The sequence below is a fragment of the Tachyglossus aculeatus genome, chromosome 14, assembly GCF_015852505.1.
Source record: "Tachyglossus aculeatus isolate mTacAcu1 chromosome 14, mTacAcu1.pri, whole genome shotgun sequence".
NCBI lineage: Eukaryota > Metazoa > Chordata > Mammalia > Monotremata > Tachyglossidae > Tachyglossus > Tachyglossus aculeatus.
In genome coordinates this window covers 4,661,665-4,805,843 of record NC_052079.1, presented here as the reverse complement: position 1 = coordinate 4,805,843, position 144,179 = coordinate 4,661,665, and the positions used below count along the sequence as shown (strand labels likewise).

The following is a 144,179-nucleotide window of genomic DNA, read 5'->3' as shown; positions in this document are numbered from 1 at the left end:
ATTACTGGCAGCTCATTTGGGCCCTTCTTGTCAATCAATCAATCGTACTTATTGAGCAGTTACTATGCGCAGAGCACTGTACTAAGCGTTTGGGAGAGTGCCACGTAACAATAAAACAGAGTTGGTAGACAGGTTCAGCTCTAGTGGTTTGTTTTTCAGCTGTAGGAATGGTAGCCAAGTGCTTAGTACAGTGTTCTAGTTATCTTCTAGACTGTGAGCCCACTGTTGGGTAGGGACTGTCTCTATATGTTGCCAATTTGTACTTCCCAAGCGCTTAGTACAGTGCTCTGCACATAGTAAGCGCTCAATAAATACGATTGATGATGATGATGATGACTGTCTCTATATGTTGCCAACTTGTACTTCCCAAGCGCTTAGTACAGTGCTCTGCACAGTAAGTGCTCAATAAATACGATTGATGATGATGATGATGATGATGATGTTCTGCACACAGAAAGCACTCAAATACGACTGATTGGCTGAGGGACTCCTGAGAGCACTGCCCTGTACTAAACATTGGGACAGCACAGCAGAAGCCCAACACATGCTCCCTGCTCATCAGAAGCTCACAATCTAATGAGGAAGGTAGACACACAAAATTATTCACAAATCGTGGGAGCAGGAAGAAGAACAAGGATCAGATGGGGGTGGAACAAAAATGCCAGGAAGAAAATGTTATTATAAATAATTGACCAAGCGTTTGTACATATTTATTACTCTATTTATTTTACTTGTACATATCTATTCTATTTTATTTTGTTAGTATGTTTGGTTTTGTTCTCTGTCTTCCCCTTTTAGACTGTGAGCCCACTGTTGGGTAGGGACTGTCTCTATATGTTGCCAATTTGTACTTCCCAAGCGCTTAGTACTGTGCTCTGCACATAGTAAGCGCTCAATAAATACGATTGATGATGATGATGATGATGAATAGACGCATATACATAATCGCTGAGGAAGGGTTTAAATACATGCTGCTGAGGATAAGCTGGTTGAGGGGAAAAGTGCCTTTGGTTTCCTTATCTGTAAAATGGGGATAAAATCCCTCCTCTCCAATCAATCAAGCATACTCTTCCTCCCTGTTAAATTGTGAGCCCCTGAAAGACAGGACTGTGTCCAATATAATAACTTCACATCTACCCCGGAATACAGCTCTATGCTTGGCAGTAGAAAGGGCTTAACAAATACCACTACTTAACCAATACTATTATTATTATCATTATTATTGGGCATCCATGTATAAGCCTGCCCAGTCTCTCACTGTGAGGCACTTCTGCAATCAATTAATGGCATTTACTAAGCACCTGCGTGTAGAGCCCTGTACTAAGCACTAAATTTACAAAACTCAATCCCTTGCCCACAAGGACCTTACAATCTAGGGTGGGGATACAGAACCTGAAACAAAAACCTAGTCATAATAATTACGGTACTCGTTATGTGCTTACTATGAGCCAAGCACTGTTCTAAGCGCTGGGGGAAAATACAGATTAGTCAGGTCGGACACAGTCCCTGTCCCAAACGGGGCTCACAGTCATAATCGCCATTTTACAGATGAGCTAACTGAGGCTCAGAGCAGTTAAATGACTTGCCCAAGGTCACACAGCAGGCAAGTGGCAGAGTCGGGCACAGGGCTGACTGTCCCTGGGGTCTTCTTTAGAGTGAAGACTTCAGATTGTCTCCCCCTTTTAGCCTGTGAGCCCACTGTTGGTTAGAGACTGTCTCTATATGTTGCCAATTTGTACTTCCCAAGCGCTTAGTACAGTGCTCTGCACATAGTAAGCGCTCAATAAATACGATTGATGATGATGAGACAGATCTAGGCTGCTCCTCCCCACGTGGTCTGTCCATGGTTTCATCATCATCATCAATCGTATTTATTGAGCGCTTACTGTGTGCAGAGCGCTGTACTAAGCGCTTGGGAAGTACAAGTTGGCAACATTCAGGCAGGCTCAGTTCCCTTCAGCTTTCCATCTTCCGGGAGGAAGGACAGGGCCTGGTTTTTCTGTGTTCTCCCGATGAATAAGGCCTATTATGCTCCACTTACCCTCCTCAGTTGCCTATCAGTTGCTCATGTCCTTGCTCAACCCCACTTAGAGAACAATGGGTTGAAAGATTTTGTAAGCCTGAGACCACACTTAAGGGGGGGGGGGGAAAAACCCAAAGTAAAATTTGCTGATGTTTGAAAAAACAAAAAATAAAAAATAAAAAAACAAACCACACATCCAGAATGTCCCTCAAACCAGGCTTTTTCAGGGAGTTTTCAGGAAAGCACTCGGAGCGTTTATTCTCCACATTTACTAATAGCTTGTCTGAAGCGAAAACTTGCAGGAAAAACATGTGAAATGAACATAGAGCCAGTCAGATTATTTTGTACTCCCCTGCCCTGGGCTGAGTGACACAGATTAAATTTAATCAAAACAGTTTGTGCACAATGTGGGAACCAGTTTATCAATCAATCGTATTTATTGAGTGCTTACTGTGTGCAGAGCACTGCACTAAGCGCTTGGGAAGTACAAGTTGGCAACATATAGAGACAGTCCCTACCCAACAGTGGGCTCACAGTCTAAAAGCAGTTTAAATTGCTTATAGTAAATAATATTTTTGCATTAGGAAATATCTCTCCTGCAAACAATGGTAATTTCTCTAGTAGATCATTCACTTTTGTTTGCCATGACCCAAACTGAAAACAACTGAATGATTAAATAATTTTCCCTAAAATCACGCTCAGTTTGGACTGAGGCAACTCTTGAATGACGAGTTTCTCACACGTAATACTTCTTTTCATTTCTCATCCTAGTCTAATGTAACCTCAGATTCACAATCGGAGCAGAATACTAATATAAAGCATTTCATTTCCAAGAATAGCTTCGACTTACAGTTATATTTGGGTTGAAGGAGAGGCAGGTTTACCTGACAGACAAGGAACTTGGATCAAGGTTTACAGTTTTTTGTTTCTTTAATTCCAACCGACCTCAAAACTCGTAAAGTAAAAACTAAAAAAAAAAGCAGACAAATAAGCTTGAATCTGCTATTTTTTCTCCCTGAATTGCAGCTCTGTGGCCAAATTCATATGGGATGGATATATACAGGAAGCCGTAACTGGCCAATAAGATACTCAGGGCTTCAGAAGATTTCAGAGAAGGCTTGTTTCAACCACTAACTTCACAGAATTGGTAGGGGCAGGGGATGTGTCTGCTAATTTTGTTGTACTGTACTCTCCCAAGCGCTTAGTACACGCTCTGCACACATTTACTGAGTGCTTACTATGATTGATTGATTAATAGAGAGTTGAAAGGGATCTCCAGAAACCATCTAATCCCAGACCTCTACCTCCAGGGCCTGTATTTTTAAATGTAGGCCTCAAAGTGCAAAACAGGAAACTCTCAAAAGCCCTCCTGCAAAACTGGGCGAAAAAAGGTACTCCTTCTAGCCTTAGCTAGAAGGACAGTCTTTTAGACTGTGAGCCCACTGTTGGGTAGGGACTGTCTCTATATGTTGCCAATTTGTACTTCCCAAGCGCTTAGTACAGTGCTCTGCACATAGTAAGCGCTCAATAAATACGATTGATTGATTGATTGATTAGCTCATTTTGGGCGGGGAATGTGTCTACCAACTCCCAAGTGCTTAGTGCATTGCTCTGCACACAGTAAGCACTCAATAAATATCACTGATTGATTATAAGAACAGAGAATAGATACTTGGCCTTCTCGCTTCCCTCTCCAAATGCACTTGTCTAGTCTGTAAACTCCTTGAGGGCAGGGATCGTCTACACCAGCTCTCTTATACTGTACTCTCCCAATTGCTTAGTTTAGTGTGCGGCACACAGTAAATGCTCAATAAATACAACGGGTTGATTATATGTATGATTAATTAAACATCCAATTATTCACTCATTCAATTGTATTTATTATCATCATCATCAATCGCATTTATTGAGCGCTTACTGTGTGCAGAGCACTGGACTAAGCGCTTGGGAAGTACAAGTTGGCAACATATAGAGACAGTCCCTACCCAACAGTGGGCTCACAGTCTAAAAGGGGGAGACAGAGAACAAAACCAAACATACTAACAAAATAAAATAAATAGAATAGATATGTACAAGTAAAATAAATAGAGTAACAAATATGTACAAACATATATACATATATACAGGTGCTGTGGGGAAGGGAAGGAGGTAAGATGGGGGGATGGAGAGGGGCACGAGGGGGAGAGCACTTACTGTGTGCAGAGCACTGTACTAAGGGCTCATGTTTTTATAAAAATATTTTCTGTGTTTCCTTTGATAGAATGTAAGTTCCTTATGGACAGAGCTCGAGTGTCTGTTGTAGTTTCCCAAGTACTAAATACAGGGCATTCTATGCACCCAATGGATGCCCCATAAATACCACTAATAATACAAATAAATCCTGTAACTTCAAACCCCCAAATAAAACATGGCTCTTTCCCTGAAGCCCTACGGAAAGATTATCTATTGCAATCTCTGCTTATCATTTCTCTCCTATCGTTTACCAGTATGGTTTCCAATCATGATTGTCCAGAATAACTTTCTGATGTCAACTGTGCCCAAGATGCCTCCACTTGTAATGTCAAAACTAAATCAAGCAACACCAAATGGCAGAATGCAGCCACTGAGATTTATGACAATCTCCGGTTCCCTGAAAAGTGTAATAATTGTGGAATTTCTCAAGTGCTTATTACGTGCCAGGCACTGTACTAAGTGCTGGGGTGGGTACAAGTAAATTGGATTGGACACAGTCCCTGTCCCATATGGGACTCACGGTTTTAACCCCCATTTTCCAGGTGAGGTAACCGAGGCACGGAGAAGCGAAGTCACTTGCCCAAGATCACAAGGCAGACAAGGTGACGGAGCGGGGATTAGAACCCAGGTCCTTCTGACTCCTAGGGCCGTGCTTTATATACTAGGTCACGCTGCTTCTCGATGAAAGCACCATTTTGCCTGCAACCATTATTTTGGTGTTTGGTTTTGTTCTCTGTCTCCCCCTTTGAGACTGTGAGCCCACTGTTGGGTAGGGACTGTCTCTATATGTTGCCAACTTGTAATAATAATAATAATAATAATAATGGCATTTATTAAGCGCTTACTATGTGCAAAGCACTGTTCTAAGCGCTGGGGAGGTTACAAGGTGATCAGGTTGTCCCACGGGGGGCTCACAGTCTTAATCCCCATTTTAGAGATGAGGTAACTGAGGCCCAGAGAAGTGAAGTGACTTGCCCAAAGTCACACAGCTGACAATTGGCGGAGCAGGGATTTGAACCTCTGACCTCTGACTCCAAAGCCCAAACTCTTTCCGCTGAGCCACGCTGCTTCCCCGAAGCAAGCACGCTGCTTGTACTTCCCAAGCGCTTAGTACAGTGCTCTGCACACAGTAAGTGCTCAATAAATACGATTGATTGATTGGGCTTGGTGCTTCCAGCTGGTTACTGGGGAACTCGATGTGTTTCCCTTAACTGCATCAGAGGCCAACAATTTCTAATCTCTTTGCAATGGGTTGCAGGGAAAGACAGACAACACTCTGGCTCCTCCAGGCTGCGAACTGCACATGGAGGCATCTGCTGGCACTACTTTCTCCTTGGCTTTTAGTTGCAGACATGAAGTAAATCCACAGAGAGGAATGTAAAAAGAAAGTGATGCAGCTGTATTTTTTAAGCCATGGTGGTGGAGAAATCCGGGTCCGAGATGCATAATTCTGTTGCACTGTACTCTTCCCAGCACTTAGTATGGTGCTCTGCACATAATAAGCACTCAATAAATACCACTGATTGATTGGCATCAACCTATCTCAATTTTTTATTATCAATAAATCAGTGGTATTTATGGAGCACTCACTAGGCAGAGAACATTGTACTAAGCGCTTGGGAGGATACAAACAAGAGTTGGCAGACACTTTCCCTGCTCACAAGGAGCTTACAGTCTAGAGGGGGAGACGGGTATTAATATAAATAAATTATGGGTACATACATAAATTCTGTTGGACTGTGGGTGGGGTGAATATCAAATGCTTAATGGGTCCAGAACCAAGAGCAGAGGTGATTCAGGAGGGAGAGGGTGTCGGGGGAAAGAGGGCTTAACAGGGGAAGATCACTTGAAGGAAATGTGATTTTAATAATGCTTTGCAGATGGGAAGAGTGGTGGTCTGTTGTTCACGAAGGGGGAGGGAGTTTCAGGCCGTGGGAGGATGTGGGCAGGGTGTCGGTGGTGAGATAGATGAGATCGATGTACAGTGAGTAAATTGGCGACAGAGGAACAAAGTGGGTGGACTGGATTGAAGTAGCTTTGGAATGGCCAGAAGTCAATATAGGAGAACAATTAGCAACTAATCAGACATTGACCATCGACCTTCAGAGCCACACTAAAGCGTTTTCCTTACCTCAGGACATCGCCGACGGTAACTTCCGGTATGAACCTTTGAAGTTGCTTCAGCTGTGCACTAAGGAAACATGCTTTGTACAATTCGCTCATCCCATAAGAAAAATTTCTGAACACCAGCTTGAGCAAGCCACTGAAAGCAAACAAAATAAAATGCTCGTGAAAGCCAATACGCATATCGAAAAGGTAATCCCTTCACTGGTTTCCTGATATAACTCCATGCAGAAAATAAAATGCTCGTGAAAGTCAATACGTACACCGAAAAGGTAATGAATTCACCAGTTTCATGATATAATTCCATGCAGGAGAGGGAAAGGCTGTTAACCCAAGAGTAAATAAATTATTTTGACAATTGGGTAAATTCTCCATTTCGCCCCCACCAAAAAAGTGACGCAGGAAACGAGATGGTGGCAGAGAATTAACAGTCTGGAAAAAAAACTATAGCATCCGAAAATAGAATTTGGACCTACACCCGGAGGATGATGTATGTGCCTGGAGGCTCGTAAGCCAACGATGTAATTTTATAAATAGCAAATGATGCAAGGCCAAGGTGTGGACCGGCCTGTAGGCCCTCGGAGGCTCTCAGGGTCTCTCATGCTACCATCTAGCCACAAAAACCAATCCCAAATGTTACCTCCCTCTCATCACCTTGTAACCTCCCCAGCGCTTAGAACAGTGCGTTGCACATAGTAAGCGCTTAATAAATGCCATCATCATTATCATCATCATCACCGCTCATAGACCGTGGAGGCTAAAAGCAAGGATCCAATCAATTAATCAGTGGCATTTACTGAGAGCTTACTATGTGCAGAGTACTCCACATATTGCTTGGGAGAGTCCAACGGAATTAATAGACATGAATCCTGCCCACAATGTGCTTACTTCCAGTGTAAAGGGGGAGACAAATAATTTAACATACGATTTAAAGATATCATCATCATCATCATCATCAGTCGTATTTATTGAGCGCTTACTGTGTGCAGAGCACTGTACTAAGCGCTTGGGAAGTACAAATTGGCAACATATAGAGACAGTCCCTGCCCAACAGTGGGGTCACAGTCTAAAAGGGGGAGACAGAGAACAAAACCAAACATACTAACAAAATAAAAAGAATAGATATGTACAAGCAAAATAAATAGAGTAATAAATATGTACAAACATATATACATATTTGTACCTAAGTGTTGTGGGGTTAGGGGTGGGACACATATCAAGGTCACAGATCCAAGTGCATAGATGACGTAGAGGGGAGAGCGAGCGGGGGAAAGAGAGGGCTTCATTGGGGAGGGCCTCTTGGAGGAGATGTGACCTTGAAGGTGGAGAGTGGTGGTCTGGCCTAAATGGAGGGGGAAGGAGTTAGTTCCAGGAAGCATTCTCACAGATCTCAATCCACCTCTGTATTGACCATGGAGTCTCCTTTCCAGGAGGACGACAAGCCTCCTCCCTGAGACGTCAGGACAGGGAACCTGCCCCACAGCATCGATTCCAGTGCCGGGAGCTTGCGCAGTGCCAATCGCGCTCTCTCATCCCCGCCAGCTGCGTTCCCCGCCCAAGGATGCGGCATGTCATAACGGGCCCCTGAAATTTTTTACAGACCATACCCATCTACAGCCAGGGTGACCGGAGCGGGGTGCCGAGGCTGGGCCGTTAACGCCGTGACCGGGACAGGTAGTTTCTCTGGTAACTGTAGGGGGTCTTCACTGTCCACACTAGCCGGCTATTTTTCCGGATTCGTGCTGGGCCGTCTAATCTAATCTAATCTAATAATGGCATTTATTAAGCGCTTACTATGTGCAAAGCACTGTTCTAAGCCCTGGGGAGGTTACCAGGTGATCAGGTTGTCCCACTGGGGGCTCACAGTCTTAATCCCCATTTTACAGATGAGGTAACTGAAGCACAGAGAAGTTAAGTGACTTGCCCAAAGTCACACAGCTGACAATTGGTGGAGCCGGGATTTGAACCCATGACCTCTGACTCCAAAGCCCATGCTCTTTCCACTAACAACCCAAGTGGGTCTTTGGTCACCGCTGATGGAACAGCTCCTACTTGAAGGGCCAGCACTAGAACCCAGGTTTCCTGATTCCCAGTTGCGCCCTTTCCACCGGATCAAAATTGGACGACAGGAATCGGAAAACCTGGGTTCAAATCCTGGCTCCGCCCGGGCACTAGATCTCCGATCTCGTAATACCCCTGACACGCCCCAGTGGGCAACGAAAGAAGAAACAAACGTCCCCCTCCCGTCCCCATTAAAATGCACCCACTCAACAACGGTATCGAGTGATTAAAACACAGACGTTACCTATTAATAACCGCATCCACCACGTCTCTGGAGCTGAAGTCACAGGCTCTGTAACCTTCTCGTTTGAAGGCGAGAACCGCGTTAGGGCCGAGCCAGATACTCCCATCCATCCTTGGGGTGAAATGGACTCCCAGGAAGGGAAACCGAGGATCTGGGACCTACAAGGTTAAACTGAGCCCTCAGCTTAAGAAAAACCATAATTATTATTATAATATTAATGGTAATCCAATGCTGCAGTCAGGTCAGTACTAGAGAAAACATCCGTTCGACAACCTAACGCTCCTTTTGACAGTGGATACCACAGTGACTTTCCACACATTTAAATTTCTTTGCATTCTCAGTTTATTAATCCACATCTACCGGGAAGTTGACTGTGAGACCTATGTTGGGCTGTTGCATCCGATTTTCTTGTAACCACTCCAGTGCTTAGCACATCATCAATCGTATTTATTGAGCACTTACTGTGTGCAGAGCACTGTACTAAGTGCTTGATAATAATAATGATAATAATAATAATATTTGTCAAGGGCTGTTCAAAGCCCAAAGGGGGAGATACAAGCTAACTGGGCTGGACAAAGCCCCTGTTCCACATGGGGCTCACAGAGTTAGTCGCCATTTGACAGATGAGGTAACTGAGGCACAGAGAAGTTAAGTGACTTGCCCACGGTCACACAGCAGACTAGTGGCGGAGTCGGGATCAGAACCCAGGTCCTTTTCACTCCCAGGCCCTTGCTCTATCCACTAGATCACACTGCTTTCCCAAGAAGCAGAGAAGCATTGATAAATTTATCAAACACACTAAAGTGTTTGATAAATACCACCGTTATAAATGAGTCTCCAAAACCCTGGAGACTGCAAGTTCCTCCTGAGCAGGGCTCGTGTCTACCAACCCTAGTAAGCACTTAGTACAGTGATCTGCACCCAGTAACCGCTCAATAAATACCACTGATTGATGACAGAGTGACTGAGTGGAAATTGAGAAAGAGCCACAATGGTTCCACTGAAGTCTATTCTCTTTTCATGTGGAACAGCCCTACAAATGTGGCCTCCTAACTGTGGGAAGAGATAGATGAGAAGCAGCATGGCATAGTGGATAGAGAACAAGCCTGGGAATCAGGTCAGGCGCTCTAATCCGAGCTCTGCCCCTTGCCTGCTGTGTGAACTTGGGCAAGTCACTTCACTTCTCTGGACCTCAGTTACCTCTTCTGTAAAGTGGGGATTGAGAGTGTGAGCTCCACGTGGGACAGGGACTGTGTCCAACCTGATTTGCCTGTATCCACCCCAGTGCTCAGTACAGTGCTTGGCACATAGTTAAGTGCTTAACAAATACCGTTATTAATTAATTACAGCTGGGTAGACGCGGCCTCGGCCCCAGTTAAGCTCTGGTCAAACCTCCTCTGGGCACTGGGCCAATAAGGGGAGCTGATAGGGGATTCTCATCCCTCCCTCAAAGCTGTCTGAAGGCACCTCATGAACCCCCAAGACTGCGTGCTCCTCCTCTAGACTGTAAGCTCATTGTGGGCAGGGAATGGGTCTGTTTATTGTAACACTGTACTTTCCCCAAGTGCTTAATACAGTGCTTTGTACACAGTAAGCACTCAATAAATACGACTGAATTGAACGAATGAATTCCGACTCTATTATGTCGGTCTCTCCCAAGTGCTTACCACACTGCTCAGCAAGAAGGAGCAAGGCCCTGCTGAGAGCTCACCTCCTCCAGGAGGCCTTCCCAGACTGAGTCCCTTCCTTCCTCTCCCCCTCGTCTCCCTCTCCATCCCCCCCATCTTACCTCCTTCCCTTCCCCACAGCACCTGTATAGACGTATATATGTTTGTACATATTTTTTTTCACTCTATTTATTTATTTTATTTGTACATATCTATTCTATTTATTTTATTTTGTTAGTATGTTTGGTTTTGTTCTCTGTCTCCACCTTTTAGCCTGTGAGCCCACTGTTGGGTAGGGACTGTCTCTATATGTTGCCAATTTGTACTTCCCAAGCGCTTAGTACAGTGCTCTGCACATAGTCAAGCGCTCAATAAATACGATTGGTGATGATGATGAAGAAGCAGGCACTCAAATATCCCGGACTGCTCGCCCGATGCGACTAGAACACTGTGATTTCATACCGGATAAATGTTTCCCTTAACGAGGTAGCATTTTTCTGGCTTGAGAAGTAGGTAGTCTCCCCGGAAAGGCACGATGCGGGGTTCGGGACTGCAGCCGCTGAGCTCGGAAAGGCGGTCCGAGTGAAGTCCGGCACACGTCAAAACGTACCGGCAACGAACTTCCTCTCCCTGCCCCAAAACAAAAGGGAAAGAAGAAGCAGAGAAGCAGCGTGGCTCAGTGGAAAGAGCCCGGGCTTTGGAGTAAGAGGTCATGGGTTCAAATCCCGACTCCACCACATGTCTGCTGTGTGATCTTGGGCAAGTCACTTAACTTCTCTGGGCCTCAGTGACCTCATCTGTAAAATGGGGACTAAGACTGGGAGCCCCACGTGGGACAACCTGATCACCCTGTATCCTCCCCAGCGCTTAGAACAGTGCTTTGCACGTAGTAAGTGCTTAACAAATGCCAATCATTATTCTTTTAGACTGTGAGCCCACTGTTGGGTAGGGACTGTCTCTATGTGTTGCCAATTTGTACTTCCCAAGCGCTTAGTACAGTGCTCTGCACATAGTAAGCGCTCAATAAATACGATTGTTGATTGATTGGAAATGGGAAGGAGATAGGGGGTTAGAGCACGAGAGAAATCGCCACAAAAAGAACAGAACTGGAGATGGAAGAAAGTGCCAACAGAAATCAGAACAAGGAATTTTAGCCTCCTGGTTTTGCTAAGAGGGCAGTGTGCATACTCATAGGTTTACTGGAAAATCATTTTAGTGGTAGTGCACTGCACTAGGCAGTTGAGAAATCCAGGATTACAAAGCGACATGTTCCCCGCCCACAAGCAGCTTACACTCATTTATGTCTGGATCTTTACTATCAGCACCAAAAATGACTACGAATTTAGATCCGCACGGGCCTTATCAGTCACTTCAGTGGATCGCTAAAGACACCAAAGTGCACACCCACTGAGCCCGAGCATTTCTTGTAAGACTGCAATCGTATTTACTGAGCGCTTACCATGTGCGGAGCACTGTACTAAGCGCTTGGGAGAGTATAATGGAGATCTGGAAGTGAGAAGACAGCACTGCCACAGTGAGCCTCCGGGTAACTAATTAATAATGCAAATGTTAAGCATTTACTTCGAATCTTTCAACCGACAATGAGATTTGGATTCCTTTATTCCATCACTAAAATTTGTAAACTTCTATTTTCAGAGTCATCTGAATTTGGGTTCGTTTCATTTTACGGAGGACGAATTTCCTCTCAGTTCATTACTATTTACGGACCCTAAATCATCTACCCCAGATGAAAAGGCAGAGGAGAAATAAGGTGGCAGGGAGGGGGAAACTTTAGAAAATGAAATGGTCAGCTTAAAATCCTTACCTTTGAATTCCTAATAACAACTGGATATTTCATTCCTGCAACAAAATCAGATAGAGAAAACTTGGGAAGAATGAGACACAAGCGTTTCCAGCAAACGGAGGTCTAAGACATTTGCTGTTGCTGCTCTAAGTATGGATGGGTTGGGCACCGGGCTGGAGTCAGACTGCATCATATGGATCAATCAATCAATCAATCAGTCGTATTTATTGAGCGCTTACTATGTGCAGAGCACTGTACTAAGCGCTTGGGAAGTACAAATTGGCAACACATAGAGACAGTCCCTACCCAACAGTGGGCTCACAGTCTAAAAGGGGGAGACAGAGAACAAAACCAAACATACCAACAAAATAAAATAAATAGGATAGAAATGTACAAGTAAAATAAATAAATAAATAGAGTAATAAATATGTGCAACCATATATACATATATATAGGTGCTGTGGGGAAGGGAAGGAGGTAAGATGGGGGGATGGAGAGGGGGACGAGGGGGAGAGGGAGGAAGGGGCTCAGTCTGGGAAGGCCTCCTGGAGGAGGAGGGGGTGGGGGGGTGCTATGGATGGGGGTGGGGGGTACTATGTTGGACTGGCGGAATTGATAGGATGCCCAGACAACACTGTAGAGCAACCAAAGGCCTCTTAAGCAAATCACACCACCGCTGCGGACTTTTCTCAGTACAATGAATCAATCATATTTTTTAAGCGCTTATTCTGTGCAGGGCTCTGTACTAAGCACTTGGGAGGGCACAACACAACAAAATAACAGATACATTCCCTGCCAACAATGAGGTTACTGTCTAGAAGGCAGTTTCTGTCCAGTCAGCTTCTTGCTGCTTGGGGAAGGGGCAGCAGAGCGAACCTTCCTACCTTTCCTCTGGCTCTCCTAAGCCAGTTTTGTGGCCAGCCTCCATGGCTCACCCTCACCTGTTGCCTCTCCCACTGGGATGGATTCCTGTCACCGCTGCCCCCTTATCTGGTCACCCCAATAATAGTAACTACGGCATTTGTTAAGCGCTTACAACGTGCCAGGCACTATTCTAAGTCACCTCTCGTGCTCCATCCCCTCAACCTCATCATCACCGGATGGGTCCCTGTAGTGATATTTACCAGCATCAATTTTACTGCGAAGGCAAGAACCGCTAACATCCACGGGTCCCAAGGTGGCCGTCCCCAAATTGTCCCCCTACCCCCACTGGAAATACTCAGGGGGAGAGGGCTGATGCTTACCTTCTATACTGCCCATGGGGCTTTCGTTGACCACTTCAATGTGCTTCACTTCAAAATCAGTCACAACATTCCCGCCTGCATCCTGAAAGTCTTCGGCATAAGACAGAGACACCTGCGTATAGTTCACGATGCCAGTGTAGGGGGAATCGATGGCCAGCAGACCCTGGATGAGGATTTTGGAAAACGGCAGAGGAACGAAGAGTGAACGAACTCTGGTTACAGCGGGCTTGGACAGTTGATGCTCAGCTGGAGATATAAGCCCATCTTCCCCACTCTCCGCCTTTTTTATGGTATTTGAAAAGCACGACTATGTGCCAGGTGGAATAGATACAAACTAATCAAGTTGGATACAGTCCCTGCCCCACATAGGGCTCAGAGTCTTAATCCCCATTTTACAGATGAGATGGCTGAGGCCCAGAGAAGTGAAGTGATTTGCCCAAGGTCACAGAGTCGACAAGAGGCAGAGCCGGGATTAGAATCATTCATTCATTCATTTGTTCAATTGTACTGAACCTAGGTCTTTTTAACTACAAGGCCATGTTCTATCCACTAGGCCACAAAATTTTCCCTCCCACCTAATGTAATTCAGCTAAAGACAGAGTCAATCAAATTTACTGAGCGCTTACTATGTGCAAAGCACTGCACCAAGCACTTGGGAGAGTACAACAACAGACACATTCCCTGCCCACAGCGAGCTCACAGTCTAGAGGGAGAGACAGGCATTAATATAATTAAATTACAGATATAGACATATGTGCTTGCTCCATTGGCTCCATCATTTTGATCCCAAATTGCCACCAAGAACAACTACACACATTGCCCTAGAGCCAAGACAAAGTCTATTGTTTGAATGAGAAGGCAATCAGTTCCTTAGCCTAGAAACCTATAATTTATAATATATGCCCTCTTCACAACCCTACACAGCGTGACTTCCAGGGTGGAGAATCACACAACAGTACCACTTTTGATTCCTGCAGACAGCTATTATAAGAGGCTGCAGAGCTGGGGTGGGAATTCAATTTATTAAACTCCTCTGCTAGAATGTGAGCGTTGGGGACTTAGTGAAGAGCTCTTCATAACCAACTAATCAGTGGCATTTATTTTTACGATTACTACTACTACTACTACTACTACTAATGCTATTTGTTGAGTGCTTACTATATGTCAAGCACTGTTCTAAGCATTGGGGTAGGTAGGTATAAGTTTATCGGCTTGGATGGAGTCCCTGTCCCATATCGGGCTCTCACTCCTATCCCCATTTAACAGATGAGTTAACTGAGGCACAAAGAATCAATCAAAGTTAAGTGACTTGCCCAAGGTCACACAGCAGGGATTAGAACTTAGGTCCTCTTGATGAACGCTTACTGTGTACAGAGCACTGTACCAAGCAATTGGGAAAGCACAGTACCCACAATGAGCTCACAGACTAGAGGGGGAGTTGGACATTAAAATACATTACAAATGGGATAAATGCTGTGGGACTGGGAAAGGAGTGGATATCCAAGACCCCTAGACTGTAAGATCATTGTGGGCAGGGAATCGGTCTGTTTATTGTTGTATTGTACTCTCCCAAGTGCTTAGTACAGTGCTCTGCACATGGTAAGTGCTCAATAAATATAACAATGAATGAATCATCATCATCATCAATCGTATTTATTGAGCGCTTACTGTGTGCACAGCACTTTACTAAGCGCTTGGGAAGTACAAGTTGGTAACATATAGAGACAGTCCCTACCCAGCAGTGGGCTCACAGTCTAAAAGGGGGAGACAGAAAACAAAACCAAACATACTAACAAAATAAAATAAATAGAATATATTTTGAATGAATGAATTTTGAATGAATCCAAGTACTTAAGGGGGAAACAATAGGTGCTTACTGAATACTGTTGATTTGATTGACTTACTAGACCCTGAGCTAGCTACAAATGTTCTCCGCACAGAAGATGGATTTATCTACGAGAGGAAAAAACAGAGCGTCCGCTCTGTGCTGCTTACGAGAGAGAATAAACCGAACTCCCCTTTAAGGGTGAATCTCAGATGCTTCTGAAACCCAATTTACGCAAGGCGTATTAAGGCTAGCGCTGGCGCTTTGGACTGACCTATTCATCACTTTGCTAAGATTCTGATTGAATTCTAACGCCGAAGAGGAAGAAAAGGTCCCTAAGACTGGCACTGATGTCCATCCACAATCAGATTTACAGTCCTCTACGTTGAAAAATCAGTTTTCTGTTTCCTCAAAAACAGCCACCACTCTAGCTAGAAATGTCACCTCGTCACATGGCTTTCTGCATAGGATTCTGGCATGCCTGAGTCCAAAGAATAACGTCCCAAAGATGGTTATTGTCCTAAGACCGTCCACCAGACACCCCCCCGTCCACTCCAGCCTGATACCCAGAGGAACAGTAGCGTTCTTATTCTGATTTTGGCTCAAACTTTTCCTCTGACTCAAGATTTCTGGGGTGCAGATGAAGAACGTTTTTGTTCTTTGTCATTTGAACAAGAGAAAGTGTGAGCGAAAGAGAGTAGGTCCTCCTGTTTAAACTGGAGCAAGATCTGTGAGAAGCAGCGTGATCTAATGGATCAAGCCTGGGAGTCAGAAGGACCTAAATTCCGATCCTGGCTCCTCCACTTTTCTGCTGTGTGACCTTCAGCAAGTCACTCCAATTCTCTGGGCTTTATCTGTAAAATGGGGATTAATGCTGTGAGCCTCATGTGGGACAGGGACATTGTTCCCAGCACTGGAGCAGATACAAGGTAATTAGTTTGGATACAGTCCTTGCCCCACATGGGGCTCACAGTATTAATCTCCTTTTGCAGATGAGGTAACTGAGGCCCAGAGAAGTCAAGTGGCTTGCCCAAGGTCACACAGCAGACATGTGGCAGAGCTGGGATTAGAACCCATGTGACCTCCATCTCCCAGGTCTATGCTGCTTCTCAGGTTACTCGAATACAGCGCCCTGAAAAATCATGGTGAATGGAAGGGGCCCATGTCTTGGATAAGTGAGCAAATCAGCAGCCCCAGAAGAGAGGGCTTGTCCGCGGGATCACTGTACTGGTGATATATGTTGCAAACTTGTACTTCCCAAGCGCTTAGTACAGTGCTCTGCACACAGTAAGCGCTCAATAAATACGATTGATTGACTGGTGATACAGTCCATCCATCAGTGCTATTTTTTGAGCGTTTACTGTGTGCAGAGCACTGTCCTATGTGCTTGGAAAAAGCATAATGGCTTAGTGGAAAGATCATGGGCCTGCGAGTCGGAAGGACCTGGGTTCTAATCCCAGCCTGACCACAAGTCTGCTGTGTGACCTTAGGCAAGTCACTTCACTTCCCTGGGCCTCAGTTACCTTTTGTAAAATGGGGATAAGTGTGTGAGCTCCACGTGGGACAGGGACTGTGTCCAACCTGATTGATTTGAGTCTACCCCAGCACTTTGAACAGTGCCTGGCACAAAGTAACTTCCTCCTTCTCCTCCAGTGCTTGGCGCATAGTAAGCGCTTAACAGGTACCATAATTATTATTATTACAATGTAACAGACAAATTTCCTGCCCACGAGCATAAAGTCTCCAGTTACCATACACTAGAAGCTGGAATAAAAAAGCCCTTTATTATAATAATAATAATAATGACGGCATTTGTTAAGCGGGCCTCTGAGGGGGTAAGTGGGGCTGCGTGACGAGGGGTTGGGGCGGGTCCTGTTCCTTGCTGCTTCACGGCCCGGGAACCCAGTAATAATAATAATAATAATAAAGCCCACCTCCTCCAGGAGGCCTTCCCAGACTGAGCCCCTTCCTTCCTCTCCCCGCTCCATCCCCTCATCTTACCTCCTTCCCTTCCCCACAGCACCTGTATATATGTTTGTACATATTTATTGCTCTATTTATCTTGTACCTATCTATTCTATCTATTTTATTTTGTTAGTGTGTTTGGTTTTGTTCTCTGTCTCCCCCTTCTAGACTGTGAGCCCACTGTTGGGTAGGGACTGTCTCTATGTGTTGTCAACTTGTACTTCCCAAGCGCTTAGTACAGTGCTCTGCACACAGTAAGCGCTCAATAAATATGATTGATTGATCTTACCTCCTTCCCTTCCCCACAGCACCTGTATATATGTTTGTACATATTTATTAATCTTGTACATATCTATTCTATTGACTTTATTTTGTTAATATGTTTGGTTTTGTTCTCTGTCTCCCCCTTCTAGACTGTGAGCCCACTGTTGGGTAGGGACTGTCTCTATATGTTGCCAACTTGTACTTCCCAAGCGCTTAGTACAGTGCTCTGCACACAGTAAGCGCTCAATAAATACGACTGATTGATTGATTGATTAAGCGCTGTTCTAAGCACTGGGGTAGATACAAGGTAATCAGGTTGTCCCACGTGGGGCTCACGGTCTCAATCCCTATTTTCCAGATGAGGGAACTGAGGCACAGAGAAGTCAAGTGACTTGCCCGAAGTCACACAGCTGGTAAGTGGCAGAGCCAGGATTAGAACCCACGGCCTTTGGCTCCCAAGCCTGACCCTTTCCACCTTTCAGCATCCGCCTGACCAAGGCCTTCCCTAAACCTCCCCTTCGTGCTCTGGGCAAGGGGGTAGCAGGGGGCTGGGGAGGGGGCTCGGCGACAACAAGCAGGCCGAAGCCTCACCAAGGACCCCGGCCACCTCGGGTGGCCTGGGCGAAGGTCACTCACCCTGCAGTAAGGCTCCTTCCTCTGAATCTCCTTAGAGTCGATCAGCCTCAGCCCCGGGACGCCGTTCTGCAGGCCTCGCTCGTACAGGGCCTTGAGCCGAGGAAGCTCCTCTTGTTCGGCCGCCACGATCAGCTGCGGGAAACCACAGCGAACCCCTGAGCGAACCGAGGTCACCACTCGAGCCACTGAGAGGCCAACAGGGGTGCAACCCTGAGCTCGAAACCGGGGGACACGAAACGGCTCCCACCCAAGACTAGCCTCAAAGGCCGGTGGACTAAAAAAAAACCAAAACCCATCGTCCGCACAGGTCTGGTTTCTAATCCCACTCCCTTAATTCCTTTCCCTCAGAGAGTCGACGTGCTTCATCTCCATCCCCACCCTCCACTGAGTTAGATCCAATGGAAGAATATTAATCCAGGAGGGAAATACTTATAACCATCCTTGTAATAATAAAAATGTGAGCTCTATCATCATCAATCGTATTTATTGAGCGCTTACTATATGCAGAGCACTGTACTAAGCGCTTGGGAAGTACAAATTGGCAACATAAGAAATCAAGTGAACTCCAAGAAAAAAGACGGTCTTTAACCCCAAATGAGAGAACATCAGGTGGATTGTGGCTAAGCAAGGCTACGTACAGGTTTTCTGCAGGGGGTGGCTGTTTTTTTTAATACTTCACACCGATGGCTGCCAAAGCCATGTAGCAACACCCTAAAAGTTGCTTTACCGCAAGAAAAGAAACAATCAGTGCTAGTGCTTAATATGCCACTTTGTATTTCCACAGGGCCTTGGGAACTAATGTAATGGCTGAAGGAGGAACTAAAGGCAATAGGGTTCTTTATGATTCTACGTACTATCCTTCAATAATTCCGGCCCATACAAAGTGGAGGCTTCCACTTCAAGCTATCTCATCCCTCTCTCTGGACCATATATATGTATATATGTTTGTACATATTTATTACTCTATTTATTTTATTTGTACATATCTATTCTGTTTATTTTATTTTGTTAGTATGTTTGGTTTTGTTCTCTGTCTCCCCCTTTTAGGCTGTGAGCCCACTGTTGGGTAGGGACTGTCTCTATATGTTGCCAATTTGTACTTCCCAAGCGCTTAGTACATTGCTCTGCACATAGTAAGCGCTCAATAAATACGATTGATGACGATGATGATGATGATGACCATAAGCTCCTTGTGGGCAGGGAACTCTATTGTATTGTACTCTCCCAAGTGTTTGATACAATGCTCTGCACACAGTAAGCATTCAATAAATATCACTCATTGTTTGATAATCTATCATTGGCAGAGACCAAGTCTTCTAACTCTACAGTATTCTTTCAAGAGTTTAGTGTGATGCTGTGCACACAGCAGGTGTCTGCCAGTCGTACTTACTGAGCACTTGCTGTGTGCACAGCATTGTACTAAGTGCTTGGAAGAGTACAATGTGGCAATAAAAAGACGCATTCCCTGCCCACGACAAACTTATTGATCGATTCACTCATTACGATCTATACCTTGCCGCACTGCTTGTATGGAATTCCCTTTCGGTCACAGTACTCATAGCAGAGCGCAGCACCCTGGACACACAGTTTGGCTTTCAGAGTTCCGGGTTTGTAATAAATTCCACTGTGGATGACACCACTGTTGTGTCCTGTCTGGTGACTAGCTGCAGAACAAGAGAAATGGTGTTAGAGAGAGTGGGAGTCTCACCAAGATCTCTTATATTAATTTATAGATTGTCCGTTTCCCCCCAGGCTATAAGCACGTTATGGGCAGGGGACATGTCCACTAATTTGGCTGTATTGTACTCTTCCAAGCACTTAGTACAGTGCTCTACACATAGTAAGGGCTCAAGAAATACCATTGATCATCATCAATCGTATTTATTGAGCGCTTACTGTGTGCAGAGCACTGTACTAAGCGCTTGGGAAGTACAAATTGGCAACATATAGAGACAGTCCCTACCCAACAGCGGGCTCACAGTCTAAAAGGGGGAGACAGAGAACAAAACCAAACATACTAACAAAATAAAATAAATAGAATAGATATGTACAAGTAAAATAAATAGAGTAATAAATATGTACAAACATATACACATATATACAGGTGCTGTGGGGAAGGGAAGGAGGTAAGATGGGGGGGGATGGAGAGGGGGACGAGGGGGAGAGGAAGGAAGGGGCTCAGTCTGGGAAGGCCTCCTGGAGGAGGTGAGCTCTCCGTAGGGCCTTGAAGGGAGGAAGAGAGCTAGCTTGGGGGGTGGGCAGAGGGATTGGGGGCATTCCAGGCCCGAAGGAGGACGTGGGCCGGGGGTCGATGGTGGGACAGGCGAGAACGAGGTACGGTGAGGAGATTAGTGGCGGAGGAGCGGAGGGTGCGGGCTGGGCTGGAGAAGGACAGAAGGGAGGTGAGGGAGGAGGGGGCGAGGGGATGGACAGCCTTGAAGCCCAGGGTGAGGAGTTTCTGCCTGATGCGCAGATTGGTTGGTAGCCACTGGAGATTATTGAGGAGGGGAGTAATACGCCCCGAGTGTTTCTGGACAAATGTAATCCGGGCAGCAGCATGAAGTATGGATTGAAGTGGAGAGGGACACGAGGATGGGAGATCAGAGAGAAGGCTGATGCAGTAACCATTGATTGGTTGATTGGGGGGTGGGAGGGAAGCCTAGAATTCCCAGCTGTGACTTCTCTAGGTAATACAATAGGTTCCAGAAACATGACCCAAGTGAGGTAACCCCCATTCCATTATCCACCTGGAGACCAACTGGAGAAAATGGTACGGCAAGGAGGCCCCGCTTTGGGGCTCGGGTCATGATCCCCATACCGTACTTACCTAGTTCCTTTTCCTTTTCCAGGATTCCAAATGAAAGCTCCGGATGTCGCAAAGCGAGGACTCGGGCGGAAGCGAGTCCCACAATCCCACCTCCAACAATGACCACATCATATGAGCTTCAGAGAGAAATTCAGGTTGTAAATTGGCCAACTCAAATACCGCATTTTTAATGGTGGATACTCTAGCTGCTGCAACCTGGGATAGCACTACGGTAGACTACGGTATTTGGCCTTGTGACCTTGCACAAGCCAAAATGACACAACTAAATGTGTGGTCCAGTGGACAGTGTGTGGGCTTGGGAGGCAGAAGGACCTGGGTTCTAATCCTGGTTCCACCACTTTGTCTACTGGGTGACCTTGGACAAATCACTTCACTTCTCTGTGCCTCGGTTACCTCATCTGTAAAATGGGGAATCAGACTCCGAGCCCCAAGTGGGCCAGGGACTGTGTCTACCTTCATCATCATCGTCAATCGTATTTATTGAGCGATTACTGTGTGCAGAGCACTGTTCTAAGCGCTTGGGAAGTACAAGTTGGCAACATATAGAGACAGTCTCTACCCAACAGTGGGCTCACAGTCTAAAAGGGGGAGACAGAGAGCAAAACCAAACATACCAAGAAAATAAAATAGAATAGATATGTACAGTAAAATAAATAAATAAATAGAGAAATAAATATGTACAAACATATATACATAAATACAGGTGCTGAGGGGAAGGGAAGGAGGTAAGATGGGGGGGATGGAGAGGGGGAACCTTGATTAGTTTGTATCTACTCCAGTGCCCAGCACATAGTAAGCCCTTAATCATCATCATCATCATCAATCGTATTTATTGAGCGCTTACTATGTGCAGAGCACTGTACTAAGCGCTTGGGAAGTACAAATTGGCAACATATAGAGACAGTCCCTACCCAACAGTGGGCTCACAGTCTAAAAGGGGGAGACAGAGAACAAAATCAAACATACTAACAAAATAAAATAAATAATGACTACCGTTAAAAAAAATCCCCTAGCCTATGAAAGCTTTGTGGGCAGGAAATGTGTCAACCAACTTTGTTGTATTGTACTCTCCCAAATACTTAAGTACAGGGCTCTGTACACAGTAAGTACTCAATAAATACACCTGATTAATCCCCAAGCACTTAGATCTCTGCTCTGCACCCAGTAGGTGCTCAATAAATACCACTCATTATTAAATACTACTTACTAAAGTAGTGGCAGAGCTGGAATTAGAACCCAGGTCCTCCCGACACCCAGGCCTGGGCTCTTTCCACTAGGCCAAGGGAACGGAGATTCCCTGACAGGGGAGTTCAAAGGGAAGGTTTCACAGACACCTCTGGCACCCTGCGGCTCCATTGGGTGAAGGAGAAGCAGCATGGCCTAGTGGCTAATGCCAGGGCCCTGAGGGTCGTGGGTTCTAATCCTGACTCTGCCACTTGTTTGTTTAGAACAGTACTTTGCACATAGTAAGCGCTTAACAAATGTCATAATTATTATTTGTATAATAATACATAATGGCAGGAATCAGAAGGTCATGGGTGGCTCAATGGAAAGAGCACCAGGTTGTGGAGTCGGAGGTCATGGGTTCAAATCCTTGCTCTGCCAATTGTCAGCTGTGTGGCTTTGGGCAAGTCACTTAACTTCTCTGTGCCTCAGTTACCTCATCTGTAAAATGGGGGTGAAGACTGTGAGCCCCCTGGGGGGGGCAACCTGATCACCTTGTAACCTCCCCGGAGCTTAGAACAGTGTTTTGCACATGCCATTACTATTATTATTATTATCTCTGGGCCTCTGCAAAATGGAGACCTTGAGCCCCAGGTGGGACAAGAACTGTGTCCAACCCGATTTGCTTGTATCTGCCCCAGTGCTTTGGACAGTGCTTGGCATTCATTCATTCATTCGTATTTATTGAGCGCTTACTGTGTGCAGAGCACTGTACTAAGTGCTTGGGAAGTACAAGTTGGCAACATATAGAGACGGTCCCTACCCAACAGTGGGCTCACAGTCTAGAAGGGGGAGACAGAGAACAAAACATATTAATAAAATAAATGGAATAAATATGTACAAATAAAATAGAGTAATAAATACATACAAACGTATATACAGGTGCTGTGGGGAGGGGAAGGAGGTAAGGCGGGGGGGGGTGGAGAAGGATAGAGGAAGGAGGGGCCTCAGTCTGGGAAGGCCTCCTGGAGGAGGTGAGCTCTCAGTAGGGCCTTGAAGGGATAGTAAGTGGCACATAGCAGGTGCTTAATTAATTAATCAATCGTATTTATTGAGCGCTTACTGTGTGCAGAGCACTGTACGAAGCGCTTGGGAAGTACAAGTCGGCAACACATAGAGACAGTCCCTACCCAACACTGGGCTCGCAGTCTAGAAGGCGGGCTCGCAATGATTACGTGGCTCAGTGGAAAGAGCCCGGGCTTTGGAGTCAGAGGTCGTGGGTTCGAATCCCGCCTCCGCCACATGTCTCTAGTGTGACCTTGGACAAGTCGCAACTTCTCTGAGCCTCAGTTCCCTCATCTGCAAAATGGGGATTAAGGCTGTGAGCCCCACGTGGGACAACCTGATCACCTTGTGTCCCCCCCAGCGCTTAGGGCAGTGCTTTGCGCATAGTAAGCGCTTAACAAATGCCATCATTATTATTATTAATGAGAAGCATCATCAATCGTATTTATTGAGCGCTTACTAGGTGCAGAGCACTGGACTAAGCGCTTGGGAAGTCCAAATTGGCAACATGTAGAGACAGTCCCTACCCAACAGTGGGTTCACAGCTGAGGGGGAGCAGGCCACTCACCTACTGCGGCTGCGCAGGGCCCCGCTGACCCCGCTGACCCCTGGGGTCACGCGCCCCCGCGCGCCGGCCGAGGCCCGACTGAGCAGCGCCCCGAGCGCCATCGCGCGTGCTCCTTGAGCTCCCAGGGCGAAAGGGAGGCGAAGCCCCGCCCCCTTCCCGGCCGGGACCAATCAGCGCGCGCTCCAGCCCCGCGCGTGCCAGCCCCGCGCGCCCCGCAGCCAATGAGCGGGCGAGCGGGGCGCAGGCGCGCTGCGCTGGAGCGCGGCGGCCCTCTGAGGGGGTAAGCGGGGCTGCGTGAGGAGGGGCTGGGGCGGGTCCTGCTCCCCGCTGCTTCACGGCCCGGGAACCCAGTAATAATAGTAATAATAATAATTATAATAATAAAGCTCACCTCCTCCAGGAGGCCTTCCCAGACTGAGCCCCTTCCTTCCTCTCCCCCTCTCCATCCCCCCATCTTACCTCCTTCCCTTCCCCACAGCACCTGTATAATAATAATAATAATGTTGGCATTTGTTAAGCGCTTACTATGCGCAAAGCACTGTTCTAAGCGCTGGGGGGGGGGTTACGAAGTGATCAGGTTGTCCCATGTGGGGTTCACAGTCTTAATCCCCATTTTACAGGTGAGGTAACTGAGGCTCAGAGAAGTGAAGTGACTTGCCCAAGGTCACACAGCAGACATGTGGTGGAGTCGGGATTCGAACCCATGACCTCTGACTCCAAAGCCCGTGCTCTTTCCACTGAGCCACGCTGCTTCTCTATGTATGTTTGTACATATTTGTTACTCTATTTATCTTGTACATATCTATTCTATTGACTTTATTTTGTTAGTGTGTTTGGTTTTGTTCCCTGTCTCCCCCTCTTAGACTGTGAGCCCGCTGTTGGGTAGGGACTGTCTCTATGTGTTGCCGACTTGTACTTCCCAAGCGCTTAGTACAGTGCTCTGCACACAGTAAGCACTCAATAAATACAGTTGATTGATTGATTGATCTTACCTCCTTCCCCACAGCACCTGCATATATGTATATATGTTTGTGCATATTTATTACTCTATTTATCTTGTAGCTATCTATTCTATTTATTTTATTTTGTTAGTATGTTTGGTTTTGTTCTCTGTCTCCCCCTTCTCGACTGTGAACCCGCTGTTGGGTAGGGACTGTCTCTATGTGTTGCCGACTTGTACTTCCCAAGCGCTTAGTACAGTGCTCTGCACACAGTAAGTGCTCAATAAATACGATTGATTGATTGATTGATATGTACAAGTAAAATAAATAAATAAATAGAGTACTAAGCACTTGGGAAAGTACGATATAACGATAAACATACATTCCCTGCCCACAGTGAGCTTACAGTCTAGAGTTGGGGAAACAGACATCAATACAAATAAATAAATTACACATAAGTAAATAAAAGGTGCTGAGAGGGCCTGTTGCTAGGGAAGAAGGAATCTGGGGGAGAGGTCCTTCTACTGCTGAGCAGGTGCTAGCTCCGGTTTCCATGTCATCCCAAGAGCCCACCTAGAATTTCCCAGGGGTTGTAACTTCTCAAGTGAGTAACGCCCGTTCAGACCGGAACACTGTAATCAACTGGAATTGGGCTGGTGGTAATGAACTTCGCCTGGAAATGAGAACCTAACCTAATAATAAGAATAATTTGTGGTACATATTTGTACATATTTATTACTCTATTTATATTTTACTTGTACCTATCTATTCCATTTATTTTATTTTGTTTGTATGTTTGGTTTTGTTCTCTGTCTCCCCCTTCTAGACTGTGAGCCCCCTGTTGGGTAGGGACTGTCTCTATATGTTGCCAGCTTGTACTTCCCAAGCGCTTAGTACAGTGCTCTGCACACAGTAAGCGCTCAATAAATACGATTGATTGATTGATTGGTATCTGTTAAGCGCTTATTATGTGCCAAGCAGAGCACCAAGTGCTGGGGATAGATACAAGATAATCAGGTCAGACACAGGCCCTGACCCACATGGGGCTCAGAGTCTAAGCAGGAGGAAGGACAGACATTGAGTCCTGCTGTTGGAGTGTGGTGCCCCAGTGCCCTGTTCCTAATTAATTATATTTATTGAGCACTGTACCAAGCGCTTGAATCAGCTTTCTGCCTCTCAATTGTATTCTGACTTAATGGGTGATGAAAAGTCCATTTACTTTTAAATTTACCAACACCAATTTTTCACATTCAGAAAGAGCTAGAGTGTAGAATGTGTCCTGGGTTTTAAACGGGTCTTTCTGCCCTAAGCTCAACTTTATTTTGGCACATAGTAAGCGCCTAACAAATGATGATGATGATGCCAACATTATCATTATTATTATGTGTTCGCTCAGCACTAGGGGTCCCCCTTTATCCCATGAAAGAGCAGGCAGGCCAAAAACTGCAACTATGCTACGATTTAAATAAAATGAATCCTGTTTCATAAGCCACATCATTTCCGCATAAGTGAGTTTAATTTTAACCACTGAAAAGCCGGGAAGTTGCCTTCTCATTTTCTACTCCTAAATACTAACCTGGTCATGCACATTCATAATTTTCATCAAAATCTTGACTCAACTGAGCATTTTGAAAATGAAGACACAACTGATCTGAGCGGCCCCCCCTCAGTCCCTGACCTGCTGCACTCTTACTACATTGTAAGGCTCTTCAGCAAAAACGGAATAAAAATGAAGTCCAGCAAAGGAAGTTTGGTTGAATAAATGCATTTCCATCTTTGTTCTCGCTAGAGTGAGAGCTCCTTGAGGTCAGGAATCATGTCTAGTAACTCAGTTGAACTTTCCCAAGCACTTAGTACAGGACTTTGGGCAGTAAGCACAGTAAGCAGTAAATACTTTTGATTTATTGATTGAAGGAAAAAGTGAATAGTCATGCCTAAAAGGCAAAAGTTATCACGGTTAGTTATTGTAGCTGCTCACTATGCCACTTTGCCTTCATTTGCTTTTTAGCCAGGCCTACTTTCTTCCCTTCTCCATTGCTCCCAGTCTCTAGACAGTAAGCTCGTTATGGGTAGGGAACATGTCAGCTAATTTTGTTGTACTGCACTCTCCCGAGTGTTGAGTCCAGTGCTCTGCACATAGTAAGTTCTCTAAATACCATTAATAGATATATTGCTCCTCAACTGCTAAAGTTCATGGGTCCATTGCAGTCCCTTGGTCAGAGGGCTGTTTGCCTCCATCTCTGGCAGAGAGTCACATCCCTGGTCTCTTAATAGTTACTGTAATACTGAATTCCCCTTAGGATTGACTCTCAATGTTACTTATGTAAGTCTGTAAACAACTCTTGTAAATGGGGAGTAAGGTAAACAACTCTTGTACATAGCCGTCTGGTTACCAGCTAATGATCTAGTAAAGTGGTCTTTTACATTGCCAGGTCTGATGATGCTGTTCGGAAGGTTCGCACACCAGTTGCACAACTTTAAGAAACCCCCAAGATCATGTGACTGCAGACAGTTCTGGGGATGGTTGAATGCCGTGTTCAACAAGTAAGTGCTCTGAATCAAGAAGCCCTGGGGACTGTAAGCTCATCCTCTGTGAACCTCTTTTAGACTGTGAGCCCACTGTTGGGTAGGGACTGTCTCTATATGTTGCCAACTTGTAATTCCCAAGTGCTTAGTACAGTGCTCTGCACACAGTAAGCGCTCAATAAATACGATCGATTGATTGATCCTCTAAGCTGGAAGCTCACTGTGGGCAGGGAACATGTTTGCCGACTCTGCTATATCGTACTCTCCTCTCCCAAGTGTGTAGCCCGGTGCTCTGCGCACAGTAAGTGCTCACTAAATGTTGATCGATTTAACTTCTCTCTCTGCCTCAGTTTCCCTCATCTGAAATGGGGTAAGGATGCCTGCTTTCCTTCCATTTGTCATTAATTGCTTATTTTATTTCTTTTGTTTTTAATATTTGCATCTTTGCTCAGATTATTTTACCCTTTTAGACTGTCTCCCCCTTTTAGACTGTATCTCCCCCTTTTAGACTGTGTCTCCCCCTTTTAGACTGTGTCTCCCCTTTTTAGACTGTGAGCCCACTGTTGGGTAGGGACTGTCTCTATATGTTGCCAATTTGTACTTCCCAAGCGCTTAGTACAGTGCTCTGCACATAGTAAGTGCTCAGTAAATACGATTGATGATGATGATGTGTGTATTTGGCAACTTGTGTCCCCTTGTCTCCCACATTAGATTGTAAGCTCCTCGAGGGCCGGCCCAGGTCTTCTACTTATATGGAATATTCCCCGGCACCAAGTCCAGTGCTCTGAGCATAGCACTCAGTAAATATTGGTGATGATTAGGGATTAATTCTCCATGATATAAAATGTATTTCTCTTTTAGTGCTATATTTTTTTTACCAAAAACAAAACATTTTAAAAAATAGCAGATAATGCACATTTTTCATAAAATTTCCCAGCGTATATCAGTCAGTCAATCGTATGTGTTGAACACTTACTGTGTGCAGAGCACTATACTAAGTGCTTGGGAGAGAGCAGTATAACACTATAACAGACACATTCCCTGCCCACAACGCACTTACAGTCTAGAGGGGATATAGAGGGTATATCCATGTATGTACCTTTCCGTGTGACCTGCTATGTGATGTCTTGCTGGGAAATGAAATGAAAAAGGATGATTCCCAAGAGCCTTTTCTCGGTTAACAGGGTAGATCACGAGCGCATAAAGGCCGTCGGCCCGGACCGGGCAGCTTCGGAGTGGCTGCTGCGATGTGGAGCCTTGGTGCGGTATCATGGCCAGGAAAGATGGCAGCAGGACTACAACACCCTCCCGACTGGACCTCTAAACAAATATAAGATCCAAGCAATTGATGCCACCGAGTCCTGCATCATGCACATAGGATTCGACTACATGGGTAAAGGATGGCATAGTTTTGCTCTCAGATACTCTAGCAGTTGGGCACCTTTCCGTTTTCCAATCAGTTGATTCCCTCGCCCACTCAGGAATGGAACAAGTTGGTGGGGGGTCCCAGTGCCGGGGTGTGGAGCCGGCTCTCTCGCTGCCTCCGTGGCCTCTACTTCTCTAGATGCACCAAGGCGACTCCTTATCCCCCAGCAACCCTAGATTTCTTTCAGTTAAAGGGAGGACCCGAGCTCTGAGGAGAAAGGGCCAGGCCAGGGCCGGTCTCTGAAAAGAAAGGAGGCCAGGCCAAGGCCAGCCTCTGAGGAGAAAGGGGGTCAGGCCAGGACCCAGACTCTGAGGAGAAAGAGGGCCAGGCCAGAGCCAAACCTCTGAGGAGAAAGGGGGTCAGGGCCGGGGCGCAAATTCTGAAGAGAAAAGAAGCCAGGGCAGGGCCAAACCCCTGAAGAGAAAAGGGGTCAAGCCAGGGCTCAGCTTCTTAGGAGAAAGGGGGTCAGCCCAAGGCCCAGTCTCTAAGGAGAAAGAGGGTCAGCCTTTGAGGGGAAAGAGGGCCAGGCCAGGACCTAGTCTGGGCTTTTATCCTCTGGGCCACCTGGGTTCCACCGCTTCAATGCTCTTTAGATAAATCAGAGAAGTGGTAGCTTTCTTCCCTTCCAACTCCCGCCAACCTTTTCCTCATGGCTCCTTTTGGCTACCCTCAGGTCACTGTAGCATCAACGCTGCAGGCATATCTCCCTCTCTCCTGGGCCTGCTAAAGGCTCTGGGGCAGCCAAACAGCCTGAATTCCTTCCCTGCTCACGTCAGCAATGAAGAAGGCATGGAAAAAAAACAAAACCTCATTACTGTGGCTTACTCACCAACTCACTTGTGCAATTTTTTCCATATTTAATCAAAAGCTCAGTATGCAATTGCAACATATAATTGCACATACCAGTTCCAGCTCCACTGATCTTGGGGTATATGTTATCTCGTTCTTTACCTTCTTACATAAATGCCAAGGTAACCTGGCCCAAATTCAGCTATTGAAAAGCTCACAATTGGTTCATAGGGGGCTAATAACCTGATAGATCTGTGTGCTCTGCATACAGTAAGCGCTCAATAAATATGATTGATTGATTGATATATCACAACTCCAGCCTGTTCAGCCATCTCTTTCCACATGTTCATTGAAGCTGGGCAGGAGAGTGGGTCTTGAACACCTGGCCAAGACCCTGCTGCCCACGGGCAATGTCTTAAAACGTTGACATGGGCAGTGGGGAGCAGGTACCAAATTATTGCACCATCTCTTTTCCAGAGGGCCTAGTACATGTTGAACAAATAAAGCTGTGCAAGTGTCATTACATTGAGGACGAGTGTTTGAAGCGGCTCAGTGAGTTTGAGAACTTACAGAAAAGCTTGCTGCGGCTGGAAGTCGTGTCCTGTGGGAATGTCACAGATAAAGGCGTCATGGCCTTGCACCACTTGAGGTAGGTGAGCAGACTGGACCGGAAGAGGTGACGTGCCAAGGCGACTGAGGCCCTTTGGGGAGGAAGTGGAGAAAAAAGCAGAGTTTACCATCTGAGAATCAGCTGGGCTTCAACGAATGGTTGAGAAAGTGATAGCCAGATCCTCCACTTGCCGTATGGAGGCACATTTCTCAGCTCCACAGGGTTCTGCCCAGCCTCAGTAGAACTGGAGTGCCTTCCATGTGCAGAGCACTGTACTAAGCATGTGGGAGAGCAAAACAAAATTATTAGACATTGCCCTCTGGACCGTAAGCTCCTTTGAGGCAGGGAGCTTATCCACCAGTTCTGTTGTATTGTACTCTCCCAAGTACTCCATCCATAAATACCAGTGAACAAAATCATTAGACATTGCCCTCTGGACCGTAAGCTCTTTTGGGGCAGGCATCTCATCCACCAGTGTTGTACTTTCCCAAGTACTGTGTACTCTGTACACAGTAAGCGCTCAATAAATACGATTGATTGATTGATTACTCCATCCATAAATACCAGTGGTTGATTAGCCCTGCCCTCCAGGAGATTGAATCTAGCCAGGAAGAACAGTAGGCCCTTTTGAAGTCAATGACAAAACAAAATTAATTTTTGTTAGAGTGTGTTTCAAGGTGTTTTTTTCCCCCCTTTTTTGCAGAAACCTTGAGTACTTATTGTTACGTGATCTTCCTGGAGTAAAAGAGAAAGAGAGTATTATTCATTCCTTTCAGAAAGCGATGCCTTCCCTGGAACTCAAATTGGACTTAAAATAAATTAAACGCCAATAAGAGCCTTATTCCAGTATCCTCGTGTAATCTGATCCGAGGGAACACTGAGAGCACCGCTAAAGAGCAAAGTATGATTTAAGCTTCTGCATTTGCAGTCAGTGTTCTGTGTTGATGTTTGCGGGGGGGTCCACGTTTTGCCACCTTAGCATGGTTAGTGGAAAGAGCAGGAGCCTGGGAGTTAGGAGACTGGGGTTCTAAATCCCCACTGTGCCACTTGCTTGCTGTGTGACCTTGAACAAGTCACTTAACTTTACTGTGCCTGTTTGTCGTCTGTCAAACGTGTTCTCCCTCCTACTTAGACTGAGTCCCTTGTGGATCAAGGACTATACCCCACCTGGTTATCTAGAATCTACCTTAGCTCTTAGTACAGCGCTTGGCACGTAGTAGGTACGTAACAAATTCCACTGTTATTATTAATAATATTAATAACCACCCAACTACAAGGTCTAGCACAGGCTGCCCCCATCTCCCCATTTTAGACTGTGAGCCCACTGTTGGGTAGGGACTGTCTCTATACATTGCCAATTTGTACTTCCCAAGTGCTTAGTACAGTGCTGTGCACATAGTAAGCGCTCAATAAATACGATTGATGATGATGATGATCTCCCACCACTGATTCCCGGGCCACAGCTAAAGACCCCACCTGCCTCCATCATGGGAGACCCGGGAGGGAACCACCAGGAAACAGACTCAGTTGGAAAATGAAGCTACCCGTCTACCCCTGAAGTCAAGATAGATTCTTCCTCTCGTGGTAAGTCTGGGACATAGTAGGCTTAAAAAGTGTGAACCGAGACATCAGCACAGTGACTCGCCTGAACGAACCGGAGAAGTTCCAAACCATTGAGACTTTGAAGGGTAATCCATCGTCTCCCAAGAAAGAGGCAACTCTGCAGATCCAGACTGGCTTAGGACATACTTAGAAGCCTCTTGAGGGGCTGCACGGAGCAGCATGGCTCTCCCTGGCATCCAAACCATATCTGCTTCTCTGCTGGGGAAATTTATCATGCTGTGGCAGGGCCCAAAAAAAGGCACCCAGCTTTGCTCTTCTTCCTGCCCTTTACCTTTTTGAGAGATCACTGAGTGGGTGCAAAAGTGAATGATGACTCAGAGCCCCGGGTGCATCTAGTATATGTCAGCTGGGCATGTGACTTAATACTGCCAAGTTTCAATGGCTCTGCTGGAGGCTTACAGAACTAAAGGAAAATCACTTGTCATGGAAATAAGATTCGCAGGGGCAACTTTTGAGCAAATGTTTTCAGCTCTTAGAACAGTGCTTTGCACATAGTAAGCGCTTAATAAATGCCATTTAAAAAAAGGCATATAAATTAAAACTGGAAATAGATTTCTTCTAACAGTCCTCTGTTTGCGACATATCTGCTCCTCCTTAGCAAGGAGGTGTCTCAGAAAGGAAATCTGACCCAAACAGTTTAATACTACTTCAAGAAAGGAATAAAGAATGAGCCCTTTACCGTAAACAAATGAGAATAACTAAGCCATTTATTTGGCCCATTTGCTAAGTCTCAGTGGGTATGGTGTAACCTTTTGTTAGCTCATGTGGGATATCTAGTTTTGCCTGGAGGGTATGTTTGCTTGTAGGATATATTTGGAAATGTTGAATATCAAATTTTTTAGCTTGAAATATTATAAAGCAAACATTTACATAGTGAAACATTCACAGCCGGAAGATGGGAAATTATAGGAAACTAAACTACATCTCCCAGCAATGTTGAAAATTAATTTTGTTTGGAGAGCACGCGAGAGCCTCACTATTCACCAACCAAAATGGCAGGGGCCTCTCACCTAAATTGGAGAGCATTAAATACACTAACAGTGATGGGGAAGAGGGGACACAGCTCCTGTCCCCACAAACTTTATCCTGTGGGCGAGTCCATGATAAAGAAAAGCCTTAGCCAGCTGGAAAATTCAACATAACCATTCTATTGGAGAGTGTTTTCTAGACAAGAGTGACCAAAGTCTTGTGTTTTTCCCAGTTCCCCTGTGGCTGCTAAACAATTAGTTTTTACCCTGAATGAAAAAATTATTGGAGAAGTTAGCTAATTTGAGCCCAGCTTCAGATAAATGGTATTATTCTTAGTAAGGAAGAACAGTGAGTCTGAAGACTAGACAGAAAAGACAAATGTGATTTTGCTACAAAGTCTATTCCTAAAAGACAGAAACCAGACTTCAAGAAGACATGCTTTATTGCATGTATGTCAGTGGATAGGCACGTACATGATAAGATCTGTAGCATTTCTTTTGTAGCACATCAGGAAATGTCTTGGATTTATTTTCAACTCCTTTTCCATTTATAGTGCCAGCCTGTTTCTTTTTATTGGTTGTTTTGCTCGTTTAAGAAATACCGGTGTCTTGGGTTCATAAGTTCTAGCATTGCAGACAACAGCTAATATAAGTAAAGAAAAACCAACCATTGACTTCTCTGGAAAATGCCTTATTCCCTAGCCCCAATACCAAGTTATAATATACTTGACAGATATTTGTCTGTGTTAAGCCAATATGCACTTTCAGTAAATCTTCATCAGTAGTATTTTTTGAGCACTTATTGTGGACAGAGCACTGTGCTAAGCACTTGGGGGGGTACAATACAGAGTTGGTAGACACGTCTCCTGCCCACAATAAGCTTACGGTCTGATGTACTGTAAATTAGTAAATAAGCGTATTGATCCTGTCAGACACTTGTGTTTCACTTGATCTACTTACTTCCTTGTCTGTTCTGTGATAGCTCAATCTAGGAGAGGTTTGTCATTTCTAGGAACCCACAACTTTGCTCTCGGGAACCCACAACTTTGCTGCAAAAGAGTTGGGGCTCCACGTTTCCATTTTGAGTAGATTTCCACTGACCACAGCTTTTACTTTCTTTGGGGCTCTCAGGTGCTAACACTAACTATTACCTCCTTTTCAAGACTCTAGAGAGACAGTATACATAAGAAAGACCACTGCTAAAACAGATATCCTGAATTATTGTTTCCTTTTGCTACTCAGCAGGTTGATACTGCCTTTACATTCACTACCCGATAATTTCCTTGCAGATGTTACCAACTAAGTGCATTGTATTTATTGATCCTGTGGAAGAGAAATATTTTCTAAATAGATTAAAGTAAGCATTTTTATTTCTGCAAAAAAAAAGAGGACAAACTAAGTGTGAATAACATAGCTGAGCCCATTTCCTTTTAGGAAACAGTGTCAAAGATAGCAAATCATCTGCTAGATTAATTAGATTATCTGGATTATCTGAGCTATTAACTTTTATTTTTTAATTTGCATTTTGTCAATAGAAATGAAAATTCATTTCATGAGGTAATACGGTCTATTCGCTTAACCTCTTTGTGCCCCAGTTCCCTCATCTGTAAAATGGGGATATGAAAGTGAACCCCATCTGACCCAAGGACTGTAGCCAGCATGGAAAATGTCTACCAACTGCCATACTGCACTCTCCCAAGCATTTAGTTGAGTGCTTTGCACACAGTTCGGACTTTATAAATATGGCTGACCTCATAGCGTTTATTTACCCAATATTTGGCATACAGTAAATGCTTAAAAAAATACCATAATTATTACAGTAACCCATCCTTGCATGCTCATACAGAAGGGATGATGCAAAAACAGTGCCTCGTATTGAATATCATTCAGATGAAAAGCTTACGGAATATACACACATTCATGGAAAATGGGAAGCTATTTTTCTGCTCCCTTTTTATCAACTCCAGTGAAGTAGGTATTGTACACTGCTATAAAACTGTCAACTTGATAGACAATCAAAGCCTTCTTGTTCACAGAATGATGACCCTCCAAATATTGCCTGTTTGAGCCACCATTTAGCAAGTCAAAGCGATGTTAATCCAAAAGTGCAGAAGCTGAGTGATAAGCGATGGTTTGAGAGAGGGGTTATAATGCAGGAGGCACCTCATTCAAGCTTTGGTCAGGATGAGCTCTTTAGGTGCAGCTTCTCAGTTCCTTAATCTTGATGTCTCCCTCCACATTAATAATAGCACCCCTTGTCAAAAAATCCCTGACCAACTCTCCCCCGCCCCGCCAGAGAGCTGCCATCACTTTATCTGTAGAAGACTGCAGTTATTTGCTTGTGCCCTTCAACGCTGCCATGCCACTATCATTTCATTTAGGGATCAAAATGGTGAACCCATGTCTTAATGCCTGCGATATCGTACAATGGGATTCCTCATATTTGGTTCAGTATCCCACCCAAGTGAATTTTTGCTGTCTTTAAGCTCAGTCATCACCATTCTTGGGACCCACTGCACGTAAGTCTTGGAGTGTCCAAGTTCCTGAATTATGTCTCTGACCCCTGGTTTTCCAGAACCCACTGCATCGCCTGACTCCTAGCATGCAATGTGGAGAACCGGTTTTTACACATCAATCTCATTCTTGTTTCCTGATATCAATCCTGTTGCAGACCCTCAACTTTGAGGCTCATTGTCCGATATCAGCTTCCCCACTGTTCAAAGAATTTAGTCTAATGATGATCACATCAGTGTAGAATTGCCATTCATATTCTTTAAATACCCATGAATATCCCTCTGGAAGAATCTCCTCTGCAGTAAGGAATTCTGTAATTGTTTTGTTTTGAACAGAATCTTGTAAGACTGATCATGAATTGTGCTGAGCTCCCCTGACCTTTCATCATCATCATCATCAATCGTATTTATTGAGCGCTTACTGTGTGCAGAGCACTGTACTAACCTTTCACAGTGCTACTTATTGTAGAGGGGAAATACCTTTTGAATGTGAACTCAAGGATCTTTCCCCTGAAGCTTTGATTATAAGGTTATGTCAATCGATCGTATTTACTGAGTGCTTACTGTGTGCAAAGCACTGTCCTAAGCGCTTGGGAGGGTATAACAGACACATTCCCTGCCCACAGAGCCATGAAGCATTACTTTGTATTGACCCTGATTGATATAACAGACTACTGTAGTGTCCCATTTCAATGCTAAGTCAGCACCTTAGAGAGAAAGAAGAAACAAGATCAGGACAAAACACTGTAATGGAGAAGGGCAAGACGTCCTCTTCCTCCTCCTCCTCCTCTACCCATCCTCTCCACGAGTTCTGAAGCAAATTTGAGAATATTCTGTACAGCACTTAAAGCAAAAGTGAGCTGTCTTTAGCCCTGCCAAGACGGCAAAGTGAAAGAAAAGCTTAAATTCCCAGAAGACCAGGGTAAAGGGCAGAACCACAGCAACAGGAAAGAGATTTTAAAAGACACTGAAAAGTGATGAGAAACCTTCCACTGTGACAATGAAATATACAGTATGGGAAGAGAGGGGAGTCGGGGCATCAGAGCCAAGCACATCCACTTGGAAACAGACTTTGGAACTGGCTGAACATCTGATGTGTACCAGATCTTGCCGCCAAGACCAAAGAGCAGAAATCATTGTATTTCCTGCCTAAGCAGTGTTGCTTAGAAACTCTTCAGATTTCTACAGTCAGAGCAAATCATAACGAAACCCCCAAACATTAGACTTCCCTTTGTGCTTAGAACGCAGGCTTCTCTGGACCTGGCATTTCTTGCCAACTGACTTCATGTTCCCAGCTTGCTACGTATCTTCCACTTGGCAGGATGTAGAAGTCAATAGTTTATAGTTACGTCCCTCTTTAACCGGAGATCCACCAGCTTCTTAAATGTTGGGAAAGTGATAGTTAAGCTTCCTTGTGTTGCAGTAGTATTTCTTGTTCTCCGGTGTGGGCAAGACACTACTACTGGTCAGCTGAGGCAGGTACTGTAACTGAGAAAACAATGGAATTAGACTTGTGTTCCCAAAGACGTTTATTGTCAATACGCACTGAATACTTTGATGAGGGTTCCTGTCTTTAGAGAAGCTAACGTGTTAGAACTGAAGGAGTTGAGGATCTTTACATAGCAAGGTAGCTGTTTTTTGTGTTTTATGGGAAACAAGGCATGAACCCTGGAACATCATGACAATGCCATTAAACCGAGTTATGGAGCAGACCTTCTAAGAGTATAAGCTCCTTGTGGGCAGGGAACGTATTTTGTATTTCTGTTTTACTTTCCCAGGTGCATTACCCCCAGTAGGCGCTCAAATACCATTCCTGGAAATTATTTTGGGTGATAACGCTGTTTCAGCTCTAAGTTCTCTCTGTATTTCTAGGGTGCAAAGCAAAGTCAGTGAAAACAGCAGAGGAAAGAAAAGCTACCGACTGAGTTTGGGGGAAAGGATGAAAGGACATTCCACTCAACCTTGCAATATACTGGTTTAAGCCTGGTTTTTCTTTGAAAACCAAACCACCGTCATGATGATGGTATTTGTTAAGCGCTCACTGTGTGTCATGCACTGTTCTAAGTGCTGGGGTAGATACAAGATAATCAGGTTGGACACGGTCCCTGTCCCACATGGAGCTCACGGTCTTCACCCCTATTTTACAGATGAGGTAACTGAGGCCCAGAGAAGTGCAGTGACTTCCCCAAGGTCATACAGCAGATAAGTGGCGGGGCCGGGATTAGTACCCAGGTCCTTCTGACTCCCAGGCCCCAAGAAACGGAAAGCCATCGGCAGTCTCACCGCCGGAAGGTGCTTCCGACTCGGCCTCGGGGGTCTCCGGGAGGGTCTCTCCTGGTCCCTGGCCAGGTCTTCCGGGTCCCGGAGGCTGTTGAAGTACGGGAGCTGCAGCAGCTGCTCACACGTCAGTCGCGCGGCAGGGTCCATGTGGAGGCAGCCCTACGGGCAGAGAATCACCCTGTCACGCCGTCTCCTTCACTTATTGCTCCGAGTGACCCTCGCCCTCGGCCCCTGTACACCCTAGGACCCGATGCTTCCGGGATAAAGAGCGGTAGATCTCCCGCACTCCCACCCCTGCTGCCTCTTCCGCAGTCTGCCGCCTCCACCTCTCCCACGCTGCTGCAGTGCAGCCCTTACCTTCATCAGCCCCAGGGCAGGAGATGAAATGTTTGGGAATTTCGATTCCAGGGGCTCCTGGCCACGACAAAGAGAAAAATGAGTGTTTATTCCCAGTTCCTACTGTGCCTCAAGGACCACCTGATCTGGTCTGTTTGGAATAGTCAGACTGGAGCCCTGGACTATTCAGGGCTAGTCCAGACTAGTCAGACTGGAGACTGAGCCCTTTCCTTCCTCTCCCCCTCTTCCCCCTCTCCATCCCCCCCATCCTACTTCCTTCCCTTCCCCACAGCACCTGTATATATGTATATATGGTTGTACATATTTATTACTCTATTTTACTTGTACATATCTATCCTATTTATTTTATTTTGTTGGTATGTTTGGTTTTGTTCTCTGTCTCCCCCTTTTAGACTGAGCCCACTGTTGGGTAGGGACTGTCTCTATGTGTTGCCAATTTGTACTTCCCAAGCGCTTAGTACAGTGCTCTGCACATACTAAGCGCTCAATAAATACGATTGATGATGATGATGATGGAGGCTGCTGCTCAGTACCTCTCCGCTTTGGCACCCTAGGCTTAAGGTGAAGTCTGCCCCTCACCTTCCCACAGGTGTGTCCCAGCTCACCCCATCCCTGCCAGGGTCTGGCCCAGTCCCCCACCCTCTGTTCACAGCCTCAGGGTTGATCCTCAAACCCCATCCATACCACCCAATGGCCAGGGATTCGGGTCAAATGCCACATCTGCACAAACTCTGGGACAGCATGAAAAGAAAACACCTTCTTGCTTCCCTTCTCTGCCTCCTTCCGTGCCCCACAATCCGAGAGCTTGAAAGGACCACTAACTGTCCCTTCCACGTGTCCCTTCTTCTTGGATGCAACCCTCCTCTCCAAACTCACCCTAAGGGAGCACTCTCGCCAATAAAACTAATAATAATTGTATTTTTTAAGCGTGTAATATGTGCCAGGCACTGTACTAAGTGGTGCAGTGGATACAAGAAAATCGAGTTGGATAAAGTCTCTATCCCCATCTTACAGATGAGGTACTTGAGGCACAGAGAAGTGAAGTGGCTTGCCCACGATCACGCAGCAGACAAGTGGTTGAGGCGGCGTGCTCAGGCCCAGGCTCGATCCACTTTGCCATGCTCTAACCTCCAACACACCCACTGCAGAGAGCCTCATCTTGTCTGCGCTCCATCTCAATCCTCAATTAATCAATAGTATGTAGCGAATGCCTACCGTACGCAGAGGAAAAGACAAGGCCTTGCCCTCAGGGAGTTTCCAATCTAATGGAAGGCTATTACTAGGACTGTTACTATATTTTACAGACACGGGGAATGAAAGATTGAATGTGTTTGTTCACTGTTGTACTCTCCCAAGCACTTAGTACAGTGCTTTGCACACAGTAAGTGCTCAATAAATTCGATTGAATGAATCTGTAAATGAGTGAATGCTTAGATAATCTTGCCTGAGTCTCTACAGTCTCATTCTCTCCCCAGGCTTCAACACTATCTTCCTAGTAAGGGGACTTTCTCCCCACAGACAAATCATACTTTGTCTAGCACTAATGGTGATCCAGGGGCCTCTACTGTTTGTCCTCCATCAACCTAATTTTGGCTTCTAACTTGTTCTACCCCCACCGGTTGCTCTATCCAAATGGGCACAAATTATTTTTGGTTGTATCAGGAAGAAAAGACTGAGGGGAGGCAGACGGGCTAGAACCGGCCCTGGCTGGCCGGGCCCTCCATTCCTCGAAAAAGAAAAGCAGTGCCCAGGCCTGAGAGTCGGAAGGACCTGGGTTCTAATCCCAGCTCTGCCACTTGTCTGCTGCGTGACTTCGGGCAGGTCACTTAACTTCTCTGCGCCTCAGTTTCCTCATCTTTAAAAAGGGGAATCAAGATGGTGAGCTGCATGTAGGACATGGACTGTGTCCAACCTGATTAGTTTGTATCTACCCCAGGGCTTAGTAGAGTGCCTGACACATAGTAAGTGTTTAACAGATCCCATTAAAAAAACTAAAAAACAAACCCACCTTACCCCTCTGTTAGTACCCTGACAGACCAAGCAGCTGACCCATGCACTTCAGGTATCAGGTACCTCTTCACCCCTCCCCGGCTCATCCTCCGACACACCTTCCCATATCCTTGTGCAGCGGGTGGGGAAGGAGGGAGGGAAAAGGGAGGAAACTTCCCATCAGCAACTACAGGCAACCTCGTAACTCTTTGAAATACTGACTTTCTACAAACTATGTGGTGAAAGGAAGAGGGAGAGAGGGAGGAACCTCTCCCTCTCCCTTACCTGTATATATGTTTGTACATATTTATTACTCTATTTATTTATTTTACTTGTACATATCTATCCTATTTATTTTATTTTGTTAGTATGTTTGGTTTTGTTCTCTGTCTCCCCCTTTAAGACTGTGAGCCCACTGTTGGGTAGGGACTGTCCCTATATGTTGCCAATTTGGACTTTCCAAGCGCTTAGTACAGTGCTCTGCACATAGTAAGCGCTCAATAAATACGATTGATGATGAGGAGGAAGGGAGAAAGGAAACCACTACGAGGTCTGAGTGGAGGAAAGAGAGGGCATCTTCAGGGGCTGAGAAAACTGGGCCGGTCACAATCTTATTACTCAATGTCATTCTCCACCGCCCCTCAGTCCCCATGTTGTGTTGTGCTGCTGGTCATGGTTCGAGGGCAGGAATCCTGCGGCTGAAGGGAAGTCACATCCGGAGCTGGATCCAGGGAGGAAGTGATACAGAATCTTGTATTGTAGGAGTAAACTGGCGGGGAGAGGAAGACACGTCCCCCAGGACTTCGGTGTGACTGTCTGAGTGGTGCTGCCAGGGGAGTGAGACGGGGACGTGGACGGACTCTCTGTACCCCACCGCACCCCTGCAGCCCCCAACAGTGCAGCAGACCGAGGAGGTGAGAGGAGGCCACAGTTTGGTCAGCCCTAGAACTCAGGCGACAGGCCACGATACAACAGGCCGAAACCCTGGACTGTGGCCCACTCTCTACCCCACCCCACCCCTGCAGCCCCCAACAGTGCAGCAGACCGAGAGGGTGAGAGGAGGCCACAGTTTGGTCAGCCCTAGAACTCAGGCGACAGGCCAAGTTGCAACAGGCCGAAACCCTGGACTGTGGCCCAGATCCGGTTGGGATCGAAATGGGGCCAAAGCCTCCCACTGTTGGGTAGGGCCTGTCTCTATATGTTGCCAATTTGTACTTCCCAAGCGCTTAGTACAGTGCTCTGCACACAGTAAGCGCTCAATAAATACGATTGATGATGGAGGGCTGACCCGAACATAGCTCACTTTGGCTTTGACCCAACCTGACCGCGTGACCTGGTGGCTTCAGAACTGACCCAGCCCCAGGGACAGTGAACAAAGGCCACACCAGGACTACCCCGCCTGAGTCTCATCCTCTTTGGCCGCCATGCCGCTCTGCCCCTCTCATCCTGTGGCAGTTGGGCCACCGTACGCCCGGAGGATTCTCTTACCATATTCTCTGGGTCTGGAATCCTCACCCCGCTGAAGAACTGGTTCGTGCTAAACGCTTGCTGGTGCCTGGGAATGAGGTCTCCTGTGGGCCGGGGGAGAAAACAGAAAGGCCAGTCGGGTTCACAGACAATAAAGGTCTCTGGGTCAGTGATCCACACCCTGCCGTGCAGTGGCTGCCCCCGGATGCGACCCACGGTCCTGGCAGAACGTTTGTTGACCACACCGGGGGCCTCCCCACGCAGCTGGAAAAGCACCTGAACGGTGAACCGATGTCTGTCCGCAGTTCTAGTCAGCCCCTGGCTGCTTCCTCTGACCGTATCATATCTTAGCCAAACCCCAGCTCGAAAGATGATTAGTGACCCTTCAAGATCCATTTTTTCTCAAAAAGTAAGGGGGGGTTGCCCGTGGAATCATCAAAGAGTGTGGCCTGAGGGCTTGAGAGACCAGATAAGTGCTAGGCAGATCCTCTTTCTCTCCCAGAGCCATGGTTCTAAGGCTTTTTCAGGATGTGGCTGCAGTGGCCCCTATTCCCCTCCATTCTTGTACTTCACCTCTCACTTCCCCTGCTCTGGACCACTATGACTTCCGAACAAAAAAAAAAAAAAGCACCGGGAAGCGGGAGGGGCCCAGCACCAGGAACACATATTTGCACGAAAGGGGTCTTGCCCAGGTAAGTTACTGAAAAACTTCCCATCTTTCCAGCCCAATCTGGGGCTCCCCTAATTCTGTGAGGCCCATAAACGGGAGTTCGATTCGACTCGACGTGCGCCCGACGGATGTCGACCGTCCTGGAGGTGTTTGAGGCGGCTGGAGACATGGAGCGGGGTCCCCACCCAACCACCCAGCGCGCCCGGCTCCTACCCAGGGTTTTCCTGATCAGGTACAGCTGGTCCACATCCGATTTCCCCGGCCATAAAGGGGACCCCGACAGCAGTTCCGCGAAGACGCAGCCGACTGCCCAGACGTCCACGGGCGGGCCGTACTGAGTGTCCCCCACCAGCAGCTCGGGGGAGCGATACCAGCGGGTGGCCACGTAGTCTGTGTAGTAGTCACTGGGGCCGGCTGGGGAGTACGGGACAGACAGGAAGGCAAAAGGAGTCCGAATTCAAAATGGAACCAACAACGGCAGATCCAAGCACCTCTCCCATTACTTTCGCTGGAAGTCCTAATGGGTCTCACTGATAATTAATGATAATTATAATTATAATGGTATTTGTTAAGTGCTTATTATATGTCAAGCTTCAGACGGTGACGGGAAAATAACGATGGCATTTGTTAGGCGCTTACTATGTGCAGAGCACTGTTCTAAGCACCTGCTGTAAGTGCTGAGGCAGATACAAGTGAATCAGGTTGGATTCAGTCCATGTCCCACATGGGGCTCACAGTCATGTAGGAGGGAGAACAGGATCAAATCCTCATTTTTACAGATGAGGAACCTGAGGCACACAGAAGTTAAGCGACTTGCACAAAAGTCACACGGCAAGCAACTGTCAAATCTGGGATTAGTACCCAGGTCCTCTGAGTCCCAGGCCCGTGCTCTTTCCACTAGACCTTGCTCACCGTGGCAAAAGGTGGCTAAGAGCAGGAGTTTTCCGCTCTGTATGTGTAAAAAGCTACTGTGACAAGCACCTGGACCCCCAGGAATAGTTCTTAATGAGCGTAAACGTTCTGATCGCAAACTGAACTTCACCACCTATAGCCGAGCCTGAAGAAAACTAGCCGTACTTACTCAGAAGCCGAGCAAATCCGAAGTCACAAAGCTTAATGACCAAGTGCTTTGTGATGAGGATGTTTTCAGGCTTCACATCTCTGTGTATGCACTGGACACAAAAACAACAGATTAGAAACGAGCGGGATCCTTGGGGAAGAACTACAAGGGACAGGCAATGGAGAGCGGGGGAGTCCCTCAACCCTGGTGAGTAGGCAGAGCAGTGGGAGCAGAGTTGGGCTAAGGGAACTGAGGAAATGGAGATCCAGAACTGAGAGGCCGGAGTGGGGAAAGCTGAGAGGGTTAGGAAAGAGGGCCGTGAGTGGGATTTGGAAGGAGAGAAGTGTTCCCTGTTTTCCCAGTCAAGGAACTTTGGGACCGCTTGAGCCGTTCAGCAGGATAGAGAAACTGAGACAAAGCCAACAACAGGCCACACATCAAGGCTGGTTTAAGAAAGAAAGAAGGGATGAGAGACAGACAGAAGGTTCTCCATCCCTGGGTGAGAGGGAAAGGTGATGAATTCAGAGAGGCACTAGAACTCAGAGGGTGGGGCAGAGTGGGGCATATAAACATATAATAATAATAATGATGATGGCATTTATTAAGCGCTTACTATGTGCAAATCACTGTTCTAAGCGCTAGGGGAGGTTACAAGGCGATCAGGTTGTCCCACATGGGGCTCACAGTCTTAATCCTCATTTTACAGATGAGGGAACTGAGGCCCGGAGAAGTTAAGTGACTTGCCCAAAGTCACACAGCTGACAACTGGCAGAGCTGGGATTTGAACCCATGACCTCCAACTCCAAATCCTGTGCTCTTCCCACTGAGCCACGCTGCTCATAGGCACGTATGCTCAGGGATCTTCTGAAAAGCATCTAAGGGACTGAGTGGGAAAAACCAGATACAGGATATAGGAGAAAACGGCTGAGGAGGCTACATTTTCCAGAAGGCCTGCATTTCCGGAGCCCTGCAGCAGCGAAGCTTTTTCTCTCAATGCCTGGTGCCCTGTGCTGAATCTATTGTCTCAGGAGAGTTTTCCATCATTCAGGAGAAATCCCTTTTAGATTCCTGTTTGCTTTTTCAGAGGAATTTATCCAGGGGGACAGAAATTGCAGTATTTAGGTCTAGTCTGCAGTCTGAGATTTCTGCTGGGGCTCCCCTCTGCTTCTGAATTAAACCCTCTTGTGTGTTGCTATTCTGATTATTTAGACACTTCCAAACCAATGCTTCTTGGAGAATCTGTGCATAGTGCATGTCCTATGGGTATAGATTGCTGTTATTTCTCTGATGGAATTGGCTCTGTCAGTTCTCTGTTTTTGGTTTTTTTTTTTTTTAATGGCATTTATTAAGCGCTTACTATGTGCAAAGCACTGTTCTAAGCGCTGGGGGGATACAAGGTGATGAGGTTGTCCCACGTGGGGCTCACAGTCTTCATCCCCATTTTACAGATGAGGGAACTGAGGCACAGAGAAGTTAAGTGACTTGCCCAAAGTCACACAGCTGACAAGTGGCGGAGCCACTGTTGAAACTGGGAAGCCACCCAAGCCCAGAGTTGTCACTTGAGTGAAAGGGGAAAACTGCCCAACTCATGTGGCCCAGGGGAAAGAGCACAGGACTAGAGCTCAGAAGAACAGGGTTCTGGTCCTGGCTCTGCCACTGGTCTGCCATGTGACCTTGGGCAAGTCATTTACAGCTTTCAGTGCTTCGGCTTTGTCTTCCAACAGCACACATCTGACTGGATCCAGCGTGGCACGGGTGTGTGCGGCGCTGGAGCCAGAAAAAGCACGTGAGTGTTCCTTCCCACAAGGTTTGGCAAGAACACAATCCCCGCCTTCTGGAGAACTGAGTGAAGCATTAAAAAAAAAAAATCCCTGTGTGAATCATTCGTAGGCCATTTGGATGAAATGACTCTAATCTGAACTGCAGTAGGGATTGGATAAATAATGGTCTGCCTCATCCACCTCCTGATTGGAATGAGAGACCGAGGCTGGGGAAGGGGAAATGGAAGTGGCTAATCAATCAATCGTACTAAGCGCTTTGGAGAGTACGATACAACAAAATTAGTTCCTTGCCCATAACGAGCTTACAGACGAGAGGCTCAATGGCAAGGCTACAGTAGCATCCTACAGGATGGCGGATTTGGGGCAATCAATCAATCAATCGTATTTACTGAGCGCTTACTGTGTGCAGAGCACTGTACTAAGCGCTTGGGAAGTACAAATTGGCAACATATAGGGACAGTCCCTGCCCAACAGTGGGCTCACAGTCTAAAAGGGGGAGACAAAACCAAACATACTAACAAAATAAAATGAATAGAATAGATATGTACAAGTAAAATAGAGTAATAAATATGTACAAACATATACACATATACAAGTAAAATAAATAAATAAATAAATAGAGTAATAAATATGTACAAACATATATACAGGGGCTGTGGGGAAGGGAAGGAGGTAAGATGGGGGGGATGGAGAGGGGGACGAGGCGGGGAGGCAATTGCAGAGACCTGAGTTTCCCTCCACCCTCTAGCCTCCGATTTAATTCACCATGCTGTTGCCCAGCGGTGGTGGGAACAGAAAGCCATCAACACCCAACGCAGTGACAAGAGCAAGACCTGATCTTCCACAGCTGAGCTGGGGAAAGGGCAAATGAGAGGTTTTGCTTGAGAGGTCTCCCTTCCAGCTTTTCGATCCATGCCCACCAGTCTAACACGCGTGCCAAAATCCACACGTTCTCTGCAACCCAACACTAGATGTCACTTTGGTTCCAGGCGAAGGAAATGATTAAACAGAAGCCTCAGGCACGGGTTTCCAGGCCTTAACGCAAGGCTCAGGATGAGAACCGCTTTGAGATGGCTTTAAAACTGGGCAAGAGAGGAAGTGACATGAGAGGAAGAGCTTTCAAGAAAAGTCATGTGAAAATTCTTACTAGATGACAAACTCTTTGGCCAAAAAAAAAAAAAAAAAACCACCCTAAGAAAACCACCACTCAATCTAGTTTGCCAGCCCATTTCAAGTGTCCTTATTTTGTCCCAGTGTATTTGATTTTCAACCGGGTGGAAGTGAGGGGTTGGGGGCGGGGTGGGGGGCGGTTGTTCTTTTCCAGTGTGAAAGCATAAACGACAAAAACACAGGGCAGAAGGAGTAAGTGTGGTTCATGCATTCTAAACCCTAATTTGCAGCTCTCCAAATCCCAATTCCCAAATCTGGGAAAACCAGATTTGTCTACTCCAGGCTAGGAGGAGCTGTAGAACAACCAGACCGAGACCCTGGGGCTTACGCTGTGTTTATGGCAGAAGTTGACAGCCTGGAGGGTTTGCCAGGTTATGCTCTTCACTAGCTGCTCCGGGACTCTATTGAAAAAAAAAAAAAAGCACAAACATAGTCTTTTTATTATATCTATTCAAAGGTGCAATGTGTGAGAGAGATAAATTAAGCAACAGTAACAAAAAGCACAAATGTAGTCATCCAATTTACATAATAATATTAGTAATAATAATTTGATATTTGTTCATCATTTACTGGATGTCAAGCACTGTACTAAGATACGGGGTAGATACAGGACGATTAGGTCCCACATGGGGCTCACAAAGTAGGTGGGAGAACAGGTATATTTGCAGATGAAGGAACTGAGGCACAGAGAAGTTAAGTGACTTGCCCAAAGTCACCCAGCAGGTAAATGACAAAGCCGGGATTAGAACTCAGAACCTCTGACTCCGAGGCCTGCACTCTTCCCACTAGGCCACGCTGCTTCCCAAAGAACAGTCACAACACAAACCCAGAGAATAAGCAGTACGTGACCTGCCATCAGATGAGGCAAGGAAAATTCAAGGAAAGTAAGTTTTCAGAAGAGAGTATGGAAGCTCACTAAAATTTCCACCATCATGATTGGTCACCTTGCACATCTCGGCTACTGCCAATAAATAGCTAATCTCATCTTACTGAGGAATTTTTACAACCAGGTTAGTTATGAAACAAGTCCCAAAATGTGCCAAGGGCTCAGCCTGATGGGACACTTGTCCTCTGCACGCAGGCAGGATATACGGAAACGGATAACGGTGGTCCCAGGGTGGTCTCATTGCATTCATTCATTCATTCAGTTGTATTTATTGAGCGCTGGGTGCAAAGCACTGAACTAAGCGCTTGGGAGAGTCCTTTGTTAACAATAAACAGACAGATTCCTGGCTCACAACAGCCTGCCCTCGAGCTCTGTCTGGTTGGGGGCCTGACCCAGCTTCCCCCTGGCTCCAGAGTCCCCAAGCCAGAAGCCAGGCCAAGTCATCACTTGAGCGTAAGCTCCTCGTGGGTAGGGAATGCGTGTCACGCATCTGTTCTACTTCCCAAGTGCCTAGTACAGAGCTCCCTCATCGGGGCCAGCGCCCGCTTCACCAACAACGCCCTCCCGGCCCTGCTCATCTACAGGGGCGGGGAATTAATCGGCAATTTCGTGCGCGTCACCGACCAGCTGGGAGAGGATTTTTTCGCCGTGGACCTGGAAGCGTTTCTGCGGGAGTGTGGTTTGCTCCCGGATAAAGATGTTGTGCTTTTGACTTCCGTGCACAACCCAAAAGTTTGTTATAGCGAGGATAGTGACCTGGACATAGATTGAAACCGCAGCTCAAGGGACCGGTAGCGTATGAGTTGGAGGGGCAGGTGTCCGTACAATTATTTTTGTGTCTTCCTGTGTGTTTTGGCTTCTCACCTGTCCTGCTTATTTTACTTGTACATTTCTATCCTACTTATTTTATTTTGTTGGTATGTTTGGTTCTGTTCTCTGTCTCCCCCTTTTAGACTGTGAGCCCACTGTTGGGTAGGGACTGTCTCTATGTGATGCCAATTTGTACTTCCCAAGCGCTTAGTACAGTGCTCTGCACATAGTAAGCGCTCAATAAATACGATTGATTGATTGATTGATTGATAGTACAGCGTGCTGCACTCAGGAGGTGCTCGATAAATACCATTACTACTGCATCGGTGAGTCTTGACAGCAGCCCCAGCAAGTGGCTCCGAGAGAAACGTTCAGGCTGCAGGAGGACAAGGAAGCGGACACTGTTTCCAGTCAAGCTCCGCCCGGGCTTCAGATCCCAAGCCTGACCCAAGCCACCTCGCCTCGGTTCCCTCCTAGCAGATGCCCAGCGAGCCCGGGCTGAAGCGGATCTGATCCAAGTCAATCAATCAATCAAATTTATTGAGTGCTTACTGTGTGCAGAGCACTGTACTAAGCACTTGGGAAGCACAAGTTGGCACCATATAGAGACATTCCCTGCCCAACAGCGGGCTCACAGTCTAGAAGGGGGAGACAGACAACAAAATCAAACATACTAACAAAATAAAATAAATAGAATTGATATGTACAAGATAAATAGAGTAGTAAATATGTACAAACATATATACATATATACAGGTGCTGTGGGGAAGGGAAGGAGGTAAGATGGGGGGGATGGAGAGGGGGACGAGGGGGAGAGGAAGGAAGGGGCTCAGTCTGGGAAGGCCTCCTGGAGGAAGTCTTATTTCTGGGGTGCCACCGTGTATGATGGGTGGGCACGACCAAAGGCTGCTGGGAGATGTAATCCCAGCGTCACGTAGAACAACTGGGCATGGAGGGAAGGCACAGCGTATTAGCGGCAACATGCCCCCCACCCCCTTCCCCAAGGGGAGACTGCAGTGTATCTCTGTAAAATGGGGATGAAGACTGAGAGTCCCATGTGGGATAACCTGATGACCTTGTGTCTACCCCAGCGCCTGGAGCAGTGCTTGGCACAGAGTGAGTGCTTAACAAATTCCATCATTATTATGTTTTGTTTTGTTCTCTGTCTCCCCCTTCTAGACTGTGAGCCCACTGTTGGGTAGGGACCGTCTCTATATGTTGCCAACTTGTACTTCCCAAGCGCTTAGTACAGTGCTCTGCACACAGTAAGCACTCAATAAATACGATTGATTGATTGATTGATTGATTGATCTGGTTTGGGCCTCTGGGGGTGGAGGGTGCTGAGGGGACTATCCAAGATCAGTCAGAACTGGACTTCAACTTTGTGCTCATCTGGGGGGCTTATGACTATTGGGACTGTGAGCCCACTGTTGGGTAGGGACTGTCTCTATATGTTGCCAATTTGTACTTCCCAACATCCTGCTATGGGACATCTGGGCCTCTGGGGGTGGAGGGTGCTGAGGGGTCTATCCAAGATCAGTCAGAACTGGACTTCAACTTTGTGCTCATCTGGGGGGCTTATGACTACTGGGACTGTGAGCCCACTGTTGGGTAGGGACTGTCTCTATATGTTGCCAATTTGTACTTCCCAAGTGCTTAGTCCAGTGCTCTGCACATAGTAAGCACTCAATAAATACGATTGATGATGATGATGACTGGTTTCTGGCTCAGCCTACCTCCCCCTTCCATCACTCCCCCGTGTTTATGACTGCAGGAAGGCACGGGATTCTTGACCTGGCGGGCCCATAAACAGTACAGAATGAGAGCCGCCCGTCTCGGTAACCACCCAACGGTGACTTGTTTATCCACGCTGTCCGGAGACCAGAACGCAACCTATAAACCTCCTTCTACAAAGCAGGTGCATAATAACTCTCAGACGACACACGGGACAGGCTACTATGGTGATGAATGAAGGTAGGATGCAAGGGGGAGAGATGTCACATCTACTCTCATCCTCCTCCCCAGATACAAGGAGAAACCACTCACTGTGGGGCCACCAGCCTCCCGGGGCGACCTCCTAGCATCCGGGCCGGAAATAGACCTATGTATGAGTCACCTCCCTTGTGGCTTTGAGCTGCCACTGACCTGCCAACTGTGTGGCAAAGAGCACGGGCCACAGGGTCCGAGGACCTGGGTTCTAATCCCAGCTCTGCCACTTGCCTGCTGGGTGACCTCAAGCCATTTCACTTCTCTGTGCCTCAGTTTCCTCATGTGTAAAATGGGGATTCAATACCTGTTCTCCCTCCTCCCTACACAGAGCACTACGTGGGACAGGACTGTGTTCAATCTATCTCGTATCTACCCCAGGGCTTTGTATAGTGTTTTATACAACGTAAATGCTTAAATAACACAATAGGATGAAGAATCTACCCGTTCAGGCTGCTATCCACCCAAACTTCTCAATCTGAGTTATTTTTTAAAGTGTGCTACTATGTGGCAATCACTAGGGAACCTTCCCCTCCCCACAGCACCTGTATATATGTTTGTACAGATTTATTACTCTATTTATTTTACTTGTACATGTTTACTACTCTATTAATGATGTGCATTTAGATTTAATTCTATTTGTTCTGATGACCTGACACCTGTCCACGTGTTCAGCTTTGTTGTCCTGAATCTACCAGTTCAGGCTGCTATCCATCCAAACTTCTCAATTTAATTGAGTTATTTTTGAAAGTGTGCTACTATGTGGCAATCACTAGGGAAGATACAAAATACCAGATGAGACACAACGCTTATTCCTACATGGGGCTCACAGTGTAAATGGTAGGAGGAGCAGAGATCAAATCTCCATTTTACAGGTGAGGAGTCAGAAGCCAGTCTAATAACTTGCCCCAAATCACGGCGCAGATCAATGACAGAGATGGGATTAGAACCCGAGTCTCCTTACTTCCCAATTCCATGCTCTTTCCATCAGGCCTCACCCCACCCCCAGGGGAAGACTGTAAAATGGGGATAAGATGCCTGCTCTCCCTACTGTGCGATACTATGGGGTCTGCTGTGTGACCCTGGGCAAGTCATTTAACTTCTTTGGGCCTCAGTTACCTCATCTGTAAAATAGGGATCGAGACTGTGAGCCCCACATGGGACAAGGACTATTGTCCAACTTAATTTGTTTGTATCCACCTTAGAGCTTAGTACAGTACTTGGGACATAGTAAGTGCTTAACAGATACCATTATTATTATTATTATTACTATTATTGTTACCACTGCCACCACCCTCCTGCTTATGTGACAAGCCCTTTCATCATGCCCCAGTGTGAATTCCCTCCCTCCTCATGAATCCCACGATGTCTGAATTTATTTTTCCTGCACAAAAAACAAGCTCAAGAGAACCCCATTCCCGCCCACTAATGTACTCACCCTCTTTGGAACCTGTCCAGCTCATGGAGAACCGTGTGGTCACAGTACTCGAACACCAAGTGAAGTTTCCGTTTTCTCCTGAAGACTTCAAGAAGGTTGACCAGGTTTGGATGCTTGAGTTGCTGTAATATATAACCAGGCCTTCAAACTACAAAATGTGGCAACACAGTTCAACTTTCTGCACTCTGGGGCTCCTTGTGGGGGGAAATTAAGTTCTTGTCCTGAGGACAACCTGACTGTTGATAATAAGAAGATGCTGGTCTAGACTGTTGTTCACACTCAACCTACTACCTAGAACTCCCTTCCCCGTCAAATTTGAGAGGTCATCAGTCTCCCCATTTTCAAAGCCCTTCTGAAATCACATCTCTTTCCAGAGGCCTTCCCTGACTAATTTCTAAACTCCCCAGGTTAGTGCTTAGAACAGTGATTGGCACATATAGTAAATACTTAACAAATACTATCATTATTATTATTATATTCTTTCTACTGCCCAGGTCAGCATATCTCCACACTCTCCCTTAGCAGTTTTGTACACATCTTTACATACTCTTCGACTTCCGCACTCATATACAGAGTCCCTTTTTCACCTTCCTCCTATCTGTAATTTATGTTAGTGTCTGTCTCCCCAACTGGATTTTAAGACCCTTGAGGGCACAGATCAAGCCTACTGATTCTACTGCACTCATCCAAGCACTCAGTGTTCTGCACACCGTTAAGTGCTTTATCAATACTACTGACTGACACCTCCTTCCCCTAAAGCCCACATACAGGATCTGGCCTGAAATACTGGATGATATCAAGTGGACCCTTTGGAGGTTAGGCAAGGCAACACAGGCAGAAGGAAGTTTGTGAAAAAAGCAAAAGACACTTTGGAAAGTGGGCGTGAGGGACTCAGTTTTAGAACAGGGTACAGAAGTGGGCAAGTAACATTTAAAAGAGGCTTAATTCTGTTTCTAGCCCTGCTTTTGGTCCAGAGGAAGGAGCACCGCTCTGAGGATCAGATCTAGTCTCAGTTCTCCCTGTAGATGGTTAACATGGGCGAAAATCACATGTGTACTTAAAAAAAAATGGTATGTGTTGAGCAGTTACTCAGTGCCAGGCGCTGTACTGAGCACTGGAGTAGATACAGCACCTTTTCTCCTTCTACAGCGCAGCCCGCACCCTCTGCTCCTCTGCCAGTAACCTCCTCACTGTACCTCGTTCTCACCTGTCCCGCCGTCGACCCCCGCCCCACGTCCTCCCCCTGGCCTGGAATGCCCCCAATCCCTCTGCCCATCTGCCAAGCTAGCTCTCTTCCTCCCTTCGAGGCCCTACTGAGAGCTCACCTCCTCCAAGAGGCCTTCCCAGACTGAGCCCCCCTTTTCCTCTCCTCCTCCCCATCCTTACCTCCTTCCCCTCCCCACAGCACCTGTATATATGTTTGTACAGATTTATTACTCTATTTATTTTACTTGTACATATTTACTACTCTATTAATGATGTGCACTTAGCTTTAATTCTATTTGTTCTGATGACCTGACACCTGTCCACGTGTTCAGTTTTGTTGTCTGTCTTCCCCTTCTAGACTGTGAGCACGTTGTTGGGTAGGGACCGTCTCTATAGGTTGCCAACTTGTACTTCTCAAGCGCTTAGTACAGTGCTCTGCACCCAGTAAGTGCTCAATAAATACAAATGAATGAATGAATGAATACAAGCTAATCAGTTTGGACACAATTCATGGCCCATATGGGGCTCACAGTGTTAATCCCCATTTTCCACATGAGGTCACCAAGGCACGGAGAAGTTAAGTGACTCGCCCAAGATCACACAGCAGATAACTGGCAGAGCCAGAAATGGAATCCAGATCCTTCTGACTCTGAGGCCTGTGCTCTATCCACTAGGCCACACCGCTTCTGCACCCCTGCCTGCCTACCTGCTTGTTGCACTCCATATTCCAGTGGGGTGAGAGACTGCAAGTGGCTTTGGCACAAGCCATTTACAAGATAATCTTCTGCACAGGTTCTTGGTCCTGAAACTTCAGAATCTAAGTTAATCTATTGCTCCAAATAGGTGATTTCACCATCATCATCCTCCATAAATTCAGTTTCCGATGGGCCAGAGGTAGCATCCAGTAGATCAACAGCACTTACCAGCAACTAGATTATGAGTTCCCTAACAGCTGGGATCATGTTTCCACTATGCTGTATTCTTCGGATAGCTTAGTACAGTGTGCTGGACACAGCAGGTGTTCAATTAATACAATCGATTCAAACAATCAGTGAGTCAGTGGTATTTACTGAGACCTTACTTTGTGTAGACCAATGTTACTGAGCATTTGGGAGAGAACAATAGCGTTGGTAGATGCAGATTCCCTGCCTTCAAAGAGTTTCCATTTTAATAGGGGAGACAGACCTTAAAATAAACTACAGATATGAGAAGTAACAGAATATAAAAATATGCACATAAGTGCTATGAGCATTGCATTGACTCAAGTCCATAGGTGAAGCATTGACTGATTTACACATTCAGAATTCCATGAAAAAACTGAGTATTTCAGAAATTTGCAGCATTATAACTTGGAGCTACACTCCCAATTAGCATCTAAAGTTAATAAACAATTGGGAAAGTTAATAAACAGCCAGGGCACTTTCTGAGAACTATTTTAATAGCTAAAAGATCAAGGCAGTAAAACCAAACAGAGAATTAAAACCTAGGAATCTCAAAGTTAGCCGTCAAATCGGAGTGAACAAATGGACTGAAAAGGCACAGGTATCTGTGTCCTCTTTTTTGAAAAGCTGCACTATCTTTGTATGTTTTTGGAAGAGTTTTATATGCCTTTACTATGCTACCCCGCTAGAGATCTTATTCTGTTTTGAAAAATTCACTCAATTATTCAGTGGCATTTACTGACTGCATACTAAGTACAAAGTCCTGCATTAAGCTCGTGGAAGAGTACTACTAAAGCATGACATGTTCTCTAATTTCAAGGAGTATTTACAATCTAATGTGGGAGGAGACAAACACAGACTTTACAAATAGTGTGAGCAGGAAGAACAAGGATATAAATCAATAATCAATAGTATTTGAATTCCTATTCTGTGCAGAGCACGGTACTGAGCACTTGGATGAGTACAATACAGTTAGTAGACATGATCCCTGCCCTTAAGAAGTTTAAAATCTAGCAGGGGGCAGGGAGTATGTAGGAATATCGGGCTTGATTAGTGATTAAATAATTGAATACACAATATAATAAATACACCTGAACATAAGTGCCACGGATAAAAAAGCTCATCTCATTTTCTCAGTTTTTCTTTCCTTTTCTAAAGATGGTGTACTGCAAAATTTGTTTTCTTCCCTTTCAGATGATCAGAGACAGTGGCATTTGTTTAAACTCTCAGCACACAAAGCCTGTCTTTAGCATGATAATCCCAGCAGAGTTTGTAGGTTTCTGGATCCTTTGTTCTCATGTTCTGCTGCATTGATTTATTACTAACGTCCTATCTGTGGGCAACCAACATTTCTAGATCAACATTTTGTGAGCTACGCCAAAAAAATTTCGAATTATCAAACACAACAACGTTGCTATTTGCATACAAAATGGTTTTGGCCAAAAAAAATATATTGAACAGGCCTCCACTTGTTAAACAAACACTCACTGATAACAAGAGATTTATCTGTGTTTTGTTGTTGGCTTGCCCGCAACACCCTTGTTTCATTTTCTGACACTCATGCCCACGCCTGCCTCTAAGGTTAAATCTCTATATCAACCAATATTACCAACTGAGATGCAGCATGGGAGTAATCCTGGCTCTGCCACTTGCGTGACCTTGGGCACGTCAGGTAACTCTGCCTCAGTTACCTCATCTGTAAAATGGGGATGAAGACTGTGAGCCTCATGTGGAACATGGACTGTGACCAATGTGATTACTTTGTATCTACCCTAGCGCTTAGAACAGTGCCTGGCACATTGTAAGTGCTTAACAAATACTATTAAACTGCCCCCCCAAAACCCAATTATGCCCAGGGTTTTCTCACTAGAAAGTCTATACCGTACTGTAATCCTAATCCACTTTCAACCAACAAATTCAGCACTTTCAATAAGAGGAGCAGCATGGAGTGGTAAGTGGAAAGGGCAAGGAACCAAGAATCAAGAGACTCAGATTCTGATCCCAGCTTTGTCACTAGCCTGCTGTGTGACTTTGGACAAGTCACTAATCTCTCTGGGCCTCAATTCCTCATCTGTAAAATGAGGGTACGCTATTTGTTCTTCCCTCCACTTTGATTGTGAGCTCCAAATGGTGCAGGGACTACCCCAGCCCACACACTTGGCTCCTCTAATTCATTCATTCAATAGTATTTATTGAGCACTGGGGCAGAGCACTGTACTATGTACTTGGGAACGTACAGTAACAACAATAAACAGACACATTCCCTGCCCACAATGATCTAGGGAGGGGAGACAGACGTTAATATAAATAAATTACAGATATATACATAAGTGGTGTGGGGCTGGGACAGCAGGAATGAACAAAGGGAGCAAGTCAGGGCAATGCAGAAGGGAGTGGGAGAAGAGGAAAGGAGGGCTTAGACAGAGAAGGCCTTTTGGAGGAGATGTGCCCTCAGTAAGGCTTTAAAGTGGGGGAGAGTAATCGTCCATGGGATTTGAGGAGGGAGGGTGTCCCATGCCAGAGGCAGGACTTGAGTGAGGGGTCGGTGTCGAGACAGGTGAGATTGAGGCATAGAGAGAAGGTTAAATTAGAACAGTGAGTGTACGGGCCGGGTTGTAGTAGGAGAGTAGTGAGGTGAGGTAGGAGGAGGGCAAGGTGATGGAGTGCTTGTTGCCCCCAGGGAGACGGAAAGGGGGATCCTCGCTTTGCCCCTATTTCTTGGCTCATCCTTCCCTTGGCTGTAGCCAGGACTCCTAATTGTTCCAACGCTTTGGGTCCTTTTTATCTTGGCAAGAGCCCTGTCCTCCTGAGAGAAAGCGGCTAGGGAAATGTCAAACGAGACTACAGAATTACCTATGCGGGGAAACCAATTTTCCAAGGCACAGGGACCCGTGCCAGGTCATGCTAACTCCGTGGCAGGTTAAGGCTTCTTGATTTTTCTTCCCCACTCCAGCCCCAGAGCATTCACTAAGGTGGCTCGCCGACTGAAGGGAGTGAACAGAGAAGAGCACCAGAAAAGCTAGCGTCCCAACTCTGCCACACAAGAGTAACCAATGCTTCTGGAAACTAACCTTCCTCCCTTTACCCTCATGTGGGGTAGGAGAGGAAGAAGAGAGATTGCAGGGGAGGGGGGGAGAGGAGGAAAGCACTAGGCTCGAAATGAAAAGACCCCAATGATCACCGATTTGTTCACATGTGTGGTTCTCTTAAAATTCTCACACAACTCCCTGCCCCAGTCCATTTCCTGGAATAGAATTATGCTATCATCCAAAAGTATTCAACTGTCATAAATTCCAAAAAAAAGTAGATAATATTTCAGAGTCATAAAACGGATAAAGTGAAAAGGAAGGAATATGGAATCTACTTTCTCTAGCACACTGCCAAGGTCACCAAGACGAAGAATAATTTTAGTTGGAAATGAAAAAAAAGTCCAGTCATTATCTCCTGCGCTTTTGTGCATTGTGGCTCGCCAGTTGTGAGTAATGTTAATTAGAAAGTTTAAAAATATGTTTTGCTCCCTAGGAGCCAATCTGAACACCTCCTTCTTTTATACTCTGCCACTTGTCAGCTGTGTGACTTTGGGCAAGTCACTTAACTTCTCTGTGACTCAGTTACCCCATCTGTAAAATGGGGATGGAGACTGTGAACCCTACGTGTGACAATGTGATCACCTTGTAGCCTCCCCAGCGCTTAGAACAGTGCTTTGCACATAGTAAGGACTTAAATTGCCACTATTATTATTATTATTATTATTATTATTCTCAGACATTGTTCCAGGACACCTGAAACCCAGCTCAAACCTTTTTTATCATGTCTGATTTTTTATTTCCCCCACCAAATACTATCAGCCAGCTACATTAGCGCTAATTGCAAGCTTAGTTCTGGGAATAACAAGACCTGGTATTGCAGCCAAATGTAGATAAAGCAAAATACTTATCCACGTACGTACTTAACCAACCCATCACTATCTTTCCTTCACAATTCTCCAACTATAAGGCAGTTGCCTAGTAGTTAAAGCACGAGCCTGGGAATCAGAAGGACCTGGGTTCTAATCCTGACTCCGCTACTTAACTACTATGTGACCTTGGACAAGACACTTCACTTCTCAGTACCTCAGTTACCTCATCTGTAAAATGGGGATTAAGACTGTGAGCCCCATGTGGGACAGGGACTGTGTCCAACCTGATTAGCTTGTATCTCCCCTAGCACTTAGTACCTGGCACATAGTAAATGCTTAACAAGTACCATTAAAAAAATCCTCCCTTGTCGGTCTTGATAATGCTTTCTATAGGGAAAAAAAATTCCTCTCAGGTGAAAGGCATTGAACACTCTCAATATAAATCTGGACTCCAGAAAAAAAGTATCTCAAATAAGAACTCTAATATCATCATCATCATCATCAATCATATTTATTGAGCGCTTACTATGTGCAGAGCACTGTACTAAGCGCTTGGGAAGTACAAATTGGCAACATATAGAGACAGTCCCTACCCAACAGTGGGCTCACAGTCTAAAAGGGGAAGACAGAGAACAAAACCAAACATACTAACAAAATAAAATAAATAGGATAGATATGTACAAGTAAAATAAATAAATAGAGTAATAAATATGTACAAACATATATACATATATACAGGTAAAATTGAGCTATTCATTAATCTGACCTGAAAAGGTTCCAGCAGTGAAAGAACTATATTAGTTGCTATATTTAATTCCAGCAACAATAGAACAGCTCCTTTCTCTTGGAAAGTGACTCAGTTTAGATTATGTATTACAGTAAGCATTAGATGCATGCTTAGAAGTTACAGCTATCAGGCAAGAAAACAGAACCGGACATTTACTAAATTGAAAAACAGACTGGTTGAGGTTTGGGGAGGAAACAATCCAGAAGTTATAAACCCACCCAATCCAGGTTGGGCCCCAGGTTAACTCTGGAATGTTTATTACTAATGTTGACGGGTGTTTGAAATGAACCAAGAACAGGTGTCAATCAATTAATGTCAATCAATAAATGCATCTACTATACACTGTATTAAACGCTGGCTAAAGGGTCCAGTTTTCCTGGGAAGACCCTGGATACTTGCTTCCACCCACACTGCTCACCCCGTGAATGCTTTTTTCAGGCTGAGGCTTTCCATCTTGTGTCTCAGAACGAACCCACAGCCTCCCTATAGTTGAGTTCATCTACAGTAGCGTGAAAAGCAGCGTGGCTCACTGGAAAGAGCCCGGGCTTGGGAGTCAGAGGTTATGGGTTCTAATCCCGACTCTGCCACTTGTCAGCTGTGTGATTCTGGGCAAGTCACTTCACTTCTCTATTCCTCATCTGTAAAATGGGGATTAAGACTGTGAGCCCCACGTGGGACAACCTTGATTACCTTGTATCCCCCCCCCAGCGCTTAGAACAGTGCTTAACAAATACCATCATTATTACTACAGTAAATACTCGATTTTCATGCAGGTTTACCAGGCCATTATTTTTTAAGAATTAAGAAGCAGCCACTTTTCTCAGGAGAGGTTTCCCCAATTTTCGTAGTACACGTCATTGCCACTCCCCGCAAAAAAAACCACATTTTTTTCATTTAAAAACTAAAAAGAATCAATTACCTTGAGCATACGGATCTCTCGAAGGGCAATTTTCTTTATGACAGGGTCATCTTCTGACTCCATAAACCTTTTTATAGCCACTATCTGGCCGGTGTCTCGGTTTCGGCATTTGAAAACCACTCCGTAGGATCCTTCCCCAATTTTTCCAATTTTCTCGTATTTCTCCATCTCCAGGAACGAGCCTGAGGAAACCTGGCCTTCGAACTCGTTTGAAAGGGGGAGGCGACCTTTCCAAAGCCAAAAACAAGACAACACAAACCTTAAAAAACACTCCCGATGGAAGTCACCGTCTGCAGAAGCAAACCCAGCCTGGCTTCACCCAACAATGCCTTCTTTGTTCAGGACCCAAGCCAGAACGGTGAAGTGAGTTGGGGAATAAGTAATGAACTCATGTTCCTTGAGACTCACGTCTCGGGGGGGAAAGGAAACCCGATGTAAGAAGATTCCCCGACGGGTTTAGCCGCCTTAAATAACCTTCCACCTCCCCAGGCCTGCCCTGATGCGGTGGTGGCGATGGGCTGGGAGGGGAGGTGTAGATTCATCCTTTCAGAAGGCAAAGATCAACCAATCAATAGTATTTATGGAACGCTTATCATGTGCAGAGCACTGTACTAAGCGCCTGGGAGAGTACAATGTAACAGAGTTGGTGGATACATTCTCTGCCCACAGGGAACTTAAGACTGGGGGAGGGCGGACGTTAATATAAATAAATTACATATATAATAAACTGCGGGTAGAAGGACCCTAGGGATGGATGGATCCTCGGGCAGGTCACTGTAGGAGCAGTAAATAATAATTATTGCGATATTTGTTAAAGCACTTACGATGTGCCAGGTATCGTACTGAGCGCTGGGGCGGATCCGAGCCAATCGGGTTGGACACAGTCCCTGCCCACGTGGGGCTCACGGAATCGATCCCCATTTTCCAGATGAGGGAACTGAGGTCCAGGGAAGTGAAGAGACTCACCCCGGGTAATAATAATAATGACGGCATTTATTAAGCACTTACCATGTGCAAAACACTGTTCTAAGCGCCGGGGAGGCTACAAGGTGATCAGGTTGTCCCACGGGGGGCTCACAGTCTTCATCCCCATTTTATAGATGAGGGAATTGAGGCCCAGAGAAGAATAATTCATTCATTCATTCAATCGTATTTATTGAGCGCTTACTGTGTGCAGAGCACTGTACTAAGCGCTTGGGAAGTACAAGTTGGCAACATATAGAGACGGTCCCTACCCAACAGTGGGCTCACAGTCTAGAAGGGGGAGACAGAGAACAAAACAAAACATATAATAATGATGGAATTTGTTAAGTGCTTACTATGGGCCAAGAACTGTTCTAGGCACTGGGGCAGATACAAGGTGATCAGGTTATCCCACATGGGATTCACAGTCTTCATCCTCATTTTACAGATGAGAGAACTGAGGCACAGAGAAATCAATCAATCGTATTTATTGAGCGCTTACTGTGTGCAGAGCACTGTACTAAGCGCTTGGGAAGTACAAGTTGGCAACATATAGAAACAGTCCCTATCCAACAGTGGGCTCACAGTCTAAAAGGGGAAGACAGAGAAAAAAACCAAACACACTAAAAAAATAAAATAAATAGAATAGATATGTACAAGTAAAATAAATATAAATAGATTCATTCGTTCATTCATTCAATCGTATTTATTGAGCGCTTACTGTGTGCAGAGCACTGTACTAAGCGCTTGGGAAGTCCAAATTGGCAACATCTAGAGACAGTCCCTGCCCAACAGTGGGCTCACAGTCTAAAAGGGGGAGACAGCGAACAAAACCAAACATACTAACAAAATGAAATAAATAGAAAAGATATGTACAAGTAAAATAGAGTAAATAAATATGTACAAACATATATACAGAGTCGGGATTAGAACCCACGACCTTCGGCCTCTCAGGCCCGAGCTCTGCCCACTAGACCACGCCCATGTGGGCCCGGGGACCGAGTCCAACGCGGTTGGCTTCGACCCACCCGGGCGCTCAGTACAGTGCCCGGAGCATGGTCAGCGTTTTTAACAGATACCACAATAATGATGATGATGATGATGATGATGATGATAGGTCACTCTGATTGTACGCTCGTTTCGGGGCTCGCTCTCTCGCGGCCCCGGGGAAGCCCCCTCCTCCTGAGGGACGCCGGGCGCGCGCGGCCTCCCTCAGGGGCCCCCACCCCCAAAACGCGCACGCGCGCAAGCGCGCGGCCTCCCTCAGGGGCCCCCACCCCCAAAACGCGCACGCGCGCCAGCGCTCGGCCTCCCTCAGGGGCCCCCACCCCCTACACGCGCACGCGCGCAAGCGCGCGCCCTGACCTGGGAACTTCGCGCTCCCGCGGAGCCGAAGGGGCCCGGGGCGGGGCGGGGCATCACCGGGCGGCCCACCCCCTGCGCGCGCATGCGCCCTTCCCTCAGGACCTCGCGCTCCCGCGGACCCGAGGAGTACAGTAGAGTGAGTGAGTGAGAGAGTGAGAGTGAGAGTGAGAGAGTGAGAGTGGAGAGTGGAGAGAGGGGGAGGGGGGGAGAGAGGGGGGCGGGGAGAGGGAGAGGGAGAGGGAGGGAGAGAGGGAGAGGGAGAGGGGGAGAGGGAGGGAGAGGGAGAGGGAGGGAGGGAGAGGGAGAGAGGGGAGAGGGAGAGAGGGAGAGAGGGGGGAGAGAGGGGGAGGGGGGAGAGAGAGAGAGGGAGGGAGAGAGAGAGGGAGAGAGAGAGAGCGCGCTCCATCATTGGACGTCCCACCCCCTGCGCGCGCATGCGCCCTTCCCTCAGGACCTCGCGCTCCCGCGGACCCGAAGAGTACAGGGGAGGGAGGGACGGAGAGGGGGAGAGGGGGAGAGGGAGAGGGGGACAGAGAGAGAGGGAGAGAGAGGGAGGGAGAGGGAGGGAGAGAGGGAGGGAGGGGGAGAGGGAGGGAGGGGGAGAGAGAGCGCCCCCTATCTTTGGCCGTCCCACCCCGCGAGCGCGCGCCCCGCCCCGCCCCGCGACCTCGCGCTCCCGCGCACCTGACAGGACCCGTGTGGGGGTCGGGGCATCAGGGGCAAGAGCCCGGGCTTTGGAGTCCGAGGTCCTGGGTTCAAATCCCGCCTCCGCCCCTTTTCCTTCCTTCATTCATTCAATCGTATTTATTGAAAGCTTACTTACCCCTCCTACCTCACCTCCCTTCTCTTCTTGTCCAGCCCAGCCCGCACCCTCCGCTCCTCCGCCGCTCATCTCCTCCCCGTTAGGCCTCGTTCTCGCCTGTCCCGCCGTCGACCCCCGGCCCCCGTCCTCCCCCGGGCCTGGAATGCCCTGCTCCCTCTGCCCACCCGCCAAGCTCGCTCTCTTCCTCCCTTCAAGGCCCTGCTGAGAGCTCACCTCCTCCAGGAGGCCTTCCCACACTCAGCCCCTTTCTTCCTCTCCCCCCTCGCCCCCCCCCATCCATCCCCCCATCTTACCTCCTTCCCTTCCCCACAGCACCTGCATATATGTTTGTACATATTTATTACTCTATTTATTTTACTTGTACATATCTATTCTATTTATTTTGTTAGTATGTTTGGTTTTGTTCACTGTCTCCCCGTTTTAGACTGAGCCCACTGTTGGGTAGGGACCGTCTCTATATGTTGCCAACTTGGACTCTCCCAAGCGCTTAGTACAGTGCTCTGCACACAGTAAGCGCTCAATAAATACGATTGATTGATTGCAGAGCACTTTACTAAGCACTTGGGAAGTACAAGTTGGCAACATCTAGAGACGGTCCCTACCCAACAGTGGGCTCACAGTCTAGAAGGGGGAGACAGAGAACAAAACATATTAAAATAAAATAAATAGAATATGTACAAGTAAAATATATAGAGTAATAAATACGTACAAACATATATACAGGTGCTGTGGGGAAGGGAAGGAGATAAGGCGGGGGGATGGAGAGGGGACGGAGGGGGCTCAGTCTCATTCTTGCCTATCCCACCATCGACCCATGGCCCACATCCTATCTCTGGCCTGGAATGCCCTCCCTCCTCACATCCACCAAACCAGCTCTCTTCCCCCCTTCAAAGCCCTACTGAGAGCTCACCTCCTCCCTTGTCAGCTGGGTGACTTTGGGCAAGTCACGTCACTTCTCTGGGCCTCAGTGACCTCATCTGGAAAATGGGGATGAAGACTGGGAGCCCCACGTGGGGCAAACTGATCACCTTGTAACCTCCCCAGCGCTTAGAACAGTGCTTTGCACATAGTAAGCGCTTAACGAATGCCATTATTATTATTGGGTGTCCCCATGCGCCAGCGTGCACCCTCCAACTGTCCGGCGGCCCCCGGGGAGGAGCGGTTGGCATGGGGCAGGACCGGACCAGACCGGACCAGAGGCCCGGCCCGCCCGCCTCAGCCTCCACAGGCGCAGGGCAGCCCGAGCCCCCCTCAGGGCCGCAGCTTGGGGCGCGCCTCTATTTATTTTACTTGTACATATCTATTTTATTTTGTTAGTATGTTTGGTTTTGTAGTGTGGCTCAGTGGAAAGAGCATGGGCTTTGGAGTCGGAGGTCATGGGTTCGAATCCTGACTCCACCAATTAGCTGTGTGACTTCAAGCAAGTCACTTCACTTCTCTGTGCCTCAGTTACCTCATCTGAAAAATGGGGATGAAGACTGTGAGCCCCACGTGGGACAACCTGATCACCTTGCAACCTCCCCAGTACATCCCTGCTCTGCCGCTTGTCAGCTGTGTGACCTTGGGCAAGTCACTTAACTTCTCTGTGCTTCAGTTAGTTACCTCATCTGTAAAATGGGGATTAAGATTGTGAGCCCCACATGGGACAACCTGATCACCTTGTAGCCTCCCCAGCGCTTAGAACAGTGCTTTGCACACAGTAAGTGCTTAACAAATACCAAAATAATTATTATTATTATTTTGTTCTCTGTCTCCCCCTTTTAGACTGTGAGCCCACTGTTGGGTAGGGACTGTCTCTATATGTTGCCAACTTGTACTTCCCAAGCGCTTAGTACAGTGCTCTGCACACAGTAAGCGCTCAATAAATACGATTGATTGATTGACTGATTGATTGAGAAGACCCCTACGCCCTGTTCACCCCCACAGGGGCGAGGGCTGGCGGCAGGCACCGGCCCTGGCCGGTCTGGTCCGGTTCGAGCCGGTTCCAGCCCGTCAGGCCCCTGAGGAGTCCCCTGATGGCGGCCCACCTCCACCTTTGCTCCTCCCAAACAGGCACGTCGAGGCGGCAGCCCACAGATCCACTTCCCACCCCATTTCCACATTACCCCGAAATTCAAATATCCTAAACTCACTTTGTGTCGATGGAGGCTCCATCACCTCTTCCATTTTCTTCTACAACGTGTGCGCATTTGCCCTTGTTGGGATTATAGTAAGAGTGATTCTTGCTCAGTGCTTACTCTGGGCCAAGATTAGTAAACACCTGCTTTCCTCAGACAGTGTGAACTGTAAACCCTCTTCTTGAGGGGGCAGAAAGCAACTTTAATATCAAAGACTTAATACCAAGGCGTAGACACCGATGACTGCAATTTTACCATTGAAATTAGTTGTCAGGCATCATCAGTACAGTTGCTTTCCTCAGACAGTATGAACTGTAAACCCTCTTCTTGAGGGGACAGAAAGCAACTTTAATATCAAAGACAATATCAAGGCGTAGATACCGATGACTGCAATTTTACCAGTGAAATTAGTTGTCAGGCATCATCAGTACAGTTGCTTTCCTCAGACAGTGTGAACTGTAAACCCTCTTCTTGAGGGGACAGAAAGCAACTTTAATATTGAAGACTTAATACCAAGGCGTAGACACCGATGACTGCAATTTTACCATTGAAATTAGTTGTCAGGCATCATCAGCTGCTTTCCTCAGACAGTGCGAACTGTAAACCCTCTTCTTGAGGGGACAGAAAGCAACTTTAATTTCGAAGACTTAATACCCAGGCATAGCCACGGATGACTGCAATTTTACCATTGAAATTAGTTGTCAGGCATCATCAGTACAGCAGTAGGTACTCACAGTTTATCGTCCCAGAACAAAGTCAGAATTCTCCAAGAGGGTGACTAATGGGTTATTTTTAAAAACCAACTTTTCAGGTTGGGTGTTGAGCGCTACTCCATATCCTCTGTCAAGTACAAAGCTTTCGATATCAGCAAACCACATCTACAAACCATTCTGAACGGCAGAGTTCAACAAACAATTCCAGAGAACACAGAAAACTGCGGGGGAGCTTGTCAGTTTCGATGATGATTTAGCAGTCTAAGCTCACTACAGAAACTGAAATCTTCCTTAAACACACTTAAACGTCTGTATGAATTGCAGTAGAAATAAACATGCTCATTCCAAAAAATTTGACAGAATCCAGACCTACCCCTAGAAGACCTGATTCATTTCGCTTCATACACTAAAGAAATGAAGAAAAATGAGGTAAATTCCAGACAGGAAAACTTGTGATAGGGTAGTAAATGGCTCCAATTCTTTGAGGAAACAACTTGATATTTACTTTCTTTTGAAGATACTTCCTTTGGGAGTTAGCCCACTCCTTGAATAAACAAAAGTTACTGTCACCTGAGATACATTCCCCATGCCAACGACTGTAGTTTACAGGTGTCTATGGATCAAAAATTTTTTAACAGTTTCACAAGATTGTTTTAAAAACTCATGAAAAGGTTGCCATTAAGTTCATGGGTACAATCACATATGGAAGACCTGCAACAGAAATAGCCCTTTCACAGAAACAGATCTTTTAGTAAGACCTTAAAAGCATTAATTCTGTCCTAACAATTACAAGCATACTTTTGCACAATCTGTTCATTATCCTGACAGAAATCAAGGGGACATATTTCTTTAAAAGTACTCCAGAATATCAAATGCAACACTTCTAAACTCAATGAATCGTATTTACTGTGTGTCACTTGAGTACCTACAGACTTCTGCCTGCCATACAGTATGTTTTCAAGATTTAGTTTCATTAGAACACAATTAGGGGCTGCTTTTCCAACAACTCAAGTCCTTTTGGGCTCAGCATGTCCAATGGGGAAATTGTGTTCACACATGTGCAGCCTTGGAATTGGACCATTGTAGTACAAGATGTTTTTTCTTTTTTTAAATGAAAGGCTTCATAAGAATTTTGCTCCCCAGCCTCAAACACCCCAAAGTTATGCATTTATTTATGGCAGACCGTCAGCTCATTGTGGGGAGGGAATGAGTCTACCAACTCTGTTGTACTGAAGTCTTCCACGCACTTAGTACAGTGCTCTGCACATAGTAAGTGCTCAACAAATACCATTGCTTGATGGTAAATTGGCAAGAGCAGATCTGAAGATACTGGAAATCTCCCCTCTGGTCTGTTTGGGGCCTGACAGATTCAAGTACCACTGAATTGGCAGAAACTCCCTTTGGTAATTGAAAGGAGATTTTCTTATCAAGACCTACACAAGTTCAATGATATCCTCCTACTGTGGATTTCACAGCCTTGCCAATCAATCATATTTATTGAGTGCTTCCTGTGTGCAGAGCACTTTACTAAGCACCTGGGAGAGTACTACGTAACAGAGTTGGTAGATACGTTCCCTGCCCCAGATATATATCAAAAATGGATTTCAAACTTTTTCATGCCCCTTCCTTGAGGGCAGAAGTTGAGAATTTGAACCAAGGCTGTACAGCCTTATGACTGTGAGCTCATTATCCCTCTAGACTGTGAGCTGCTTGTGGACAGGGAATGTGTCTACCAACTCTGTTGTACTGTACTCTCCCAAATGCTTAGTACAGTGTTCTGCACACAGTAACACCCAATAAATGACTGATGACAGTCTAGAGGGGGAGACAGGTATTTATACAAACTTTGGATATGTACATACATACTGTGAGGCTGAGGGAGGGGTGAAAAAAGGGTACAAATCCAAGTTCAAGGGCAACATAAAAGGTGGTGGGAGAAGAGGAAATGAGGACTTAGAGAAGGCCTATTGGAAATGTGCTTTTAATAAAGCTCTAAAGGTGGGGAGGCTGTCAGATATGAAGAGGGAGGAAGTTCCAGGCTGGAGGTGAAATTTCCTTCTCCGCCTTCAATTAATTTCTACCAACATAACCTCTAAAATAACATTCACCATTTGTTAAAATCAGCACTCACTACTAACTCTTTGTTCATCTAGCCTTTGAATTACCACTTATTTAGGAAGGAAGTTCATCTCAGGGGACCATGGGTGTGTTCACTTCGAGATGTTGGCCACAACACTCACTGGAAGTGTGGAGTCCAAGCCAATCTGAGTTTCAGAAACATGACAAGGGTGAAGACAGACACTTTAAAGTGCGTTGACATTCAGAGAGTGCCAAAATACTACTTTCCAAAACTAGCTGTGGCAAGAGTTCATGACTTACGATCACAATTGTTTGCTGGCAACACTTTCCACTCCTTGGGTACAGATGCCCCTTTAGATGTGGTTAGTGAGTTTTCTCTTTTAAAACTAAAGGAAATTGGTGGTTTGCAAGAATAGACTATACAACCTGCCTAATGTTTTTTCCTCTTTAGATGGTTTAGCCTTCAGATAGGGCAGGGTCAGGAAGAGGCTTCATCTTCATAGGGCTTGTGGGAGCCAGGTTAACCTCAGGTGGGAAAGTACTGAGGCTTTAGATTAAACATCATCAAGGACCACATCTTTTACCTCTGTTGAACTCTCCCCTTGGGTGCTCAGTACAATGTTCAATAAGTAAAACTGATTTCTCCCTCAGGCCCATACTCAAAAAGAAAGTTTGGTACCTCTGAAAGGAATCAGCTTTGATTGCCACCACCAGCTTCTATCAGTTAAGTTCACTGATGTTGAAAACAAGCACAAAAGGTAGTTGCAGTCTCCATTGCTATAACGGAGAACAGTGTAGTCTAGCAGAAAGAGAACTGGTCTGGAAGCCAGCCGGCTGGGTTCTAATAACAGCTCTGTTACCTGCTGTATGACTTTGGGCAAGTAATAACTTATCTTTTCCTTAGTTTCCTCATCTATAAAATGGGGATTCAATACCTGTTGTTCTTCCCCCCTACTCAGATTTCGAGCCCCATGTGGGATAAGGGACTGTGTCCAACCTAAACTCACTTGTACCCACCCGAGTACTTAGAACAGTTCTTGTCACACAGTAAATGCTTAACAAATACCATAATAATAATACAATTCCCTTATGCTCCTTATTTTCACTTGACATCCTGGCAGTAAGCATACCAATACTGATGGGTGAATAAGAGGAATCAGTGCACAGGTGTTATCTCTCTCTCCTTAAAGAGAAAACCTTCACAGGCCTCCTAAAGACAAAAAAAAAAAAAAGATGGAATTCTAGCTTTTTGTTATAACATCCACCTATCACCTGTCAGAAGGTAGCATTACCAGAGTGCTAAATAAACAAATACAGACAAATGAAAGTAATGTGATTCTTTAATGAAGAAATAAGTTGGCAGAAAAAAAATAACTAAAATAGAATGACCCTAAACTCGTTTCATTTTTAGAATACTGTTTACTATATATTTATGCTATCCCACCAGGAATTAAGTGACATTAAAATGATTTTTCAAACTTCCCAAAAGGAGCAACTTCACACAGGGGAAATTTAACAGTGTACGTATAGTTGCTCTACAGGCATTCCTCTGGCATAGCACAAATAAAATACATGTCATGGACAGTGAGATACTTTTTTTCCTACATTAGGGAGGACTTAACGTGTACTAGCATATGCTTTTTAACCAGTTGTTATCCCTAATGCAAAAACAAAAAGTATATTATACTGCTTGTCAAGAATACACACACCAGTACAGTCACACAAAAGTACACACGCAGTGCTACACACACGCCTCTAATATTTCAATCATTACACTTATGAATGCACCCTATAACCCTTGATACTTCAGGATATGAAATTCCCTTTTAAGGCAATTCTGCATGAAAATGTTTTATAAAATACTTTTGTTGTACAAAACCGCAATTATACAGGAAAAAAAAATGGCATTTTACCCCTCAAAAATGCACTGCCCCTACAGGAAAAGAATAACCATCATTTATACAATTGTAAAAAATCATAAGCTGCTCTGTAACCTTCCTTTGCTAAAACTTAGATACGTTACAACATTCTAGCAGCAGATTAATAAATAAGGATTAAATATTCTATTTTACAAACCCCTAAAGAATGGCTGATTTAAAAGTGATAGGCTTGGCCAATACTTCCTACACAGCTCGGGTTTATTAAAACTACAACTTGGTATAAAAGGAGAAAACGGTCAGTACTTAATTTATATAAAGGCATCACGTATGAACTACATCTTAAAACGCCCTGGCATCCTAGTGGCACACGTTATTTCTTAAAGGCTACGTTTCCTGGCACTGAGAAGAGTATTCTGTGTCTCATAGCTTTTATTAAGCAAACTTGATATAAACCACCACACAGTGGCAAGAGATAGAAGAGCTGTTGCCAGCTACAGAAAGTATTGATTCCCACCCTAAAGTACAGATCACTGAAATATCACCCCCAAGTCATAGTCCAGCTGGGATTAAATTTCCTTAAAGGGATTTTTCCCCCCCCCCCCATATGGGATGTATTCATTTCCCTGTCATTTGAGTTGGGCTGCTGTTGTTTAGTAACTGTTTTCATGCCCAGCCAAGATGTAGAGATTGCTGTGAGCAGAGGGATTTTCTGTGGGCCTGCTTTCCAGTACGACAACCCTGAAAAACCAAACGGAAACAAAACAGAAGGGCTGTTAAGGCGGAAAAAAAAAAAAAAAGGAGAGGTCTCATGTTTCCAATACTAAAATCACACCGGGGACAAATCTCATTGTTTGTGGTCTCAGAAGATTACATCAGGATCACAGCTGTAAAGATATTTTCAGCCCTTGGCACTTCTTTGAACTAAGGATATATTTTTTTTAACAACAAAAGGCATTTATCTTTGTTATGAATCCTACCATATTCTTTTAGGACTGATTAGTAATATAATTCGCATCACCGTTATATGTTTTTAAAGAAAAGACACATGTAGTAAGTTAAATTTCATCACCCAATCCCCAGGGATTAAAAATAGTGTTCTGCTATTTGAAATTCCAAACCGCCAGAAAACATTAAATATCAGGAAAAGTAAGTTTTCCACTGAAATCAACTCATTTAAATTCATGCTGATGATAAATGCATCGTCCCTACCCCGCCCTCCCACAACCCACCCCCCAAAAAAACACACAAAAAACCCTGAAAATTTTCTCCTAAACTGTTATTTGAAATTCCATGTTCATTATCAGTACTGAGCTCTTACAGTGTGTAAAGAGGGCACTGTTCTAGAAATTTGAAAACCTACAATGGAAGTAAAATTACAGCCCCTATCCTCAAGAAGCTTATAATTTCTACGGGGGGCGGGGGGGGCATCAACTGACAGTGCATTACAAAATTAATGTGCACGTGTCAGATTTGAATTTCTTTAGTGTTTTGATTACCTGTCTGATCCTAGTAATCGAAAGACTCTTGTTTCATCTGAAATCTCTTGGGTAACCTGAAAAAGATTGTGATGACAGGAAAAAAAATAATCAGCGTCTCAGAGTTATCATAAGATTCCTCAAATCACAGCTTCTACCCGAACTTAGTAATGAAAGCTACTTCGAACAACGTGTAATAACTTAAGTTTTCAAAATAATACTCATTGGAGGCAAATAAAGACTCAGACGCAGAGAAGCAGCGTGGCTCAGTGGAAAGAGCCCGGGCTTTGGAGTCAGAGGTCATGGGTTCGAATCCCGACTCCACCACGTCTGCTGTGTGACCTCGGGCAAGTCACTTAACTTCTCTGCGCCTCAGTTCCCTCATCTGTAAAATGGGGATTAAGACTGTGAGCCTCACATGGGACAACTTGATCACCTTGTATCCCCCCAGCACTTAGAATAGTGCTCTGCACATAGTAAGCGCTTAATAAATGCTATTATTATTATTATTATTATTATTATGCCCAGGAACCACTTGGTAGTGTCCACTAGTAACTAGTCTGTAATGGCAACTTTCAAACACTGACCCTGTTGACATATGCTTTGGACACCTCTTTTATTAGTTATTCAAGGCCAATTTTTCATTGAGTCAGCTTTTCCAGTATGAAAAATAGTAGCCTCAACTCAGGAAATATCCCCTGATGAAAAACGTGCAAACATCTTCTGAGACTCAGGCTTGGCTTGAATACCAAAAGCCGCTTTAACATGCTGGAGTTGCTGTGACTAACCCAGAAATATTATTCTCTCAAAACATGTGGGAGAGGAAGGACTGGTGAGCTGGCACAAGGAAGCTTGAGTCAGGAAACAGTATAAGAACATCAGCACTTAGGGAGAGCTAAGGGTGTTGAGTGGGCATTTTTCTTATTTGAGCCAAGGGCTTTATTTTGTTGGGTTCCTCTGAATGAAAAGAATTCCCAAGATTAAGAAGTAGTCTCAGATAAAAGCCCTCTCTGTTCAGGGTAAAGGGCTTTGCTTTCCGAATACCAATTTACTAAGGAGAATTTCATTTTTATCCACAGTTAGGCTGGGGTTAACCGGAGGGGCTGGCCATAGCTAGTAACCATGATGACCTCTGGCATTGTTTAAAAACTAAAATAAGCTTGCTAAAAACAATCCGTCTTACTTCATCTGACTTGAAGCTTTTACCCTGCATTCCATGTTTCCAGAAAGCCAAAACGCTGTCTTGAAGACAAACTGAAAGGGAAAGTTACACAATTAAATACAAATCAGTGTACACACATTTGCTGTATTTGCGCTAACCACGGCACTACAGACAAGGAAGTCTGCCCAAGTACTCGGTGCAATATTCCAATGTCTGAATCATTAACACTTCAAATTTTTATGGCTAAGGAATGTTTTATTAGCAAATTTTAAGAGTGCACCTACCCCAGATTCTCAAAGATAAAAATTAACTGAAATTCAGTTACACTAGAATTGCTGCGCTAAACTTCCTAAATTGGGGGCCCATATTTCTACTTACAAGTATCTCATAGGTTTTACCAAAAATGCAATTCCTATTCAAAAAGAACGTTAGGTGAAGTGAGGCAAAGGGGCCCTAGGAGATGGCCAGAAACACAGTGTGGACCCTGAGAAGCAAAGAAAACAAGGAACAGGAAGAGAGCATGAAAAAAGCACGGAAGAGAATGGAAGACTGGAGAAGAAAACATCAACATCTTGTGGTTGTTCACAGGTTTCATAGTTAAACTATAAGAGGACTGGATTCGTGAACAAAAGAGGAGAGGAACAGGAAAGACTAAAGAAGGGAAAAGAACTGTGAGAGTAGGAGGTTAAGGAAAGGAAAATATATTGATCAGAGAAGGGTAAAACAGAGAAGGAGGAAACAGAGAGAAGAGGGTGATAAATGCTAAAATGCCTTGGATATTTCCAAGGTCATCATCATCATCAATCGTATTTATTGAGCGCTTACTATGTGCAGAGCACTGTACTAAGCGCTTGGGAAGTACAAATTGGCAACATATAGAGACAGTCCCTACCCAACAGTGGGCTCACAGTCTAAAAGGGGGAGACAGAGAACAAAACCAAACATACTAACAAAATAAAATAAATAGAATAGCTATGTACAAGTAAAATAAATAAATAGATGTCAGCTAGTCTAGTACATTTCATTTTTCATATTGTGAGAAAATGTTCTGAGGCAGCATCCATAAATTACACAATCCACAACTCCTTGTTGCTCAAAAGGTCATTTTCACACACATGTACAGGGCAGTTTCATTCCATGAGCTTGTTGTGGACAGGGAACGTGTCTATCTACTCTGTTGAACTGTTCTCTCCCTGGCACTTATTAAAGTGCTCCGCATACAGTAAGTACTCAGTATGTACCATTGATAAGGCAGCACGTCAAACCCAAACAGATGTGCAATGGCAGAAGAGCTTATCAATTTCTTAACAGCAATCTTTTCAAAATGCAAGTGAAAACACACAGTACGACAGAACTAACTGCCGGCCCATAAACAGGATCCCAGCTCCATTTGCTACAGGGGTGCACACTCCTTGGCATGTGTTTCATGAGAAAGGACAGGATAATCCATTAAAATATTCCTTTATTTACATAAAAGAGAGATGTAAATGACAATAGTACATCCACCCTCACTGAGCAGATGTGGCTTGAAGTGCAGTTTCGACATCACCCAGTTTTAAACACTGGCACAATTCAATTCTTTTTCTGTTTCTGAAACTTACCTACAGACTCAATGCAGAAATCAAAACTTAGTTCAGAGGCCAGTTTCTTACTTGACTTCAGTTTCCCTTGAAGATTCACAATTTTCACAAATTCTGAAAGAAAACAACAAAAATCAGGCATGAAGATATGGGCAGAAACCTCTCTTTCCTCTCTCCCTCCTTCCCCTCTCCATCCCCCCGGCCTTACCTCCTTCCCCTCCCCACAGCACCTGTATATATGTTTGTACGTATTTATTACTCTATTTATTTATTTATTTTACTTGTACATATCTATTCTATTTATTTCATTTTGTTAATATGTTTTGTTTTGTTCTCTGTCTCCCCCTTCTAGACTGTGAGCCCACTGTTGGGTAGGGACCGTCTCTATATGTTGCCAACTTGTACTTCCCAAGCGCTCAGTACAGTGCTCTGCGCACAGTAAGCGCTCAATAAATACGATTGATAAAACCAACCTAGAACAGAAAACTTTAATAAAGCAGTTACATAAGCACAGAGCTGTCTTTTTTTTAAAAAAAACAAACAAAAAACCCACAACAAAATAAAACAGCAAATCAAGTGGCTAATGAGTTGTAGGCTCATTTTTTTATTTGGGGGCTTTCATACAATAATTTCCTTTACTAGGTTGTGCATCAGACTAACAAATTAAAATCTTATCTGTTTGGCTTATTTATATGCAGGATTTGTAACAGCTTTCATTCAGCCTTTAAACTGTAATACTTTAAATTGTTTTACTGCAACATCAAAATGGGTCACTATGATAAACAAATGTTCTTAAATGAAGTTAAAAAGTTTTTTTCCCCACAACTGGCCCTTCTATATTCATATCTTGCCATGTTTTCACAATTATGACATTGGCCTCTGATCCCTACTGGCATCAGAATCAAATGCATCTAGAGTTCCAATAAAATGGAAAAAACAGAGCTCCCAACGAAGTCAGTCCTGGTTCAGACCAAATAATACATTTCCCCCAAAAGTAAACTTTGGTTTAAAACATTTCCAAATCTCCCTCCTAATTTAGTTTATGTGCATGCATGCGCATGCACAAACACACACACTCTCTCAAAATTAAGTGACTATGATGCTCAATGTTTTAGTTGGCATTTTAAGACCAATATTAGCCTTGATTAAACTATTTTAGTTGAACATTAAAAAAGATGCAAAGAGTATTACTGTTAAAACTGTTCATGGAGATAAACAAACCTTGAACCTTCTCAAAAAAATATTAAAAGAAAACGGTCCCAAATTGGTCTACAGATCTGAAAGTAATACTTACTGTCCAAGCACACTAGAACAGTGTCTCTTTCCAGCTGGGTTACATGAATGGAGTCTAACTGTTGACTACCTTGATGAAAGAAAACAAAACATTACAATTACACTATATCTTTTTTTTTTTAAAAAAAAAAAAAAGCTTTTTCTCCCCAAGCTCTAGTCTTAAATCTTTTATCTGACTGATTCTTCTGATTGGAACCATGAAACCCATTGAGCACAGACATTAAAACAAATTTTTATGTGCTAGTGTTACTTCCTTTGAAAAAATAAACCCAGTTCTCCATCATAGGGACTGCATTCTTCCAAACCCTCACATTAAGGAAAATTTGCTCCATCGCTCACACATTCCAATCCAGCATGCCTGCACACAAGCAGTTTCCTCAACTGTGCAGCCTGCTGAGCTCAAGCAGTTTCACACCATTGGAAAAACATTCCCTGATCACGTTCTATCCAAAATGCTCATGGAAAATAGCCATTATGGCAGAATTTGGAATAATTCAAACCAACAGATACCCACACCTGCCTACTAAAGCCCTACTGTAAAGTATCCAACCTTAGAGAATGAATTGCATCAAACTACCAGAAATTCAACACGATCTATCACTTTGCTTTATGACAGAAGTACTTGACTACTCAGTTATCTCACGTTCTTTTAAACTTGCACCGCAATGAGACTGTCAGCTACAATTTCATTTTTAATAATGTTGACTGAATCTCTCTGCTCACAAAAACATAGTGTGACTGAACACGTAAAAAAAACCCACAAAGAGTAAACTGCTGCCCCCCTGGACCGTATCAGCGATGTGTGTGTGGGAGGGCTGTATTTCCATGAGCTCGAAGTGAAATGGGCGAGGGACTGGAACAAAGTTTGAGATAAAGAGAGTTATAGCAATTCCTTCTCCCTCCCCTAACCTCAAGCATGCCTCCCTCACACTTTGGCTCTATACCACCGCAGGAGCAGAGAAACAGCAGCTAATTGCAGCTGCCTAGATTTTTTTTTTTGTCTCTATTAGTCTGAACTGGTCCCTTGCCAAGTCAGCCGGAGGAGGCCTCACTCATCTGCTGTTTCCCTTCACACCTTCTCCTGCTGCTTAGATCAGTCCATCCATGCTGAACTATCTCCTGCCACCATCTCACACAGGACTTTTTGGGTCACAAGAGCTTTGAGTAGTAGAACTGAGGGGTTGAAAAAAATACTCAAAAAATCAAAAACAAAACCTGCGACAGCCCCACCTAATGCTGGCTGGCAGGTCAGATGTGCCTAACAAAGTTTACGGGAAGCAGCATGGCCTAGTGGATAAAGCACAGGCCTGGGAATCAGAAGGACCTGGATTCGAATCCCAGCTCCACTACTTTGCAGTGTGACCTTGGGCAAATGACTTATGGTAGGGAGCAGGAGAAAGATAAGGGATTACTTTTCCCTATAAGTTGATGTAAACAGGAAAGATCTTGAAAAACAACCCTTAAAACCTTGATGATTGACTGGTAAAAATGTTTAAAATTGGGCAAATGACTTATGGTAGGGAGCAGGAGAAAGATAAGGGATTACTTTTCCCTATAAGTTGATGTAAACAGGAAAGGTCTTGAAAAACAACCCTTAAAACCTTGATGATTGACTGGTAAAAATGTTTAAAATTGCTGCAATAAGAGTTTACAATAATTTCAATAACTGGATCCCAATAATGATACCTTTCTCTTCATGAAGGGAAATTCCTATTTTCACTATGACAGAAAAACACTGAAGTCATTAGTTAATTTTTTAGGTGTTTGTTTAATGTCTCAGGACCCCAAGAGGAGGCGAAAATCGCTTACCTGAACCAATTTCTGTAAACCATGAAGATGCAGAGTTCAAATTGATTGTCTCAAATTGAACCACCTGATTTGGCTCGGTGCCTTTACTAATGGAGACACATACCATGGGGTACTCCTGCTCTGGGATCACGAGCATCTCAAATACGTTCAGGGGGCTTGGTAATGGAAAATCAAAGTGCTGAGGGAAAAGACAACAGAATTGCAATTTAAAGAGCGCTTTTCCCCTTGCCACATCTACAGCTGACCAGTGCAGCACCGTATATACATGCCATTCCCATTCCTGTTCAGCACCTCTAACTGCAGGAAGTGCACATAGAACTTAGGTTTAACCAATATAAGGAATGTAATTCCAAATCATGCTTCAAATCATTCATCCACTTAATCCCATTGCAGAAGTATCAGATCTATGAAGCTGATTTGTGTGACTAGTAAGGAAAGTTCAAATACGCTCCTTTTGAATGGCAACTCTACTACAGTACTGGAAATAAACAAGGAAAATGCTGTTGGTTTGAAGTGTACCTTTATCAACATGAATTTCTGCATCGGCTCATACCACTGGAGTAAAACAATTCCAGACTGCAAAGCTCCACAGAGGTACTTATGTCCTGAGTAAGGGTTTCTCACTGAAAAGGGATATAAAACTCAGCAATCTTGGAAAAATGCACTCCCAGGAAATAACCTAACCCCCCCCACCCAAAAAAATAAAAACCAACCCACTGCCTGGGATGGCAGTGCCCAGGATTAATACAAAATCCAGCTGGCTTGGGGAGGCCACAAATGCTGAGGTGGATGGAGCAGTTACTGCCCATTCGAGCTGGTGTTCCCTTTTGTTTCCCAATAGTTATTTTCTTTCACTTTCATTATTAAAGAAAGATGATAAAATAAGAATCTCCCCATCTCAATAATAAAGCGGAGGCTCTAATGTGACAGACACCCCAATAATAATGTAAAATAGGGTTAAAATACCCATCCTCCCTACCTCTTAACACTGTGAGCCCCACTAGGCTGTGCCCAACCTGACTACTGCATCTAACCCAGCACCTGGTTGATAGAAAACATCTAATAAATACCACCATTACTATACTAACTCATGTTTTATGGCTGGGAGTCAAAAAGCCCAGGTTCTAATCCCAGTTTTGTCACAGGACTGCTGTGTGACCCTGGTCAAGGTACTTCACCTCCAGGCATCTCAGTGATTTCATCTGTAAAGTTGGATAGAGATACCTGTTATCTTTACCTCTCAGATTATGGTGCTCTGTGTAGGACAGGCACTGTATCTCCCCCAGCACTGGGCACAGTTCTTGGTTCACAGAAAGTGCTTAAATACCATCGCTGTTATTTTTATGACCGTCTTCCCTCCTAAGAGGGGTCAGGGAGGAGACTACTGACACACGGAGTCAAAGAGCAAATCTAGGATAGAGAGAGCCTAGCTCCAAGGCTAAGAACCTCAGCCTGGTTCAATTCTTGCCTCTTACTTTTACTCAACAGATAGGCTAATGGAAAAAGGAGGATTTTGTGGCTGAACCCCACTGCTTGTGTGTCATGTCACTTCAATCTTAACTTGCAGACTTCAAGGAAGGAGGCAATGAACTATGCCACTGCACTGTGGGTTCTCAACAAATGGAAACTAACACACATGAAGAGATGCTGTATGTGGTCACATGGTCATCTCTTCCTAAGGTCATTTTGCCTGCGGACAGCATTGAAGGCATTTAAAAGCAAGTTTCTGAATATCTGCTTTGACGTGCCTTCTGATTGCTTTATGCCTCAGAACAACTAAAAATAGCAAAGACCCCACGAAATGCTTTCTCACCTATACAGCATTTATGGCAGCCCTTTGTATCAGGAATCTTTGTTGTTAAGGCAAACTTCCTAAAATTACAAAAAAAAAAAAAGTCAAGATGAAAAAACTGCTCACTGTAATTTGCATTTTAATACCTATCAGAGCAAAGGAAAACTTTGCGGCTCCTAAACACTGACCAAGTAATTCTAATAAGAGAACAATTCATAAATGCTCATGCTCATTCAAAACACATTTAATGAAGAGAACAAAGATCACATTTTATACCTTGGTAATATTCGGTCCGGGAACCTGTGGGTTTGAATATGGGCAGCTAATCCAGGTTTTTTGGCTTGTTCAAACAAAGCTATCAGATTATGAGAGTAGAGCTGAAATGTTTTTCCTGTAAAATAAACAGTGTTTTTCATATAATGGTCATAGGGTGGATAAATATAACTTTCAAATAAAAATGCTCCTTACCTTCTGAAATGAATCCAGAATGTTCAAAAAGAAAGGCAAGCCCAACAGAAAGAAGAGACGAAGTTAAAAATGCTTAAAATTAATTTTTAAAAATCATTTAAAAATTGACCATGATCTTGAAATAGAAAAGTGGGTCAAATTTAGTAATATATTAAACAAAATGTATCCAACAGTCAAGTAACACTTTGAGAAACTTCAATGAGAGGATCTTACAACTGGCACCCCTCTACCCTTCTCTATCGGGTTCTGCAATATGCTTTAGGCTCCAGGCTTTCCAAAAGTTAATACGGCAATACAGGACATTTACCCTATCCATTTCACTTACACAGACTCATGAGCCCTACCTCCAGCTTACACTTTGACTAACAGCTCACCAACAATTTTTCATTTGTCTTCTAAAAGACAGTTACATTTCTCTGATGTAGCAGCCGTGCTTTGTTTGTGTTGCTCGTAAGACACTGTCAGTGCAAGATGGTGGCAACTTAAACAAGACCTGGCACAAAGTCCATTTTGGGCCCAAAAAGCCTGGGGCTACGAACCAAGGAGTCCTGAAGCACGTGAGTGCGAGTTCTGGTGAACCCACGAGATTTAAGGCAGCCCTCCACGCTGATTCTCTTTCCCACCCTACAACCCGCAATTTACAACTCCATTTTCTTAGGCAGCAGCTTCTCTTGGTTTCCTCTTCTCTCTCCCTTCTGTGTCACTTGGATTTTCCCTTTACTCACGCCCTCCTGCAATCCCACATCTGTAATTTATTTATTTTTATTAATCTCCATCTCGCCCTCTAAACTGTAAACTCACTGTGGGCAGGGAACGTGCCTACGGACTCTGACGTTGTACTCTCCCAAGAGCTTGGTGCAGAACTCTGCTCACAAGTGCTCAATAAATATAATTAATTGATTGTGATCTAAAAGGCTGATAATGAGACCACAATGCAGGAAGATTTTAGAATAATTTCTTCTCTTAAAAAACCTGATGATGGAAATCCAAAGCCTACAATAAATTAAAGGAGAAGGAAATTTCCCAACAGTAAGAGTGATTAAAGGTAAGGGCTGAAGGAGGCTGTCATATCTCTACCATCAGAGGTCTTTAAAATTATGATAAACTGTTCCAGAGTATGAGGGTTTGACATAAGGTGGAAGAATGGACTACATGGTTCACAGCCTCTTCCATTCCCAAGTTTCCATGCTCGTTAACCTAACGAGTCAATGGACAGCTAAAATAATTCTGCTAAATTTTCCCTCGAAACAGTAACTCTTCAAAATACTTCTAGACTGTAAGGTCACTTTGCGCAGGGTGTGTGTCTGTTTATTGTTATATTCTCCCATGTGCTTAGTACAGTGCTTTGCACACACTAAGTGCTCAATAAATAGAACTGAATGAAAATACAGTAGTAAAATTATGCTTCCTAAATGGTCAGCACGCCTAATTGATTATTGAAAAACGCATACGTACCTGATAATGACATTAAAGTATTATTAATAACATACAGCCACGTACACTTCCTTGGAAATAACTAGAAAAAGTAAACACAAGCCATTGAACTAAGACAATCACCCATTTAAAAATACTTCTTCCAAAATAGCACAGTGATAGACACATTTTTCTAGGCTGGGAGAATTCTTAACTCATTATTTTCCCAAAATTTATATATCTTCAGAAATAATTCCTTACAAGTGAGAAGCAACGTGGCCTAGTGGACAAAGCATGGGACTGGGAACCAGAGGGACCTGGGTTCTACTTCCAGCTCTGCCATTTGTCTGCTGTGCGACCCTGGACAAATCATTTAAATTTTGTGATGTAAAATGGGGATTAAGACTGTGAGTCCCATGTAGGACATGGACTGTGTTCAACCTGGTTAGCTTGTACCTACCCCAGTGCTTTGCAGAGTGTCTGACACAGAGTAAGTGCTTAGCAAATGCCATATTAAAAAAAAAAAGATTGACATAGGCCGCCTTTCAGGATCAGTGAATGTTTAGACAAGCAAATACCAGAATTTTGGATCTAACATTAAGCATCACTTCTCTAATGAGTAAAATGCAAGATGCCATTTTGCAATACTACCCAATGACATTTCAAATATAAACTCTGAATTACCTGTTCCATGGTTGCCTCATGAAGTTCATTCAGATTCAGCGTGTAAATGCCATCCTCTGTTCCAAAAATGATATACTGATCTAAAATAAATGAAAGATTACAATGAAAATGAATCTCATATGTGGTGTCTAATTACTGCTCCAAAATCCCCTATAAAATTGTGGGTTTTATCCTTAAATTTCCATCCCTAGTTGTAAACTAAGGACAAATTTCATTATTGCTCTATTGTATCCAGCACTGTCTTTGTCTTCCCTTGTTTCTGTGTTATTGTTTCAGTTTTCCTTGTATGTCTGTTGCCAACCTCCTCTTCCCCCTTTATTTTTAGACTGTGAGCTCTTGGTGGTTCAAAGACCGTGTCTAATTCTCTCTGTGAAAATTTTTCCCAGTGGCTTTGCACAGAGAAGGTACTTAATTTATTGAATACATTCACTATTATTATTTCCACAGCAACAACAGAGTTAATTCAGCTGCCTGTCCCAAAACTCTCCTTCCCTATTTCTCTCCCATCTTGTTAGTTGGCTCTGCTACCCCAGCAGAAAGAACTCTAGCAGGGGATCACTTAAAATTGAGAGTATCTTTTAGAGACCCACATGCTCAGGACTGGTTAGCCGGCTGTAAGGCTAAGGTCTTAAAGGTGAGGCTCATCTAAACTGCAAATTTAAATCCTTTTCACCCCACCTTCCTGAAGAACTGGGTAACCTCCAGTTGCTTTGGCACCCCATTCCTGCAGTCCATATCATACCTTCTTGTCACCCCAACTCTACTTTAGTGGCCCGGCAAGATGGGCTAGTTTATTCTACAGTTTTGAAAACAGAAAAACGACTACCTTTCGTATCAGGATGTATCCACGATGTTGCACAATTAATCTTCAAAGGGCAGCCATCAAAAACTTTGGAAAAACAGGCTCCCATCTTAAAAAAAAAAAAGCAAATTACTTTATATCTTGGGATTGTTCATCAATTAAAAAAATGTATTAGATAATTAAGCATATCTTTTCTTAAGAACTACCACTATTCTTATCAGTGGGTTTGCTAGAATTGTACCATCAACTCAAAATGCGGAAATTTTGTATCTACAGTTTCTTGTCCAAGTGAGAGATTTTAAATTGTTTAAACGTTTCCTGAGGTTTCATATTTGCCAACCAGCGGCCCTGGGGAGGGCTATTCTGTTGGCAGGCTGCTGGATGAACTTTCTGCATAGTGGCTCTAACACTCTCTTTCCCCCTTTCCCCTCCGCAACTCATACAAGCCCTAACACCAGTGAGGTGCAGTTCTTTACATTCCCAAACTGCACTGTCTACCTACCACTCTGATCAATCCCTGCTGCGATCAGAATGTACCTGCTTTGCCGATCTGTCACACTACATGACAAATTTATACGAGTCACTGTGTTAAAAACAGATTTCAAACCATTTTGTTGTGCTTTTTTTTTTTAATTTCCAAAGTTTTATACTAACATCTGCCACTGATTCAAAACTACACTTATCAAAATTTGAGGTTTGGGGAATTAATGGTGCATTTTAACCAAGGAAATTTTCCAAGAAGAGACAGCATGTTTACCCCACATCTTCTATCTTTTCTTTCTAAACAAAGCCTCTACATGTGTGCTCTGCACACAGTAAGCGCTCAATAAATACGATTGATGATGATGACGATGATGTTACTAAATAGTGCTTGGTTCCCTTACTCCCAGTCTCACATTTCTGAGAACAATGCCTACCAATTTTCTAGATATGAATGAATGTCTTCTTCATTCATTTGCTGTCTTCAGTATAAGCTGATATGAAGCTGTTTTATTAATTCATTTACAGTGACAATTACTACTCTGCATTTATTTACTCATTAGCTCTGCTTAGTACAAGCATATAATACAGTACTCTGCATTTATTTACTCATTAGCTCTGCTTAGTACAAGCATATAATACAGTGCTTTGCACAAAGTAAGCATTCAATAAATACAATTGATTGACTGATTAGCTCGAAGCGCTTAGAGTGAATGGTCTTTTACTTTTACTAAACAGAAAAAACCACATTTGCTTTAGTTGACATACTGAAATTGTCTTACCAGCACTTTTGGGGTTGGTGGGAGGCCGTTGATGGCTGGTTTCTGTGAAGAAATATCTATTAAATAAAATAATACTGCAGGAAAAATGGAAAGCTTTGCCAAAAGAGGGAAAAAAACATCACTGCCACAGTGCTCTTCTGTTCAGCCCAAAAAGGCTACATAGGCCCCAGGGCAGCTGTCCCCTGGCAGCCTGGAAAATGGAAAGTAAGAAGTGCATCTTGCATCCCGGCATCATGCCTGGCAAGCACAAACTCTCCAACGGGTGCAGGAAAGAGAGGAGGAGGGGAGGGTGAGCTGACCTCCCTTAAATGGCACTGGCTCTGAGTTCAGGCACTGGAGCCCGCAGAGAACCAAGTGAGCCTTCACCCTTCTCCAAGTGCTGTGTTTCACAGGGGATTCCTGCACCCCACGTGCCTCCTGTTTTGCCAGTAGGGAAAACCCCTGCACCCCTCTCCAGCTTCCAGAGTTCCGTGCTGGCCTCTTTTTCCTGTGCACAGTGAAAGCTTCAAGTGCCGGAAAGAGACCCTGGGCATGTATCATAGGAAGGTCTGAGACTGTGAGCCCACTGTTGGGTAGGGACCGTCTCTATATGTTGCCAACTCGTACTTCCCAAGCGCTTAGTACAGTGCTCTGCACACAGTAAGTGCTCAATAAATACGATTGAATGAATGAATGAATGAGACCATTCAGGGACACATGCAAAAGACCCACTGAACATGCTAACCCAGAAACCTCAGGCTGGGCCCCTGGGTCCTAATCCCATCTTTGCCAGGAGCCTGCACTGTTACTTTAGGCAAGTCACTTAGTCTCTATATGCCTGGTTCCCTCTTCTGTAAAATGGAGACAGACACCTGCCTTTCCCTCCCTCATGGGGATGTTAAAAGGACGAAACACCTAATGAGAAAGCACTTGGGGAATAAACACGCCATATAAAAAAAAACCTAAGGAATTGGAGAAAAATATCCATGGCATGAAACACTTACAGGGAAATCTCGTTTGTCCTTTTTTCGAGGTAACTGTGGGGCTGGTCCTAATCCTTCTGCGTTTTCACTTATCAGTTTCAGAACACTGTCTCCATTTCCTAAAAAGAAGAGAGGTTAAAGAAAAATTTCCACTTAACGTGAGAACGCCCTCAGTACATCTGCTGCCAATTTTCTCCCCGGTCCCAGTCCTCCTTTTCCTCGATACTGTAAGCTCTTCACCACCAGGGTAAGACACTCAAACGTGGGTGTCATTCTCTGGGACCCATGAAAACTGCAGCCGTGGTTCATAAGAACATAATGTTCCAGTAGGGCAGTCTCCGAGTCACCCACAAATGGAGTGGATGCATGGGAGCTGCCTACCGAAGGGATTGGGAAAAGCAAGGGGGGAAGGGGGGAAGGGGGGAATGGATTCAGGAGACAGAGATCTTATCAGCAATAGGGTAGATTCTTTTTCAACGGGCTTACTTTATTTACCCAAGGCACTGAATCTAGCCCTAACCAATCCCGGGTTGCTGACATTGCTAGTCATACCAACAGAGGAAGCCTCTGCGTGAGGACCGCAAATGGGAACACTCTGTCTTCTGTAAACGTATGGGGCTCTGTTTTCTGAGTCGGGACAGCGTTTTACGGTAGATGACTTTTCCTCGTCCGGGAGGTTGTCCTCAGGGTAGCTGTTTATTCTTGGCTAGACCAGGAAGCAAAAGCATCATTAAGGCACCATGGTTTAATCTGATGTTGTTCAGTTAACGATCTGGACCTATTCACGGGTCGTAGGGAAAATTACACCCCTAGTATCGAGAGCACCCCTGGATGGGGCAGGAGGGAATACCTGCTCAGGGTGACCCACCTTTGCAGGACCCCAACCCTCATTGTGGACGGGAGCAAGTCTGTTATATATTGGTGTCTCCCAAGCGCTTAGTACATTGCAGACTTTCCACTATTCTACCCTTTCCCCCGGGGTTGATTCCAGAGAGCACTGGGAAACCCTCTCAGAAAGCTGTTGCCCCATGCGTGCGGCAGTAAGAGCCGTCTAGTGCTCCAGTAGCCCCTTGCTGACTTGTGTGGTGGGAGGTGAACAGAGCCTGCTCACCAGCAAGGAGAGGTTCCTCAGGGTGAAGAGCCTAAAGGCAACTGCCTCTATGAACACCCCCTGAGGTAGTCCAGGTGAAGCAAGAAATCTGTAATTCACATGCAGGCCAGCCATGACTTTAACCCATGACCTCAAGCAATAACCTGTGAGTGCCCCTGTCCTTGAGTTTCCTCCACCCTTCCCAAAAGGGCTGTTTCAAGGGATATCCAACAACTGTTAAGGAATCCTACAGTACCTGACAAACCTATACGAGACACTGAATATATGGAACTGAAAAGAGGAAATTGGTTTAAGGAGGCTACTGTTTTCTGTCATACTTGGAAAGAATACAGATCTAAACCACATTGTCTAAACCATGAAAAATGGCAAGAAATACTTCTTGGATTTGAAATTATTTTCCCATTAGAGAAGCACTTGCTTGCTCATTTAGTTTTTCCATAAAGTATAACAAATAAATATGCATTTACTCAAGAGAGGAGAAATTTCTTGGGCATTCCAAAAACATGAGAGAAACCTTTTCCCTCTAGAATGTGCAAGGCTAACAATTTGCTTTTCAGAAAATACTACTTAATCATTAACATCTAGTTGGGCATCTCTGTCCTAACTGCACATCTGTCATCTTCAGGAATTCATACAATCGATTGTACTTATTGAGCACTTACTTTGTGCAGAGCACTGTACTAAGCGCTTGGAAAGTACAATACAGCAATAAAGGGAGACAATTTCTGCCCACAACAGGCTTAAAGTCTGCGAGGGAAGACAGACATCAAAACAAGTACACAGGCATCAATATAAATAAGTAGAATTATGGATACATGCAATTTCTGCCCACAACAGGCTTAAAGTCTGCGGGGGGGAGACAGACATCCAAACAAGTAAACAGGCATCAATATAAATAAGTAGAATTATAGATATATACAATTTCTGCCCACAACAGGCTTAAAGTCTGCGGGGGGAGACAGACATCCAAACAAGTCAACAGGCATCAATATAAATAAGTAGAATTATAGATATATACATGTATACGTAAGTGCTGTGGGGCGGGGAGAAGGTGGGAAGAGCAAAGGGAGAGAGTCGAAGCGATGCAGTAGGGAGAGGGAGCTGAGGAAAAGGGGGCTTAGTTTGGGAAGGCCTCCTGGAGGAGGTGCGCCTTCATTTATTTATTCGTTCAATCGCATTTATTTAGCGCTTACTGTGTGCAGAGCACTGTACTAAGCACCTAGGAAGTACAAATCAGCAACATATAGAGACTACCCAACAACGGGCTGGGCTTTGAAGGGTGGAAGAGTGATTGTTTGGCGGATTTGAGGAGGGAGGGTGTTCCATGCCAGAAGTAGGACGTGGGCCAGGGGTTGGCGGCAAGACAGGTGAGATCAATGTCCCAGTGAGAAGGCTAGCACCAGAGGACTGGAGTGTGCGGGCTGGGATGTAGGAGGAGAGAAGGGAGGTAAGGTAAAAAGGAGACAAGGTGATGGAGGGCTTTAAAGCTAATAGGAGCTTTTGTTTGATATGGAGATTGATGGGCAACCAATGGAGATTTCTGGGGAGTGATAAGTCCTGAACGTTTCTGTAGGAAGATAGTCCAGGCAGCGGAGTTTAGTACGGACTGAAGTGGGGAGAGGCTGGAGGTTGGGAGATCAGAAAGGAAGCTGATGCAGTAATCCAGTCGGGATAGGATAAGAGATTGTTCTAACACAGTAGTGGTTTGGATGGAGTGGAAAAGGAGGATCTTGGTGATGTTGTGAATGTGAGCTCGATAGGATTTGGTGACGGATTGGATATGTGGAGTGAATGAGAGAGCGGAGTCAAGGATGACGCCAAGATTACAGGCTTGTGAGATGGGAAGGATGGCTGTGCTGTGTGCAGTGACGGGAAAGTTCGGGAGGGGACAAGGTTTGGGAGGGAAGATATTCTACTCAAAGGGAGTGGAGAAGTGCAAAGTCATACAAATCATGTGTATGAAACTGTAGAAGGTATTAAGGATCTGGCTTACTTGTTTTTAATTCAGAGAAGAGAGTCTCACTTGCATATTTTGGAACATTTTTAAGGTCTTTAATGAGAAAATATTTGAAAAACACAAATTATTACGTAACTTACCTTAGGAGGTAGTGGTGGTGGCACTGCACGTTTTAAAGTTGATCTAATCAAAGAGAATAGAATTCTTTCAAAGTCACATATTTGGGTTGCCTGTAAATATTCCGTATCTTACATATAAAGCCGAAAGGCCAGTAAATCTATTAACAGGTATTTAACTTTGCAGCAGAAATGCATTCCTGTTCACAGTACAGGGTTTTGGAGGCTCGCAGACCAAAATGGAATTTCACATATGCTTTGGAAAAGTCAGTATAACATCTGTGACCCTGGCTCAAGGCAGTGTTACACACCCTTTGCTTCAACAGTGCAGATACATTTTGTAACCACCAATGGGATTGGAATAAATTGTGCATTTTACAAGACTTAGGTGGATAAACCACGTTAACTGACTTGCCCAAGGTCACAAAGCAGGAAAGTGGTGGTGCCGGAATTAGAACACAAGTTCTTCTACCATGCCCTATTCACTAGACCACAATGAAGTTTACTTTTCTTCCCTTTAAGGAAAAAATCTGGCCTCAGCCCTAATCTGCAAAGAAGAAACTCAACTGAGGTCCAAGATAATGTGAGCACGGATCACTGCTTAATACAGTAAGCAATCGGTAAATATGATTAATTGATTGAAGGATGCCATGTAGATAGGATCACTGTGGACAAGGAATATGTCTACCAACTCTGTTGAACTGTAATCTCCCAGGTGCTTAGTACAGTGTTCTACACACAGTAAGCACTCAAATACCATTGATTATGATTTTTGAAGCCACATACCACTGATTCCTGTCTCTCCTTATTCCACTGCTGCCCTGGGTAACACCAAGGCAGTGGTCAGGATCCAGGAGGATTAACACCTAGGTTGGTGGTGGGGTGGGTGGCAAGCATAAATATCAAGTAGATTTTTGAGAACAAGCATGGCCTAGTGGAAAGAGCACAGGCCCGGGCGCCAGATGATCTGGGTTCTAATCCCAGCTCCGTCACTTGTCTGCTGTGTGACCTTGAGCAAGTCACTTAACTTCTCTGTGCCTCAGTTACCTTATCTGTAAAATGGGGATTAAGCCCCATGTGAGACAGGGACTGTGTCCAACCTGATTATCCTGTGTGTACCCAAAACACTTAGTAAAGTGCCTGGCACATTGTATGTGCTTAACAAACAACAGTAAAAAAACCAAAAAGAAACATGTACATGGGTACAATATTGGCAAGAATACCTAAAGGTGTCTTGCCCTTTCATACTAAATTGAAAGCATTCAGTCCTGCCATAATGTGGGCTTTTAACACCTGTTTTAGAAGGATCTTGATCAGGGAATTAAGGGGCAATGTCCTCACAAGGCAAGCTTGTTTGGGCTCTGCATGCCATAAAGAAACTGCTTGTGCACAGACTGTAGCTCCTTGTGGGCAGGGATACATCTACCAACTCCACGGTACTGTACTTTCCCAAATATTTATGGTACAATCTTCTGCACATAGTAAGCACTCAATAAATACCATTGATTCATTGAATTTGAAGAGAGAAGAGGGGTATGAAAGGGTGGGATGGGTGGTAATCTAACAAATGAAAACTGAATATTACCAGTATTCATAAGAAAGAGTTTGAGAACAAATGTTATCTTTGAAAGATAACATTTTAAGCCTAAACACTATTAGGTTTCATTAAAAAAAAATACCTGCTGGTATTTAATCCATCAGCAAAAGGAGTCCACTGTAGCACAGAGCCAGGGCCAGTTGGCAACACCTTGCAGAGAGAAAATGCAGTTTAAAATATTGCATTGTTAATGTTGATTTAGACAGATCTACTGTATGACTGCAAATGTAACTTCCCCCCTCTCCTTACCAACCAACTCCCAACCTTCTCCCCTCTAGAGTATAAGCGGGCAGGGGTCATGTTTGTTATATTGTTCTTTCCTAAGCCCTTAGTACAGTGATCTGCACTGAGTAAGCACTCAAATACGAATGACTAACGTATCTTTCCCATTCACCTCCTCTACACTGCATCTTCTCTAAGTTTATTTTACTTGTACATTTCTATCCTACTTATTTTATTTTGTTGGTATGTTTGGTTCTGTTCTCTGTCTCCCCCTTTTAGACTGTGAGCCCACTGTTGGGTAGGGACTGTCTCTATGTGATGCCAATTTGTACTTCCCAAGCGCTTAGTACAGTGCTCTGCACATAGTAAGCGCTCAATAAATACGATTGATTGATTGATTGATTCTCTACATTACCTATGGTGCCTATTATAGTGACACTCGGGCACTCAATAAATACTAACTGAGGAGAGCTTAAAAGCAAGTAAATGGGACGCAAGATAGCTCATTTAGAAGGCCACACCATTTTAAACGTCATCCGGTTTAGTTATAAATTTCAAAATTTTGATTTTCAAATGAAAGATGTCAAAACCCCAACCCATAGCAAGGATGGGAAAAAGAATCCTAGGTAGCATTTCTCTTCTCTTTCAGTCCTAGAGTATCATCCAATTCCTAGTAGAGTACTACTGAATCTAATTCTGGTTTTCAACTTTTAAGAAGGATGTAAAGAAATTGAAATTAAGGACAGGAAAAAAAAAGACTGAAGGGTTGGATTGCACGTTTTGTGATGACAGATCAAATGAAATGGGGTTATCCAGTCTGAGAAAAGCAGGGGGAGGAATTGAGAACTGATTTCAAGAACATGAAAATAATAAAGGGGATGGCCAGCTACTTCCATTTTCAGAGAACCAGAGAAAATGTTTAAATTTTAGCTAGATATATCTAGATTAAGTCTGAATACAATAACTGCAGAAATACTTTTCCAATGAATGACATCTGTACACTTCAAATACATTGTTAGAAGATCTCCATAAAGATCAACCAAGAAGCCACATGAACAAGTATAATTTTAACATAATAAACTTCTCTGTGTTAATAGCATTAACAACTTCTTTCTAAGCAGAAACATGAGGTGCAACCACCCATTAGAATATCTCCTCTTTTGTTGTTTTTTAAATGAGAAACTCAGGTCAACAGAGCAATCTGAGCCACAAACAGTGTGACAAATGTTGTCTTGTATTTTTAAAAGTGAGAGCCCTTCAAAGTCAAGGGGCTTTGACCCCAGGTTAGCCCCCACTTCTCAGACATTTTCCCTGCCAAGGTATTGGCACCTAGTTCCACTCCTCACCATGTGCTGAATTACGAAAAGACAGCAGAAATGTACAGTCTTCACGCAGGTTATATACTTCTCTCCCCTTACTTCCCCTACTCTCAATTCCCTAAGCCATATATTTAGTCAGATAGCTATTTTGCTCCTGCTCCTACAGGATACAACCCCGGATCTTATCCCAGCTGGCAGCATGGGACAGTGAGCCGGCAGTCATTTACACTATCTTCTCCTGTGATGAATGTGTATGTTTGCCTGGGAGGGGATGGGGAAGAGGAGAAGGAGGAGCCGAGTGGCTCCAAAATCAACGGCCAAGGCAGGGAAAATACTTGCCCCCTCCCCTGCACCATGAACTTCAGAACCCAATTAATTCTTAGGGGCCATCTGTTAGCCAATGGCAGGGCTCGCAAGATGAACTAGATGGTGACCCTTTCTTCCATGTAATAGATAAAATAATCGGACAGAGGAACATCACATTGAATTGGCTACAATCCTAGAGTGACCAGAAAAAGCCAAATAATTTGAAGCTATGAATCACATTCAGACGGGATCTTCGCACAGGGATTTCCTCTGGGCTCCTGATTCAAGTAAGCTGGAAACTGAGAGTCATTAAAAAAAAAAAACATAAAAACAAACACGATATTCAAACGAAAACAAATGAACAATAAACATGTAGCCCACTTTCCCCCTCCAAGCAAAACCCCATTTAAATGTGAATTATTCACTTCTGACAACCTAATTTGCACAAAAAAAGTAGTGACAGAATAGAAAAACAAACAGTATTGTTCAGTCTCCTACCATTTCATCGCGTGCTTCTGTCTCTTTTCGTAAAGGAGGCTCAAACTGAAGTTTGTCAACTGCAAAAATAACATTGATGATGGATTTTACAAAAACGCCCTTTGTATATCGGGAGTTCTCTTACAGGATGGAAGTCCAAGCCTCAATGATATTTGAGGGAGAGGAAGTAAGAGGATAGTTCCAGGTCTCTTTCCTTTATTGTTGCTACAGGGAGTTTCTCAGACCCCTAAAGGCCAGATTTCTGATGGTGTGAGATCTCACAATGCATCCTATTTAAGATGCTGATAAACATTAGTGCCTTTAACACAGTAATATAGGCTTTCGATTCAGAAAATGTGTTCTCTCAAGTGGTTTGGGTTGGGTCTAATTTTCTTGAATTGGACTATCGGGATAAATCTTTTCCAACTTCAGGATGGATATTATATGAACAAACTGGGGTCGGCCCAATAGTCTAGGAGGACAGTGCTGACACCAACTGCTATGAAAGCCTTTAAAGATTTAACCTCGGTATAGGCTTTAGCTGGAAAAGTTGATGTTTAAAAATAAGGTACAATATTCTTATAGTAAAAAGGATAAATACTGACCTAAAATGCATAAACCCAGCCAATCAGAATTATGCATATCTTATCACAAAATTCAACAGCACGACTGTTCCCCTCTTACAGGAAGACTTTTTATGCTGATGGCCACATGAGGAGATGAGGGAGTGTAGACGGATCAGCACAATCCCTCAGGATTACCAGAAACATAAATATAGCAGAGCAGCCTCCTGATGGTAGTATACTACTTTCATTCATTCATTCATTCAATCGTATTTATTGAGCACTTACTGTGTGCAGAGCACTGTACTAAGCACTTGGGAAGTACAAGTTGGCAACATATAGAGACAATCCCTACACATCAACGGGTTCCTCTCTATACCATCAGCTAAGGAGGCAGCCCTGCGTTGAAATAGGAGATAGAGGCAGCAGTTTCTTTTAAAGGAATTCTTGGTCCTTCAGCAGCCTTATGTATAGATGTATTATCCAAACCACCTTGGGAAAAGTGCTAAAGAAGCACTCCACTGTTCTGCATGTATGTGGTATTGAAAAAATGTTTTCCTCTCTGACCTCAATCCTTTTGAGGTTGAAATGTTACAGTCGGTAGTGTCATATTTGAGCAAGAACTGATAGGTGTGTGTACACACAGAATTTGCATTCATACCGTGCCATTTAGGGGAAATTTCAGAATTTAAGAGAAAATAATTTGCATTGGAGGCTTCCAAACTTCATCAAAATGTCACACAACTGGTTACCATCCTAGCTAGTGCACAAATAACCTATTCTACACACTGTTCCTCTATTACTCACGTAATTGTGAGGAGAAATAATTATCAATGTTTATACAAAACAGCAATCTCAAACCATCTGATACTACCCCACAGCCCCCACAATTCGATTGTGGAATTAATTATTACTCAAAGGACAACATGAAAAATATTTTTTTACCTCAAAATGTGTGAATCAAAAAGGTTTTGAATATATTAAACAGTGGTTAAATAAACACAGCAGCTCTGTCCTTTAATAATATAACCACTTTGCATAAGTAAAAAGACTGAGAAATGAGTCAAGAAAAGTATTAGAACCACCAACTGAAAAATGTAACCTCAACACATACAATTAATCTCTGATGCTGTCCGCTCAGCTCTAGCATTCCGATTTGTGGAACGAATGGTGGGACGAATAACAGCAAGAGGCTGCAATACAAGCATAACTATTTTAAATAATCACACTTTGACAATTTTGACAATCCTTCCCCTATTTTCTTATGCAAGATTATTTTTTAAGCCAAGCATGCACACTATCCAAGACCAAAAATGCAACACATTGTCATTTTTAATTTGAATAGGAAAATGAGAGATTTTGAGAAGTTAAGTTCCATGGCTTTCAGAATACCACACCTGATCAAATAAACAAAATAATCCCATGCCCTGGACCTAAAAGGGCCAAGAGGGACCAAGTCTGTTTTTGTTGGGTTTTTTTTTTTTTAAGGTTCCAGGGTAAATACGGACATTATAGAATTTATTTTGGGAATTGCAAGTGAAAAAAGGGAAATGTTCTTCTGACAATGGATGTCTGTATGGCTAGAACATGATGTGGTATCTGAAGAAAGAGTGGGAAGCAGCCCGGCCTAGTTGACTTGGGTTCTAATCCCAGCTCTATCACCTGTCTGCTGTGTGACCCTGGGCAAGTCAGTTCATTTCTCTGCCTAAATTACCTCTTTGGTAAAATGGGGATTAAGACTATGAGCCCCATGTGGGACAAAGACTATGTTCAATTTGATTAGCTTGTATCTACCTCAATGCTTAGAACAGTTCCTGACACATAATAAGTGCTTAAATACCACCACTATTATTATCACTAATATTAATGAAGCTGTGCACAGGTCAAGGTATGAGCCTTATAATGCAAGCTAGATTCCTTAAGAAGTTAGCCCCTGAATTATAGGGGAAGTGATGACATTCTTATATCAGCTGTTGACATAACAACAGCACCCAGAGGCTATGAAAAGTGAAAGGGAGCACTGGCCAATGTACGCAGGGTCTATTCACTTTTGCAGGGCAAAGTTGTTTTAAACATATATGTAAGATTGTCTTGAACATGCATTTCTAGCTCTATCAGTGCATCTCATTTATGGCTACCATGACCACATGCAGCTGCCTGAGGATTTTTTAATGATAATTAAGTGCTCACTATCTGCCAGGCACTGTGCTAAGCACTGGGGTAGATAATAACACCACCACCACTAATAATATTAATAATAATATTACAAGCTTGGATTCAGTCCATGTCCCACATGGGGCTCACAGTCTTTATCCCCATTTGGCAGATGAGGTAAATGAGGTACAGAAAAGTGCAGTGACTTGCCCTGGCCTATGCTCTATCCTCCAGGCTACACGGAAGTTGGTGACAGAGGCGATTCCATGAGAGTATTTTAAAATGTTACACTCAAAAGCTTTTGACTAGGTTTTCATTAGTATAATTTTAAACAAGTGAGAACATGTGGCCATGGGGAAAAAGAAAATTGGTGAGCCACCATCCCAAGCAATTTCAAATGCCCAAGGTGCAAATGTTTGCTCACCTCAAAATCATCATCATCACCTTCACTGTAATGCGTGTGATTTTCTGGATTACTGACTTTGTCTAGCAGTTCAACTGCTAGTGCCTTTGAGAGACCAGGCTGTCCTACAAAATTGTGCTGAAACAATAAGTGATTAATTATGCATAAAATTTTAATCTTTGACCACCACTTACCAAAAGTAATATCAGAGTTTGTTCATTCAATAACTGGTGCAGAGAAACAGGGAGCAGTATCAATGAACGTGAATCACATCCCGCCCCCCATTCCCTCCAGCTCTGGTTTCTTGGTCTTGGCCCATTTTAGAAGTTCCCAATTCAAGGCTTTCCTGGCCCTCACACCCAAGAACCTCTTCAAAGCAGACAAATATTCAAACTGGGGAACAAAAGATCCTGCTCAAAGGCAGAAGCAGCTTTCTAATTAGATTTTAAGAGCCTGAATGAGGGCCCTGGGGTGCTCAGACTTTAATTAGGAGGGAAGGTTCCCAGAGTACTGTAGATGGTGGTGGAGGGAGGTGGGGGGGAGTCAGCCTTGGAACCATCTGAGTGTACACTTCATAAGCCAGGTAATCTATGCTATAAAATCTGGAGTGTGCTGTATTTCCACTCAGTGTTAAACAGTTCTAATGGCTTGGAAAATCGCTCACTGATTAGACCGTATCCTTTCCCCACATAATTTCAAGCACTTACAGTTAGAAGTCTTTCAGCTGTCGGTCTCTTTTTGGGATTTTTGGTTAGTGCTATTTTGACAAAATTGTGGAATGTTGATGACCTTTTCAAATAAAGAGAAATGATTATAGAAAAATATCAAGGATTTTGGCTTTACTTTTATGTTGACATGACTCCAGGTCTGCTTCCTAGTAACTCTCTAAACCTTCTGGGTCCATTTGGGTCACATAACTCCCACCAGTGATCGATTTACTCTGGCACATAGTTTCGGATCTCTCAAGTCAAAAAAACATGGGGGTCACACAAGAAATATTAAAGTATACTATCCATGAAACAAAAATTGCGCCTGCAGTATCTGGGTAAATGATTTGACAGTGATTTGCGTGCATGCACTGAGGCAAATAGAAAGTAAATTTTCCTTTTCACATTGACCGGCTTGAAAAAGCCAGGTTTTATTTTCAATCAATGTTATTTACTAAGCACTTACTCTGTGCAGAGCACCTACCAAGTGCTTGGGAGAGTACAATATAAAAGAGTTGGCAAACATGTGCCTGCCCACAAAGAAATTTACAATCTAGAGGGGATGACAGACACTAATGTAAATAAATTAGAAAACTGTACATAAGTGCTATGGGGCTGAGGGTGGGGTGAATATTGAGTGCTTAAAGGGTACAGACAGATGCAGAAGGGAGAGGGAACTGGGGAAAAGTGGGCTTAATCAGTGAAGGTCTCTAGCAAGAGGTTTGAGTTTAATACGGCTCTGAAGGTGGGGAGAGTGGTGGTTTGGCATACATGGAGCAGGACAGAGTTGCAGGCCAGAGAGTTGATGTGGAAAAGGGGCTGGAGGTGAGAAAGATGAGATCGAGGCACAGTCAGCAAACTGGTGCTTGAGGAGTGAGGTGTGTGGGCTGGGCTGTGGTAGGAAATCAGGGAGGTGAGTTGTGAGGGGGTAAGCTGATTGACAGCTGTAAAGGTAATGGTAGGGAGTCTCCGTTTGACAAGGAAGTGGATGGACGACCACTGGAGGTTCTTGAGGAGTGGGGAGACAGGAACTGAACGTTTTTAGAAAAATGTTCCAGGGCAGAAGGAAGTATAGACTATAGTGGCGAAAAACAAAAGGCAGGGAGGTCAGTCAGGAAGCCATTGAAGTAATCAGCGTGGAATATAAGTGTTTGGATCAGCATAGTAACAGTTTAAATGGAAAAGGAAAGGAGGACTTTAGCGACGTGAAGGTAAAAGCAACAGGATTTGATGACGGACTGAATATGTGGGTTGAATGAGAGACAATGAGAGACAATTAAAGGATAATGCCACGGTCATGGGTTTGTGAGATAGGGAGGATAGTAGTAATATCTACAGCGATGGGAAAGACAGAGGGGGAGAGGGTTCGAGTGAAGATGAAGAGTTCTGTTTTGTTCACCTTTAGTTTGAAATGTCGATGGGACATCCAGGTAAAGCTGTTCTAAAGGCAGAAGGAAATGAGAAACTGCAGAGAGGGAGAGAGATCAGGGCTGTAGAGGTAAATATGGGAATCATCCACATAAAGATGGTAGCTGAATCCATGGGAGGGAATAAGTTCTCCAAGGAAGCGAGTGTAGACGGAGAATAGGAAGCCCAGAACTGAGCCTTGAGGGACCCCCTCCCCCACTGTCAGAAAGAGCCCCTGAAAGGGTCTGAGAAGACGAGGTCAGAGATATAGGAGAACCAGAAGAAGACAGTGTCAATGAAGCCATGGTTGGATAATGTTTCAAGGAGAAAGGGGTGGTCCACAGTGCTGAAGGAAGCTGAGAGGTCTAAAAGGATGAGGATGCAGTAAAGGCCATCAGATTTGGCAAGAAGAAGGACAGGAAGAGAGAGGGACTGGAGAGGAGCAGGAGAGTTTTTAGGGAGATCACACCTGATGGCTTCAATTTTATCAATAAAGTATGTGGTCAGGTTATTGGGGGAGAGAATTGGTGTCTGTGAGGACAGGAGGTTGAGGAGGGTACTAAATATTTGGAATAGCTGAAACGGGCAGTGAGTAGATTTGTAAACCAAGAAACGGTAGTTAGGGTAGGGAGGCCAAATAGGGCAAGCTGGCTTTAGAATATTGGAGGGGGTCCAAGGAACAAAGGTCTCTGTGGAGGAACAGTGCAAGTTTGTGGGGAGTGGGTATGATGGAGAGAGAGCAGGTGAGGATGCTGTGGTATGAAAGAGGAATTTAAGAATTGCTGAGGTAGAGATGATGCAATCAAATGTGTGCCCAAGTTGGCAAGTGAGTGGAGTAGGAGATCAATGGAGTTGAGGAGAGGAAGTGAACAGTGGAAGGGTTGTCAGGGACATCTACGTGGATACTGAATAACAATGATAATAATGACAACTCTGGTATTTAAGAGCTTACTATGATGCCAACCAATGTACTAAGTGCTGGGGTAAATAAGGTATTTGCAGCCTGTTCCACACGGGGCTCACGGGAGGGGGTGGGGGTGGGGGGGGTATGTGGGGGTATATGTGTGTGTGTGTGTGTGTGTGTGTGTGTGTGTGTGTGTGTGTGTGTGACCGGGAGATCTAGACTGTGAGCCCACTGTTGGGTAGGGACCGTCTCTATATGTCACCAACTTGTACTTCCCAGCACTTCGTGCAATGGTCTGCACACAGTAAGCGCTCAATAAATACGACAATGAATGAATGAAAAGGTAAGGGAGGAGGGGTTGTGCCAATGGAGATGAATTTGGTTTCCTCGCCCTCGCACAATCTAAGAAGCAGGGAGAACAGACATTAACTCCCCCTTTTACAAAACAAGCTCAGAGAATTTAAGTGACTTGCCCAAGGTCACACAGCAGTCCCAAAAATATTTAAAGAGTGGGAGATTTCACAAGCAAAAATATGCTTCCAATATAAGTACTATTCTGGTGACAGCCTGGTGCTTTTCTAGACTCCTGTAGTGGGTCCAAGTGGTTATTAGAGTTCAGTGAATCTAATGAGCATGAATATAAATATCATTACAAGCAGCATAGCTTAATGGATATAGCATGGGCCTGGGTTCTAATCCTGACTCCACCATCTATCTGTTGTGTGATCTTGGGCAAGTCACTTAAATTCTCTGGGCCTCAGTTACCTCATCTGTAAAATGGGGATTGAGACTTTGACCCCCATGGGAACGGGAACTGTGTCCAGGTGGAGTAATTTGCATATAACCCAGCATTTAGAACAGTACTTGGCACATAGTAAGCACTTTACAAGTACCATAATTTTATTATTACCATGACTGAAGGCATTTGCAATGCAAGCGGTCATTTCTAGTGTGTGTGTCCGTGTACACCTCTCCAGCTAGCCAACAACAAAATCTGCAGATAATGGTGGGGGTGACTGGGAGAGGTAAGGGAGGAGGGGTTGTGCCAATGGAGATGAATTTGGTTTCCTTGCCCTCCCCTCAACCCCAGACTCCAACACTGAGTTCCTCTGTCTCTGAATGGGGGTACTTAGCTGTGTGCCAAGAGTATAGAAAGTATGATAAATCCTGTGTCGGCCACCCTTTTTGATGGAATTTGTGGGAAATCGTTAGCTGGGCAAATGTGCTGAGACAGTTAACTAGTCATTTTCATGTGTTCCCATTTTAAAACTATTTAATTATTTATTTTCAGTACTACTTGTTAAGTGCTTACTATGCCCCAGGCACTATACTGGGCTAGATACTAGCTAACACAGTCCTTGTTCCACATGGGGCGCACAGTCAATCTCCATTTTACAGATGAGATAACTGAGGCACAGAGAAGTGAAGTAACTTGCTCAGGGTGACACGGCAGACAAGTGGCGGAGCTGGGACAATAATAATACTAATGATGGTATTTGTTAAGTGCTTACTATGCGCAAAGCACTGCTCTAAGCACTGGGGAGGTTACAAGGCAATCAGATTGTCCCACTGGGCAGCTCACAGTTTTAATCCCCATTTGACAGATGAGGGAACTGAGGTCCAGAGAAGTGAAGTGACTTGCCCAAAGTCACCCAGCTGACAGTTGGCGGGGCTGGGATTTGAACTTATGACCTCTGACTCCAAAGCCCGGGCTCTTTCCACTGAGCCACGCTGCTTCTACATATGGGACGTGGAATTAGAACCCACGTCCTTCTGACTCTCAGGCCTTTGCCTTATCTACTAGGTCACTGTTTCCCTATGCACTTTACTTACCATTTTGTTTTTTCCTTTAGTTTAGGAGGTTGGAAATTGCTTTTGGTCATTAAGAACAGGGCCCTGAAATAGAAAATGTAATTAAAATAGAGATAATTACATAATTTTCAGTTTTATTCAAGTATACAGTAATTGGAACAAATCTAATATAATCAAATAGTACCAGATGATTCAGTATGTCTTCACTGATGAAAGCTGAGATTATCAATTTAATAGCAAGAAAGGAGCCAATTCAGGTAATTTAATAGCATTTTTGGAACAGAGGTATTTTATACATTAAGAATCACTGATTCAAGGCAGCATCCACCTTTACAAGATCACTTAAAAAAGAGGTAAGCACTTTTTAGCTTAAGGCCCTAATTTCATTTTAGAGAACTGTTTTCAACTCTATAAAGGACTATTACATACATTAACAATCAATTTTTGATGGTCATGGGGAAAATAAGATAAAAGTTAATCCAAAACTCACTTTAGCCAGTGTTCTCAATTTTCACACTTCCTCTGTACCTACACTATACCAGACTTGCTAAAGAACTGCAAAATGTTCCTTTCAATTTTTTGCTTCTTTTACTAGAATCACCCTAAATCAAGCAGAGAAATGGCCCGAAGGAGGGAAACAGAAGTAAAAAAGGCAAGGGCCAGGATAATCAGACCCCCAAAATCACCAGTGGACCAGATGGTGATCAGCTGTTTGCTAACAATTGTAGCAGCAGCTATGAGAGTTAGAGATAAGGATGACCTTCTTGCTGCTGACGGTTGTTTAACACAGGAACAATTATCAAGGGAGGCTGTGGTATCTCCTTCTTTGGAAATCTTTAAAAATAAAATAGCTACTCATCTGACTTGGTTATTCACAGTCCTTGCCTGAAGGTGGGCTTTGGACAAGATGACTTGTAAATCTCTTTGGATTTTTTCCAATGGGATTCAGTCCATATATTTGACCACTCTGTGGGTTCATTACCAGTTAACAGAAGACGTCAAAATACCTCATTGGGTGAAGATCAAACATGGGGGGTTGGAGTTCTCCAAGTTCAATTGCTGTTATGCCTACAGCCCAGATATCACAGAGTTGGTTGTAACCACCGTTCTTCTCTACTGCTGCAACTTCAGGAGCCATCCTGGGGGTAAAAAAAAAATAAATAAATAAAAAATAAAACCCTATAACATTCCATCTTTTTGATTCTGAGAAACTATAAAGAACTATTCCTTGGAACTATCTGACTTTTTAGCTTCACACATTGTGCTTGTAAAAATGCTATGGATGGCCATCAGCAAACTCAACATCAGTGGAGCCTTCAGATAGACTTTCCTGCACAATGAAGTGACATGGCCAAGAAGCTCCCGGGCCCATTTATGGCACTGAAGATTGCAAGGAAAAAGGTGAGAGGACTTCCATCACCACTGGGTACTGTATTGCTTGAGTGGTCTCCCCTTCTACTTCGCCACCTCTTCTGCCCTTCCAGAATCTGACAACCACCACAAGTCAGCAGGCTGGGAAATTCTGAAGTTCACTGATTTGTTGCAATATCTCCTAGCTCTCACCCTTCTAGTCTTCAGGCAAGAGGGATTTAATTTTTACGTCACTCAGACTCTTAAATTAGATACAGAACTGAACTCTTATCAAATGACTACTTCTAATTACAACAATCTTTTGAACACTGGTATTTACTGAATGCTTACTGAGTGCAGACCACTGTACTAAACTCTTGGAAAAGCACAATATATCAAGGAGTTTGTCTACAGGACAAGACAGCCATTAAAATGAATATGGAGAGGGGAAATAGTAGAGAATAAGGAAGTGCTGTGGGGCTAGGGTGAATATCAAAGTGCTTAAGAAGTACACAGCCAAGTGCCTGGACAATGCTGAAGGAAGGGTGGATAAGGGAAATGAGGGCTTAGGGATGATCACCTGGAGGAGATGCTGATTTTAGGAAGGTTTTGAAGGTGGGGAGAGTAGTAAACTGTTGGATATGAAGGGGGAGGGAATTCCTAGCCCAAGGAAGGAGGTGGTCAAGTGGTGGTGGAACAGATGAGACTGAGGTATAGAGAGTAGGTTAGGATTATTTTGATGACTGGTTCAGTCAGTAACAATATTGTCCACCCTTCGGAATTGAAAGGATTTAAGTAAAATGCAGTTTTATTTCCAATGCAATTTGGTTATCCTTGTTATCTGGGTGGTCCTATCATAATCATAGAAAGCCCTACAATACTGAGCTCACCTCTCCCAATCTCGCAGCTACGCAAGCCCTGGAGCCAGCAGAGAGAAAGAGGTATCCCTCCCACACCCAATTCTCTGTAAAAATCAAGTCCACTCCTGTCTCATTCAGGAAACTGCTGGTCTGCGTGGTGAGTTAAGCTCCCCAGAAATGCAGCTGCCTCGCCTTTATTGCTGAAGACTCTATGTCCTGAGGTGGCTTGCAGAACTCTGAGGACCCCAGGTTGGCCAGGAGTTTGGAGCAATGGGAAAGTGCCCCAGGTAGCATCCAAAGAGTTACAGCAGTATAGGGGAGAGGGAGGGAAAAAGAGGGGAATGGGTAGTGTCATTCCCCAGAAACCTCATGCCCTCTGGCATAATTCTGTTCCCGAATGATCCCTCGAAGGTAAGGTGATTTGGGAGAATAGTGTCTGGTCCCCAGCACCCACATCCTGAAAAACTGGCCCAGTTTGGACCCTATCCCTCTGGGGACACCCACAGTTCAGAGCAGAGTTTCCCCCAAGTTGTTCCAAGTCTCCGAAAGGCCCGTTGAACCTGAAGTCACCTAAGGAACTGGTTGGGTTCTGTGAGTTCTTGCCAGAGTGCCTGGGAAAGATGCTTTGGAAAGGGTACTCAGAGGCTCAACCTGGTACTGGTGTGCCCTGCCTCACACATGGAACTGTGTGTTGTTGGAAGCTTGCTCCGTCTGGGATCAACTAATCTCCCTCCCCCATGGGTTTATGCACAAGTGGAGCTTAAAAGATTTCATCCACTCTGTTGCTCCCGACAACACACCTCTGGGGGCTATTAACTACCAGTAGCTTATGGCAGGAGAAAGTTAGGCCCAAAGATAGACCCAAAATAGTGAAAACCTCTGCTTTAGGTCATAAACTAGGTCAAACTGCACAGAACCTAAGAGAGAGAAGCCAGGATTTGTGTCTTCTCTTCAAGAGCCGTTTCCACCATCACATCTTCAAGTTACAATACCATTCTAGAATCTTCAGGCTGATTATTGATACAATCCAATGACACTACAAGAAATTCAGACAAAGGCAATTTCTTACCAGTAAGGGGTACCAATGAAAGATTTCCTCTTGGCAATTGTAGCTGTGATTTTTGCTGCTACTCCGAAGTCAGCTGTGGAAAGAGAGTCATTACATTCTGCAGAAGTTTAATAACCTGACAGACACACACATTCAAAATATAAGATTCCGTTAAATGCTACTTGGAGCTTAACATCATACATCTTTGACCTTTAAATAAAATGAATGAAATCTCCGGTACAAGATCAAATCTGGACAAATGGCTTAAACAGTTCATTTTAAATAGTAAATGAAGTTCTAGAAATAACATACCCAATTTTACATCACCATGGTCTGTTAGTAAAATATTTGCACCCTAAAAGAAAAGCACATTAGGTATAAAATTAGGACTATGAAAATATTATTGCCCCTGAAAAAGCATAGCATTTTAAATATTTAACCATACCTTGATATCTCTATGCATTTTTCCCTTTGTGTGTAGATAGGCAAGTCCCTAAAGTAACAAACATTTTAATCAATAAATACAATTAATTGATTGATTTAATCAATTAAGACTCCTCACATATTACTGAAATTCCAAAATTCCAAAATTTAAGAAAAAGTCTCTAATTTCAAAAGTAAACTTGTACACAGTAGTAAAGTTGGGAAATTCTGGATCTTGAAAAAACAACTAGATAATTAACTTTCATAAATACTATCCATTTCCTGGTCTTAAAAATCCAGGCATGCTTTTGTCCTGGGACCTGTTTGGTAAATTCTATAATATGCTACTCAACTACTTCCTTTTATTACTGTGTCTGATCTCATCATTTAGGTACTCCAGTGATTATCTGTTCAACATACTTAGTAAATATCATTATTAATATTGCTCAACTGTTTACCATTTACCAGTTATGTGAATGAGAGCCAGAATTTTTAACTAAAAAATTTTGTTCTTCAAGCATGATGTACTGTTCATGCTACCAAAATCAAAGCATACAAAAAATACATGAGGTTTATGTCAGCTTGTCAGTAGGCAATAGACAAGCTTATATAAATCCCATTTTATAAACCATATTTCTGTCCAGTTATATATTTCTTCTCAAAGATGTACAACTCTTCCCCAGATCTATGCAAAGTTGCATTCCTGCTAAACTGTCCCTTTAAGTGTACATCCTTCTGGATTTTGATATTTTAGTCAACATTATGGAAATATGTACTGAATTACACTAAGCATTACCAGCTTAAAGTTACAGAAACAGTCAATGAAGTGGTAGCACCACACATGGTGCAAATATCTGAAATTTAATATTAAAAAATTAATACTTCAAATGAGAGGATATTTAGTTTATCTTCTTGCCTTCATGCATGATGTTCATTCTAACTGAATTCAGTCTTGAAAATAAATTTAACCATTTATGACATTTCCATTTGTAAAAGTAGGATTTTTTTTTCTAGTTAGACTACTATACCTGTAAAGTTTCTCTGCAAACATAGGCTATTTGTAATTCAGATAACGGTCCAGTAACTAAAAAAAAAACAAAACAACAAAAAAAAGCAAAAAAATAAGAATGAATAGATTTACAATTTCAATTTCCAAACAGTCTACATTTAACATGTTTGCTAGCTAAAGCAAATATATTCAAGGATTTATTGTAAATCTTCTCTCTATCCTACAAAAATGGAATAACTTTATCCAGACCCAGTTCCAGGACTTGAAAAACATGCTGGCAATTAGATACTTTAACTTGATCAATTACCAATCGTCTAGATACATAATCACAAAGCCACACATTCTAAGACCCACTTCATAGCTTTGTCTGCAGTGGGTGATCAATGCTACCTCTAAAGAGGGCAAGAGGGAGCATGTCAAAGTTAGTTGGGAGAATTCTGTGAGCCAAGACAATACTGGCTATAGAAGCTTGCCTTAATACATTTTTTCTCCACTACTCATCATTCATTCAATCGTATTTACGGAGCGCTTACTGTGTGCAGAGCACTGTACTGCTATCCAATACACTGTGTCAAAGAAAAAGAAAATATCCCTAACTTTAAATCAGAACACTATAAACTATGGAAAAGGTGCTCTTATCAGTTTGATTCTTGGAATAATTACACCACACATTAAATCACCACACATTAAATCATATTTGAATTCAGAACTCTTAAAATGGACGATTTTGTGCTGAGTACAAATCGTTCCGATGAGAACTGACATAGTCAGAAAGTCAGAAGCAATTGGAAAAAGAGGGTCTAGTATTTGTGTACTTCCCAAGAAGAGCACTGCTTTTTTCACCAGGCTTTATTTGCTGTCTGATGCAGTTTCATTAGCAAAATGTTCTAAAATGCCTGGGAATCAAGTTGATCTCTTTAAATTCAACTATTAGATAAAAGCTGCGGAAGCACCCATTTGTAACAACTTATCTACAAAAACGGAGTTAGTAAAGAAGCAACACTCCTCTGTTTCTCTCTCTCTCTTTTTTTTTTTTTTTTTTTTTTAAAAGGAAGCACTTCCTTTTGCAGGAACTGAACCAAATTAATGGTAACAATATCCTCAGGCTAAAGTATTTTCTAGACTGTGAGCCCACTGTTGGGTAGGGACTGTCTCTATATGTTGCCAACTTGTACTTCCCAAGCACTTAGTATAATGCTCTGCACACAGTAAGCGCTCAACACGATTGATTGATTGATTTTCAAGTACATTTGCTTTTATTCAATACAAAAATCATCCAGAAAGACAGAGTGACTGATAGACTTTAGCTTCAATTTAAAGTAAACAAAAAATTAAAACAACCCCCTCCTCCCACCCCACACACCAAATTGCCCACACCTAATGAAAACCAGGGTGAAAGCATAGGGAGACCTTCCAGAATCTGTCAGACTGTGAGATCAATGTGGGACACAGAAACTGTGTCCAATCAGATTATCCTGTATCTACCCGAGTTCAGTACATTGCTTGGCATGGGGTAAGCACTTAAATATCATCATAATTTTAAAAATTCTTATATGAAGCAAGATCTATAAGAGAAAACAAATTAGAATATATCTACATTTTTTCAAAAAGCTTGTTACTTTATATTGCTCTTTAAAAATCAGTGATTGATCATTATATAGGTATGAAACTTTTGTTTCTGTATATACTTAAAAACAGAGCTATACACTGTAATTTTCTGAAATCTAGAGGATGTCTTTATTTTACTGAAACTACCAATTTATATGTGTGATATAAGAAAATGAAGATTTTTTAACATAAGATGAGAAATGATTTATTTTTCTTCGCTTCCAGTTAATCTAAGTTTGGAAAATAGCATGGTCTCGTGGAAAGAGCACAAGTCTGTAAGTCAGAGGACCAGGGTTCTAATTCCTAGTCTGCCAACTGCCTGAGGTGTGATGCTGTGACTTCTCTGTGTCTCTGTTTTCTCATCTGTGAAATGAAGAATAGATACCTGTTCTCCCCCCTAGACTGTGAGCCCCATGTGGGATAGGGACTGAATCCAACCTGATTAACTTGCATCTACCCCAGCGCACAGAACAGTGATTGACCCATACTAAGCATTTAATATCACTATTAAAATAAACCACACCTTCTCTTCAAGTCAGAATGGACACTTTTTGAAACCTAACCTGTTTAGGGTCAGAAAATTAGAGCTTTTAAAGAAAATATCAAAAAAAAAAAACGAAGAAAAAGCTAACACAAAACTAATACTTTCATCATGTGAAGAAATGTGTAATGAAATAGATCGACAACAACAATGCAAGACTACTAAGTCATAAAATAATATCAAAATCAACAACTAATAAAACAGTGACAAAAAAAGCAGAGCTTCCAATGTATTGTGTTTAGCTGCGTTAAAAGCATTCCTGTCCGGGGTGGGTGTGTGTGTGTGTGTGTGTCTCTTTCTCTCTCTCTCTCTTCCTCTCTTTCTTCCCATAAAGTAGAAGCATGCAATTGGAGCTGGCTCCTGGGAAGGCTGGATCAAGGCAGAGAAAGGAGCGGGGAGAGAAAGCAAAGAGCTTAGGAGACAGGAGCAAAGTTGTAACAAGCAGCGTAGCTTAGTGGACAGAGCATGAGGCGGGGAGTCTAAAGGACCTGAGTTCTAACCCCAGCTCTGTCACATATCTGCTGTGTGAACTTGGGCAAGTAAAATCTCTGGGCCTCAGGTCACTCATCTAGAAAATGGGGGTTAAGACTGTGAGCCCCATATGGGACAGAGACTGTGCCCAACCTGATTTATTTGTATCTACTCTGATACTTAGAACAGTGCATGGCACACAGTGCTTAACAAGTAACATAATCATTAATATTAGTAATAGTGGTAGAGTAGCTCCTCTCCCTTCTTGGGTTTCTGTGCCTCCCTCGGAGCAAATGAGGAAGGTACTGGTTCCAAGGGGTTAATCTGATCTTTTAGACTGTGAGCCCACTGTTGGGTAGGGACTGTCTCTATATGTTGCCAACTTGTACTTCCCAAGCGCTTAGTACAGTGCTCTGCACACAGTAAGTGCTCAATAAATATGATTGATTGATTGATCTTGCAGGAGAGCCCTAGAGAACTGAGAAGGGGCCAGCCCATGGAGAGCATCTGGATGCAGTTGGAGCAGACCTCTGACAGGGACATGAAGAGAGGCAGCCGAATGGTCCAGGATTTTAAGCCAAGAGGTCACTTTAATTTAGTCCTACCAGAAGTTTGGTTTAACTTCTACAATATTAGCTCTTCTTAAAGAGACTGCCTGGAAATCATCCTCACAACCTAATGTGTGGTTAAGTGTGGGGCGGAGAGGAAAGTTGTGCACCCTTTCAAGTTTAAAACGCTACAGCATAAACATAAAGACCAATCTCATCATACCGTGATAAATGTCTTGGAGTGATCCTCCACCACAGTATTCCATACAGATCCATAGTTTTTCACGACTATTTTAAAAATAGAAAAGAAGTTAGAGAATTGAAAGGTCCATCCTACAAGGCCTTAAAAATGGCTCATCTCCCTCTCCTTCCCATTTGGGAGCAACCCTCCTGCCTCAACTGTTAAGCAAAAGCTGAAAAGTAGCAACCACTGACTGTGTTTAACCGGCACTTATTTTTTATTTTAAAAGGTTTCACAACAATGGAAGTCACATCCACAACATTGGGTTTGGATGTAATTATGGTCAGTTGCAATAATGGTATTTTATTTTTGATACTGGAAGACATATTCTCTATGTCAATATCCAAATGTATAAAAAACATTGCCCTTTTTCTATTAACAGGTCTGTGATGTTGCAGGAGATAGCGGTGAATTTAGCCAAATTATAAATCGCTGACAGAACAGAACTTTTAGACAAAATTCCCCAAAGCTTAATAGTTTGGGATGGAATCTTAGTCTCTGTTTACTAATGACAGCAACTCAAAGTTATAAAATACAGCAGGAGGTCAGTCTCTCAAGGGGCAAGTCTTTCAGTTGCCCAAAGCGGTGGAAAGTAATGTGCTGTGAATGAATATGGGGAAGGATATAAATAGTTCTTCAAAATGTACTCTAACAAAGGCAAGTATTGAAGGAAAAGAAAGGAAACCAGTGCAAAGTTCACATACATTTAAGAAATCCAGGCACTAGACAAGAAACCTCAAGAAGTGCATTCATTCAGAAGAGGAACGCTCTTACATGAAGCAAAGATTCAAATGGGATAATTTTTACCTGAGATAGCTCCCAGAGTAGGATACAATGTTGCAATGTTTACATTCTTTTACCATAAATATTTCTTGCTGTATCAGTGAAAAATCATCTCCTGAAAAACAAAATAACAATATATGGGCATGTTAACAGTGAATGTTAAACTGGAATTCTAAATGCAAATGAGGAAAGGTAATCTTTTGTGACAACTCCCTGGAATTGCACTCCATTTTCATTAAAAAAAAATCAAATTAGAATACACTTGAGTTAATGAACCTTTTCATGGGGTTGAAATAGTAACTATATCCTAACTCCATCATAACTTTAAAGAAAACAGGATGTTTGCTTCATAAGGAGCATCTCACCTGAGCTGACCAAATAACCTAATCAGGTTTGGGAATCTAGGATACTGGGAAATAAAATACTCAATCCCTGCAAGATATCGTCCATTTCAAACTGCCCTCCAATAGACCTATCTCCGGAGGGATATCAAGGAACTTCAGGTGCAAACAGAGGACTTTGGCTGAAACACAAGGACTTTTAAGAATGAAGGTAAAGTAAAAGTATCAAACAGGACCCAGGATAAGAAACAGTTACCTTATTATTATTTCCTATTAAAGGTATTTGATTTTTCTTTACTGGCAAATGAACACTGCATGGTTTCCAAACTGCACTGTGGCATTTTGCTATTTAGCAAAGACAGGCCTCAGGATGTTAAACTGTTCTTTTGTATGGATTCTCAAGCAACAGAAAAGTGTTATATTTAGATAGATGAATCATTCTCTCAGCATACTAGAAGACTGATCTTGATTGTAAAAATGTACTTATGTTCATTATTTTAATCATACTTATTGAGTGCTTACTGTGTGCAAAGCACTGCATTGCCCACTTGGGAGAGGACTATACAACAATAAACAGACACATTCTCTGCCCACAATGAGCTTACAGTCTGTCTTTGAAAATACCATACGCTACTACTGGAGGGGTTAGTACTCGGGCTCTTCATTGCACTGGGCAGGGCACAAGGAATCAATCAATCAATGGTATTTATTGAGTACCTGCTATGTGACGAGCCCTTTACTAAGCACTTGGGATAGTACAACAGAATTAGTGGGCATGTTTCTTCCTCAAAACGAGCTTACTTACAGTCTAGAGATCCAACGTGGGCTTCTGTGCCATGGGATTTATCCCTGGGACTGGTGGGGAAGGAACTGTCGTGCTCCTTGGATAGCAATGAATGGGAGGGGAGCATTAGGCTGTGAGGCTGCAGCCGACGCTTTCTGCCACCCGTGATTCCTTAGGTATAGATATTTTTAATTCTGGCCCTTCCTCTCCGAAAATTTGCCACACTGCTGGAGCCCATTGGGAAATTTGCCAATTAAATACATACATTCATTCAATTATATTTATTGAGTGCTTACTATATGCACAGCACTGTACTAAGCACTTGGGAAGTATAAGTTGGCAACATATAGAGACGGTCCCTACCCAACAATGGGCTCACAGTCTAGAAGGGGGAGATCTAGAAGGGAGAGACAGACAACAAAACATGTGGACAAGTGTCAAGTCATCAGAATCAATAGAAATAAAGCTAGATGTACATCATTAACAAAATAAATAGAACAGTAAACATGTACAAGTACAATAGAGTAATAAATCTGTACAAACATATATACAGGTGCTGTGGGGAGGGGAGGGAGGTAGGGCGGGGGGGATGGGGAGGAGGAGATAAAAAAGGGGGCTCAGTCTGGGAAAGCCTCCTGGAGGAGGTGAGCTCTCAGTAGTAGTTGTACATGAATTATGAATTAGCTTATCACCAGCACTATCTATCTATCTATATATATATATATACTGAGCAACGAGGGCAGGCTTTGATGTTTTTCATAGGCTGGAGGTGTGCAAGGCCGTTCTGGCCCTTGCAACCCAAACCCCATTTCATTGGGCCTGCATCAATTAATCAATCATTGGAATTTAGTGCTTACCATGCGCAGAGCACCGTAATAAACGTTTGGGAGAGTACGATACAATGGAGTTGGTTGACACAACCCCTGGCCACAAGGCACTTAAAGTCTTAGAGAAGCACTGTGGTGACTTGCTCCCTTTACTCGTTCCCCCGCTGACCCCCACGCCAGCCCCACAGCACTTGCGTAGATATCTGTAATTTACTTGTTTATATAATGTCTGCCTCTCCCTCTAGACTATAAGCTTGTTGTGGACAAGGAATGAGTCTTTTTACTACTGTACTGTACTCTCCCAAACACTTAGTACAGTGCTCTGCACACAGTAAGCGCTTAAGTACGATTGAGTGACAATGTCTAGTGGACAGAGCATGGGCTTGGGAGTCAGTAGCTCCACTACTCGTCTGCTGTTTGAACTTGGGGAAGTCACAATTTCGTTGTGTCTTAGTTCCCTCATCTGTAAAATGGGGATTGAGACTGTGAAGCCATGTGAGACATTGACTGTGTCCAACTTGGCTACCTTGTATCTACCCCAGCACTTAGTACAGTACCTGGCATGTAGTAAGCATGCAAATATAATAAAAAAAAACTTTAGTCTCCCACTGACCAAGATACTGCTCTGTGGTGCCTTTCCAAAGGAAGAGAGCAGTAGTGCCTTGCAAGTGGCAGAATGGAAAGAGGGGAAAAATGAAAAGAAATCGTAGGAAAGGTGAGAAGACAGAAAAGGAAAGGGAGAGAGCTCTCCTCCCCCTGTTCAGAGTGAACACGCCCTAAGTAAAAGGAAGGGAAAAGGGAGAAAGGGAGTGAAAACGCTCAATGTGAAATTTCTTCTGTGTTTTGGGGTGGCTTTTTCTACAAGTCTTCCTCCCTCTTCATTTCCATCCTGTCGCCAAGAGTACCAATGGAGCTGCTCTTTCCCCAGAGGTCCAACTCTTGGGACCAGTCCCCAAGTCCACTCTTCTACCCCACCGCACAGACTACAGACCCAAGCAGCGCCTTCATAGCCTCCACCCCAGGGGTTCTGTGGCTCATCTTCCAGCTGGCTTCTACGCCCCTCCTCCAGCCAGGGCCCAGACCAATTTTGGGCGGCATCTGTGGTAGTTCCTAAAGTGGGGCTAGCTGCTTTTTCCTTCTTCCAAGTGAATCAAGGCACAGTTAAAAAAAAAACCTACTGAAAACTTAGGCCTTAGAGTTCCTTAAACAACCCACAATTCAAATGGCCAAACAGAATCTTTTACCCTATAACACTGTTCACTTGATTCAACTCACTTCAGTTCATTCCAAGTGTTTTTTAAGCATTCTTCATTTTTACCACATACACTATCAAGGACAGGTGAGCCTCTGAAATTTCAAAGGGGCCTTTCAAACATTTAACAAACTTTCTGACCGATCCTTCTTCCTTCCTTGGCACTAGAGATTTGCTGTGCACAACCCCAAAATCCGAATGGCAATGAAAATGGATATAACGCTACTGCTCGTTCCCTGAATGAGTCACTGGATTGCTACTGGATACTACGTGCTGACTGGTGTAGCAGGGAACTGGATGGGGCTCACTGGGTCATGTTTTTCCTCTGTTGATGAGACTGCTGTAGAGACAAGTAATAGGCTTTTGTCAGCTGACAGAGTCTCCTGAAGGGCAAAAGGCCCTAGCTGCTTCCCTGTGCATGAAACCCAGAGGTGTGGGAGATCTTTGCTATTTATAACCTCAGCATGATCCCTTTTCAACTCCTTTATCAGTTTGGGCCAGACTCTATTTTTCCTTTCCTCTGCAGTTTAGGGCAGGAGGGCTAGAGTGAAGCAGGTTATGAAAGGGCTACCCAGGCCACTAATCTGAGTAGTTTTCTCAAAGAGTCCTTTTTTTCATCCAGGGTTTCTTAAGGGTGGACAGATCTCTAATGTTACGATTACAGCTACCTATAGATAGTAACGAAATATTTCAGGATCTCCCCAACTCCTCCAAGTACATTTAGTTGGGGCTCAATCATCCAAATATTTAATGCATGGCCTGGGTTTTTTTCTTTTTTTTTTTTTGCAGGGTTGGGGTTTAAACATTGAGGTCAAAACATTTTTAAGTCTCATCTATCTAGATACATTTAAATGTAGGCTATGCAATGGCTGAGCTGGTCCTATGAGTCTCCAGAGTCAGTTGATGGTAGTTCAATTTTTTTTTTAATGTTATTTTCACTCCTGTGGCTCTCTCACTTGGCTGCTTTACAGATTAAGTTTTAATCAAGTTTCAAAACAAGTCACCATGTGACAGGATTAAAATCCAATAATAGCAAAAACAGAGAGAGAGACAGATTTGAAGGACACACTAGTTGAGGAAATGCAATTTGAAAACATTCTTGCCAAAGCTGGGAGGGAAGGAGGGTGGAGGGATTCTACACTTCCTGGACTAGGGTGGCCATTCACCCATGCTTATATTGGCCAATCCTTTTTTTCAGGTACTTTCTGGTATTGACATGGCACCTCCATGTATGGTATTTTTATTTAAAATTATTTTTTATTAAAATTTAATTATTTTTATTGGGAGGGCACGTGGCCTAATGGAAAGAGCATGGGTCCGTGAGTCAGACAACCTGGGTTCTAATCCCGGCTCTGCCATTTGTCTGTAGTGTGACCATGGGCAAGTCACAACTTCTCCGTCCCTTAGTTTCCTCTTCTATAAAATGGGGAAAAAATACCTGTTCTCCCTTCTACTTTTGAGTGTGAGCCCCACGTGGGACAGAGACTGGGTCCAACCTGATTTTTTTTATATCTACCCCAGAACTTAGTACAGTGCATGGCACAGAATAAGAGCTTAACAAATTCCACAGTTATTATTTTAAATGCTCAGCCTCCCTTTCTTGACTCCTACAAAACGAATCTGAATATTAAAATAAATTGCTGCTTTTAGATAGTGTACCATTTCTAAAAGTGAAACCTATATCTATTATATTTTTGTAGACAATACAGATTAAATCAAAGCCTCTTCCCAGTGATCTAAATTAAATCATTCTAAGCTAGAGAAAATTCAGCTTTATGAGTTTCTGTAAATTCTTTAACCAGGAGCATGACTCACTGTAGTCTTGATGTTGTTATAAAACGTATGTCTGTGGTCTCAAAAAAAAAAAAAACAAAAAAAAAAACCACACCCCGCTAAACTTACATAGTTTCAAACAAATGCAAATATAATGGAAGTTCTTGCTCACGGTCAAAATAGGTTGCTGAACCTGCTTGATTTGCTTCTACAATCTTGATTTCTCTACCAGTAAGCTTAACAGAGAATAAACCATTCAGAAGCTGTCACACTGCCTGACACCTCAAGAACTAGCAAGTTCAAGTCCTAGTTGGTCCAGGACTTTGTTGGGGAATCACCCAAAAATCAAACATCACATATGGTGCATCCAACCACTGAAAAGACCACTGTCTTGGTCCAAGCCAGTTCCAACATGGTTGGATACAGAAGGCAAGATCCTAGAGGCCTTTTTCAGAAAGAAGTAAAAGGTAAATTCTAGTCACTTGTGCACCATAAATGACTAAAAATGGGAGATCACTACTCTGAAGGTACAGCTAAACCCAGCTAATCACTGTCTACCGAAAAACTTCCTCTTGCCCTCTCATATGAATAAGGTATCAGTCATCATAGTAATGATGTACTTTTTTCAAAACTAATTCCAGTAGAATGTAAAAACTGCCACTGCTGAGTCAGACTAATGATTCCAATATCCTGCTTGGAGACAAGCGGCTTGGAGTCCTGGTGGGATGGCTGCCTCTTGACATCTGCCATTTGGTCATGGGTTCAAATCCCAGCTCCGCCGCTTGTCAGCTGTGTGACTTTGGGCAAGTCATTTCACTTCTCTGGGCCTCAGTTACCTCATCTGGAAAATGGGGATGAAGACTGTGAGCCCATGTGGGGCTCACAGTGGGACAACCTGCTCACCTTGTAGCCCCGCTAGTGCTTAGAACAGTGTTTCGCACATAGTAAACACTTAACAAATACCGTCATTATTATTGTTATCTGCATTGATACGCCACCAAACATCCCAAACTTACCCTCTAGGCATTCTGAAAACCCTTGTTGGACCTATATCTAGAATTTAGTTTTAATATTGCATAGCTGATCTGCTCATTGACTTTACTAAAAAATAAAACCTATCAAAAAGGTGATCCTAAAAAAAAAAGTTTAGAAACCTGATCTTTAACCAACACATGGAAAGCTTGGTGATTCAAAGTATAACCAAAAGACCTTTAATTTTTCCTCCTGGGTCCTAGTTTACAATTCTTTAAAGCTGTTTTAGAAGCAAACTGATATAAGGCAAAGACTAACTCTAGATAATTTCTTTAATTTCTAGTTCAGCTCTATGCATTTGTGAGCATATCTGTAATTTATTTATATTAATGTCTAACTCCCTCTAGACTGTAAGCTCATTGTGGGCAGGAAATGTGTCTATCAACTCTGTTGTATTCATTCACTTAATCGTATTGAGCGCTTACTGTGTTCAGAGCACTGTACTAAGCGCTTGGAAAGTACAATTCAGCAATAAAGAGAGGCAATCCCTGCCCACACTGGGTTTACAGCCTAGAAGGGGGAGACAGTCATACTAAACTCCCGAGAATTTAGTACACTGCTCTGCACACGGTAAGCACACAATACGATTGATTGATTGATTGGTTAGAATGAAGGGAGAGAATATCTGGATTCCTGCAATAATAAAACCTCATTTCCTTTATCCTGAAGTACTTTTTCCTCAAATTCCCAAGAAAGACCTCATCAAAAAATGGATTTCCCCATAAGTTTCATGCCAATCCTCCTGGATTGGAGATATTTTTCTAACAGGTTGTTGGGTGGAGAAGAGGAGTGGGCACACTAGGTGAATAATTTAAAAGAGACTGGGGGAGCAGCCTAACAGTGGAAGTCAAGGAAGAGAACAAATTGTGAGAATATACTTGGACTATCCCAGGGAAAAGAAGAGGATGAGTGGGTAATAATCACTCACTATGGTGAGAAGAAGAGTGGGCAGTATCTCCTCTTCTCCCATTTGGAAATGATTATGTCTGCACCCTCTTCTAACATGGGAGAAGGCTTCTTGGCTTGGACAGAGTTCCTTAATTTCTTAGGATGAAAACTGTTTGGCTTGCTTTGTACAGGGCAGGAAGAGAGGAACTTATTATGGCAGGATTATATTCTCATGTAAAAAGAAAAAAAATGAATTTTAAGTACAAGTACTATTTTGTGTTAAATTTCCCTCCCTTTTCCAACTCTTTGTAGCATACTGGGTAGGGACTGTCTCTATATGTTGCCAACTTGTACTTCCCAAGCGCTTAGTACAGTGCTCTGCACACAGTAAGCGCTCAATAAATACGATTGATTGATTGATATTCCCCTTGTCCAAAAGGAATACATGAGGGATTTAACTGACTTTGAAGAGGACAGTTGTTATCTGTTTTCCATCTCCAGACCAAGACAGAATGGGTAGAAACAGAAGCAATGCTGCTATTAAGTAAAAGGAATAGGTTATAATGGTTGATTTGGATATATTTTCCTGGAAAGCTTTAAAAAAAATACATGAACTACAATTGATAACTTCACAGTATTTTCGTTGTAGTTATCCTGGAAAAGGAATTAGAAGGTCCCTTCCACCACTACAACTCTATCACAGTCAGGAATGAAGCAACACAATGAGTAATAACTCATGGGTGCTATGAAAACGGAAACCCAGGTAAAGGTATATGAAATCTCAAAATTTATAAGACATGTAGACTAATGATGGGACAAGCTGTTCTTCTGTATTATTGAGCTGTAATGAGTGTTAGGTAGAATATCACTGTGGTCTCGCGGCTGTTTTGATTCAGGGAAACTTGGACATAACATTTTGAGTTACTTGGCCACCAGCACCTTTCAAAGTCTTTCTGCTTTTTATTGTAAACTATCATTCCTGGGTCTTGGTAGAATGACTTCCTGAAGTGACCGACATAGATATTACCGTACAATAATGACCCCAGGTGAATGTAATTAATTTGACGTGTACTTCAATAAAATCCTTCTGAATGATTTTCTGCCAAAGAATCTGCTTGATTATTGTTTATGAAAACAGAATCATTGGAAATAAAAGCACTGCCAATGCTAACCAAAAAGCCCCAGATTATCTTTGGTAGTATGTGGCAACTGTAGGTGGTTTTTAATGACTCAGTACCCCACTTAGGAAAATAGAGGCTAGCACCATTAAAGCTGGTAATAGCTATGGGAAATGTCACAATAAGATGAAGCTATTAAGGTGTGGTACATTTAAAAAAATGATTTCACTTAAAATAGGTTCACACCAAATTATCTAAAGAGGATAAAAGTTTAAAATATTTTCTTTAGTCAACCAGTTCACAATTTAGATCTATCAAAAATAAACGTAACTGAAAATATGCCTCAGTCCACAAGTAATTTAATGCTACGTGACAATGAATGCAGAAGCCTAAAAATGAAGCAGCAAATATAAAAGTTGCAGCATTCTTTATTTCACTCCAATAGGGCAATGGCAATAATCATACTCTATCAGCCCTAAACAGGCTAAACTTCTAACTGTAGCTAGCTCTCAATTCTCCACTTCTGTGACTTCTCCCACTCTGTTCCCCCATCTTGGTCCTCCCTCAATCCGACAAACCTCGGCCCTTCCCAGATTTCAAAGCCTTCCGGAAAGTCCACCTCCTCCAACAAATCTTCCTTAATTCATTGCCAACCCAAGTTGTGTAAAGTTGTGTAGATGTACTTTTTCAGCTGTTACTTATTTTGATCACTCTGTTCTAGGGCTGTTTCCCTCAGAGTGTAGGTTTCTATGGGCAGGGAATATAACAGTTGCTTGTTTTGCACTTCCCAAGGCCTTAGTACAGTGTACTGCACCCAGGGCGTTCTAAAAAAAAAAAAACAGCAAAGTATTATTACTATTCTCCTATAGAGGGTAATATTTGGTATTGATACATTGCAAAGAACTTCCTTCTCAAATACATATTTCACAAGACAACACTGTCTACATTAAGTCTCAACCACTTTTGGAGCACTTACGAGATTATGGACTGAATCATTCTGACAGTCTTGAAATACTACTTCTACATTTGAGCCAGGCTGATTAAACAATTACTCATTTCTCTTGCAAGTATTTTCTTCAACAGGGAGTGCTTGACTGATCCTCTGTCATTTAGTTACACCAAGTTCACTGTAAATATAACAGGCCCTTGAAACAATGAGCTGATCTTCACATTTTGTAACTAACATGACCACACTACCATATACAAAGCTAAAAGAGCCTATTGTCTGCCTTTTCCATCATAGTTTCCAATGTGACCTGCACTCTGGTTATTGTTCTAAGCTACTATGCAGAAGTTGTGTTTTTGAGTGAAATGTCGACTTACATGACTTACTGTAAAGGCTCATTATGAGTGGAAACAAATAAATATTGAATACAGTTCACAGGACTGTCACTATCTTTCAATATGCAAGTATTGCTCTTTAATGTTTTTGGAATTTTACACTGAAGCTTTTCCCTACTGATTCACTCAACCTACCTGATGTTTGAGGGGGAAAACAGAAAACAAGAAAGCATTTTCATAGATGGGAATACAAATGTCTTGCTCGGCTGGCCACTCAGGACTGGAATTATTGTACCTAAATAGTTACACAGTGTCATTTACTATGATCTGAATTTTTAACATCTACTCAACACCTGTTTCCAAAATCCTATGAAATCTGATTTGCCTTCTAGTCATCCAAATAGAGCCAAATGATTTTCATCCCCAGAATCCCAACAACCTTAAGGCTACCACTGAACAGATCCACCTAAAAGTAATTTTTGCACACATTACCAAGTTGAAAATGCTTCAGAAATAATAACCAACCAGTATATACAACTGCAGTTTTGTGAACTGATTTAAGGATTCTCAGCTCAGAAATTTATGCAAAAATAGATATGTAGATAAAAGCTCATCATTAGTAGTTCTCCATTAGAGAATGTGTATGAACAGGTTCCCTTGGATGTGAAGATGATGCTACTGATGGTGGAGTCTTTCCTGCCTGAGGGTAGATAGTAATGCAAGTCTAGCCCACTTAACTCCGCATAAATATCAGACCAAAAATAAACTTTAAACACAGTAGTCTGAAATTACAGGAAGCTGCCTAATGGAAAAAAAATCACTTACAATGAAATAACAGAAGGAAAGGTTTTGGAGATGCAGGAGCATCCCAAAAACTGTCCGATGGACTCAGGAGACCTAGTTGAGCTTCTGGATATTCCTGAGTTGCAAGCAGGACCATTCCTAGGACCATAAGGTGGGAGATTATTGCTTCTGGCCTGCCCAGAGGAAGGAGGTTTTCAAGGAATGAAACTTCTTACTGGGAGGTGCCTTAGTTCTTCAACCAACTGTTTCTGTTCACTGCAGTTCAGCAATCAATGTAGCCCAACTTCTCCACTGCCCTGACCAACTGCCTCCTCCCTCACTGGATTGAGTCTGTGAAACCTTGTTTTGAGGGGTCCCACACTAAACTGTCAGTCCTGGATCAAGCAACCCACAGATCTCCTGAAGCTGGAACGAGGCTAATGTCCCAATAGGGCTATGTTGGGCTGGGGGGAAGGGGGGACTGTTTATAGGGATTATCTTTAGTGAGACAAAAACTCAACATCATAATCTCCCCATTTGCAATTGTGGTGTAATACCTATTTTGTAGAGTTTACCCACAAATTATGTTTATTCGTTTAAAATTTATAGTACTGTTGTGGTTTCATTTCATCTTAAATCATCTTCTATTTTACCACTCTGTGCTCTCAAAAACAAAAAAAGGGAATCATATTGGCAAGTAATTACCTTTTCATGTCGAAACACAAACCCAGTCAAAAGCTCATCTGCTAAACCCATATGAGGAAGTGCTGTTGAACTGTTTGGCTTTTGTACAACTCCCATGAAGCTGTTGAATACAGTCTTAAATTCTTTTCTGAAATGGAGCTGGCTCCAAAATTATTTGAAATATCTGAACCAAATGTTGGGAAAATTCATTAAAATACCAAGGCGAACGAAATAGCCCAAGTTCTTTCCAAAAGATGTGAAAAAAAATCATCTTCTCAACTTTAGTGCTGCTGTTAAACCAATGGCAAAAACATGAAAAACCCTTTGGAATTTTAAAAATGTATCTTCTTACAAAAGCAATTTATTCACCATGAGGTTAGTGTCACTTGTGGATAAGCACTTAGTACAGTGATCTGCACACAGTAAGCACTCAATAAACAGCACTGATTGATCTGTGGACCCAAAGGGAAGAAAAAACAACCCATACGCAAATGGGAAAAAGGATTCCAATTTACTAGGCTTGTGAGCCCCATCTGGGACAGGGACTGTGCCCAACCTAATTATCTTGTCTCCGCCCCAGGGCTTAGTACACTGTTTGGCACATAGCAAGCACTTAAATAACACAATTACTATTATTAGGTCAAAAGTATGGAAAATCGGATATTAGCTGCAATAAAAGGAAGGGCACCAACGTTTCATATCTTCACAGAAAAAAGTTGATTTTTCTCACCTACTTCCTTTAAGGGTCAAAAATTCCACCACTTGCATTGTACGCATTCCTTTGTTTTAGAACGTTATGTACGATTCCATTAACATTCTTCAGAGAATAGACAAACTAGCTTCAAAATATCGTTGAAGAAAGCCACCCTCGTTAACATGGCCCATTGGCTCATGGCTTTCAAGAAATCAGGTCAGACTTTTAAAAGCCCAGATAAGTATGAATTTTAATTTGAAAAGACATTCCTAGCACAACTGGGCTCCAGGCTACTGGTGTTTACAGAAATTAAGCAGATGCCTATTGCTACTTGGGAGAGAAGTGTCTGTGAGAAGTTGGTGGGACAGTAAAAGCGGACAATGCTTTTCCTATCTGGGGGAGAAGAGCTTGACCCCCTTCTGAGAAGATGGTCAAATGCCACCCCTGGCCAGGTCCAGCAGGACTGGGTCTGCCCAAACTCTAAAAGAGGACTCATTCTTCCAGGAGGGCTTGGAGGAGCAGACGACGCAGTCACATTCAATCCTGCTTGCTGTTTACACCTATAGGAACATGGACTGCAAAGTGGATAGGCAGCATATGCGGTTATATATTCCTACATTAGCTGTACTTTTTAATAATTAATAGTTGTCCTTTAGTTTGTGAATACTTTTATTCGGGGCTTATTAGGAAATAGAATAGGAAAAGAAACTGATGACTAGACCCTACCCTCAATTCTTGCAGATACGATGATAGTGAGTGGGGTTTCCATGCCAGCAGGAACATCCACTGGTTCAACACTAACACAAAGGAGAATTTTTTTTTCTTATAAAGGCTCAAAGATAAAAACACATCCCTCTCACACACTAAAATATCAGACCAGAGGCCCAGTTAAGTGAGCCAGAAGAAAAATCTTAGAAAACACGGATCTCTGGACAATTGGGAGGCAGTCAGAAGGCAGAATAGTCCTGCATGCGGCAATTAAAAATGGAAGACTTTCAAACTAAAGACTTCCAGAAGGTCATGTCTCAGAAGGAGATATAAAAATGGTGCCAGATAAATGCAACAGTGGAAAAGGGGAAAATATTTATCTGCACAAAAACAAGAAAAGGATTGCCAGCATCACACTGGTCTTTTCAGCCACATTTGCCCACTCTGATAAAGTATAAAGTCTTTTCTTTGACTTTGAATGACATTATTTATATAGACATTCATTCTACCAAGGACTAACATATACTCTGGGGCTTAAGTTGTCCTTAGATATTAGTCAGCCCAAAATTTTACAAGTTGTAAAATCCAACGTGTCTCATCCTAAAGGGAACATGTCTACCAACTCAGTTATATTGTACTCTCTCAAGTGCTTATCACAGTGCTCGGTCCACAGCACATAAATATACTCTGTAAATATGCTTGATTGATCCTAAAAGGATTGGTTTGGGTGGAGGGGGGAAAAGGGTGAAGGGCACACAATGGCCTAAGAGCTCAATCAATGAGATAAGGCAAAACTTTTAGGAGGAGTTTAAAACTCAACCCACCCAGAAACAGTCCATACATGGTGGTTCAACTGGGGAAGGAATAGGTGAGATCAGCTGGGGAAAAAAAATGCTTGGGGTGCTTTCAAGCACTGAAATGGGGGCAAGGAAAGAAGATGACTTGAAAACAACTGAAATATTACAATATTATCAAAACAAGTAAAATTCATGAACGTTGTGGAAGACTAGAAAGCCTTATAAAGCTTGTCAGCATCACCTTAACCTTGCTCTGACTTTTATCAGTAGGTCACTAGCCCTTCCTGGTGCTAGTCCTGCTGTTGGTGCAGGGGCAAGTCCAGGCTCAACAAATAACAGGGGAATACCTGCTGGGGCCATACCAGAGTGGGAAAGGTTTCTGACTGAAGCTGCAGCTAGGGCATTCCATGAAGTGGAAAGATACAGAAGGGATTCTGAAAAACAGCTGGCAAACACTGGAGGCAAAAACCACAATGTGTCCAAGGTAACTGTCTGTTGGATGATGGTGCTGTGGTACAGTACTGGACCTATATTCCAGTCACTTTGGCTCTAAACGGGTCCTGTATGTAAGGAAAAAAAACAAAAACCCGTTCATGCAGTTCACAATGTGCTGCATCCTTGCCCACCTATACACTCACTGCATAAGTCAATATCACCGGAATCAATTTATCAATTCCTTTTATGTACAACTGACACTTTTTACATTGCTAAAAACCTGATCTGTTTAGGACAAGGGGGAAAAATAGTGGAAAGTGTTTTTCATAGAATATTCTGTAGCTCTTTATTAACCTAATCTTTCCAACACAAAAAAAGGTTTTCTGGTTTATTTCAAAAGATTAAAGCAATTAAAAAAGAGGAGGAAGATGTTTCAAAGGGTATAAAACTTACCCGGCTCTAGCTTGATAATTTTTACTGCAGCCAACTCTCCTGAATGTACATTTCTGGCCTAAAAATGCAAGAAAAGGTTATAAAAAGTAATATGAGTATTTCACCATTAGTAATTATTTCTTTGAATATGAAGGTCAATTATATTATGTTGTCTCAACATACATTATAAAAGCATAGGTTACCTGATACTACTTTTTACATTTTTGTAGCTTTATCAGTCTCACTTTCACCATTTCAGCCATATTTTGTCTATTTTATGGGCGCATTTCATTCATACCAATTTTAAACTGTATTTTGTTAGAACAGTGATCAAAGAGCTATACACTGAGATAAATTCAATAATTTTATTGTTCCTTAAAATACTGCATCCCTCTTCAATTCCTGCCCATAAATTTTTGAGGAGATGACAACCAACTGTCCAGAAACCTGAGGGAAATGGTTATATTTCACACATTTTCTGTAAAATCCTAGTAGTCAAATTTTAGTATAGTATTAATTCATCTCCCAATCAATTCATTACCTACATTGTAACATGCTAATATCACCTGACTTGTCACCCCGGGTGGCTTGATGGAAAGAACTCAGGCCTGGGAGCCAGAGGATCTAGGTTCTAAATTCCAGCTCTGCCACTTACCTGCTGTGTGACTTTGGGCAGATCACAACTTCTCAATGCCTCAGTTTCCTCCTCTGATAAATGGAGACTCAGTATCTGTTTTCTCCCTTCTCCTTAGAATATGAGCCTCATTTGGGATCAGATTATCTCGTATCTACCCCAGTGCTTAGTACGGTGCTTGGCACATAGTAAAGCAATGAACAAATACCCTAGTTATTATTGTTATTAGGCCACACTGCTTGTCTTTTAGGATGCAGACTCTGGACAAGAATACTCTTTCAATCATTTTAGAAACAACGGGAAATACTCTTCAGACAATATATTTCTGTCTGGAAAAGTAGTGATGCTATGTGGGAAGAAACAGTTATGCACCTTCAGTTACAGGGTTTTCCTTAAAGTGAACACTGGGCATATAAAAGAATTTACTCTTATAACCACTTTGTTGGAACTTAGCCTTGAAGTGGCTTTTGTGGCACTGATTTTGAATGGGACTACAGGTAAATGTTATTTCCCTGATTACTTTCAGCCCTCTCAATAATATTCACAACCCTAATGGGAGAGAACATTATGCGAGGGACACTGAACAACCAACTGGAAAGCAAAATGAAACAAAAATTCTCAAACCTTTATTCTTGAGGGAACTTTCTGACCCTTCCGTTGATGGGAAAGATGCAAAACAATGATTAAGCACCAAAAAGCAGATAAAAGAGTGGAGGAGGGATTTTTTTTTTCAAAGTCACCTTGCCATCACACAATTTAATCAATGGTATTTACTGAGCTCTTAATATTGGCAGAGGCACTGTACCGAGCGCTTGGGAAAGCACAATAAAGTAGACCCAATCCCTGCTCTCAAGGAATTTACAATTTAGCAGGGGAGACAGACATTAAAATAAATTACAGGTGGGTTAAGATATTAGGAGTGTAAGGATATGTACAAAACAGCTGTGGGGTGGGGGGGGGGGGGTGTAAAATCCTAAGTGTTAAGTGGATACTGAGCTGTGTTTCACAAAATTGTGAGGGATTTTGGATAGAAATGGGTTGACCAGAGGGCAAGTAAGAATTTCCAGAAAAGTAAATACAAAAACAAAAATCTATTTTTCAATTCCAAGTAGCACCAGTTAACTTGGGCAGAATCACCACTACGCTTTAGTGTAACGGTGAATCCTAGTTACATAAGAAAATCTAGCAGTACAAGTAAAATGGCAAGAGGGTAAACTGTACCCTAGTGATAGGAAAAGACATCTAACTTCATTCTGTTTTGCAGACAAATTCTTTTATCCAAAAATGAAGAACCATTCAGCAATTGTTTGCAGTCAGTAATTTTCCAGCTGCATGTTGCAAATATAAAGCAGTACCAGGCTCTTTTATAATGACCTCAAAGGCTTTCAGAATAAAAAAAAAATTCTCCAGAGAGTTCATATAATCAACTTAGTGAAAAGATCCCTCTCTCTGTCTCTCAAATAAAAACTACTTCTTACAAAAGAGCAGTATGTTAATACATTTTTATAAATCCTATATTTCTGTCTTTGAAAAGCTGAAAAAGAGTAAGTTTAACAAAAACTGTATAGAACATTGCAAAAGAAAATAAAAGCAAATAAAGCAGATTCTTAGGAAGCCACTTGCGACCTTCCCTAATTAAAAGCTTCTAGGAAAAATACCTTTAAGACCCAGCTTTCTAGGAAAATGTTTCTTCACAGTGCAAAACTGTACTCCCACTAATTCAGGAAGTAAGCTTCCTAAGTGAAAAAGATGAAGTACAGAGTAAACTATGAGTTGTTTGTCCCTTGTACTCAGGTATAATGTCACAGAATAATAATCATCATCAATAGTATTTATTGAGCGCTTACTGTGTGCAGGGCACTGTACTAAGCACTTACCAGATGACACGTGCTGGGACGGATGTAAAATGATTATATTGGACACAGACTCTGTCCCACACAGGGCTCACAATTTAAGAGGGAGGGATGCCTAGCAATCAATCGTAGTTATTGAGGTAATACAATAGAAATACTTAGTATTTTATCCTCATTTTGTAGATAAATTAAATGAGGCACAGAGATGTTGTGACTTATCCAAGGCCACACAGCAGGGCAGTGGAGGAACTGGGATTAGAACCTGAGTCACCGTCTACCAGTCCCATGCTTTTTCTGCTAGGCCATGCTCCTTCTCAAATTTCTAATCCAAATTATAGAAAATGTCCATTTCTTATGCTGATGCTTCCTTGAGTCCTTTATTTCACAGCAGCTGAATTTTAGTCACAGGAAGAGTTTCAGATTTAATTTATTTTGTTTCACATGAGGTTAAATCTTTTAATTAAAAATATAATCACGAAGCATCATTTTCTCTGGCTTTCCAATGTCCCAAGGAAGATAGTCATACTGTATTCTCAGAGTATTAGGAAACCATTTTAATTTAAAACTTAATCACTTTTAGATCCTTCGTAACTTCCATCAAAGCTGTTGAAATATAACTTTAAAAAAGTGGCTTTGATTAACTTGGGAAGTTTCCAACCCAAGAAAAGAAGCTGCTAAATCAACCTCAGTTTCGATGTAAATCTCAACTGACAAAGGTGACAGAAAAACAATTTCTCACGGCACAACCAAAGACAGTTTGGCTTTGAAAGATTTTATGTTCTCCTAATCCATTTAAAGAAAGCATGGAACACAGAAATGAAATACTTTCTGTATACATTCTTTTACTAAAAAAAGACTGAAAAAAACAGAAAGTCTTTGCATTCTGCCATCAGCTCACACTTCTGAAGACTACCCGGAATTCCCAAAACAAAGATCCGGACTAGCGATTCTCTCATTTTTCTGTTACCACAGTTTAAACCAGATAGCTCGGAAGGCAAGAATGTCTTTGACTTCTTAAACTCCAAGTGATGGGACAGTGCTTTACATGGTGCAGGTCCCCCACCATCATCATCATCATCAATCGTATTTATTGAGCGCTTACTGTGTGCAGAGCACTGTACTAAGCGCTTGGGAAGTACAAGTTGGCAACATATAGAGACGGTCCCTACCCCCAATGATAGCAATCACAGACATAATCAATCAATGGCATTTATTGAGCATCTACTGTGTGCAGAGCACTGTACTAAGTGCTTGGGAGAGTTGGTAGACATGTCCCCTGCCCAAAATATCAAAAGCAAAGATCACTTGTATGATTGGGTTTAGAAGCCTGAGCCACCCTTAGCTATGGCCACCATCAAAGAATCCTGGAATGGCCATGAATACAAGAGACACAAAGTGCAAACATGCCCTATGGCTTGAGGATTAGAGACTACTCATTCACATAAACATCACTGAATTTTTGAATCCTATTCTTTGGCCCTGAGTCTACAGAACTAACTGCAGGAGAAGAGAAGGTAGAGAAGGATTTCTAGACCCTAAGGAACAGCAAATTCTTACTCTTATTTACAGGACAAATCAGGTTATTTCCTTAAATCTCTTCTCTGTATGCCAACTGGACACCAACATTGTAGAGGAAGCAGAGAAGTTTCTATCAAGGCAGCTAACAACTTCAAGTCTATGAGTTTAAATTATTGTCCTTCATGAGAGCTCACCTCCTCCCGGAGGCCTTCCTAGACTGAGCCCCTTCCTTCCTCTCCCCCTCGCCCCCCTCTCCATCCCCTCCATCTTACCTCCTTCCCTTCCCCACAGCACCTGTATATATGTATATATGTTTGTACATATTTATTACTCTATTTTACTTGTACATATCTATTCTATTTATTTTATTTTGTTAGTATGTTTGGTTTGTTCTCTGTCTCCCCCCTTTTAGACTGTGAGCCCACTGTTGGGTAGGGACTGTCTCTATATGTTGCCAACTTGTACTTCCCAAGCGCTTAGTACAGTGCTCTGCACACAGTAAGAGCTCAATAAATACGATTGATTGATTGATTGATATTACCTCTGACGAGCCACTGATCCTGCAAAGTGCTCCATGTGTCTAACCAAGTCCACTTCTCAGGTCAGTTTGCTTTTTTTTATAGTATTTGTTAAGCACTTACTGTGTGCCAGTCTCTGTACTAAGCACTGGGGAAAAATACAAGCTACTCAGGTTGGAATTAGTCCATGTTAATTAATCAGTCAATCCTATTTGAGTGCTTACTGTGGGCAGAGCACTGTACTAGGCACTTGGGAGGGTACAATATAACGATATAACAGACAAGTTCCCTGCCCTCAATTAGCTTACAGTCTAGAGGGGGAGACAGACATTAATATAAATAAATTACAGATATGTACATAAGTGCTCTGGGGCTGAGGGCGGGGGATGAATAAAGGGAGCAAGACACGGTGATGCAGAAGGGAGTGGAGGAAAAGGAAAAGAGGTCTTAGGCAGGGAAGGCCTCTTGGAGGAGATGAGCCTTCAATAAGGCTTTGGAGGGGGACTGGGGGACGGGGGAAGAGAGAGTAATTGTCAGTAGATATGAAGAGACAGGGTGTCCCAGCCCAGAGGCAGGATGTGGGCAAAAGGTCAGTGATGAGATACACAAGACTGAGGCACAGTAAACAGGTTTGCATTAGAGGAGCTAAGTGTGCAGGCCGTAGGAAAGTAGCAAGGTTAGATAAGAGGGGGCAAGGTGAATGAGTGCTATTTACACCAGCACTGAGTACAGTGCTTGGAACTTAGTGCTTAACTACCGTTATTATTATTAACAATAATAATAATAATCTCAAAATGGTAGTCATTCCTGACCGAGGGAGCCTCAGTACAGCATGTTAATCTCTTCCCCTATTTTAAAGAGGTAGGGAGGATTTAACTTACTGTAATTTTAAAGAACATTTCAAATTTTAGATAAATTTTGAAAAAATAATTGTAACTGTTGGGGTGTGAACACATCTTATCTCCAGCAATTTGAATATACATTGTCAATGTTTCACTCTTCTGTGAAAACCACATTTACCTGTTCACACTTATTAAACATGATATGGTGGTTTTGCTACAAACACCACAGAGGACATTATGTCACTGTGTTCTAGGCTTTAACATCTTCCTGTTTCTCTAAACAATGCTTGGTACATAGTAAGCGCTTAACAAATACCACAATTATTATTATAAGTAATAATGATGGCATTTGTTAAGCGCTTACTATGTGCGAAGCACTGTTCTAAGCGCTGGGGGGATACAAGGTGATCAGGTTGCCCCACGTGGGGCTCACAGCTTTCATCCCCATTTTACAGATGAGGGAACTGAGGCTCAGAGGAGTTAAGTGACTTGCCCAAGTTCACATAGCAGACAAGTGGCAGAGCCGGGATTAGAACCCATGACCTCTGACTCCCAAGCCCGTGCTCCTTCCACTGAGTCACACTGTTTCTCTATAAACCATAGTTTTACCATAAGAAATGGAAATAATACATTAAAGGCATTTTATTTTAACTTTGAAAGCAAAACACAAAGTTTAAATCTACACTAGATACATGACAGCCTTCCCAAAATAATTGTAAATTAAAGTAATTACTCATATTGTACCTTAACTCTAACACAAACTACTTTGAAATGATATACACAAAATTATATAATCCATACATGAGCAAGCTTAAAGCGTGATTAAGTTTTACTGCTTCAGCTTTCTTCTAGGACTTTGAGACTGTGAGCTCATCCCTCTAAACTGTGAGCTCACTGTGATCACGAAATAATAATAATAATAATAATCACTGTGGTATTTGTTAAGCATTTACCATATGCCAGGCACTGTACCAAGCACTGGGGTGGAAACAAGCAAATCAGGTTGGACACAGTCCCTGTCCCACGTGGGGCTCACAGTCTCAATTCCCGTTTTACAGACAAGGTAACTGAGGCCCAGAAGCAAATTGACTTGCCCCGGGTCACACAACAGACAAGGGATGGCGCCAGAATTAGAACCCAGGTCCTCCTGGCTCCCAGGCCTGTACTCTTTCCACTATGACATGCTGTGCCTAACAACTTCATTACATCATATTCTCCCAAGTGCTTAGAATAGTGCTCTTCACACAGTATGCACTCAATATAATTGATTGATTCAAAACATTTTAGGCCTTGATCAGTAATTTTCTCAATATCACAGACAAGTAGGAAGTTACCCATTTGGTAAATGGGAAAATTTGGGCACTGAAAGGTGAAAAAACTTTGTCTAGGTCAAAAACTGAGCTAATAATAGATTTATTTCCAATCTCTATACAGTCCTTTTAACGAAACCACAAGGTCCCAAGTGGCAAGCACAGAATTAAAAAAAAAAAAACCAACACTATTTCCCAAACAGAAGAAACCCCAACGAAATGAGACAGAATATGACTGATTTGCAAGTAGAGGTGAGTAAACAGTCATAACATTACTTCACTTTCTAACAATATTTTCAAGATTCCTTTACAAATTAATAATCCACATAGGGAAAATGACTATTCGAGAGTGAGTTCTTTACCTTGAAAGGAAAGGGAAAGTATCTTTATCCCCATTAGAAGGCAACTCCTTGTGGGCAGGGAACATGTCTTTTTTTGTGTGCCTGTTTCCAAGTTCTTAGAACAATGCACAGAGCCCCGTGGGTGCTCAATAAATACCATTACTCTTCCTCCTCCTCCCCACTAACCTACCCTGTCTGGGTGGCTTCCAGGCAAGGAGCTGGGGCTGGGTCCTACCCAGAGCTCCAGATCAGGGCATTCGAGGGATGTGCACAAAAAATGCCCTCCATAAATGCAATTTGCACATTTGGGAAGTGGCACTTATCCCTTATCTTCTCTCTCCTTTCCTCCTAGGCTTGTATTCTGAAGGGGCACATCACAAAAGAACTACTGGATAAAGATGGTCGATTCTCACTAAAGGTTGAATCCAGCCTGCTGAAACACCGCAAGTTGTTCATGGGGTGGTTATTCTGTTACAGCTGCGATCTAACTCAAGGTCTGGTGGCCGGGGCAGCAGCTAGACCTTCATTCCTGCAGAGAATTTAAAGACACCCCTAGCCCTCCCCCTCCCTAATCCTAGGTTTATTTGAAAACAGGCAGGGCTGGCAACCTGCAGAACATTTCCCTAGACAATGCTTATGTAAGCAATGGCTGAAGGAGGGAGATGATACCATCAGCATTTCTGAAAAATGATTTGTACTATTGTGTGTAGAATAGGCAGGACAGGGAAGGGCCTGGAGGCAGGGAAGAAGAGCCCAATTTAAAATATATCAAGTGGTTGAAAAACCTGGGGTCCAGCCAGTCCTACCACGGCATTGATTGGCAGCCTCCTGGCATACGCAGCTGTCCCTGGGACCTACCAGGACTTGGGTAGTCCAGGGGCTAACTGTACATTCAGAGTAGCAATCAATCAGTGAGCACTGCATTAGGCGCTTGGGAGACAGAAAGAGAGGCTGAATCCCTCTAGACATAATGCCTGCCCTCAAGGGGCTTACCATCTTGAGGACGCTCCAGACAGAAATGAGGCCTGAAATGTTTCCAGTCCGGAGACGGCCCTGCCCCCACTTCCCTAAACCAGACTGGGGAGCAGGGATCCCCAGTCTTGTAGAGGCCGGCAAGTACCAGGTAATTCTGCACTTCCACAGCTATGGAGGCCCTGAGCCAACCACCAGATATTGGTCATGGTGAGGCAGAAGGGCTAATCATCCAGCAGCACCTTTCCCATTCCTTACCTCACCAGGTCAGATAACAACAGCTAAAGAGGTGGAGGAGCTTGAGAGGGACACTGGAGGTTGGGACACAAGTGCCCCTCCCATCAGTACTTCACCCTGCCAGAAAACCAGCAACTGTTTATGGCTGGAGCCGGGCCGGGAAAAGAGAAAAGTAGAATTCAAAAGCAAGAGATGACAGTGCTGGGGGAAATTCTGCCTTAGGTTCTGAAAATGGGCCTACACGAGATTGCAATTAAACTATTGGACTTTCGAATGGCCCAATCTCTTCTGTAGTTGTCCTTTACTTTGAATCAAAAATCCCAGACTATTTCACAAGGAGGAAACTTCAAGTGGTAAACTGAAATGGCATTTTTGCTTAAGGAAGCTTGCCGGTTTGTTGTGGACAATGTCAGCATGATCTATAAATCAGTTCAGAATCCACAGTTACTGGATCTGGGCAATCTCCTGCAGATGGCAACTTTTCCATCTAACTCTAGCATTTATTGAGCAGACTGTGCAGAGCACTGGAACAAGCTCTTGGCAGAAAAAAACAAAGTTAACTCCTACGAACCCTGCTTTCAAGGAGCTTATAATCTAGCGGGGGAGATATGCTAAAATAATTTACAGATAGGAGAAAGTAATATAAAGGTATGTACATAAGTGTTATGGTGGGGGTGGAGGGGAGTACTCAAATGTTTAGGTTACATGGACATGCTGAAATGGCAGTGGGGAATTATAAAATGAGGAAAAAAGAAATAAATCAGGGAAGGCCTTCTGGAGGAGATGTGATTTCGGGAGGGCTTTGAAAATGGGGAGACCAGATGTCCATCAGATGTTACTGTGAGCTCCATGTGGGACAGAGACTACCTGATTATCCTGTATCTACCCCAGCACTTAGTATAGTGAAGGGGGAGGGAGGTCATGAACAAGGGATCAGCAGCAAGAACAAGGCACAATGAGTAAGTTATTTGAATGCATGTGAGCTGAGGTGAAGTGGAAGAAGAGAGTGAACTGACTGACTACCCTTAACACCAACGGGCAGGAGTATCTCCCAACAGTGTGAACCACAACTTTCATGGAGAGATTATACCTCATGAACAGGTTTAGCAATTTGAAGAGTGAAAGCTCATTCTCAAAGTCCTCAACTTTCCTCCCTCTTTTTGTGATAAAGTAGCTTTTATAAAAATGCCCAGATATAATGGTCATCAACAGAATACAAAGTATTTAATTCTGAGGCATCAGCTGGCAGACCAGGGCCTTGGATCAAGGACAGAGAGTGTTATAATGGCCAAAAAAGTTGTTATAAATACTCAGACAAAACCCCTTATCCCCCATAGAGGCAAAGTTGAAATTCTGTAACCAGACACTACAACAAATATTAACATATAGAGAGTTTATTCAAATGGATAAGGAACACCATATCATCATAAGTTTTTCGATGACTAACTTCAAATCTACAGGAGATGAAACCATGTTTCTTTTACTATTTAATAATCTGTACTTGGACACCTGACTGCTATCAGTGGTAATCAGAGATTATGGTGCACCAGTATTATATCAAGCACTTGAGAGAATACAATACAGTTGGCAGACCATAATCCCTGCTGTCATAGAGTTTAATATGCTTTCTTTTATCCTAAATATTTTACAAAATCCAAATCACAGAATCACTTGGTAAAATGGTGTGCCTAAAGTTAACAATTCACATAGCAAAATACCTTATAGTACCAGAATACAAACTCAGAAAGACCCATGCAACTGAGCAGTATGAGCATGGCAAAAGTAAGCAAATTTGGTGAAAGTATGTTTTTATTCACCACAAACTTATGATAAATTGTAACAAGAGATCCAGCCTCCAGGTAATCCAAATGAATCAGTAGCACAGTCTAAATGAATCTTTTAGACTGTGAGCCCACTGTTGGGTAGGGACTGTCTCTATATGTTGCCAACTTGTACTTCCCAAGCGCTTAGTACAGTGCTCTGCACACAGTAAGTGCTCAATAAATACGATTGATTGATTGACTGATAGCATTTCATTCACCCAGAATAATCTACATTAAAAAAATCAGACAACATCCTGGGTATATTAAAGGGTAAACGCCTTTGTGGACTATGGAAATAATTTATGAAGTTCATGGTATTCGTACAAAAATGAATGATTCTCTAGTCTAATAAAAATATTTACTGTGGGATCTTAAGAGCTTAGTTTGTGCCAGACACTGTACTAAGCACAGGATATAAATTAATCCATTTGGACCAAGTCCATGTCCCACATGGGCTGATGGGTCTCAGCAGACGGGAGTACAGGTATTTAATCCCCATTTTACAGATGAGGAAACAGATACTTGCCCAAGGTCACCCAGCAGGCAAGTGGCAGAGCAGGATTAGAACTCAGGTTCTCCAAGTTCCACTAGGCCACACTGTGTCCCTTCATACCTTTCCATGTTCGCAGGGAGTCTCTCATCTCCATTCCTATGGCCAATCGATGACCAGTTTGTCTTACCCACTCAGGAAGTCCAAATGCGCACAAAGATGGTAGATTGTTGACAGATTTACTATCTAGTTGGAGATTTGCATACCTGAACGAGGGAGGTACTGGGCAGGTGGAAATTAATCAGTCAATCGTATTTACAGAGCGTTTACGGTGGGCAGAGCACTGTACTAAACGCTTAGGCGAGTATAACACAATAGAATTGGTAGACATGTTCTCACCACGAGCTTACTCTCTACAGACACGCCGACCACTAGACTCTATTATTGTGTCATTCATTCATTCGATCGTATTTAAGCGCTGTGTGCAGAGCACTGTACTAGGCACTTGGGAAAGTACAATACAGCAATAAAGAATGACAATCCCTTCCCACAACGAGCTCATCAGGGAAATTAACCGGATCAAACTCTTCGTTTGCTTTAAAAAAAAAAAAAGACTCACTGAGCAAGACAACAAACACCGTCTTGTCTGACTCCCCTCTCTGACTCCACAATCCATCCTGAGGGTTTCTTATAGAGTTCTTACACAGCTAAGCGCTTAGTACAGTGCTCTGCACACGGTAAGCACCCAATACGACTGAATGAACGGAAAGATTCTCTGCGTCTAATAATGATATTTATGCTGGCGTCTTAAGAGCTTACTTTGTGCCAGGCACTGTACTGAGTGCTGGGGGAGATACAACTTAATCCATTTGGACTACGTTTGTAGGGTGCAAATTAATAAACCACACAACTTTATATTCAGCAAAGAGGGAAAAAATAAAAGTTCAGTAGCCGCTTCCAAGCTTGGATTCGGGTCTGCCTGCAGGAAATGGCTCACACAAGCTGCGAAGGGTGTGGGGGAGGGTGGGAAGGCGAACCCGCACAAAAATCAATCAATCGCATTTCTTGAGCACTTACTATGGGAGATGCACTGTACTAAGCGCTTGGGAGAGTTCGCTATAACAACACACCAGAGTTGGAAGACACGTTCCTTGCCCACAACAAGCTTGCAGACTAGGGGGGAGGGAGGGCAGACATTAATTCATTCATTCCTTCATTCAATCGTATTTCTTGAGCGCTTACTGTGTGCAGGGAACTGGACTAAGCGCTTGGAAAGTACCATTCATTCAGTCAATCGTATTTATTGAGCGCTTACTGTGTGAAGAGTACCGGACTAAGCGCTTGGGAAGTACAAATCGGGAGGAAAGAGACAGTCCCTACCCAACAACGGGCTCACAGCTTAAATAGAAATTATTATTATTACTTAAAAGAAATAAAACTACATTAGGGACCTGTACAATGGGGCTGAAGTGAATAAGGGGGGTGGGGGGGGAAAGCAGCGTGGCTCAATGGAAAGAGCCCGGGCTTGGGAGTCAGAGGTCATGGGTTCAAATCCCAGCTCTGCAATTCATTCAATCGTATTTACTGATCGCTTACTGTGTGTGGGTCACTGTACTAAGCGCTTGGGAAGTACAAGTGGGCAACATATAGAGACGGTCTCTACCCAACAACGGGTCAGCTGTGTGACTTTGGGCAAGTCACTTAACTTCTCTGTGCCTCAGCTGCCTCATCTATAAAATGGGGATTAGGAGTATGAACCCCATGTGGGACAATCTGATCACCTTGTACCCTCCCCAGGGCTTAGAACAGTGCATTGCACATAGTAAGCACTTAATAAATGATATCATTATTATTATTATTATTATTAGCTTCTCTGTGCCCCAGTTGCCTCATCTATAAAATGGGGATTAAGAGTATGAACCCTATGTGGGACAATCTGATCACCTTGTACCCTCCCCAGAGCTTAGAACAGTGCATTGCACATAGTAAGCGCTTAATAAATGCTATCATTGTTATTATTAACGTCTCCGTGCCCCAGTTGCCTCATCTATAAAATGGGGATTGAGAGTATGAACCCCATGTGGGACAATCTGATCACCTTGTACCCTCCCCAGCGCTTAGCAAATGCCATTACTATTATTAAATTCATTCATCCATTCAACCGTATTTATTGAGCGCTTCCTGTGTGCAGAGCACTGTACTAAGCGCTTGGGAAGTACAAGCGGGCATCCTATAGAGACGGTCCCTACCCAACAGCGGGCTCACAGGGGCCGTCTCTATATGTTGCCAACTTGTAGTTCCCAAAGAGGTTGTGGGTTCTAATTCCGGCTCTGCCACTTGCCTGCCGTGTGACCCTGGGGAAGCACTTCTCTGGGCTTCAGTTACCTCATCTCCTTCCCTTCCCCACAACACCTGTATATATGTTTGTACATATTTATTCCCCTTTTTATTTATTTATTTTACTTGTACCTATCTATTCTACTTATTTTATTTTGTTAGTACGTTCGGTTTTGCTCTCCGTCTCCCCCTTTTCGACTGTGAGCCCACTGTTGGGTAGGGACTGTCTCTAGATGTTGCCAATTTGGACTTCCCAAGCGCTTAGTACAGTGCTCCGCACACAGTAAGCGCTCAATAAATACGATTGATTGATTGATAGATAGAGTAATAAATCTGTACAAACATATATCCATATATACAGGTGCTGTGGGGAAGGGAAGGAGGTAAGATGGGGGATGGAGAGGGGGACAAATGTTGTCATTCTTATTATTATTACAGTGCTGTGCACACAGTAGTAATAATAATAAGAATAATGATGGCATTTCTTAAGCGCTTACTATGTGCAAAGCACTGTTCTAAGCGCTGGGGGGATGCAAGGTGATCAGGTTGTCCCACGTGGGGCTCCCAGTCTTAATCCCCATTTTACAGATGAGGTAACTGAGGCGCAGAGAAGTGAAGCGACTCGCCCAAGGTCACACAGCAGACACGTGGAGGAGCTGAGATTCGAACCCACGACCTCGGACTCCAAAGCCCGGGCTCTTTTCACTGAGCCACGCTGCTTCTCAGGAAGCGCTCAGTAAATCCGACTGACTGAATGAATGAATGAAAGGGAGGGGGAGAGGAGGCAATCAATCAATCGTATTTATTGAGCGCTTACTATGTGCAGAGCACCGTACTGAGCGCTTGGGAAGTCCAAATTGGCAACACATAGAGAGAGTCCCGACCCAACAGTGGGCTTCCAGTCTAAAAGAGGCAATGAGGGGTCGGTGAGGGAAGGCGTCCCCGAGGAAGGCCCGGATGGAGCCTGTGGGCCTCACCTTGTAGACGTCGCCGTAGGTGCCGCTGCCCACCCGCTGGATGAGCTCGTAGTCCTGCTGCGGGTTTCTCCTCACGATGTCCCCGGCGGGGCGCGGCGGGGCCTCCATCTTCGCTGCGGCCCCACCCCCGCTAACGACGCCCCCCCGCCGCCGACGGAAAAGAACCGCCGCTTCCCAACATGGAGGACGACGACGACGACGTCTCCTTCTTCTCCTCCTCCTCCGCGGGAGGAAGAGGAGCGAGCGGCCGCTGAGGAGACCAAGCCCGCCGCCGCCTCCGCCGCCGCGCGGGGACGTCGCGCGCCCCCCACTTCCGGTCGCCCCTGACGTCACACTCCCAGTGACGTCACCCCCACCCGACCTTCCTCCCTTCAAGGCCCTGCTGAGAGCTCACCTCCTCCAGGAGGCCTTCCCTCCTCCCCTCCCTTCCCCACAGCACCTGTATATATGTTTGTACAGATTTTTTACTCTATTTATTTTACTTGTACCTATCTATTCTATTTATTTTATTTTGTTAGTATGTTTGGTTTTGTTCTCTGTCCCCCTCTCCATCCCCCCATCTTACCTCCCTCCCTTCCCCACAGCACCTGTATATATGTTTGTACATATTTTTACTCCATTTATTTATTTTACTTGTACATATCTATTCTATTAATTTTATTTTGTTAGTATGTTTGGTTTTGTTCTCTGTCCCCCTCTCCATCCCCCCCATCTTACCTCCCTCCCTTCCCCACAGCACCTGTATATATGGATATATGTTTGTACATATTTTTTACTCTATCTATTTATTTTACTCGTACATATCTATTCTATTTATTTTATTTTGTTAGTATGTTTGCTTTTGTTCTCTGTCTCCCCCTTTTAGACTGTGAGCCCACTGTGGGGTAGGGACTGTCTCTAGATGTTGCCAATTTGTACTGCCCAAGCGCTTAGTACAGTGCTCTGCACATAGTAAGCGCTCAATAAATACGATTGATGATGATGATGATGATGATGACCATCCGTGACGTCGCCCGGCCGCCCCCGACGTCACGCGCCCTCCCCCCCCGTCGCGAGCCGGACCTGTGCGTGCGCGTGCGCGTGCGCGCCCGCGCGCCCCCCCCCCCGCCCCCCGCTGCGTCACTGAGCCGCCCGGCCGACCCTGGGACGAGGGCGCCCCCTTGCGGCCTCGCCTTCGCACGACACCCGGCCCCCACCGCCCTTGCGGCCCGGACACCTCCCCTTTAATCAATCAATCAATCATCATCATCATCAATCGTATTTATTGAGCGCTTACTGTGTGCGGAGCACTGTACTAAGCGCTTGGGAAGTACAAGTTGGCAACATATAGAGACAGTCCCTACCCAACAGTGGGCTCAATCAATCAATCGTATTTATTGAGCGCTTACTGTGTGCGGAGCACTGTACTAAGCGCTTGGGAAGTACAAGTTGGCAACATTCACCCCCTTTACCCCGCGTCTGGGGCTAGAACCACAGTAATATCAACCAATCAATCGTATTGAGCGCTTACTGTGTGCGGAGCACTGTACTAAGCGCTTGGGAAGTACAAATTGGCAACATTCACCCCCTTTACCCCGCGTCTGGGGCTAGAAGCACAGTAATAACAATCAATCAATCGTATTTATTGAGCGCTTACTGTGTGCAGAGCACTGTACTAAGCGCTTGGGAAGTCCAAGTGGGCAAAATCTAGAGACGGTCCCTACCCAACCGTGGGCTCACAGTCTAGAAGGGGGAGACAGAGAACAAAACCAAACATACTAACAAAATACAATAAATAGAACAGATAGGTACAAGTAAAATGAATAAATAAGTAAATAGAGTAATCATCATCATCAATCGTATTTATTGAGCGCTTACTGTGTGCAGAGCACTGTACTAAACGCTTGGGAAGTCCAAGTTGGCAACATATAGAGACGGTCCCTACCCAGCAGTGGGCTCACAGTCTAAAAGGGGGAGACAGAGAACAAAACCAAACATACTAACAAAATAAAATCAATAGAATAGATATGTACAAGTAAAATAAATAGAGTAACAAATATGTACAAACATATAATCAATCAATCAATCAATCGTATTTATTGAGCGCTTACTGTGTGCACAGCACTGTACTAAGCGCTTGGGAAGTACAAGTTGGAAACATTCACCCCCTTTACCCCTAGTCTGGGGCTAGAACCACAGTCATATCAATCAATCAATCAATCGTATTTATTGAGCGCTTACTGTGTGCAGAGCACTGTACTAAGCGCTTGGGAAGTACACGTTGGCAACATTCACCCCCTTTACCCCGCGTCTGGGGCTAGAACCACAGTAATAACAATCAATCAATCAATCGTATTTATTGAGCGCTTACTGTGTGCAGAGCACTGTACTAAGCGCTTGGGAAGTACACGTTGGCAACATTCACCCCCTTAAGCCCGCGTCTGGGGCTAGAACCACAGTAATATCAATCAATCGTATTTATTGAGCACTTACTATGTGCAGAGCACTGTACTAAGCGCTTGGGAAGTACAAGTTGGCAACCTATAGAGACAGTCCCTACCCAACAGTGGGCTCACAGTCTAGAAGGGGGAGACAGAGAACAAAACCAAGCATACTAACAAAATAAAATAAATGGAAAAATATGGAACGCTTCACGAATTTGCGTGTCATCCTTGTGCAATCAATCGTATTTATTGAGCGCTTACTGTGTGCACAGCACTGTACTAAGCGCTTGGGAAGTCCAAGTTGGCAACATATAGAGACAGTCCCTACCCAACAGTGGGCTCACAGTCTAGAAGGGGGAGACAGAGAACAAAACCAAGCATACTAACAAAATAAAATAAATGGAAAAATATGGAACGCTTCACGAATTTGCGTGTCATCCTTGCGCAATCAATCAATCGTATTTATTGAGCGCTTACTGTGTGCAGAGCACTGTACTAAGCGCTTGGGAAGTACAAGTTGGCAACATATAGAGACAGTCCCTACCCAACAGTGGGCTCACAGTCTAAAAGGGGGAGACAGAGAACAAAACCAAACGTACTAACAAAATAAAATCAATAGAAAAATATGGAACGCTTCACGAATTTGCGTGTCATCCTTGCGCAATCAATCAATCGTATTTATTGAGCGCTTCCTGTGTGCAGAGCACTGTACTAAGCACGTGGGAAGTACAAGTTGGCAACATTTACCCCCTTGACCCCGCGTCTGGGGCTAGAACCCCAATAATAGTCATAATTAGGGTAGAGAAGCAGCGTGGCTCTGTGGAAAGAGCCCGGGATTTGGAGTCAGAGGCCATGGCTTCAAATCCCGGCTCCACCAATTGTCAGCTGTGTGACTGTGGGCATGTCACTTCAGTTCTCTAGGCCTCAGTTCCCTCATCTGGAAAATGGGGATTAAGACTGTGAGCCCCACGTGGGACAGCCTGATTACCTTGTATCCCCCCCAGCGCTTAGAACAGTGCTTTGCACATATTCATTCATTCAATCGTATTTATTGAGCGCTAACTGTGTGCAGAACACTGTAGTGCGCACTTAACAAATACCCTCATTATTATTATTTATTAAGCGCCGGGCACTGTACTGAGCGCTGGGGTGGATACAATCAATCAATCAGTTGTATTTATTGAGCACTTACTGTGTGCAGAGCACTGCACTAAGCGCTTGGGAAGTACAAGTTGGCAACATATAGAGACGGTCCCTACCCAACAGTGAGCTTACAGTCTAGAAGGGGGAGACAGAGAACAAAACAAAACATATTAACAAAATAAAATAAATAGAATAGATATGTACAAGTAAAATAAATAAACAGAGTAACAAATACATACATACATATATACAGGTGCTGTGGGGAAGGGAAGGAGGTAAGGCGGGGGGATGGAGAGGGGGAGAACAAATCGGATTGGAAAATAATAATGATGGCATTTGTTAAGCGCTTACTATATGCGAAGCACTGTTCTAAGCGCTGTGGGGGCATACAGGGTGATCAGGTTGTCCCACGCGGGGCTCACAGTCTTAATCCCCATTTTTACAGATGAGGTGACTGAGGCCTGGAGAAGTGATTTGCCCAAGGTCACACAGCTGACAAGCGGCAGAGTCGGAATTAGAACCCATCACCTCTGGCTCCCAAGCCCGGGCTCTTTCCACTGAACAGTATACCTCATCTGTAAAATGGGGTTGAAGACCGTGAGCCCCATGTGGGACAACCTTGATTACCTTGTAACCACCCGCCCCCCCCCCCCCCCCCAGTGCTTAGAACAGTGCTTGGCACATAATAAGCACTTAACAAATGCCATCATTATTATTATTAACAAATACCAATATTATCCTTATCGTTATTATTATTGGACACAGTGCCTTGTCCAACATGGGGTTCACAGTCTCAATCCCTATTTTACAGATGAGGGAACTGAGGCCCAGGGAAGCGACGTGATCATACAGCAGACAAGGAGCGGAGGCCGGATTAGAACCCATGACCTTCTGACGCCCAGGCCCATGCTCTAGCTGAAGGAGTGCGCCCTAATGGATAGAACATGGCAAGACACGTCACTTCTCTATGCCTCGGTTACCTCATCTGTAAAATGGGGATTAAGAGGGTGAGTCCCACGTGGGACAGGGACTGTGCCCAACCTGATTAACTTGTATCTTCCCCAGAATGAATACCTTTTAAATAACTCTCATACCAGAATGACTTTTAGACTGTGAGCCCACTGTTGGGTAGGGACTGTCTCTATATGTTGCCAACTTGTACTTCCCAAGCGCTTAGTACAGTGCTCTGCACACAGTAAGCGCTCAATCAATCAATCAATCAATCAATCGTATTTATTGAGCGCTTACTATGTGCAGAGCACTGTACTAAGTGCTTGGGAAGTACAAATTGGCAACATATAGAGACAGTCCCTACCCAACAGTGGGCTCACAGTCTAAAAGGGGGAGACAGAGAACAAAACCAAACATACTAACAAAATAAAATAAATAGAATAGATATGTGCAAGTAAAATAAATAAATAAATAGAGTAATAAATATGTACAAACGTATATACATATATACAGATGTCCTACATACATAGAGATGTCCTTAAGGCAGGAGGAAATGTGAGATTGCAGAGATGGGGAGAAACTGGGGCATGGAAAAGCAAAAGACGCAGTTTCTTCCTTCAAGGAGTTTGCAGTAGAATAGGAGAGGCAGGCATAAATTGATACATGTGCCATTAAATATGGCAAGAAGCAGAAACGGAATTAGAACCAATAAATACGATTGACTGATTGATTGATTGATTGACTTTATGGCAGAAGAAATTCTGGAAAGGGTGTGTTCATGGAGTCGCTGTGGGTCAGGAATGATTCGACAGAATTTGAAGAAGATGAAGAAGACCCCAGCGCTTAGTACAGCCTGGCACATAGTAAGCCCTTAACAAATAAGCTCGAGAGCACACAGAGGGTGAGCTGCTGCGTTGTGGGACAACTTCATTCAATCGTATTTATTGAGCACTTACTGTGTGCAGAGTACTGTACTAAGCGCTTGGAAAGTAAATTCAGCAACAGTGACAATCCCTGCCCACACAGAGATAACAGTTTAGAAGGGGGAAGACAAATGTAAAATGGGGGATGGAGAGGAGGGGAAGTTATGGGATAAAGGAAAAATGGGGAATGGGAGGGAGGAGAAAAGGTTGAGGGAGAGAAGAGGTGCTGAGCCCAGCTGGGACACTCCCTGCCCCATCTTGCTTCTCTGTAAATTGTTCCAGGTACGACCTGTTTTCAGGCCAAGGAGTCGAGTTAGATCACTTGCCCAACAGGCCCCTTCTGCTTTCTGCCAGGATTTTTCTCAGCGGCCTCACTGAGTTGTCTTGTTTTTAGACTGTGAGCCCACTGCTGGGTAGGGACTGTCTCTATATGTTGCCAACTTGTACTTCCCAAGCGCTTAGTACAGTGCTCTGCACACAGTAAGCGCTCAATAAATACGATTGATGATGATGATGATGTTTCACCAGTCTCACCGCCTCCCCGGGCCTTCCAACCGACTAAGGCTCAAGAGGTCTTTGCCGCTGGCTTATGGTGCAGGTGACCATGTATATATGTTTGTACATATTTATTACTCTATTTATTTATTTATTTTACTTGTGCCTATCTATTCTATTTATTTTATTTCGTTAGTATGTTTGGTTTTGTTCTCTGTCTCCCCCTTTTAGACTGTGAGCCCACTGTTGGGTAGGGACTGTCTCTAAATGTTGCCAACTTGTACTTCCCAAGCGCTTAGTACAGTGCTCTGCACACAGTAAGTGCTCAATAAATATGATTGATTGATTGATTAAGTCATTGATTGAGCCTCAGGTTCTACATGTACAACTTGAACCTAATACGGCTTTTCATCTATCGATTTAATGTGAGTTTGTAAAGGACTTTGCAGGCTTGCAAAGGGCTTTCCACATCCGTAGTGCTTGTAAAAATGTATAATAATAAGTGGTTCACAGCCCCAAAAAGAAGCTCAAGAGAGGAATTTGGCACTGATTAACCACAAAACTAGCAATATGGCTTAGTGGATAGAGCTCAGGCCTGAGAGTCAGAAGGACCTGGATTCTAATCCTGCTCCAATGCTGTGTGACTTTGAGCAAGTCACTTAACTTCTCTGTGCCTGCTACCTCATCTGTAAAATGGGGACTAAGAATCTGAGCCCCATGTTGTACATGGTCTGCGTCCAACCTGCTTAGCTTGTATCTACCCCATTGCTTAGTACAGTGCTTGGCACATAGTAAGTACCTAACGCCATTGAAACTATATATATTGAAATATATACATCAATCAATCAATCAATCGTATTTATTGAGCGCTTACTATGTGCAGAGCACTGTACATATGTATATATGTACAGCATTGTGTATAGATATAGCACAAGCCTGGGATTCAGAAGGTCATGGGTTCTAATCCCACCTCTGCCACTTGTCTGCTGGGTGACCTTGGGCAAGTCACTTCACTGGGCCTCAGTTACCTCATCTGTAAAATGGGGATTAAGACTGTGAGCCCCACCTGGGGCAGGGACTGTGTCCAACCCAATAATCTTGTATCTACCCCAGTGCTTAGTACAGTGCCTTGCACATAGTAATCGCTTAACAAATACCATTATTATATATATTTTATATATGTGTATGTGTATATATATATAGTCATTGCTCGCAGCACATATGGTAGGTGGGAGACATATATTCTAGGTCCATTTTCTAGAAAAATTAAAATCAGTGCGCCCAAGTAACTGTAACCTTTAAAAACCCAGATTATACTATTGTGACTTTAAAAGCCTAAGTGGGTTAGCTGGAAAAGCTGAGGATATGAGGTTGGAACCATGTTCTTGACTTGCATGAATTATGTAGAAATAGAATCCAGATAAAACTGGAACCTGGAATTTCCTTCCATTGACCACAAGAAATATTCTTATTTGGGAAGAGTAAATATAAAAAGGCTTGTAGAGTCAGTGGACAAAGCTTATGTGTGTGTCTGCTGCACTGAAGAACAGTTCTTCCTTTCAGAGTTGGCTGGCACAGACGCCTGGCTTTTAATGAATCGAAAAGTTTTAAAATACTGCATTTGAGCCTCATATTGTTCATTATTACTTGATACTTGAGGGTTCTCCTTTCCCTTCTCCTACCCTCTGAAAATTAGAATCCTCTAGACCCAAGTTCTATTTTTAAAAATTGCACACATTTCCATAACTACTCAATTAAATGAAAGAGATGTAGAATTACTGTGGCAAAATACTGTTCCATTAGAAAGCATGCATGGTTATTATTGCCATATTAAGCATTAGTCCAGTGTTCTGCCCACATGTGCTCAATAAATACTATTGGTTGATGTTGGCATAGGGATCCTAAAGTGAAAAATCACTCACAATATTGTTTCCTTTGGTCCAGAGGTAGTCTACTAATCCAATACCTTCAGTTGATAGATTAACTTTGAGAAATTAATTTTGTGCATTGTTCCTGAAATTTTAAATAACTGCAAAGCCTTGAATACCTATTGTATCTGAAACATGCTGTTTGAAATTAATGTTTGCCACTTCTTTCTGGACCCTTCATGATTTAAACAGTGAATATCAAAACTTGGAATATTGTGATGTTTTACCCCTTTCAAATAAAATGGCATTTTCTCTTACTACAAATATTTGCTGATGGGGTAGCCTAAAAAAGGAAAACGATTTCCAGTGTCTGCAAAATGTGCGCCATGTGAACAGAGTAAAAGATACTCACTTTTAATTTCCTCTTTTACTCTGCAACCCTTTCTCCATCCTGTGAATTATCTCCAAGACCAATACATACCCCTGCCTGAACATTCAAAATGTATCAGGCAGGAAGGAGCAGTGAACCTATTCAGTTGTTTCATTTCCATAGAGATTTTACAATTTAAAGGTTTCCCTGTCCTCTTGCTGCCCTCTCTCATGTGGACGAATATTACCTAGTGTGTTTTCTTCCCAATCGTTGGCTTCTTGTTAAAAATATTTTTTGAAGGCAAATTAAAGTGTTCTTTTCATTCTTCCCAAGTGTCACCATGAAGTTCCAGTTTATTTAAAACAAAATCCCAAGGGAAGAATTTTGCCCTTCTACTGTATTCTCATTTTCTGAGCTCACAAATTTATCCCTCTGGGAGACTATGTTGGCAGCTACTTTATTGATCCCACAAATGCACTGGGGCTCAAATCTGAGCTAACTTTCAACCTTTATCAGGATTCTATGGCTTTAACTAGTCCCTTATTTTCAGTTTAGTTCAGATTTGGATATGGGACTCCCATTTTTCCTCTAGCCTTAGTGAGGAAAACATGTTTGGCAAAAACACAGCTCTGCCCTGGGGAGATACAACAGAAAAAACACTGTTAATCGATTTGTCTCCCACCAGTTTTACAGAATAGATCCGTCCTGTTCTAAATTCAGTTCAGTTGACATCATTTGAGTTCTTTTAGAATACTATGAGAAATGTAGCTTTTCCCCCTAAAAGCTCTCAGTTTACTTCATAGATTGACTAGTCCAGTGACTCAGATGGCAGGGTGGGGAAGGGTGTCATAATGAGGTCAGCAGCAGAATCGATCTAGAGAGAGTTGATGGTCAAAAAGTCCTAATTCATGCAAAGAAGATTTTGCTGATGAACCATTGCTCTTGCCAGTTGAATAGAAGTTTGAGAACCATTTAGTCAGGGGATTTGGAAT

The 144,179-nt window shown here is 43.5% G+C and overlaps 4 protein-coding genes across 12 annotated transcripts in view; 1 reads left to right on the top strand and 3 right to left on the bottom strand.

Moving 5' to 3' along the window:
- Nucleotides 1–23,814, bottom strand: part of L2HGDH (L-2-hydroxyglutarate dehydrogenase) — a 26,436-nt gene extending 2,622 nt beyond the window's left edge. The window contains exons 1-9 of the mRNA XM_038756738.1: nt 23,714–23,814; nt 20,917–21,032; nt 19,602–19,753; nt 18,090–18,221; nt 13,400–13,562; nt 12,177–12,211; nt 10,814–10,981; nt 8,685–8,842; nt 6,387–6,518 (exon numbers count right to left, since the gene is read on the bottom strand). Coding sequence (XP_038612666.1) covers nt 6,387–6,518; nt 8,685–8,842; nt 10,814–10,981; nt 12,177–12,211; nt 13,400–13,562; nt 18,090–18,221; nt 19,602–19,753; nt 20,917–21,032; nt 23,714–23,814 — 1,157 coding nt within the window. The remainder of the gene's footprint in view (nt 1–6,386; nt 6,519–8,684; nt 8,843–10,813; nt 10,982–12,176; nt 12,212–13,399; nt 13,563–18,089; nt 18,222–19,601; nt 19,754–20,916; nt 21,033–23,713) is intronic.
- DMAC2L (distal membrane arm assembly complex 2 like) lies at nt 20,932–30,846 on the top strand. Of its 5 annotated transcripts, none has more exons than XM_038756445.1 (5): nt 20,932–21,050; nt 27,087–27,198; nt 28,365–28,573; nt 29,873–30,044; nt 30,709–30,846. In XM_038756445.1, exons 2-5 carry the CDS (start codon nt 27,092–27,094, stop codon nt 30,821–30,823), a joined length of 603 nt encoding a protein of 200 aa, XP_038612373.1. In that variant the 5' UTR covers nt 20,932–21,050; nt 27,087–27,091; the 3' UTR covers nt 30,824–30,846. The 5 variants fall into 5 exon arrangements, with proteins under 5 accessions (XP_038612373.1, XP_038612372.1, XP_038612375.1 ...); XM_038756444.1 differs by lacking the exon at nt 20,932–21,050 and adding an exon at nt 23,947–23,993; XM_038756447.1 differs by lacking the exon at nt 20,932–21,050 and adding an exon at nt 24,044–24,063.
- A 2,180-nt stretch (nt 30,847–33,026) lies between these two features.
- CDKL1 (cyclin dependent kinase like 1) lies at nt 33,027–61,175 on the bottom strand. 4 transcript variants are annotated; one of them, XR_005453870.1, is made up of 10 exons: nt 58,755–59,140; nt 51,004–51,125; nt 46,212–46,284; nt 42,954–43,044; nt 42,086–42,286; nt 41,224–41,306; nt 37,747–37,803; nt 37,393–37,548; nt 35,555–36,597; nt 33,030–35,488 (listed from the first exon to the last, which is right to left on the bottom strand). XR_005453870.1 is itself a non-coding variant. In XM_038756442.1 (10 exons), the coding sequence occupies exons 2-10, from the start codon at nt 58,920–58,922 to the stop codon at nt 36,490–36,492; spliced, it is 1,059 nt and encodes a 352-aa protein (XP_038612370.1). In that variant the 5' UTR covers nt 58,923–58,981; nt 61,083–61,175; the 3' UTR covers nt 33,030–36,489. The 4 variants fall into 4 exon arrangements, 3 of the variants coding, with proteins under 3 accessions (XP_038612371.1, XP_038612370.1, XP_038612369.1); XM_038756442.1 differs by adding an exon at nt 61,083–61,175 and having other exon boundaries at nt 33,030–36,597; nt 58,755–58,981; XM_038756441.1 differs by adding an exon at nt 59,763–59,785 and having other exon boundaries at nt 33,030–36,597; nt 58,755–58,981.
- A 6,961-nt stretch (nt 61,176–68,136) lies between these two features.
- On the bottom strand, nt 68,137–135,231 carry MAP4K5 (mitogen-activated protein kinase kinase kinase kinase 5). 2 transcript variants are annotated; one of them, XM_038756126.1, is made up of 32 exons: nt 135,015–135,231; nt 121,184–121,241; nt 107,358–107,448; nt 106,533–106,597; nt 103,161–103,216; nt 102,155–102,202; nt 102,022–102,064; nt 101,731–101,803; nt 99,459–99,590; nt 98,473–98,535; nt 94,329–94,410; nt 93,643–93,759; nt 92,179–92,257; nt 90,523–90,581; nt 88,260–88,327; nt 86,605–86,647; nt 83,949–84,102; nt 83,418–83,515; nt 82,435–82,476; nt 81,197–81,281; nt 80,371–80,450; nt 79,729–79,789; nt 78,274–78,276; nt 78,082–78,196; nt 77,827–77,885; nt 76,533–76,636; nt 76,014–76,191; nt 74,206–74,274; nt 72,933–73,025; nt 71,353–71,423; nt 70,191–70,246; nt 68,137–69,432 (listed from the first exon to the last, which is right to left on the bottom strand). In XM_038756126.1, exons 1-32 carry the CDS (start codon nt 135,120–135,122, stop codon nt 69,345–69,347), a joined length of 2,541 nt encoding a protein of 846 aa, XP_038612054.1. In that variant the 5' UTR covers nt 135,123–135,231; the 3' UTR covers nt 68,137–69,344. The 2 variants fall into 2 exon arrangements, with proteins under 2 accessions (XP_038612054.1, XP_038612055.1); XM_038756127.1 differs by lacking the exon at nt 78,274–78,276.
- Between the last annotated feature and the right edge of the window lie 8,948 nt (nt 135,232–144,179).

Bases quoted from the DNA above. Each gene is read 5' to 3' on its own strand.
- MAP4K5 (XM_038756126.1), bottom strand. From the start codon at position 135,122: ATGGAGGCCCCGCCGCGCCCCGCCGGGGACATCGTGAGGAGAAACCCG. The intron at 99,591-101,730 runs GTAAGAAATTGC...TTTTACCCCCAG, and splicing joins TTCATTGGTACCCCTTACTG to GATGGCTCCTGAAGTTGCAG. The intron at 71,424-72,932 runs GTAAGTTTCAGA...TTTCCCTTTCAG, and splicing joins TTTCTGCATTGAGTCTGTAG to TTTGTCTTCAAGACAGCGTT.
- DMAC2L (XM_038756445.1), top strand. From the start codon at position 27,092: ATGATGCTGTTCGGAAGGTTCGCACACCAGTTGCACAACTTTAAGAAA. The intron at 28,574-29,872 runs GTAAAGGATGGC...TCTCTTTTCCAG, and splicing joins CATAGGATTCGACTACATGG to AGGGCCTAGTACATGTTGAA. The intron at 30,045-30,708 runs GTAGGTGAGCAG...CCTTTTTTGCAG, and splicing joins ATGGCCTTGCACCACTTGAG to AAACCTTGAGTACTTATTGT.
- CDKL1 (XM_038756442.1), bottom strand. From the start codon at position 58,922: ATGGAGAAATACGAGAAAATTGGAAAAATTGGGGAAGGATCCTACGGA. The intron at 46,285-51,003 runs GTGAGTACATTA...TTTTTTCAATAG, and splicing joins CTGGACAGGTTCCAAAGAGG to AGTCCCGGAGCAGCTAGTGA. The intron at 37,804-41,223 runs GTAAGAGAATCC...TGTCGTGGCCAG, and splicing joins TTCCAGACCCAGAGAATATG to GAGCCCCTGGAATCGAAATT.